Source organism: Amblyomma maculatum, chromosome 3 (genome assembly GCF_055883805.1).
Source record: "Amblyomma maculatum isolate TAMU_Amacu chromosome 3, ASM5588380v1, whole genome shotgun sequence".
NCBI lineage: Eukaryota > Metazoa > Arthropoda > Arachnida > Ixodida > Ixodidae > Amblyomma > Amblyomma maculatum.
In genome coordinates this window covers 47,235,743-47,379,921 of record NC_139346.1, presented here as the reverse complement: position 1 = coordinate 47,379,921, position 144,179 = coordinate 47,235,743, and the positions used below count along the sequence as shown (strand labels likewise).

Sequence of the window (144,179 nt, the reverse complement as noted above, 5' to 3'; positions counted from 1 at the left end):
ATTGAAGATTTTTCAAAATATATTCTCAATGAAATGGTACATTTTACAGGAATGCATTTGTTTCTTTTAGCACTGGCGTCTCTAGGGTCACCCGCACCTGGTGCAAAGGAGCAGCACCCTTTCTCCCTCCCCATGTTTTAAGCACCAAATCGTAACTTCCTTCTCTGTCCTCATGGTTTCCTTTGAAGTCAAGCTTGCTTTTGCACCCAACCATGCAGAGCAAGTAAAGTGTTTTTTTTTTCTTTTTAACCCTTAGACGCAGCGATATTGCCCCAGGAATGACAATTCAATAAAACATTACGTCAAAAGAACATATTTCCAAAAAAGGCAGAAACACTAGCATGTGTAAGTTGCGAGGACATTCACTAACTTAACTAAGCGGCTTAATTAAGACAGGTGATTGCCCAGAATGAGAAGTATTGGAAGTCCACTTGTACCTCAAAAAGGTGCAGATTGATTTCCGCATCTAGACTGCAAAGTTACCAATGCTCATTGGTGCCATACCAAAAGAAAATGTTGAGCGCCAAATAGCATTTTGGAGCTGGGAGACAGGGAGCATCCCCAGGCTCAATTTTGTTAATGCTTTCAGTTGAATTTCTCATTTTACCAATGACTTTGCCTTTTCCAGAGAGAATAATGCACTATGTGAGCACCCTTGGGTATGTTCTCAATTCGCCTTTTAAAGCACCTGGCCTTTCTAAAAGTGCCCTCCTTCTCATTTTTTTTGTGGTCAGCACGTCATGATCTGACTTGCCATTCCACTCAACAACAGGCATTCTGTGCCTTTCTGCAGTTTGAAATTGTGAGGCGGATGGGACTGGATCGAGGAGCGAGAAAGGCACAGGAGATAAATGAACAAGACAACTGCCGGAGAGATACTGCCAGCAATGCCCGCTTGGGAAAGGAGACTGAACTGCACATAAAGAAAAAGAGGCATGGCAGTACGGCTGCTGACTGATGTCGTCTAACATGCTTTTGTGCAGGGGTTTCTGATGGGTATCGGATTAATGCTGGTGTTTTCAGGGCGCACCCGCGTGCACAGGCCCAGTTCAATATTAATTTGACATGGAGTCTGGCATAAACTAAGGCCTGTGTTTTCAAGAACTCCAAACAGAACAATTAGTTTACGAGAAGGTCGCATTCTCCAGCCAGTGTCTCAGCAGTACCAATACGTGCTTTAAGACAATAATTCATTTTGCTCCCCACCACTTCCTTTCTCTCACTGCCCAGCTGCACCCTCTGAGCGCTGCACTCTGTGCGGACCACACCTCACGCACCCCTTTCATGAGCCACTTCTTTTAGTATATCATAATTGATGTTATGACAGATCTTAAATATTTCCTTCAAAGTTGTTCTGTTCATGCTAGCTGTTCTTTCACTGCTAAAATTTTCTTTTACTGTAGCTAAAGAAAAACATTTTTTTTTTGTACTAGAATGTGCTGTGCTGTTGTTGCACATTTAAAAAACCTTTTTATGGGTAGAACATTTGTGTGTGCAAAACACTAATTGTTGTTTTTGTTTCAATAACAGTGAACCACTGTGAGTGCCAAGGCCTCTTTGGGTGATGCTGCAGTCTCACAACAGGCAGGAAAGCAGTCAAAAGGTGTGTTTCTGCTCATTATACCGAAAAAATTATTGGAGGTTTTATAGTAATCTTAGATGGTCTTCAGCACTTTTGCACCAGTATTTATTCCTTGGGGGTGAAAAATAAACATAACTCAATGAGTTTAACTTAATGAGTTTGAGCGTTTATTACAAATGCAGTCTTCCTGATTCATTGAGCTTTGGCAGCCCACTGACCACAAGTCACTCCTGCTGAGAGGTAGTGTGATGGTTATGTGGGCAGCCTTTCGAGCTCCACATTCTGTCTTCAAGGCTAGCTCTCTGGGCAGTCAATGTAGTTCTCTACTGCACTGTACAGCTGTCTCATTGATATTTATTTTACATATTTATTTTCATTTGACAAGATTGTCAATCATATACATGCACCTTCATCATTATCAGCAGCCTGACTACACCCACCGCAGGGCGAAGGCCTCTCCCATATTCCTCCATTTAACCTGGTCCTGTGCTAGCTGCATCCACTTGACCCCTGCGAACTTAACCTCATCCACCCACCTAATTTTCTGCTGCCCCTGCTCAGCTTTCCTTCCCTTGGAATGTAGTTTGTTATGCTAAGCGTCCATTGGTTATCCTCTCCTCACACTACATGTCCTGCCCATGCTCATTTCTTCTGGGCACTTTGCTTTTTGCTAAATGACTAATTTCTTATTTTAATGACTAATTTCTTATTTTCGCCTCTATCATCTGGCCCCGCCGGGGTGGTGCAGTGGTAAGACGCCCGACTACTGTGCCGGAGTTCCCGGGTTCGAACCCGACCGCGGCGGCTGCGTTTCGATGGAGGCGAAACGAAGTGGCGTCGTGTGCTGTGCGATGTCAGCGCACGTTAAAGATCCCCAGGTGGTCGAAATTACTCCGTAGCCCTCCACTATGGCTCCTATTTCTCTCTTTCCACTTTCACTCCCACCTTCCTCCCTTCCCTTACGGCGCGGTTCGGGTGTCCACAGAGCAAGTGTGACAGTTACTGCGCCTTTCCCTTCCTGTGAACCAATTTATTATTATTATTATTATTATTATTATTATTATTATTATCATCTGGCACATATGCATCAGCATGCAGTACTAAGCTACTGCATTGTGTGAAAGCACAAGACACAGATGTTAAGACCTTTTTAACAACCCCTCCAAATTATTCGGCTTTGGGATGGCAGCTCTGATGCCGCTCTGTTCCAAGGGTCAACTTGATGGGTTGATTGCGATCTCACCCTCCCATTCCAGATGAGCTACTCTAGGTTGCAGCAGTGCTTGGCTGCTATAATTTGTTCACAAGTAGCAGTTTATGATTCTCATCATTTGTTGAATTATTTTTGCTGTTAAACATTTCTCATATTTCTCAAGTAAGAAGCCAGCAACAGGAACACTAGCTACTGCAATGCAGTCAGCAAAATATATGCCTGTAGGCAGGAAAAAAGCTCCCAACACCTCTCGTCTATCGTTTGCACCACTGAGTTGCCGAGCATTGCACCGCTCAAAGCTAGGTTTTATGAATGCCAATGTTGTATTGACTGGTGTGGAACTAAATGTCTATAGAACACCATAGAGTTTTATACACTTTTGCTAGAAACATGCAGAGTCCAAGTTGACTGACTTTCTGAGTTAACATGATGAGTATAGTGGTTAGGGCGTCCGTCTCGGCTCCGGGAGGTGGTTCGTTCGAAACCCGCCGCCGGACACCCACCGGTAAAAATGGGTACAAGCGTCCCCCGGCCTGGCGCCCGGCTCTCACAGGGGTGTGCGCTTGGAAGAATGGCAGCGTTTGGGCGAGTTGGTTAGACATGTTAAACCTGGAAAGCGCATAAAAACAACGGACAACAGAAAGCGCTCGTGTGTCTGTCTCTTTCTGTTGTCCGTTGTTTTTATGCGCTTTCCAGGTTTAACGCTTGGAAGAGGCTCCGCAAACCCCGCTGCGCTCCTTCTGGGCAAAATAGTTTCGAACACTTCAGCCTGCAAAGGTGGTTCGAGTTACCATGCTTCACGGAGTTCAAAACTGAAAACGAGTCATGTCCTGCACACGCGAAAACTCAGAAAAGCCTTGTTTCAAGTGCAAAACGCTTTAAGCCAGCTTGTCGAAAGACGTAAAGGTTCACTGTCACTGATGAAGTTCACTTCTCAGAGATCACTGCAGTCCCACGGCAAGTCCGAATCCTCCGGCCTGTCTGACTTTGCGAGAAAAAAAAAGGGCCACATAATGGGCTGTTGCCGCGCAAGGCGGACTTATTGTTGTCCGATGGCGGAACGTATCACTGCCACATCGGCTCAACTATTTGGGCCATGACCCCTTTTCCCAAGCATTTCACCCCAGAAGAGCCGAGCACCAGGCCGGGGGAAAGCTTGTACCTATTTAAAAACCGGTGGGTAACCGGCGGCACCAGGGTTCGAACCCGGTACCTCCCGAATGCTAGGCGGATGCTGTGGTGCAACAAAGACAAACACTATGAATGAAACACAACGCCGGCATACACTACCAACTGTAATACAAAACAGAATGCAAACTTGGTCTTTAACGCCACAACTTCCTTCTCTACACACAAGTCCTTCATATTAGCACACCTCTTCTTTCCTAAGCAGATATGTCTGGCCAACAGTAAATGTTTGCAACCCTCACATCCCAGGTATTGTTCAAGCAGTGAATACAAGACCAAATCCATCACTCACATCTTCCAAACAGAACTCATAACTTCCACCACTAAGACACAAACTAAAAAAATCACCACACATCTGGAGCTGCCACAAATTGCGTTCACTCACAATGCATCTAAAAGGCAAATCCAGTTTGAGTCTTAACAGGGAAAAAATGCATCAAGGCAACCCTTGCAATCACTGATCACCTTGGCCGATCTGGTCAGCTGCGGTTCATTACATACTGCGATGGCTTTTGATCTACTAGCTTTGTTGTATACAAGTACACAATTCTTAATTGCCTGGGTCACCTTCTGTTAGTATTGGCTAGCCGGAACCCCTGCAAAGCCCCCAGGGTTGTGTGGATCAGGGTGGGATATTGGATGGGCTGGATTGTACCCCAAGGACTTCTCGGAAGATGGAACTAGTACTGCAGGAACATACTCTAAATAATGTTTTTAGATGATAACTTTCGTCTTCTTCAAACGGAAAAAGGGGCTTCAAAGTGGTTCTGGCTGGCCTATATGAAGAGAAGGCGACCGCGAAGAATTTCAGGAAGAATTAAGAATTTTCTGCTTGTGCAGAAGAAAGCTAGTAGAGAAAATGTCATCATGTTATGTAAAGAACTGCCGCTGAGCAGACTGGCCAAAGCGATCAGCGACTGCAGGAAGGGTTGCCTTGATGTGTTTTTTCATTTTAAGGCTCATGAACTGAACTCTCATTTTAGCTGTATTGTGAGTGAACGTGATTCATGGCAGCTGCAGATGTGTGGTGATCTTTTAGTGTGTGTCTAAGTGGCAGAAGTTGTAACTGTCTTGCGCAGACAATGTGAGGGGTGAACTTTTTTTTTATTTCGCAAACTATATTTCAAAAATTATGCAAAGCATTTTCTATAGTATGCCTTATGGCAAGTTTGGGAAATAAAAAAAGTCCACCCCTCACCTTGGATGGGAGGGTTACTAACATCTATGGCTGGCCAGGTATATCTGCGTAATTAGGAAAGAAGAGTTGTTTTAGTTTGATGTACTTGGGTGTGAAAGTGAAAGCTGGGGTTCCGTTTTGTGTTATAATTGGTAGTGCGTCCTTGTGTAGTGTTTCTGTTTTCGTGTTTGTCGTCATTGCACTGCTGTTCTGGGTACCATGCACCATTTTGTCCCACATGCTGTTCAAGGAAGTGCATTTTGCTTATAACAAATGGTGCAGTTTTCTTCATAAGTGAACATTAGAGTAGTACAGCGCATGCGAAATGTGTTCTAACCTGTAAACAGATGGCTCCCTAATTCTACAGTGGGTCTGCAGAGCTAGATGCCATTTTGCTCACACTTTTGGTACTATATAGACAAGCATCAGCCAGAGACATCAGTGGAGATGCGGTGGCACTGGTGACAGCAATGACTTTTGGGGTGTAGGCAAAAACCCTAGCCGTCTGTTTTGTTTTCAAGCATAGTTCTGGATATTCCTGCAAGCTGTGGTATGGTCAGTTACACCACGAGGCACAAGAAAGAAAATGGCACCTGTTTTTATATGTTTCTTACTGTCTGATAAAGATGAGTGCAAAGGGCAGCGTGAGCACTACAAGTAGACCCTTCAGCGACAAATTGCCTTTGCAGCTAACGTGCATTGCACATCTGCACTGCAACTTGATCAGGTAGTTCACAACCCTTAATTGTCGCACCTACTTTTTGGCCGCACAGCGAAGAGCGCAATAGCAAACACCTGCAATTTGTGGACGTTTGTTTTATATACTGTCCATTCATAAGAAGTTTAATCAAAACTCCTTGACAACCCATTCACCTGCAGTGCCCATGTGTTCGTACAGAAAAGGACACAAAAGCTGCTGCGAAGGTAACTGTATTTATCTTAAGCAGTCACTCCAGCCCGATATTGCCAAAACAGGCGCAGTCTTCTGATGTAGCTTTTCTGTTTTCACTTTCACGAGTTTCAATGAGTGACTTCATAACCAGTCCTATAAAGCGAGTGAACATCATTAGTATCCCGGCAAAGTTATGCAGTGTTATTTCTCAGATCAATAAATTTTCTTTTGAAAGTCATCAGGAACTTGCAGAACGAATTAAATATTCACGTAAAACCTACCTATGATCGAACAGTATATTTTAGTATGGTACATATGGTATATGGAGTTTATAGCCCCAAAGTGGATTTGTCTATGAGGGTTGCAAAATAAGCAGTTATGACTTGAATTTAAATAAAAATGTTCCAGTATAATAAAAAAGTAGCAGATTGCTCAAATTTTGCTAAGCGCTCATGGAGAACGTTGCAGTTGTGCTCATGCACCTCTCCTACACAGCGAAAAGAACAAAATAAGAGCACTCCTAAAAGCCTTCATGTGTATATTAACCTGTGAATGACATTGATGAATCTATACGAGGAAACAGGTGTGACACTTTTCTTATCGACCAAGATGAAAGCTTGGCAGCGCACTATAAGAGAATGTTACAAAGAACTATACGATGAATTTCTGTCTCTTAAGTTTCAGGTACATAGGGCTAGAAATATGATTCCTAGTTCCCTATAGTTGCCGGTAATAATTGTTCTTTAGAGTGAATTGGTGCTTGGAGCAGCGGAAAGTCTATCAAAAAGAGTCGTCGTATGAAAAGCACACTTCAAGTCATTCATATCATTGTCCTCCTTTCATGCGCTAGCAATTGACCCAGAAGTTTAACAGTGTTGACCTTTTTCTTATACATTAAGTTTTTCGTATTCATTTTTGCTTAATCAGTTACTACATCCACCCATGTACTGTAGCCACACACTATTGAAGTCATAGCGAAGATGCCAATGCAGCTCTTTGCCGGGTAATTCCAGCAGTAATCGGCTTCAGAAGTGCTGAACTAACACCAGTGGCAAAGTACTATGATTCCAGTTCCCGACAAATGCCCACACTGCGGAGAACCCACTTGCGACACCACTGTCTGGCATCTAATATGGACATGCCCAGGAACTTCGCATATACACAAGATCATTTTACAAAAAGCTGGACTTTCACCGACTAATGACTCTCATTTCCGCTTATGGATAACAAACAACATTTATGCCTGTAGTTTATGTGACTTCTTGCACATGGCCGCACTCCACACATTCCTGTGACTCTACCACCACCTTTTATGCCGTGTGGCAAACTCAGCGCCATAAATAAAATAAAATAAAAAGGGCTGAACTACTCTCCAGGCATAATCCAAACCGTTTCTAAGCACAAGCGGCAGTCGGTGCTTTGGTACTAAGCGACGCTTTCCTAATTGGTCTACTCATGAAACTACCTTTATGAATCCTAATCTGCCATAGTAAAGGAATGATATGGTTAACTTTTGAAAATCAAAAATCACAGAGCTAGTACAAGCAGGGCAGTTGAGCCCAATTTGCACCGGCGGCAGCTGGCTTGGCTTGAGTTGAAACTTGCTTGTCGCGGTTATTGCTTTTAGCAGCAATTTGCCACTGGTCAGCGATTCTTAAGAGTGATTCAATTTTGGTAATCTACTCAGTATTCCAGACACCAACTAATTTTGCTTGCTTCATTTCTGACATTGGCACTAGCGATATGCTGTTTTGTTCGCGGACGGTTTGCGGGAGGAGGGGCCACCGCAATGATGTTTACGGTGGTCGAGGAGGTGCTGCCCTTGTGTGGTGCTTGACCACGCTGTTGGCGCCTCGTCGGAAATAGGATATTTGTAAATGCAGCTTCAATCTGCCAATCACTGCGTCGCTTCGGCTGTTGTACTTAATGGGCAATAGCTGCTGTAACCGAGAACGGCAGTGAGCTGTGTAACAGCAGCGAACCGCGATTGGTGGTTAACCGTGGTTAAGTTCGGTAACCGTGATTAAGCTAGCCGAGTAAATAGGGTATAAGAGAAACTTATTGTCAGTTTGAGTAGCAGAGCAGTTTCAGGGAGGAGGAAATTGTAAGCTGTGAATAGAAAAGAATTTGGTTGGGAGATATGGTTAGTATGCTTGAAGCAGGGCAGATGGCTGCAGGTAAAGCAAAATAGTGATAATTGAAAATCAGTGGGGCAGTACTTTGTCCTACAGTGGAAGCAACTAGCCTTATGATGCCGATAATTGATGCAGACTTACCTTGCAATCCATATTGCACTACTTTCTGTAGTATATAGTGCAAACAGTGCCACAATTTCTAATTGCATTAAATTATTTGTTGTCCAAATGGCTATAATTCCCCATCCCCTCACAGTAATTGTGTAAATAGTCGAGTTGTATCGGTCATTGATGCTGCATGCATTGTTCTTGCTTTCACTTCGTTCCTATATTACTTTGCAGGTTGTATCTGCACTGTAGTATTATGGATGAGCGTTTGTAGCTTTGTACCAAGTCCGATTGTAATATTGATATTTAACCACACTGATATTACCTATTACCTAATTTTGCAGATTCCTTGTGGCACTACCTCAAGGTGAAGGCCTGCCCTGCCGATGAGCTGCAGAAGCGCCACAAAAAGGTGGCAAGGTACCTGGCGAGAAGTGCTTTGACCTGTGGCGGTAAATATCTTCTCATGGTCATGTTGATTCTTCTGTCCAGTTTAGGCAGAAATAAGTGGTTGGCTGCTATTTGTTAAGCATCACAGTAGCAGGTAATGATTGTCATCATGGGTGTGGTGATTGTCTTCCTCGTCGAGCTCTTCTGATATGTTGCCAGTGAGAGGAGAGCAAAACGAACATCACCTGTTGCAATGCAGTTAGCAAACAAGCCAGCAGGCAGGAAAAAATAACGCCTCTCATCCATCTCGTGCATCACTGATCTGCCGAGAATTGCATAGCCTAAATCTAGGAGTTGCGAAAGACAGAGATCTGTATTAATTGGTGCACAAATAAGTGCCTCCAATTAACCAGCATTGGACATCATTGGAGCTATGCACTTTTGCTAGCACTAAGTTGACTAAATTGCCAAGTTAACAAGATCAGGATAGGTGAGAGTTCACTATCTGTTATCAAGGAAGCATATTGTGCTTATAAAAATGGTGTGGTTTTCTTCATAATTGGTCATTCGAGCTATGCAGTGCATGCGAAATGTGTTGTCGCAGTCAACAGATGTCTCCCGAATTCTGCAGTGGTCTGCACAGCTAGGTGACATTCTGTTGACACGTTGCATACTTTTGAGCTCTGCAATGCTTACGTATATTTCTTATGGGCATGCAGTCTCACAGTCTTTCTCTTCTTCAGCTAGGGCATGCTGAACTCGCACAAGCAGAAGAAAAAGGAACGTCATCACCCAGGAGTATTGTGCTAATAAATTGTTTTGCCCCAAGTAAGGTGTTTTTGATGTGCATGGCCATACTTAAGAATGCATGGCATGCAGAGCTAGACTGGTGCTCCGCAGCTGCATGTTAATTTGTTAATAGCAACTACTTGACGAGGCAGACTACAGAAATGCACCTTACTACACAAATACTACACACGAGGAGACAGACTACAGAAGGACAACACTACAAAAGACAGACTACAGACATGCGACACACTACAAAAAACAGACTAGAGACATGCGACACACTACATAACACAGACTACAGAATTGCTACACACTACACAACTGCAGACTACAGAAATACTACACAAGACAAACAACACAATTACGACATGCGGAAAATACGACAAACTACAAACTACAGGAATTTTTCCTGTAGTATTTCTGTAGTACGTTTTGACAGGGTGTAGTCTATAAGTCGGGCCGGAAACATTCTGACGCAGACTGCTTATCACGCGCTCCCGTCGACACTCCCCCGAAGGACGATGACAACAGCGCCTTTTTAGGAACGGTAAGCGCCGGCAGTTGCGCAGAACAGCAATCAGACCCTGAGCTGAAAGCTCTAGCCGATTACTTCGAAGGAAAGACCGCTTCCCCTCCTGGTGTATTCAGGCGGCATTTATCTTCGCGTTAAGCAATGTGCTCCTCGTGAAGAACTTCGCACCCAAAAGGACTGCGCAACTTCTTGTAGTGCCTAAGAACCTCCGGCACGAAATTCTGCAGGCGTTGCATAATGAGCCCACTGCTGGCCACCTCGGATTTGCTCGCACGTTGCGTCGAATCCAGGAGCAGTACTACTGGCCGCGACTGCGACGCGCAAATCAGCCCAATAAAGAGTAATTTCAGTACCATCAAGCTGTCTCTTGTTTTGGTGTGAACGGCCTTGTCACCACTACGTGACGATATTGTCACGTAGTGGTGACGAGGTCGACGACACAATTGAAGGGTCGCTGATTGCACCAAAGAAACTGTTTATTTGGGCTGACTTGCGCCCGCAAAAGAACTAAGCAACTCGGCGGCGGAGATAGAAACAAACGTGCTCGTCGATCGTCGAACAAAGAATGCCCGTCACACTCGGCAACGCTCAATTTAAAGGCTGCACAGAACAATCTAGATAACGTTGCAAACAGCTACCAACACGGGCTGGAACATTGTGGAAAGACACCCAAGTGGCCGGAACCTTCGAGACAGATCTGGGTGCATCTTGCGCTACAACAAAACTGATAAAGGTGTGACTCGCGACATCGAGCATTAACAAAGATTACGGAACTAATACACGGTCCAGAATCGGAGTGATAAGCCTGTATGCCGGCGGCTGTTAAAAAACAACAAATACTGTCTTGATGGTTTCGCGGCATTACTCCCCCCTTAAAAAAACATCCCCTCGATGTTCCAGAACAAAGAAACTTAAACATAAACACTGCAAAATTTAAACACCACAGATTCTTTAACGCGCGTAATATGGCTTCAGTCGCACAACATGTACAATTTCTGGGCGTGCGCGTCGCCGTTGTGATGCTGACGTTCCGTCGGGAATGACTTCATAGTCCAGTGGTCCGACGCGGCGAAGGATTTTGTACGGCCCAAAGTATCGACGCAACAACTTTTCACTTAATCCGCGACGGCGAATTGGTGTCCAAACCCACACTTGGTCTCCTGGATTGTACTCTGCGTGGCGTCGTCGTAAATTGTATCGTCGGCTGTCGGTGCGCTGTTGGTCCTTAATACGCAGCCGTGCAAGTCGTCGGGCTTCCTCTGCACGCTGCAGGTAGGCGGCGACGTCAAGGTTGTCCTCGTTGGTTACGTGCGGCAGCATTGCGTCGAGCGTCGTCGTGGGCTCCCTGCCGTACACAAGCTTAAACGGGGTCGCTCTGGTCGTCTCCTGGACTGCCGTGTTATACGCGAAGATCACGTACGGCAAGATGGCGTCCCAGGTCTTGTGTTCAGCGTCGACGTACATAGCGATCATGTCCGCGATCGTTTTGTTCAGGCGCTCCGTAAGGCCATTGGTCTGGGGATGGTACGCAGTTGTTCGTCGATGGCTTGTGTGACTGTATTCCAGGATGGCTTGCGTCAACTCTGCAGTAAACGCCGTTCCCCTGTCCATGATGAGCACTTCTTTGGCGCCGTGTCGCAAGAGAATTTGTTCGACAAAAAATTTGGCGACTTCTGCCGCGGTACCATTTGGTAGTGCGCTTGCTTCGGCGTAACGGGTAAGGTAGTCAGTGGCTACGATGATCCACTTGTTACCCATAGACGAAGATGGAAAGGGGCCGAGGAGATCCATCCCAATTTGTTGAAAGGGCAGGATTGGGAGCGGAATCGGGTTTAGTAGTCCTGCTGGTCTGATCGGCGGCGTCTTGCGTCGTTGGCACTCATGACACGTCTTCACGTAGTGGGAAACTTCGGCAGGCAGTCGCGGCCAGTAATACTTCTCCTGGATTCGACGCAACGTGCGCGCAAATCCGAGGTGGCCTGCTGTAAGCTCATCGTGCAACGCCTGCAGAATTTCTTGCCGAAGGGTTTTAGGCACTACGAGAAGCTGCGCGGTCTTGTTGGGTGTAAAGTTCTTCTTCACGAGGAGGCCATTGCTTAACGTGAAGGATGATAAATGTCGCCTGAACACACCAGGAGGGGAAGCGGTCTTTCCTTCCAAGTAATCGGCTAGCGCTTTCAGCTCAGGGTCTGATCGCTGTTGTTCTGCGAAACTGCTGGCGCTTACCGGTCCCAAAAAGGCGTCATCGTCATCGTCCTTCGGGGGAGAATCGACGGGAGCGCGGGATAAGCAGTCTGCGTCGGAATGCTTCCGGCCCGACTTATAGACTACAGTCAAGTCAAATTCTTGAAGTCGTAGGCTCCATCTGGCAAGGCGGCCGGAAGGATCTTTCAAATTAGCCAGCCAGCAGAGCGCGTGATGGTCGCTTACCACCTTGAATGGTCGGCCGTAGAGGTATGGACGAAACTTAGAAGTAGCCCAGATGATCGCAAGGCACTCCTTCTCGGTCGTCCAGTAATTTACTTCGGCTTTTGTGAGAGACCTGCTAGCGTAGGCGATTACTTTTTCCTGTCCGCCAGTCTTCTGGACGAGAATGGCTCCTAGGCCTACACTGCTCGCGTCGGTGTGAATTTCGGTCTCGGCGTTTTCATCAAAGTGGCTAAGTACAGGAGGGCATTGCAGGCGGCGCTTAAGTTCGTCGAAGGCTTCTCCTTGCGGCGCTTCCCATTTAAAAGGTACGTCAGCCTTTGTAAGCTGCGTCAACGGTTCGGCGATCAGCGAAAAGTTTCTGACAAATCGTCGATAATAAGCGCACAGCACAAGGAATCGGCGCACAGCTTTCTTGTCGGCAGGCGGTGGGAATTGTGCGATTGCAGCTGTTTTCTCCGGGTCTGTGCGAATACCGTCCTTGCTAACGATGTGATCTAGGAATCGGAGTTCTTCGTAGGCGAAATGACACTTATCTGCTTTTATCGTTAGCCCCGATGACTTGATGGCTTCCAGCACTGTCTGTAGTCGTTTTGGTGGTCTTCAAAGTTTGACGAGAAGACAACAACGTCGTCCAAATATACCAAACAAATTTGCCACTTCAAGCTTGCCAGGACTGTGTTGATTACTTGTTGAAACGTGGCTGGTGCGGAGCAGAGGCCAAATGGCATCACCTTAAGTTCATAAAGGCCGTCCGGTGTGATGAATGCGGTCTTCTTGCGATCTCTTTCGTCGACCTCAATTTGCCAATATCCGCTCTTCAGGTCCATCGATGCGAAGTATCTTGCATTGCAGAGCCGGTCGAGAGTGTCGTCGATGCGGGGAAGCGGGTAGACATCCTTCTTTGTTATGCTATTCAAGCGGCGGTAATCAACGCAGAAGCGAAGTGTGCTGTCTTTCTTCTTGACCAAAACGGCTGGTACCGCCCATGGGCTGTTCGATGGCTGGATTACGTCATCACGCAGCATTTCCTCAACTTGATCGCGAAAGGCCTGGCGTTCTCGCGGCGATACACGATAAGGGCTTTGGCGCAGAGGTCGGGCGTGTTCGTCTGTTATTATGCGATGCTTGGCCAGTGGTGTTTGTCGTACCTTCGATGACGATGAGAAGCACTCCCCGTAGCTTCGAAGCAGACTGAGAATCTGGTCTTTCCTGTTGTGGGTCAATGCCGGGTTGATGTCAAATGTGGGCTGACGGAATAGGTCCGGCGCGTCTTCGAGCGTTTGGTCGTGGAGGGAGAATACATCTTTGAGGTCCGCTAATTCGTCGAGAAAGGCGACCGTCGTGCCCTTGTTGAGATGCCGGTATTCTTCGGTGAAGTTTGTTACCAGAACCTGAGCTTGACCTCTCCGGAATTTCGTGATGCCCTTTGCGATACGACACCTCGTTCTAAGAGCAATTGGAGATTTCCTTCGACGATGCCTTCAGCGGTTTCGATGTTGGCGCTACCTACGCAGACTGCGATACTTGATCGGGGCGGGACGTTCAATTCTTCGTCGAAGACGTTTAGAGGGATGTGCTGCATCGACGTCGTCGTAGCAGAAATGGCTTTGTCTGCAGAGAGCTTGATGAGCTTGGATCGCAGGTCGATGCTAGCCCTATGTTCATTTAGGAAGTCCATGCCTAAAATCACGTCGCGGGAGCACTGCTGCAAGACCACAAAGCTGGTGGGTAAGTACGCCCATTTACGGTTATTCTTGCAGTGCATCGTCCCGCTGGAGTAATCAGGTTGCCACCTGCGGTGCGAATCAGCGGGCCGTCCCAAGCGGTGGTAACCTTTCTGAGCTGAGAGGCTAATGGTCCACTAATGACTGAATAGTCAGCTCCGGTGTCTACTAGGGCAGTGACTCTGCGACCGTCGATATCTACTTCAAGGTCACTTGTTCGCGTCCTCGCATTGGACGTGGGCCTTGGTGTCCCATCTCGGCTCCGTCGTCTCTTCAGGTCATGGCCAGGGCATACTGTTGTTACTTCACTGGGCGGCGGTGTCTGCTTGCACTCTGGTCGTGTTGTCGTCGATGTCGTCGTGTGGAGCGGCGATGAAATGGTTGCGTCGTCCTTAGTGGTCGTCGGCGGCGGAGGATCTTCTTTTCGCCGTTTAGCAACCTCACCTCCAAAGGTTGCTGCCTTTAGTTTCCCCTACGGGGGCTTGGGGACCTTCCGCGCACACTACCATCATATTTACGTCCTGGCGATGCAAAGCGGGCCCTGTACGGCGATGGAGACCTGAATCGACGGCTTGTTGGCACAATCTCACCGCTACGCAGATAGTTGTCGATTTCTTGCGGTCGTTCACCTGGGCGTGGTCGTGGAGCGTCGACTGCAAATCCGCGGAGACCGATTCGTCGGTACGGGCAGTGCCGCAGAATGTGGCCGGCCTCAGCGCAGTGGAAGCATAATGGCCGGTTGTTCGCTGTCCTCCATGCGTCGCACTTCCTGGGGCTTGTTGGTCGTTGGTAGGCTTGGCGGGCGGGAGCCAAGGAGCGGTTTTCAGGAACAGGCCGGTAGCCGCGAGGGCTCGGAAAGTCATCACGTCGGGGCGGAGGGCGACGTAATGCACCAGCGTAGTTCATCGCTGTTGCCTCTTGTGCTGGAACAGTCGCAGCCGTCGCTTCAGGAACACCCAGCGCCCGCTGGACTTCTTCACGGACGACTCCCGCGAGCGTCGCCACCTGGGGTTGTTGCGATGATGGCTGCATTCGGCGGAGCTCCTCTCGCACGATCTCCCGGATGAGGTCACGAAGGTTCCCTCCACTTGCAGATGCGCTGGGGTAGTGGCTTGAGTAGTCTGGCTGAAGTGGCCGAACGTAGTAGCGCATCCGGGTGTACAACGTCTTCTCGATGGCAGACGCTTCCGTTTCAAATTCCGCCACTGTTTTTGGCGGGTCTCGGACAAGATTTCCAAAAAGCGATTCTTTGATGCCTCGCAATAAAAGTTTGACTCTCTCACCTTCAGTCATGTTAGGGTCGGCGCGGCGAAAGAGGCGCTTCATCTCCTTAACGTACGCCAGGACAGACTCGTTAGGAAGTTGCAGTCTTGACTGAAGAAGGGCCTGGGCTTTTTCCTTTCGGACGATGCTTGAAAAGGCAGTCAGAAACGCTTCCTTGAAAGTCTCCCAATCCTTCAGAGTTGCCTCATGATTTTCGAACCAAACTCGGGCATGTCCTTGAAGAACAAGTAGACTTGCCTAAGTTTCGCGGCATCATTCCAGCCGTTGAAATCTGCCACACGGTCGAAAAGGTCCATCCAATCTCCCGCATCTTCATCCGGTAGTCCATGGAAGCAGGGGGGCTCCCGGGGTTGGACGAAAATAACCGGTGCTGTAGGCTGGGCCATTGTCGGCATCGATGCCTTCCGAGATCGAATAGGGTCAAGCAGCAGACCGTGTTCGGGTTGTAGGCCTTGAAGTCGGCGGCTGGCTCGGTGACCTGTAGGCTGGTCTTCCAGGGCGACAGGAACACGGCTTGGGTCTTCGCTTGAAGGATCAAAGACAGCACCTCCACCAGATGTCACGTAGTGGTGACGAGGTCGACGACACAATTGAAGGGTCGATGATTGCACTAAAGAAACTGTTTATTTGGGCTGACTTGCGCCCGCAAAAGAACTAAGCAACTCGGCGGCGGAGATAGAAACAAACGTGCTCGTCGATCGTCGAACAAAGAATGCCCGTCACACTCGGCAACGCTCAATTTAAAGGCTGCACAGAACAATCTAGATAACGTCGCAAACAGCTACCAACACGCGCTGGAACATTGTGGAAAGACACCCAAGTGGCTGGAACCTTCGAGACAGATCTCGGTGCATCTTGCGCTGCAACAAAACTTATAAAGGTGTGACTCTTGACATCGAGCATTAACAAACACAGATTACGGAACTGATACACGGTCCAGAATCAGAGTGATAAGCCTGTATGCCGGCGGCTGTTAAAAAACAACAAATACTGTTTTGAAGGTTTCGCGGCAATATAATAGGCGTATCCGAAGCAAGGCGTCTGTCGTCGGAGGCCAGGTATTGCTCTTTGACACAGACCCTGGAAGTAAAATGGCCCAAAATGGCTCGGTCCTTTGGTCGTAACCGCGCGAAAAAGGCAGAACTCGTACAGAATCGACAGGGCAGAGAAGGCTACAGCGGTATCGCATGCGAACAGGCTGCTATCCTACTCCGCAGGTGTCAGCCATGTCGGAGTAGCTTTCGAGGAAGACGAGCAGTTGAGTGAAATCGAGTACCCCCCTCGGTCTGTACCTGAGAGATATGGTGGTTGCCCAATAGTTGCGGAGAAACTCGCACACCTACCTACTCAGAACCGCCTCGAAATCTCGGAGGTGTTAGCCGCTTACGCTGATTTGTTTAGCGAGACGCCGGGAGTCGCACGGGTTGGTGCACATAAGATAGAGCTGCAGAAAGGACACCAGCTCAAACGCACTTTCCCATATCGCGTGCCGGAGTTATTAAGGAGTGAGGTGAGCCGCCAGGTAAACTAGTTGCTAGACCTCAGGCTGGTGTATCCGGTGGAAAGCGAGTGCGCCCATCGTGTTGTATGCGTGGGTAAGAAGGATGGATCTGTGCTCATCTGTGTTGACTATCGCGCTCTAAACGCAGCGACGCGCACGGATGCTTTTCCAATGGCACTCCCTAAATAACTAATCATGGGGGTGGGCCTCGCTAGGTATATCACTCTTATCGACTTGCGACACGGATACTGGCACATACCGGTAGCTCCGGAGAGCTATCATCTGACGCTTTCGTAACTCATGAGGAACAATAGGCTTGGCGTGTAATGCCGTTCGGGCTAAAGAACGCCGCGGCCACCTTTCAGCCGAAAATGAACACCCTCCTCTCGAAACATCACGCCTATGCGACCGCATACCTCGATGACGTCGCCATTTTCTTTTCCTCGTGGGCTGAACACTTGCAGCACTTGAAAATCATTTTTGATTTCTTGCGCGACGCCAAGTTTAAAGTGAGCCAAGAAAAGTGTCAGGTTGCACAGGCGCACATTAGGTTCCTAGGATACATACTGGGAGGCGGAACCCATGGGCCCGATTCAGAAAAGATATGGGTCATTCGAGGCCTCGTGCCCGCCCGCAACGAAGAAACTGCTCCAACTTCTGCTAGCTCTATGTGGTTACTACCACGATTGCGTTGAAGGTTACGCCGAGGTGGCCTCACCACTCACTTCTTTGACGAGGCAAGGTGTACCTAACACGATCCCGTAGAGCCAGATAGCGAAAAACGCGCTCGATAGGCTCAAGTCAACTCTGGGCGAAGCTGCAACGCTGAACACCCCCGACATTAAAAGGCCATGTTGGCTGTCTGTTCACCAACGCGTCCGATGTCGCAGCAGGGACTAGTTTAGCGCAGATGAGAGATGAGGGACGGGAAAGGCCGATAGCGTTTGCCAGCCACCGATTCACGCCAGAGCAGGCCCGCTTATCTACGATCGAGCGGAAAACATTCGCCATTACCTAGTCAATAAAGAAATTTGATCATTCGGTGTACGGGGCAGAAATTAACGTGGTATCTGACCACAACCCCTTCGCCTATCTCACTACTAGTATGCCTCATGGGGCAAAACTCGCGCTATGGGCTCTGGCCTTAGAGCTCTACAAGGCGACGGTGACCCACAGGAAAGGGTTAAGTAATGGGAACGTCGATGTGTTATCCCGGGTCCCCACTGTTACTTAGGACGTAGAGAAAGCACACGCTAGAGACATGGCCTTTCGGCGACATGTGAATGTTCCCGCGTACCCGTGAAATGTGTCATGTGGACGGTGAAGTGCACGTGAACTGTGTGTGAGGACATCCAGCTGCTCACGCACGGGACTTTCACGAACAATGCCTGGTCCGCCGATGCGAATCTGTGTGATTCATTCTGTGTTAGACTCATTTTGTGTCGCGAGATTCACTTTGTGCCGCATTCATCTGTGAAGTGTCATACATGTCTTGTTTTCGTCGCGGTTTGTTGCGGCCTTTGTTGTATTAGGCTGGAATGGATGGCCAAGCTCATCATCCTCTTAGGGGGGACGTGTAAGGCCGAGATAAACGGTAGCTTTCTTTTTAGGGAAACTTGACCCTGTGAGAACTCGCGAATGTGTTCGCTCCCACGCATCTTCGCTACTAACCCTTCGGACCAGTCGCCGACGACGACGGTGGGAGATTAAGGGCCGGTGGCGTCGCTTCGCGACACCTTTCTTCGAACGCGACTCGGACGGGCGCCCACTCTCCATTTAGGGACTTCAAGGAAGATTTACGAAGCAATGGCCCTCTGTCTGGACGCTAGGTGCCGGCTTACCACCCTCAGCCGTGTCGACGTCTGTCGTCAATGAACGCCCCCGCGCGCATCTTGTCGAGGGAGATTAACCCAACAAATGCCCCTTTGTCTGGATGCTAGGCGCCGGCTTGCCCCTCAGCAGCGTCGGCTTCTGTTGTAGGGGCAATGGAAACCCCCGCGCGCGTCTTGACGATCCCTTTCTCGTCCCCGGTGGCTAGACGAATAGCGCCCTCGTCTCAACCCTGCCCTCGCTTCTTCGAAAGAATGCGGCAGTTAATGGAGCTGTTGGAGAGACGGTGTCTCTCGTTTCAGACAACAGCGACGGCGACGAGCGTTTCTATGTTTCCATGTAGACCGTGAGATAGAGAAAGGCGGACGAGAGCCGATGGGGAGAGATTGTTAACTCTTGAGTGGAGAGGGTGTGCAGCATGCACGCTGCATTGTATTTTAAAGAATTAAAGACCTGGGTCCGAGATTATGGCCATAACACCGGGGTGGGTCATATTAATCAACGGGTCTGATTGACTGCGTAATTTTGAGGCTGATCATGAGAAGCGACCGCCCTCATGTCTTTGTTTGTCGTTGCCATGAAAAAGCGGCCATCAGACCCGGTTGAGCAGTTCTGTCCTGTGTGAGCTAAGCGGTTCTCTGTGTGACATGTTTTGTCCTTGTGATGTACCCTTTTGCTAGGGCGGTGGCGACTCTGTGTGAGGCCATCAGGGTAAATTCAGCTGTCTTTTGTGTATATAGTCTGTTAATATATCATCCCTCTTCGTTCAAATCTTCCTTCATCAACGTGCCAAACACGAACTTAACATCACTCTGAGTTTAGAACTATTGTTTATATAGCCAAAAAGAAATGAAGAGGCTTCTCTTTCTTGCTAGGCTTGTATTTTTCTGCTCCCCAAACCACGTTGTTGGCATACAAGGCTCTTGTCTAACCAATATTAGAATACGTGAACATTGTCTGGTTCCCTTACTCACAAAGTGCCGCAGTTATGATCGAGGATGAAAAGCGGTTAGTCTATCTATAACAGATAGAGCGCACAGAGTCTACCACCGAACTGATTATCCGAGCAGACCTAGCTGCACCGCCAAGTGGCGCACCTGCCCAGATTCAAGTCTTATATATACTAATTCAAACGGAGTTTGACATGACCCCTGATGCATAATTTAATTTCAATGACGCCTGGGGAAGACGCCATAACCACGAATTCTCGGTTGAAGAATAATCTTCTGCCAACAACGTATTCTCCGCGGGAAACACGAGAATGGAACAGTCTAGATACTTTGGCTACTTCGTAGCCTTCTTTTGAAAACTTTGAACAGTTTACTGCGACTGTAGTGCTATCAAGTAACCTAGCTGTTGCCGTATTTTTCAATGTGTTTTTTGTTTTCTTTATATCAGATGACAGCGAGATCGTTCTTTTCATTTGTTCCAATTGTACATTTCATTATGTTCAAATCCTCTATATATCAACCCACTGGTGCAACGGTTCCCCTTCGGAATGACACTATCGTAAGATATGTAGAAAAATTATATAGGTGTCCTTGTTTGACGTGCAGATGTCATTTGTCAGAACCGGGGATGATATCTCTACGATTTATTCGTAAACGAAAGCCAGGGTCTGCGGGCTGAGTGGGTGGCAAAAAGAGGCCCTGTGCTGAAGTTTTCCAGCCGCCCAATAACAAACTGTGCCTAAAAAAGAATAAATCCTCGCGGTAGTTGTGCTCACTGCGGGGCTCCCAGCTTGCTGCCTGTGCCCGGGACCATCACCTTGTTGCTCATATTCATCGGCCCTGCTCTCCAAACTAGCATATGCTCTACAGTCCACATTACCCTTGCCATGATAAAAACAAAAACAGACCTGTACATGCACTTTATCCTAACGAGGTTATCGGATGATCTTGTACACTTGCGAAAAAAGAATACATGGAAAAACTATTCAACGAAGAATCATTCAAAAGAAGTGATCTTGTGTGGCAAAACATAAACCGAATTTTATATCCAGTTACGAATGCTACTAGTGCACTTGAAATCTTGGTGAATAAAGAGTGAGTGGGAAACAGCTTGATGATGAGTTCAGTAATTACTTTGTGTCTCAGGCAGTTTTCGGGAATAACAGTTCTAATAACGTGAGGTGTCTTGACTCGCGGGTTGTTTTCAGTGTATTCTTGTCTCCAGCCAGTGCTAACGAAATCGAAAATTCTGTCCTGGCTTTACAAAACAGCAAGTCGCCTGATATCGACGACCTCAAACCTTGCCTAGTCAAACATGTAGCTAATGTAATCAGCTTAGTGTTGGAATATGTTTTAACTGCTCTATTTAACATGCAGTAATCCCTAAGAGAATGCAGTTTGCCAAGGTCACAGTCATTCGCAAAGGTGGAGATCGGAATAATCTGTCAAATTAACGTCCCATGTCTATTTTACCGGTTTTCTCAAAGTGTTTCCAAAAGATTTTGCTCACTCAGATATTACGTTTTTCTGAAAAATACAACATCATAACGCCCAGTCAGCAATGTTTTAGAAAGAATTTTTCAGCAGATACTTCATTGCTAACACAAAAAGAGCTAATTTTAGAGTGTTTTGAGCACAAACTTCTAACTCTTGGGATATTAGTTGATGTTTTTAAGGCATTCGATCACGTCAATCACAAAATAATGTTGGCTAAACTCGAACGCTACGGTTTCCGCGGATAGTTTCTTCATATATTGCAGTCCTAATTAAGTTCTCGATTACAACTAAAAATAAGCAATGACTTACCAAATGTCAAGCACGTGGTTTCTGGTGTACCTCAAGGGGGTATCTTGGGAACATTGCTGTTTGTTCTTAAGGTCAATGACGTTCTCTGTATCATTAATCTATCAAGTTTTACCTTTTATGCTGGCGACACCATTTTATATTTCAGAACTGCCCAATTAGTAGATCTTCAGAAACAAGCCTCAAAATGTCTACAGTTGCTTCCAGAATTGTCTCAAAATAATCTTTTAAACATAAACACTGAAAAAAAAACAAAACAAAAGCTGTTCTGTTCAGGCCTTGAAACAAAATGCAGACATGCCACCTGTCTGCTTAAAGGTCGGTGCGTCACGCATCCAAGCGGTCTCGGCGGTAAAAAGCTGGTCGTTATTTTCAACAAGAATTTCAGTTGGAATGATCATGTTGACATGGTGGTGAATAAGCTGTCAAAGGTTGTCGGTATCTTGTGTCTATTGGAATATTTTATGCCGAAGCGTATTAAGAAAATATTGTAAAATGCTTTGTGTTCTCCTGTTTTTATGTGTTGCTTTTTGGTGTGGGGTACCATGACTCTACTAATATTAACCGCTTATATACCTTCTTCAAAAGATAGCTGTTAGAAACGTTATGAATTCTCCCCTACTTGGACACGTACACTGAACCACTTTTCATTGAACTACGAATTATCCGCTCGCTACAAGTGTACGAAACTTCACTCTTGCGGCGGTATGAAATCGCTGTTCACATAACAACCGCCTGGTTACGAAGCTGTCAGGATTGCAACTCAAGAAGTCACTATCCACTACACGAACGACACCCAAATGGCTTGTACTTAAGATCCCAACAAATTATGGTTACCAAATGCTTAGCTACACTCTCCCGCATCAATTAATAGTCTGAACAACTGTATAGATAATAAAAAATATGTTGTTTTATGTTTGTTCTGGTTCGTAAAAGCAATATTATGCTATGTACCACAGCAATGCCTCTGTAGGGTCTGTCGGCCTCGTCAAGCCTTTCCGCTGGCTTTTTGCCGGCACACCCAACATCCTCAAGATGGTAAACGTTTTTCTTATCCATAGTATGCCCTGGGCCCTGCAACACCTCTGTGGCTACGCAGCTTAGAGTCTCCACCCTGCTTCTAATGTCAAGCCCTTTCATCTGGGCCACATGCGAACCACACTCCACCACCTCTTTCTACACTACTTGGCCATATGCTGTTTTAGTTCCCGGTTCAAAACCCCGTCTATACCCAGCCCTTTCCGTATGAAACACGAACCTCATGCCTCCTATTCCTGCGCTGCATTTCTGGCCCTCTAAAATATATCCTCTTTTCCTATCCTTGTCACATGTACATGCTTATGAACTCCCAATAAAATGCTTTCGGTTGACGTTTTCTGTGCCTCATTTACTGCATGCTTTTGGCAGCCTTTTAGGTAGATGATGCTATGAAAGATGGTAGTCGGGAAATGATTGCAGAAAGAAAGAAACGACGGTCCTAACTGATAATATGATTTATTCGAAGCAGAAGTCAATGTCGGTAAGTAAAGAGCTAGGTGAGATCTCTAGCATGGCCTGATGGCTTAACAGCAGCAGTATCAATGATTTCTGTGGCAAAAAAATATCCTGCTTGAATGCCAATAAAAGGTAATACTTGATTCTGGCGGACCGGCCGGTTTGTCACCTATGTTGGTACTGCAACATCTCCTGTAATGTGTTCAAGTATTTCTTGTCAATGCATAAAAATGCTGTAATTTCTCAAAATACCAGCATTATATCATTGTTCATACCAATTATTTCCGACACTGGGCTGAGGTTGGGGAGGCATTAATGCGTTTCTTGGTGTATCAGTTCAGTTCAGGCGTTCAGTCGTGTCCGACTCTTCGTGACCCTATGGACCATGTCACGCCACGCTTAACGATCTCTCACTATCTTCTTAACATCACATAGCTTCATCTGCAATGCCTCGAGAATGCCATCTAACTATCGCGTTCGCTGCCTACCCCTTCTCCGGCGACCCTCAACCTTTCCCAACATTAAATCTTTCTCCAGCGACTCCTCTCTTCTCATCAGATGACCAAAGTAGCTGAGCTTTAACTTTAGAATTTGACCCTCCAATGAGCAGTCAGGGTTTATGGTCGACAATATCGACTGATTTGATCTTCTGGCAGTCCAAGGAACTCTTAAGAGTCTTCGCCAGCACCACAATTCAAACGCGTCAATTCTTCGGCGGTCAGCCTTTTTCACAGTCCAACTCTCGCATCCATACATCACAACTTGGTGTATATTTTCCACTTAATGTTATAGACCAACTGGGATGCAAATATGCGTTTGGGCATATGCTGAGTCGCTTAGATTATAAGTTTTAGTAATATATGCATGTCTTATGGGCAGATGATGTTAGCAACGCTCAAGTTGTCAACAGCATGCGGCTTTATTTGCATAAGGTTACTAAGGTCATTTAACCGAAGGGGCGGCAGAAAGAGATGCTGTGCCGAACCTTTTCAGCATCCACTTCAACAAACTCTTCCGGAACGGCACAGAATCCAGGCACATGCACTGCTTACTGCATGGCACCCAGCGTGATCAATGGGTCATGCGCTTTCGCTGGCACCTCCATCTCGTTGCTTCCATTCATGAACCCCGCACTGCAACCCGCCATATGCTCAACGCAGTCCACGCAGCCCTTTCCTTACATGGTAAACCTTGCTCTGCAACCCACTACATGCCCAGCCCCATTTTCTTGCAATACATCTGGCAGTACGCAGCTGTTGTGATCCTACCCTGAAATCCACAACTCCTTCCATTTGATTCACATGCACACCATGCCCCAACTCCTTGCAATATGCTTCCATAGTGCCCTCTTCCCAACCCTACCCAGCAATTGCATCTTCCATCTGGACCATGCACCCCATGACTGTTCCTGCACTGCACTGCTGGCCCTGTGACTTGAGGCACAGACATTTATATGCGCTTTCACTAAAAATGTGTTTTGAAAATTGTCTAATCAATTTGAATCAATTTGGCGGCTTCTTATCTACAGGACGACACGCAAGATGCTGTCAGGAGATGATTACAAAACAAAAAAACAAGTGGGTCGAACATATAAAGAATTTTGTTCAAAGCAAACACCAGTTGCGGTAACTGAAGCGCTAAGTGAAATGCTTTAGCACGGCTAAAGGTGGCTGAACAGTGGAAGTACCAATGCTGCCCATTCCAATAATCATCATCATCAGCCTGACTATGCCCACTGCAGGGCGAAGGCCTCTCCCATATTTCTCCGATTAGCCCTTATCTGTGCTAGCTGCATCCACTTGACCCCTCCGAACTTCTTAACCTCATCCGCCCATCTAACTTTCTGCCTCCCCCTGCTACACTGCTTTCCTTGGAATCCAGTTTGTTACCCTGAGCGACCATCGGTTATCCTTTCTTCGCACTACATGTCCTGCCCATGCCCATTTTTTCTTATTAATTTCCACTAGAATGTGAGTAACTTGAGTTATTTCTCTGACTCACTCTGCGCGCTTCCTATCTCTTAATGTTATCCCTACCATTTTTCGTTCCATAGCCCTCCGGGTTGTCCACAACGTAAGTAGAACCCTCTTGGTTAGCCTCCACGTTTCAGCCCCATAGGTGAGTACAGGTAAGATGCAACTGTTGTATACGTTCCTCTTGAGCGATACCGGTAAGCTGCTAGTCATAATCTGCGAGTGCTTGCCAAATGCGCTCCACCCCATTCCTATTCTTCTTGTTATTTCCTTTTCATTGTCGGGATCTGCGGTTACTACCTGTCCTAAGTAGACATTTTCGCCTAGTAATTCCAGTACCTCGCTACCTAACGTAAACTGCTATCCCTTCCCGAGGCTGTTGAACGTTACCTTAGTCTTCTGCATATTGATTTTTAAGCCTACCTTTCTACGTTTCCTGTATAAGTCATCAATCATTATTTGCAGTTCATCCCCCGAGTTACTTAGCAAGGCAATGTCATCAGCGAATCGCAGATTACTGAGGTATTCTCCATCTACCCTTATCCCTAACTGCTCTCGATCCAAGTCTCTGAATAACCTTGGGTAGAAAGAAAATATTTGATAATAGCGGCAAACCCAGTTTGTCGTCTATGTTGGCTATACCAGGTCTTGTCAAATGTTCGCAGGTACATGAGACCAATATAAAAAATTAGCAATTTCTCAATATACTAAAATTTCCAGAATGTTGGTGGTAATATATGCCAATGCTGGACAGGGCTTGGTGCGGAAATGGTGTGCTGCGTGGCCTCTATGGGACTCGACGGAAATGTATATAAGTGCTAAACGTTGAGTCTTTTCATCAGTTGCTCGTACGCTTTTACTACACTTTGCTTTTGGGGACGTAAGACTGATACAATTGGTTCGATTATTAGAACATGCATCTTGCAATCAGCTTTCGCAAGGCGGTAGCTTTGGTAAAAGAAGCTATACTTTATCGAGTTAGCGTATATTGCTTATTTGCGTTAGGTAGCGCAGGGTCGCAAAGAGAAGATATACTAGTTATTAGTTACCATTATCAGCCGGCTATTCATAAAGAACGGCAAAAGCATCACTCACAGTCCTCCGCTGGAGGCCCTGTCATATCTGCTTCATCCTTGTTAGCCTCTTAATCTCATCCCCACAAGTAATTTTATGCCGCCCCGTGCTGCGTATTCCACCCCAAGGGATCCACTTTGTCGCCTGTAGCGAATATCAGTTATCCCATTCTCGCATTGCCGCATTCCATCCTCTGCTCGTACCCATTTCTGCTTGTTTATTTCGACTGAAATAATATGAGTACATTATTTGGACAGCTTTCCCAGTCCAATTACAATCCCTTAATATTAAACCAACCGTTTTGCGATCCATCCCTATCTGTGCTGTACTGAACTTGTCTAAAGCTATTTTTTTAGATTTCATCTTTCTGCCCGGTAGGTCGATGCAGATTAGCTGTACAGGATAGACAGATAAGCACTGAAACGTGATCCCTGATTTTTAGAATTAATATTGAAGGTACATACATTTATGGTCAAAAATTGTGATTCTGGAGGATTTCCCTCTGAGCCGCAGGGTATGGTACGTACTAATCTATATATTGCCGCTAACAATTCAAATCTCTTTTCTTGTTTCAGCCTCTTGCACGTGGTCCAATCACGGTGATTATAACTCGCGTATCGATTATGTACACATTGTAGTTCATGCTTGTCGCGAGACAACGGTTTATCATTTCCTTTGTAGCTGAAGATACTTCGAGATGAACCTCGTGAGGTTCCAGCCACGCACGTGTGTTTCTACACTGTTGCAGGGTATGCTGGTCACTGTTTTCGGTTTTATCTCAACCTTTCTTCGTCACATATAAATCGAGCATTGTGGACCGAACGGCATTCTCATTTCAACGAAAAGCGCGGACATTTGCTGCTAACACCGCAGCCGAGCTTCTAAGTTCTTTTTGTGAAAGTCAACCAATAAAGCCATTCTTAGTGCACTACCAAACTATTCATTTGTACTCGTCAGCCTGGTCATTACTACGCGGCATCTTTTCGAAGTCCTGCCCTTTAAGATCCGGCCTACCCCTTCGAGCGAAGAATTCAATGTCGTTCCTGTCGCCTTGGGGGATCAGCCTACAAGTCACCGAGCCAGCAGCCGATGTCAAGGACACCAACACAAGCATGTACAGCTGCCGGACCCCGTTCGATCCTGGAAGAAAACAACAACAGCGACAGTGGCCCAACCTCGGTACCGATTGTCATCCAGAAGCCCCGACAGCCTCCATTTTAGACAGCAACTAGGGGCAAGAGCCTGAGGGATGGCCGGACCATTACGAACGATTTTTAACGTAAAAACAATTTGAACGGTATTTTGAAGCTTCAAAACGAATTCTTTTCTTTTGATAGAACAGCGTGGACGTGGTATGAAAAACATGAGTCGTCGCTAGCGACGTGAGAGAACTTCACGAACGAAATGTTAAACAGTTCGCGGGCATGGTTAAAAAAAGGAAGAGCACAACTGCTTTGTCGGTCTAAAGCCCAGCTCCCCTAAGAGTCTGTCCTCATTTACGTCGAGGGAATAAAGTGCCTCTTTCGCCACGCTACCCAAACATGACGCAGGAGAAAGTGAAACTGTTATTGAGAGGTATAAAGGAATAACTTTTTGCAGGCCTTGCCGGGAATTCGCCGACAACAGTGGCCAAATTCCAAAAGAAGCATTGTCCATCGAGATAACTAGGTCATTATGCGCCAATACTGTCGACCACTTGAAGTGGTGTATGTAAGACCGTACAACGGATGCGCAATGCAAGCGGAGACCGCCTGCGGGTCCTTATCCGCAAGGTCGTTCGGAAATAGCTGCACCTACTGCTTCCACCATCCCAACAAGCTTAGGTAGCGACACCTGCAGACGCCGTCCGTGAAGAGGTTAAGCAGGCACTCGGCGTTTTTCAGGCGATGGCTCCGTTCCAACAGTCCACTAAAATGAACTACGCGAGCACTCTAAGCCCTCTTTGCTGTGACCACACTTTCCAAGCCACTCTCGACGCGGGTAAGCTCCACTCGAACGCCGCACTTAGCCCCCGCGCGCCAAGTCTGCAAACGACCCTCAAACCCAGGAAATGTGACGCCTAAGGACTTCTAACAACCGACCACTGCTTGCAATGTGGTGAGGCTGTACACATCATCTGTCACTGTCCGTACGATCGTATCTGCCAATGTGATTTCGACATCCACGCCCCACGACTCTCTCCTGACGAGCGACCTCAAGAAACCGACGACTTTCGAAACGGAGAGCATGCGTGGGCAAGTCGTGTCTGTCATGCTCTCCGTCGCCATCCAGGTCCCCCTTCGCGTCATCGGGCCGAAGCTACATGACAGAAAGGTCCCTTAGCCCTCGCAGGGGAAACTAGAGAGCAACCTTTGGAGGTGGTGCTGCTTCACGGCGAAAATACTAAAATCATACGCCGCCGATGATGAGTAACGACGCCGCTTTTACGCCGACGCTTCTTCTGAAGACGTTCAAGAAGATCATGTGCCCAGACACCAAAGTGACTCCGCTGCCCAGTGACCACACAGCAGTGTGTCCCAACCACGACTTCAGCTCACAACGAAGCCGAGATCGAACACCAAAGCCAACATGCGATACGAGGATATGAACAAGTTACCTCGAATGTGCTGTCGACGGTCGCACGGTTGCCACCTTAGTGACATCAGAGCCGACTATACTTTCATCAATGGATCGTTTGCCACCCAGCCCAAGAAAGCGACGACCGCTTGGTATGGCCCGCTAATCAGGACCGCTCGTGGTAACCCTATTATTCTATCCCGATGATGTTTCGCAAGAGAAATGACAGTGAATCGGTTTACATGCCTACAAAAGTTGTGGTGTTACAGAACAGCTCGTGAGACATCATTACGGTCATGACTTTTCTCAGTGAACATCATTCGATCAAACGCCTCGGCTCAAAGCACATGTGGTCCTCGACAAACAACCTGCCCGGACGATATCGACGCATCGCAGCGCTCTAAACGTCCTCGACGCACACTTAGCAGTGCCACCTCGATCAATCGTCGTCGACTTCGTGGAAACAACGAACGCTGCACACCATCATTGGACCGATGATGGTATAATGCTGGCAGATAGCGGCATCAATATCGCACCATTGTTCACGTTAATACTGGTACATGGTATAACCAGTTTGGCGCTACCAGTATGGCCCTGTTGTTGGCTTTTAAATTCATAGCCCATGTTGGGCAACGTCTCTTGTCCAATGGCATTTTCAAGGTTGGCGAAACAGTGGTTTTCCGTACATGGTCCTATCGCAGGCTTTTTCATTAGTCTCGTTGTAAACCTGCGCATTCGGTGCGCACTCTTGAGCCTTGCAGAGGTTTATTTTGCTTGGTTATGCGACTTGGTTTTTCTATTTTAAGCTGTAAGGAGTGGTGCACAAATAAATATCCGTGTCAAGCAGTTCAATGTACATTTTACTTCTAAACAACTATAATTTGTTCATAAAATCAAACAGCCAAATGATTCATATAAAACTATTTGGCTGTTAGATACAACCTTTCAATGTCTACTGGCAGTGTAACTATAGGAACAGAGCGTCCAACTACTTTCAATTTCAAAGAAAGGAAACAGTTTTTAAGTAATCAATGTATAATAAATATATATATATATATATATATATATATATATATATATATATATATATATATATATATATATATATATATATATATATATATATATTCATCCTGTACAATTTATTCAGCTGCCTGCGTTTTACATTATCCTAATACTGATACGAGATGCTTGGATATCTAAGAATTAGAGGAACTATTTTTGGGAAATGGTTTGGGTTGGTAGTTGTGTCTGCGCTGCTATGAGGCATCCAGGTTTTCAGAACTTGTGCTGGGATGTGAACAGTGCCTGGCTGGAGAGGGTGTGCTGGCTCTACGAACGCAATATTCTGCTATCCCCTCAATGTACGGAACCCGGTAACCATTTGCGATTGAAATTCTGAGAATCAAAAAGTGCCACTCCTGCTTTCACGCACGCATCTGTAAAAACAGAACATAAAAGCAAAATTAAAATGCAGATTCAGGTTGATTTTTTAAATAGACCAGCATGAAAAAAAATTCTACGAATCTAAAACTGCCATTGCTGCATTCATGCATGGCAGCTGTGAGAAATGGTATAAAAACAAAATCAAAATACAAGCTTTACTGCACAAAGTAGAAAATAGGTTGATTGTTTACATACACAAGCATATAAAGCAAAAAATGAAAAGCATAGGGGTAAGCAGGATGGGATAAAGCGGCGGCGAAAGAACAGCCCGCCTGGCCCAGAATTCTAAAAGCAGTACTCTTTTCTACCCTTCTCCGCAGTGAAAAAAAGAGGATACAAAATTTAAAGTGAGATACATGTGGGAAGGTGAATACCAGCGCGGCAGGAAGTTGGGCAAGAGAGAAAACCGGTTCGAGAAGGTCAGCATGTAAACTCGCCAAGAAAAAAAAGTGTCTCGTGTTGTGGAAGCTAGAGCTCTTCTGCGTATGGAGACAGAGAAGAAAGCCAGGTGAAGGGATGGGATTGTTCTGTCAGAGGCAACATATATGCGGCATGTGCGTTTTCCACCCATCCTCGCTCCATTTCTGGTTGGAAAATAGGGGCTGAGGAGTGCGGACGCGTTTTGCGTCGGCTCCACACTTTTTGTCTCGATGTGCCAGAAACTGTCATCGGAATTTGGTTTCAGTGGTGCCATTGTGCGTCGGAAGGCGTCGTGATCTTGTGGACACCGAATTTGTGACTGTGAGTGCAGCAGTTTTTTTTTTTATTGTCGGTTTTGTGCGGACCACCTGCGAAACGCTAGCGCCCGTTTGGCCTAGCGCGGCTTCGGCCGAGGAGACCGGCCCGGAGGCCCCTTCACCGCCGGTCTACCGCCGCGTTTGTGGACCAAAAATGACGATGCACGTGACCGTAGAAGGTACTGACCTCGATCCAGAAGACTACGACAGCACCTGGGTACAAACGCTCAGGATAAAAAGATTGAATCGAAAAGCAAGCGGACGCTTCTGAATGATTCCAAGGAGGACAAGGTGGTGCAACACCGCGTTCCAAACGGGGAAGCCGCTCATGGCGCTGCTAAAGCAGCTAGAAGAAAATTGGCTGAACGGTCAATAGCTATGAATCTTCCGAGGTTCCCGGAAGAAGGTATCAAGGTGATTATTAGGCCTCGTGAAGGTCTAGCCGTCATTAAACCCACGTCGGGCCCGCTGCTTAGTCAGGCCCTCGCCATGGCTGCCGGAATCGGCTTGTCGGAGCTGGACTCATGGTGTGCCAACGGAAAGCCCGGTACGGTGCTCTTTCATTCCATGGACTTTAGTCGAGGCGTGAAGGTAGCCGCAATCCGTTGCTTTAAACTCGATGACAAGGAGCATGAAGTGGTGGCCAATCTGATCGCACCGGAGGATTGCGGCCGAGGAGTCGTCCATGCGATCTGTGATACATTCACGGAAGAACAATTGTTCAGAGCACTGAGGAAGGATCCACAGAACCCAACGGTCGCTGGGGTGCGGCGGATAGGGAAGACTTCCACTATTATTATCAGCTCTTTGGAACCTGAAGTCCCAAGATTTGTCAGGATTGAAGGCATGCTTATGCCATGTCGATTGTTCAAAAAAAGATATGAAGTTTGCTTCAGATGTGGGGAACTTGGTCATCGCTCAGATGTGTGCGATAGTGAAAAACCTAAGTGCCGTGGCTGTGGGGTGGTATCGCCGCCCGAAGATCACCAGTGCACTCCCCAATGTCGCCTATGTGGAAAGGGCCACCTAACGGGAGACAGACGCTGCAAAGAACTCTTCCGTACACCCTACGTTATCAAGAAGACAAAGAAGGAAGCAAAATTAGCCGCCGAGGAGGCAGCCAAAACGAAGCTAGCCGCCGAGGAGGAGGCCAAGAAGCTGCAACAGGTCCGCTTTAGTCGTCGCGATGGGCGTAGTGAGTCCCACAACCAGTCCCAGAGCCGTACAAGAACCCGTTCCTCTTATTTCCCGCGACAAGAGCCGCCGTCGTCCAAGACGATAATGGAGGGCTCTCGACCAAAGCAGCAGCAGCAACATAGCAGCAGCAGCAGCAGCAGCATAGCAGCATAGCAGCAGCATGGCAGCAGCAGCAGCAGCAGCAGCAGCAGAAACCGCCGCAGACACCATCAAAAGGAGTGAGTAGTGACTCTCAGGACTCAGCTGAGGTTCAGGCTCTAAAAAAACAGAATCAGTTGTTACAGGCGCAAGTTAAGGCACTGCAGGAACAAATCATTGCGATAGGCAAAATTTCACAGCCAATGAAGACCAAAATGCCGGTAGCGGAGGCACCGCAGAAGGAACAGGAAAGACCCCTAGGGACAGTCCTCCTGCAGCAAAAAAGAAAAGAGGTCTCGAGCCGGATCTCGAAACCCGCGTCCAAGGATTGGAAAAACGATTCACTAAAAAAGAAGACGACGACAAAAGTTTCCAACAACAAGTTATGGCCGCGTTAGAACGCCTGAACAGTGCTATGGCAGAGATGCGGGTCGAAATGGCTAGGAGAGACGAGAGAATTCAGTTGGTTTACAAAGAGATTCATAACATTAAAAATGGCTCTGCATCACCGTAGAAATACCATTTGGCAGTGGGACTGTAGGGGCTTCAGTCGCAAACGCGCGGTACTGGAAACTTTTTTGACCAACATTGACAAACCCGAAGTAATCGCATTGCAGGAGTGCAGTAAGCACGCTAAGCTAGCGAGTTACAAATCACACTCGGGACAAGATGACAACACGCGAGTGGTCACACTTGTCAAAAGGAATATAACGGTGATGCAGCATAATACCGGGACAACAAATGTTGGCCATATACTAATCGAGATAATCCCGCAAAAAAGAAAATTCAAAAGTCTATTCATTCTCAATGTATATAGCCCGCCTCGACAAAAACGTCAATGCAACTTCAATGAGCTATTCGCCAAAGCGCGAATGATCGCGAAAGGAGGACCCCTGTTGATAGTAGGGGACTTTAACGCGCATCACACTGCATGGGGGTATAGATACACGCAGGTAAAAGGACGCGAACTATGGAACAGCATTCAGCAGAATGGCTTATTGCTTCTGACGGATCCCCTGAAACCAACCCGCCAGGGTAACAGCGTTTCGATAGACACATATCCTGACTTAACTCTAACCGGAGGCTGCATTTACGCCAAGTGGTGCAACACAGGTGAAAATTTAGGCAGCGACCATAAAATTATAGAAATCGTAGTAGATAACGGCCCACCGGTCGTCCGCACCAAAAAGGCAACGTTGGTGAACTGGGAGGCTTTCCGAAATGGCCGCACAGGTGACGAGGAAGGCATAATTAACAATGACGATTGGAATAAAAAGGTCATTCAGTCGGTCAACGAAGCAACGGAGGAGGTGGAGGTTGACGAAGACATTGAAGGAGTAGACCGTCACATGGTCAGGCTCTGGCGTAAGAAGAAGGATCTAGAAACGAGATTCACACAGAAAAGAGGGAATAGGAACTTGCGCAGAGAATTGGCAGTGCTTAACAAAGAAATTGAAGAATATGCGCTCGTTTTAACGAGGCAAAACTTCCTCAGCGATAGAACGGCAACTATCAGTATGGGGGGACGCACAGTAGAAGGTATTCGACTGGGAAACAAAGCCACACCACACGGATCGGTGTTGTCCCCGACGCTGTTTAATATCGCCATGATTGGTCTCCCCGCAAAACTATAGGAAATCCAAGGGCTACACCATACATTATATGCGGATGACCTGACTCTGTGGATGTGCAGGGGCAGTGACGGTGAAATTGAACAGACACTCCAGCGGGCAAATGAAGTTATAGAAAGATACTTAGAACCGATCGGGCTCAGATGTTCGGCCGATGGAAGCGCTCGTTCTCACGTCAATGCGATCGCCCCATCTTCGGCGTATAAAGCAGGATAACCCGAAAATAACACTCAGGGTTAAGGGTAACGTTATAACAACGGTGGCAACCATTAGAGTTCTGGGATTACGAATTCAGGCTAACGGCAGGAACTCGGAAACGATACAGAGGCTAGACGCTAGCACCAGTCAAACCTGTAGACTCCTGATGCGGATCGCAAACAAACATGCTGGCATGAAAGAAGCTAACCTCCTTAGGCTAGTCCAATCTTTTATAGTCAGTAGGATAGTCTACGTGGCGCCGTATTTACGGCTTCACAAGGCAGAAAAGGAGAAACTTGACGTTCTCATTCGTAAAGGGATAAAAACGGCACTAGGTTTGCCACCCCAATACATCGACAAACAAGATTATGAGACTAGGGGTCTCCAATACCCTCGAAGAGCTCATTGAAGCTGCAAGGACTTCACAATACCAGAGACTGTTGCGCAGTCGTACTGGTCGGAGCATTTTGGAAAAACTGGGGTATGCGCCGCAAGCATGCTCCAGACGTACAGAAAAAGTACCTAGACAGGTTAGGGACAAATTAAAAATACCTCCGCTCCCCAAAAACATGCACCCCGGTTGCATGAGAGCCGGAGGAGCGATAGAGCAACAGCGCTGCAAGCCCGTTTTGAGGGAAGACAGGACTTCTTATATACAGATGCCGCACAATGCGCGAACGGTAGGGGACGGTGTTTCACTAGCAACTAGAGAAGACGGGGGCTCGGTAGTTTGCTGCAGCACCCGAAATTCGACCACAACGGAGGCGGAAGAGGTGGCCATCGCGCTAGCTGTAACACAACAACAGATCAAAATTATGGTTACAGACTCGAAATCAGCGATTAGAAACTTTGACGCGGGCCGCATTTCGGCCATAGCAGCAAGAGTGTTGGCCAGTGGTCCACCACCGGCAGAGCAGGTCGCGCTCATTTGGACACCAGCGCACCAGGGGTTGAGGGGGAACGAGAAAGCGCACGTACTGGCCCGAGGATTAGCTACATTCCGGGATCCCAGTGACGACTTATGCGTAACCCCGTACCCCTTGCGCGATGAGGAGCCCCTGCAGTTCGACGATGACCTTAACACCTACCAAGATATCCTAAATCATTACAGATTAGGCAGATCAGTACTACCAAAAGCGTGTAAGCAACTCACCAAAAGCGAGGAGGTTATGTGGCGTAAGCTACAGACTGGAGCATTCCCGAACCCCCAGCTTTACAGCAAGTGGCACCCGGAAATTTTTAGCCCCAGGTGCAAACGTTGCGATGGCATAGCGGACATGATCCATATGATATGGACGTGTCCTAGATTTGGAGAACCTGACCGAACAGATGAGTCCTGGGAGGCACTACTTCTCAAGCAGGACGAAAAAGAGCAACGAGAAGTCATCCGTCTTGCTCTGGCCGCTACTAAGATCCAAGGGATCCAGGTCGACGGCTGAGGGGGAGGACATGGTTGGGACAGAGCTTCGGCTCGGATCCTCACCAACCTTTTGACGGGTGCAATAAATGTTATTTCTCTCTCTCTCGCTCCATTTCTCGGTGGCGGCACGGCGGGAGAACTTAGATGCGCTGCGCTCTTGGGGCCTACAAGCATGACGAGCAGTGCCGTGGGCACGTGTCGCGTTCGTATAGAGACATTATTATCAATTTTACCCGAACTTATACCCTGTAGTCTTTTTCTATAACTCCTTTCTTTAATTTCATCTTACTGCCCTACCGCTCAATGTTTCTGCGAGTCGTGGATCTCGTCCTTCAGGCCGCGACTTACACAATCTTTCCCTTCCTCTTTGTGTTATTTTTATGTGTAACCTATTGTTGCTACTACTTTCCAGCGAAAAACACGCCGCTAAGGCAGCTGTTCTTCCAAAACAGCTACAAACACTCGTTTAATACGTGCGGTCATGTGTTGTTGCCGATTGGTACCTGGTGGCTGCTCAGAGATAACAAATCACAACAATGACTAAAATATTAATTCAGATGCAGGCTCTTTAATAACCTAGGATTTCACATATTAAGAATATAACCAATTGCCAATCCATTAATCATCCGCAAATCGAAGAATTGCAACTCTTTATTTACTGAAGAAGTTTGGCACGTAACTAACTCTTACTATATGGCCCGTTCATTGGCGACTAGACTTGCTAGAAATAAAGCGAACTGCTGTACAAAGCACGCAATCGAAATGTGCGGCAACACCACACAAAACAAGCAAAATGAAACAAAATGATCCAAATTACAACTGCTAACTACTTCACAATCTCTGATCAATAAATGCTACGCTACAAATTGTAAACATAACAAAAATGAAATTTTTTTTGCAAGGACATGTTAATAAAGCTTTGGCGAAAGTGCGATGGTTTACGCAGAAAAGATTTACTTTATCACCCAGTCGGCAAGGAAGAGAGGAAATACTCCATCAAATATGCGTTTTACATATTTCCACATACTGTGTAGTCTTGAATTTTTCACATCAATGATCTGGAACACCATTCTCCAGGCCTAAATGCCTCTTGCACGAATGGCGGCAGTGACGAAAACTCCTTCCATAGCTTGAGCAAAGTTATAACGAAAAAATCAGCCACTATTATCCGAATAACTGCTGATATCATGTATTGCTGCTCAGCACGCGTTTTCAAAATGCTAACTCATTTATCAATGATGCGACTTTATGATACGTAGACCACTAGCAGCGCCAAGTTACTGCCTATTACGTTTTTCAATCCGGGGTAATAGCCTTATAGATCTAAGAGTTGCTAATCAGTTTCATTGGGCCCCAGTATGCAAAAAAAGTTATATTAGAACATATTCTGAAATTATTTATACGCGATTCGGTATGCGGGCAGCTCGCGCGCTTTGCTCAGGAACTCAGCGTAATTAATTAAGGAATCATATGAATACCGACTGTACGACAGATTAGCGGACGGCAGAACCGAAGCTCTTGTTATACAGCGATGCTGTTAATGCATTTGCATGCCATTCACCTCAAATTCCATGGTAAAAATGCCGTGAAAGGGCTTCGGATAAGATTTAAAATACAAAGATGGTGAACCATGTTTTTATTTGAATAATTGTTACAGAATATATAATTCGCAAACAATCATAGCCAGGTTTTAAGGGCACTTACAACAACGGGAGATCAGAGGACAACTTGTTCCACAATGGGTGGTTTCTAAAACAGCATAAGCGATAATATAAGCACGAAAGAGAAACTCTTGCAATGTAGCCTATTTTAGAAGCGGCACCGCCGATATCGGGAAAACCCGAGACAGGTCGATCCAATTTAGCAATTTCTAAAACGGCTCTTCTGATATCGGGAGGACACAGGACAAATTAGTCCAATATTGGCGGTTTCTAAATATGGCTAGTCTAATACCGGGACAACTCAGGACAAACTGATCCAATGTTTCGGGTTTCCAAAATTGGCTACACTAATATTGGAAGGATACAGGACAAGCTGGCCTAATGTTGCTCGTTTTTAAAAGTGCCTAACCGGATATATGGGGAACACAAGACAAACTGGTCGAATTTTTGCCAGTATTTGAGAACGGCACTACCAACCTTGAGGGAACACAAAACTTTGTCCACCACTGGATGCGCTGCGTAATGGCAAAAAGTGTGTTGGGTATTCACTGCACTTGTTGGACCACTGTAGGTTCGCCATTTGGCAATTCTCAATATTGGCCTATCGTCCTGTGCTGCTTGGGAGACATCGAAACCAGCGAAGGCGTTGTCGAAGGAAACACGTAGTTGCTCTTGGAACGGAGGCTCAGCATCGCAATAGGTATCGACTATATCCGAGGAGGATACGTTCAAGTGCTGGTGACGAACGTCACTGAAGAATACATGCACCTGAGCTTGGGTGCAAGATTCGCTTTCCACGATGAGCTATCAGACAACCAAGAAATCTTCGGCCTCCCCTTCCAGTCTACAGACGATGCATCCATCCGAGGTGATAAGCAAAATTTAATTATCAACCCAGCACTGCCCCAGAGAGGACAAGACGAGATTCGCTCTTTTGAAAGCTACAGCTAGTGCTTTTCGTCCGTTTAGAAGGTGCCACAAACTCATTTGGAAAAGCATGGCATTATCAAAGACGAATACGCTCTGTCTCTGTCAAACACCATTCGTGAACTGCCGCGAGAACGCCTATCCATACACCATCATGTAAATTTCATTTTGCCTTATTTGTCTTATATATACATTTTTATTAAATTTGTTGCAGCTGTTAAATGTCTTGACGGGTTTTATTTACTTGTGTTTGCCTATGTACTCTTCCGTTTTTTTTCGTTTTTTTTCCTCACCCTTTTTTTAAGCGCCATTCGGGGCACCGTGTGGCGCTTGCTTTTTATTGTGCTTAATCTGCGTGTGTACCATTGTGCTTTATTCTGTGTCGCGTATTTCTTCTTCTTAATGATATAATAATTTCCGCGTCGTACTATTTTGTTTGTTCATATTGTAGCGTGTGCAACAGCAGCCGCTAGGCGGCTGCTCATCGAGAGTCTCGTGCGCGGACTCGCGTGGCGTTCGAGAAGAAGCTGAAGTCTGCTGCAGTCACTCAGTGCTCTCTGGACTTGCTCTTCTGTGCTTACTAGGTCAACCCCCCATTAAAACCAACCTTCTGGTTACGGGCCTGAACGGCTACGTGACACTGGTGGAGGTGAGGCCTTGAATTACATGTCTCGGGCCTCTCGCAGCCGCTCATCGAGTCCTAACCGGCTTCCGCTCGTGTCGACACCCGTTCATCGCTGCAGCCGTCGCCTCCGAGGTCTGGCGCCGGAATTCGCTCCTCTACCTGAACCGACGCCAGCTGACTAGCAGTTCGAGACTTCTGTAATGGCACAGGCAAGTCAGCATCAGTTGCTGCTTCAGCAGCCTCGTACGCCCCCCAGTCTCCATGGCGCTACTGTGGAAGATGTCGACGACTGGATCGACCAGTTCGAGCGAGTGGTGCAATTCAATCAGTCGAGCCCTGCTCAGAAGCTGCGCAATGTATATTTCGCCCTTGAAGACTGCGCAAAAACGTGGTATGAGAATAGGAAAGCCAGTCTTCAAAGCTGGGATTCCTTTCGCCAGCACCTGCAGGACACTTTTGCCAGCCATGACCGCCGTGATCGCGCACGCCGCCTCCTAGAAGCTCGTGTGCAACTACCTAACGAGAGCGTGGCCATGTTCGCTGAGGACGTGACCCGTTTCTGCAGACGGGCTAATCCCAACACGACAGAATCAGCGAAGTTGCGCCACCTGATGCAGGGCGTAAAAGAACCCCTCTTCGCTGGTCTGGTTCGCAGTCCACCCCAAACCGTCGCGGACTTTATCAATGAAGCTACCCTCATTGAGCGAGCCCTGCAACAACGATACCGGCGCACGGAGTCTGCCTGTCGTCAACCCTTCAGCAGTGTGGCCACATTGAACGGGTCCACCGAAGATCGCTCTCTGCGTGAGCTGATCCGCGAAGTAGTTCGCGAGGATCTCAAGTTCAATCTCGGATCGCCTAACCCGACTGCCGCAGCTGTCACCGAAGCCGTGCGTGAAGAAATCCGTCAAACGTTTTCACCGCCTGAGTCACTGTTAGAGCCACGTTCTATGAACTACGCAGCGGCTCTTCGTCGGCCTGCAGTGCCTCCTGCGCAACAGCTTCGTTTCGAAGCACAACCGCCGCCCACTCTGCAGTCACCGTTCTACCAACCGTCCTACCAGCCGCCAACCCAGCAGAGCCTCGTCATGCAGCCGTCCACTCCTCAGCCACTATCCTACCAGCCTCCCTACCAGCCTCCCTGCCAGCCGCCATCACAGCAGAGCCCCGTCATGCAGCAACCGTTTCGGAAGGCAGACGTCTGGCGCACTCCTCGCCAACGGCGGCTGTGCTACCACTGCGGAGAACCCGGCCACTTGTAGCGTCGTTGTCCATAACGTGATTTTTTAACAAAAGGACAAAGCGCTAACGACACATTCACAAGAAAGAGGACACGGACGAGCGCTTGTCCGTGTCTTCTTTCTTGTGAATGTGTCGTTAGCGCTTTGTCCTTTTGTTAAAAAATGCTGCACCAAAACTAGCCCAACAAAAAGTCCTTGAATTCCATACCGTGAACTCGGTCTTCGGGGTTTTGCTCGTGATTCCCCGCGTCCCCGGGTCGGCGAACGCCCTCCAGAAATCGAAGAATATCTGGCAACCCGTGCAACCTCTTCGAGCGACAGTACACAGTCTTCTCCCGTGCGCTACTCGTCACCCGGCCGCTGTGAGTTTAATCATGTGCCGAGGCGCCGGTCGCCAAGCCCACACCGCGGAAACTGAAGGCGGCGACATCAGGTGGGCAGATTGCTGACGAACGGAATCGATGTCCCGAAGACCCTCCCGTGACGACTCAGCCCGATGCTGTGACTACGATGCCTCCGCCGCCCCATGAACCCGAAACTCCCAATCAACCTCAAGCCGATCACGTTGTCAGCGCCAACCTTTCCGTTCTCGTCGACGAACACCAAGTAACCGCTTTGGTAGACACCGGAGCAGACTTTTCAATAATAAGCGAGGATTTCGCAGATCGGCTCTCCAAGGTGAAACCTGAATGGCTGGGGCTGCAAATTCGTGCTGCTGGCGGTCACCTTATGTGCCGATCGGACGATGCACTGCCCTAGTAACCATCGCCGATTCAGCCTTTGTAGCCGTTTTTGTTATCCTGCCGCACTGCTGCAAAGACCTCATACTCGGCATGGACTTTTTACGCGAGCATGGGGCAATTATTAATGTTCCTGGCCGTACTGTAACGTTTTCGACGTCTGCATCGATGACCGCTGACTCAGAACGACGCCACGCACCTTTACGCATCGTTGACGCTGATGTATCCATGCCGCCACGTTCGTCTGCTCTCGTCACAGTCAGGTGCGGCGACCAGTCCTGTGCTGCCGGTGTTGCCGAACAGAACACAGAGCTTCTGTTACATCATGGAGTCTGTGTTGCACGCGGTAAAGTTCATCTGACTAATGGTCTAGCTCACGTGCTGATTACGAACTTCGGAAACGAACGGCAACGCATCGCTAAAGGCACCACAGTAGCTTACTTTGAAGGTGTCGCAGAAGCTGCCCACGACTGCTTTGTTCTTGAGACCAACACGTCTGCCAGCCAAACGCCCAACTTCGACCCTGATCTGAATCCCGCTCTATCACCGGCAGAGAAGGAAAGACTCGTAGGGCTAATCTTTCAGTTCCAAGACTGCTTCTCATCCGCCTCCGCGGTTAAACAGACGCCCTTGACTAAGCACCGCATAATAACCGACGGCCGCACCCGACCAGTTCGACAGAACCCCTACCGAGTGTCACCGCGGGAACGCGAAGTCGTTGCTAAACAGGTCGACGAGATGTTAAATGACGGTGTCATACAGCCATCGAGGAGTCCCTGAGCTTCGCCTGTTGTCCTCGTTAAGAAGAAAGACGGAAGTTTAAGGTTCTGTGTGGACTACCGTAAGCTCAATCAGGTCACAAAAAAGACGTCTACCCGCTGCCACGCATTGATGACTCATTAGACCGGCTGCGCCACGCGCGCTACTTTTCAGCGCTTGATCTTAAGAGCGGTTACTGGCAGATCGAAGTCGATGAACGTGATCGCGAGAAGAGAGCGTTTGTCACGCCCGATGGACTTTATGAATTCAAAGTCCAACCTTCCGGATTGTGCTCCGCTCTAGCGCCATTTCGACGAATGATGGACGCAGTTCTATCTGCTCTTAAATGGCAGATGTGTCTAGTGTACCTGGACGATGTTGTTGTGTTTTCACCAACGTTCGAGGAACACCTCCAACGTCTCTCCGCTGTGCTACGGGCTATCAGATCTGCCGGCCTCACGTTAAAACCACAAAAGTGTCACTTTGGCTATGAAGAGCTCCTGTTCTTAGGCCACGTCGTCAGCCATCGAGGAGCTCGTCCCGATCCCGCTAAAACAACAGCCGTCACCAAATTCCCTACTCTATGTAACAAGAAGACAGTTTGCCGTTTCTTGGGCCTCTGCGCCTATTACCGCAGATTTATTGAAAACTTTTCACGCATTGCCGCTCCGGTGACACGTCTCACCCGGGATGATGTCACCTTCACCTGGACGGACGAACAGCAAAAGGCATTCGACGAGTTACGGCATCGCTTGCAGACAACACCTGTGCTTGCCCATTTCGATGCGAATGCCGAGACTCTGGTCCACACAGATGCCAGCAATGTGGGTCAAGGCGCTGTACTCGTCCAGTGGCAAGACGGTGCCGAGCGAGTTATCGCATACGCCAGCCGCACTTTGTCCTGTGCCGAATCGAACTATTCCACCACCGAAAAAGGATGTCTGGCTGTTGTATGGGCGGTGATGAAATTTCGACCCTATCTTTATTGCCGGCACTTACGGGTTGTGAGTGACCACCACTCTCTGTGCTGGTTAACGAACTTGCGAGACCCCTCCGGACGCCTTGCACGATGGAGCTTACGGCTACAGGAGTTCGACATGACCATCGTGTATATGTCTGGACGTCAGCACAACAACGCTGACTGCTTGTCCCGTTCACCTATCGAGACTGCGCGGGAAGACGAAGAACCAGACTTTCCCCTTATCGCAGCCATCGACGCACTCACTGTTTCGCAGCAGCAACGTAACGATCCGGCTCTCGCACCACTTATCGATTTTATGGAAGCGCGCATTACAGAAGTTCCCTGTCTCTTCGCCAGAACGCATTCATCGTTTTGCATGCGAAACAATGTCTTATACAAGATCAGCTTCATTCCGACGGGAAGAGATGACCTCCTCGTCGTACCACAGTCTCTTCGCGAAGAAATCTTACAGGCATGTCATGACGAGCCCACCGCGGGTCACATGGGGTATGGTCGAACTCTGGCCCGAATTAAGAAAAGTTATTACTGGCCAAACCTTGCGGCCGCAGTACGACATTACGTGAAAACATGCCATGATTGCCAGCGACGGAAAACACCGCCTGTGAAACCGGCCGGTTTACTGCATCCTGTTCAAGTGCCAAGATGCCCATTCGAACAAGTTGGCATGGATCTGTTGGGTCCTTTTCCAATTTCTGATTCCGGCAACAGGTGGATAATTGTCGCTACAGATTACCTCACGCGTTACGCTGAAACAAAGGCCCTCCAACGTGGTACGGCAATCGAGGAAGCGAAATTTTTCATCGAACGCATAGTCCTGAGGCACGGCGCCCCGACAGTTATAATAACGGACCGAGGCACTGCTTTCACTGTCAAGCTACTGGAATCTGTCATGCAGCTAAGCGGCACTACCCATCGCAGGTCAACCGCCTACCATCCACAAACTAATGGCTTGACAGAACGTCTGAACAAAACTCTCGCCGACATGATGTCCATGTACGTGGATGTTGAACATCGGTCTTGGGATGACGTCCTCCCGTACGTCACGTTTGCGTACAACACGGCGCAGCAGGAAACAACGCAAATGACGCCGTTCTCCTTATTGTGTGGCCGCGAAGTTTCGACAATGCTCGAAGCCATATCGCCCCACGACGGCCATGACCTCGAAGTTGGATGGTAAAGAAGAAAGACCGAACAATACGTTTCTGCAGTGATTACCGCCGCTTAAGTAGCATAACGAAAATGAATGTCTACCTTCTCACCCGCGTCGACGACAGATTGGATTCTCTGCAATGTCAACTGCTTCGCCTTAATAGACCTCAAGATCGTGTACTGGCAAATTGAGGTTGACAAAAGAGCCTGCGAGAAGACCACAATCATCACGCGAGACGGCTTCTTCGAGGTGAAGGTAAAGCAATTCGGCTTTTTTCTGCACCAGTGACATTTCGGCGTGTAATGGATATTGTTTTGGCTGGCTTGAAGTGGCTGATTTCTCCGGTATGCTTAGACGGCATCATTTGCTTCTACAGAAGCTTTGAAAGAAATCTGGAAAGGCTGCAGACAGTGTAGGAAGCAATGAAATATATCAGGGCTAACATTAAAACCAGACAAATATAACTTTGCCTACGAGGAGCTGCTGTTCCTGAGAACTATTGTCGTCAAAAAAAGAATCGGCCCAGACCCGCAGAAAACAAACTTGATTTTCCAGTTTCCACCGCCGGCCTACATAAAGACTACGCACAGGTGCCCTTGCGCAATGCTCTTACTACCGGCGATTTGTCAAGAACTTTCCTTCCATTGCCGAGCCGTTGACTCAACTTACTTATGCTAACATAACTTTTAAATGAGAAACTCAGCAAGTAGAAGCCTTGAACAAACTTAAGCGCGGGCTATAGTATCGTCTCCAAGGTCCCTTTGATGAAAATGCCGAGATTTGATGAAATGCCGAGAAAAATATGGAAATAGTTCAATCAACTAAACGCTACGCCTGTTTCTGGAGTACTATTTTAATTAGTTATACATAAAATTGCTTATTCGGAGCAATCGCTTATTCGGAGAAAAGTTTTGGTAAATGACCATTGTCCAGGGAAGGACGTTTTAAGCAAAGGAGCCTAGTGTTTCGATCAGGTAGCGGAGATAGCTTGTGCAAAATACTACTGCGATACGAGCCCCGCAAAGCAGCAATACTACAAATCAAAGCTCTCTCATCCTTTCCGTCGGGAAACCAGCTTCCCCCTTTCTCTATAAGCTGCAAGGATAACGTCGTAGTCGAAAACGACATCTATTGGTCCGTTTCACTGTTTGAGGGAAAGGATGGGCGTCTACCGCTCGCTGAGCGCTTTTCCCTCGCCACGGCCGGACTGAATCCAGCGGCGAGCTCTCTCTCGGCCTTTTTTTTTTTTTGTTTTTTCGCGCACGCACAGTGCCACGTCCCACCTCCCGGCAAACGCGGAGGAGGAAAGGGAATTCGTCTTGCGTAGGCTAGACGACCGGGCAGGAGAGTGAAAAACATTTGCGAGGGAACGGGAGGAGCGAAACACGACAGAATCGGGTGGTTGCGGTGGCTGTATCTGCGTTATTAGTTTTTCTTTTCAAAAACATTTTGCGGCCTTGCGTTCTGGGGGCGAAGTCTCACAGTCACGAGGGAAGAAACTATTTTCGACTGGAGGGTGGGCAGCGGATCTTTATGGTTAATAATAACCATCTAGCTATAACACAGGCTCTGGAACAATTTCATCCGTTTTATTGCTTCAGAGCAACATGGTGGTGAGATACACAAGGCAGACCCTGCCTGAAAGTGCGTTTTTAACGTCGACTTCCGAGGGTGAGATAAACCTTATCATTTACTCGCTGGATTATCGATCGGCATCTAGCCACGACGAGCTTAAAACCGTACCTATAAAGTAACTGCCCGTTTAATCTCAAAGACCTTGCTTACATCTCCAACCGTATACTGCCTTCGGGAATCTGCCGCAAAAATGAAGATGGCTCGTGTCACAAGGGAGGAACACATAGTTAACTCAAGAACTATAGGCCGATTTCAGTTTCGCCTCTTTTTTCGAGTGATTGAACGTATGTTCGCCTCGACAACCTTTTTGTTGCGGAAAACATCATATCAACAAAGCAGCACGAATTCCAGAAAGTAAAATCAACTGACCTGGCCGTCGTAATATTAAAAAAAAATGCTTAAAAATATTAACGATAAGCTCTACACCATTGGAATATTTCTAGCTTTTTGCAAGGCCTTCGATTTCATCACACATCATATTTTGCTAAGACAACTGGAAATACGCGGAATGAGTGGCACAGCACTTCAACTCATGCGCTGTTACCTTCAGTAGCGTTTTAGGTTTGTATGCCTACATGGCTATAAATCAAACCCAAAGACTGAAATATGGTGAACCGCAAGAATCCGTATTAGGCCCTTTGCTCATCCTAATCAATATAAACGATATAGTTAACGTTCCTCAAACCAATAATACAGTATTATATGCAGACGGCATTCTTAGCGCTAAAAAAATACACACGCACACGCGGGCATGCGCTGAAATCCATCTAACCCGTCTACAAGTTCTTTTAAACTATATGCAGACGATACGAATGTATTTTTCTCTAGAACTAAACTTCACGAACTTGAAAACACTTCTAACACATGGATATTTATTCTTAGTGTATGGCTAAACTTGACTAGTCCCGAACTCAACGAGAAACAAACTAAGTTTATACTGTTTTGTGTCAAAACAAGCTAATAGCTTCTATACGGCTCTTGCTACCTTGAACTTGACAGCCCTCATTCTGTTCTAGGAGTTAAATTTCATCCCAACCTAGGCTGGAGCGACCACATGGACCACACCCATGTCAAGATAGCAAGAGCTATTGGTATACCTCCTCGGCTTCGATATATTTTACCTTTCAGGCAGCCGTTATTGTCTTCTTATCTATTGTACTTGTAACCCCACCCTTATCCCCTGAGCTTAAAGCATCAAGTTGTCTGCAGAATCTCCCAAGCCCAAGCCTGACGGTTAAAATCCCAGCAGGAAGCACCTTCGCATCAGTTGGCAGCAGCATTTGCGGCCGCATGCACGCATATTGAGCCGCTCCTTTCCGCCTACGCAGGTTCGTACTTTGTTTCGTATAATACAAGGGTATCCTGGTTAGCTGCTGCTGCTGCTCATTTGTATTTCACAAACGTTCATCCTATTGTAGTTTCGTGGTTCCAAACTTCTTTCGCTTGCCATCACGTTCGCTTTACTTTTTCTTTTTTGTTGGCAATTTCAGGCAAGCAAGAGCTTAGGAAATTGTTCAGAGAACTTAGACGTGAACTGAAGAAGGAAATTAAAGAACTGCGAGAATGCCTTGCAAGAGACATAAAAAAAAAATCAGAGAAATGAAGGGGCTCTTGGAATTTTCGAACGAGAATTACGAGGAAATGAAAACGTCGGTCAGCAAGTTGGAAAATGAAAACTTAGAGCTAAAGAACACAGTAATTTCTCTCGAAAAGGACCGAGATGCCCTTAATTTACAACTCAAAGTTTATAAAGTAAGATGTTCTTTTTCAAATGAACAGCATACAAGGTGTTCTAATGTAGAAATCAAAGTTGTACCGCTAGGACCAAAGGAAAACTCTCTCGAAATGACCAGTAAACTTGCAGTGGCACTTGATATACCCTTTGACGGTGACGATATGTTGAATCTTGCCTCCGGGCTAGGACGGCAGGCGATGACTAAAGCCCTAATATTGTGGTGCAGTTCGAACACAGAGCAAAGCGTGACTGTTTCCTGGATAACGCTAGAAAACGACTGACATTGACATAGAAATGCAGCCAAGCAGCCCGATTTACATTAATGAGCACATATGCCCAGCCATGAAGCTTTTGTTCGAGGCTGCCGACGGGTAAAAGAAGGCACTAGGTGGGAATTTAGCGTGGTATCGAAATGGCAAGATCTTCACCCGAAAATCTCAAGCAGCCCAATTGTTCAATTGCCCATCTTGGCGATCTGCAAAAGGCGATCTACGTTAGAGTAAAAGATATGAACAGGCTTCTTGCAATTCCATATTTTTAAATATGGGTTATGTGCCTTCTGAACTAAAACAGGTTATATCAGGTAAAAAGCGAGCCAGGACTTTTTTCATCAAAATGTAAGATCTAAATAAGGCAGATGATTTGGAAATCCTAATCCACAGATTCGGAATACCTATTACTGTCATAATGTTAACCGAAACTACGGTAACGCCCACATTGTATAGGGTCCAGCTTTCCGGTTATCAATCCTTCTGTAGTCGTCGAGATAAGCGAGATGGAAGCGCACTGCTTACGCTCAAAAAAGGTATTGTTGCTGAACCTGTACACTATTTCATTGATACAATTCCTAATTATGAGGTGCTAACATTACAAAGCCGCACAAATCTATTCTCTATCGTGGGTTATAGACCAGCGTCATGTGATGCAACCCACTTTCTTGCTCTTCTTGCAAACCTCGGAAGAAAAAATGAATCTTGTCTTAGGAGGCGATGTCAATATAAACATGCTATCATCGTCCTAGCTACAAAAACAATTCCAGTCTCTAATTGCAACTCTAAGATTCTCAAGCACCATATCTACTGCAACGCGTGTGACTTTTGATGGCGCCTCTTTATTAGATGTGCTAATTTCAAACATTAATATCGATTCTTGAGAGGCCAATGTTTTGTACACTGGCATTAGTGACCATCCGGGTATCATTCTGTTAGTTATAAAAACCCGTCATGTAACTAAAACTAAAAAGCCGGTTTATGTTAAGTTTATTACTTCATCACATTTTGAGGCTTTTCGCATCGCAATCACCCAACAAACTTGGGAAAGCATTTACATTGCACAAGATAGTAACTCTGCCTAGTGAGCTTATTAAAATATTTTCAAAACTTTACCATAATGCACATTTCCCACAGAAGAAACTTGCAACGACATATAACCGCGGAAACCTTCGTTACCTACCGAGCTTCTTGACATGATTAAACAAAAACATGGCTTTTATGCACGATTTTTGAAAACTCTAGATGGAGCACCGCTTGCGGAGTTTAAAACATTCAGCTTAGGGCCACAAAAAATTCTTATTTTTTAAGTATATTTAGTGACCCTGACAATCAAAGAAGTGACGTGATCTGGCGCAAATTGAATTTATTGCTGCATCCCACCTCCAGTTCAGCTATTCCAGATTTTTGTACAATGATGCAAAGCAACTTTCCTTAAACGCAATTCCACAAGCGTTTAATGATGTTTTCCCCATGAAACCAGACCCTTACGACGATCTCAGCCTGAAAACCTGCTTGCAGTTTCGGCCAGTGAATAGGAATGCAGCATCGCTTTTCCTTACTCCAACAATTTCTCCAAAAGTTTTTTTCTCTATCAGTACTACAAAAAATAGAAAGTCACTGGATGCCGACGGTATCCAAATTCGCCCTGTAATGTGCGTGATCGATTTTACCAGCCCTGCTCTTGCTCATATATACAACATAATATTGTCCACAGGTATATTTTCCAAGAAAATGCAGATTGCCTGCGTTGTTTACCATCCTTAAGCGCGGTGATAAGAAGAGGCTGACTAATCATAGGCCTATTTCAATCATTCCGGCTTGTTCAAAAGGTACCGAGAAAATAATGTACGATAGATTGCTATTATATTTATATCGCTACAACCTGCTCTATGACTTCCAACATGGTTTTATAAACCACCGTTCTACCCAAACAGGCCCCCTCATTCAGAAAAAAAAGTATTATAGATGCATTCGGTAGTAAGCACATGGCGTTAGGTATTTACATTGATTTCGCGAAGGCATTTGATTTGATTAATCATTCTACGCTTCTCAACAAATTAGAAAATTACGATGAACATGTAAAAGCTCACACTATTTTTAAATCCCCTCTTTTTTTTAGAATGCAATTTGTAGATGCCAACAATGCAAGTTTTGCAATGAGGCCGGTTAATTTTGATGTACCGAGAGAAAGCATTTTAGGGCCACTTTTATTTTTGATCTATATAAACGACATTGTACAATGCACAGATAATTCTTCCGTTATTTGGTATGCAGGTGATACGACATTTTTTATGATACGCGGTTTGTACCAATATATTCAAAGTAAGCTCTGAGCTGAGGTAAATGTTTTGAAATAAACCCCATTAAAGCGAATGTAATATTATACATGCCTATAGGTAAAGTGTTGACAGTACAGATGAGTCCGTTTTTTGGCTCCAAACCTTTAGAGATGGTGGACTCTGTTAAAAGTCGTGTAGTACACCCTCCCACTTTTTTAACCTGAACGCACGATCGTCGACCGCCGAGGCGATAAGCGCTGTACAACGAAACACAGCGGCGAAATGAGCGAGAATATGCGCGTGCGCGCAATGAGCACTAGGGTGCAGCTGTCATCTGCAAGGCTGTTACGAGAACCGGATCCAACCCCACCTGCTTTTTTGTGCGTTATCGCATTTCCTTCTGTTTTCTACATGCCGCTGGAAAAAGATTAGAAAAGGCCACGATGTACCGCCTGCTTTCCTGTATGAGAGGAAGATGTGAACAGATAAGCGAAGTGATCGAAATGAATTGATAAGCGAAGAACAGGAAAGTGCTAAGTGATCCATAGCAAAAAGAAACAAAATGCTGATACGCATATTGTTAATCAGCGGGCGTGTATCTCATTCCATCCAGCGCTACCTCCTGAGAGGTTATTTATATAAATTCTTGGAAACGTTCAGAAAACTAAAACGGAGGATGACGATAACGGTGCTAAAAAAAGCAGGGGTGAGGTCCCGTTCCCAGAAAAGCCTAGCAGAGGACAGCTGCACTGAAGTGCTCATTGAGCGCATGCGCATAATCTCGCCAATTTCACCACTGTACCCCGCCATACGGCGCTTATCGACTCAATGGTCGACGCTCGTGCGTTCAGGTTTAAAGCATCTTGCTTGTAATGAACACATTGACTATCTCCAATCGAAGTTGTCATCTGCCATCGGTGCCATTGCTCGAGGGCGGCGTATTCTCCTGCCTATGTGAAAATCATTCTTTACAATGCTTCAGCGTTACTTTTGGCAGCGGTGGCGTAGCGGTAGAACATCCGCCTCGCATGCAAGAGGACCGGTGTTCAAATCCCGGTGGCGCACAATTCTCCACCGGATTTAAAAAGAAAAAAAAATCCGCGTGTCGATGGAATTGTGTAAACAGGTTTGGGGTGCGACCTGATGCCGTTCAACACCTCCGGTAACGCACACCATCACCAGAACAGGAGTTGGCCACCCTGGTGCAGTAATTGGCCATGACCTCTCATGATAAGCTCCATAAAACCCCGGCCCTCAGTCACCAGCGGCTGCGGAACAACTGACCACGGCGGCGGTCAGACCTGTGACGCAGCAGGGGGTGCAAAGAATTTCTGGCTCCGCTGGACAGGCTGCCATTGGAAACTGACCCTGGCAACGTTTAACGTTAGAACCCTAGCTAGTGAAGCTAGTTTAGCAGTACTGTTAGAGGAACTAGAAGGTATGAAATTGGATGTCACAGGGCTTAGTGAGGTTAGGTGGCCGAATGAGGCATATACTGTATTGAAGGATGGGCATACAATACAATACAATAATAAGTTTATTTCCAGGTTCAACTGGAGGGTTTCCCGGATAAAAGCTGCGAAGGCAGCTTTTATCCGGGAAACCCTATCCCTATTATCCGGGGAAACCCTATTATCCGGGAAAAAGATAAAAGCTGCCTTCGCAGCTTTTATCTTTCTTTTATATTTTACTGTTTTATCGAGGCTTACCAGAAAGGCGACAACTAGGAGTAGGTTGCTTTGTCAATAAATATATAGCGGGTAATATAGATTAATTCTATAGTAATAATGATAGGGTGGCAGTCATGGTAATTACGCTTAATTAGCGGTATAAACTGGAGGTTGTACAGGCCTGTGCACCTACATGTAGTTATGATGACCAGGCAGTTGAAACCTTCTACGAAGATGTAGAATCGGCAATGCGAAAAGACGCAGTGTACTGTACTAATGGGCAACTTCAATGCCAAGGTAGGGAAAAAGCAGGCAGGAGACCCGGCAGTAGGTAACTATGGCATTGGTTCTAGGAATAGCAGGGGGGAGTTACTAGTTGAGTTTGCAGAGCGCAATAACTTACGAATCATGAATACCTTCTTCAGCAAACGGAAGAACCGGAAATAGACATGGAAAAGTCCTAACGAGTGGACTAAAAATGAAATTGACTTCATAATGTGTTCAACCCCCGCCATTGTGCAAGATGTAGAGGTAATTGGGAAAGTGCGATGCAGTGACCTCAGGATGGTGAGGTCCTGAATTAGCCTAGATCTGAACAGGGAAGGCAAAAGATTAGTAAGAAAGAAACCCATCAACAAGTTAGCGGTGAGGGGGAGGGCAGAAGAATTCAGGATCTCGCTACAGAATAGATATTCGGCTCTAACCGAGGATGGCGACATTACCCTGGAATCAATGAACAATAATTTCAGAGATGTCATTACGGAGTGTGCGGTAGAAGTAGGCGGCAGGATAGTTAGAGAGGATACCCGTAAGCTGTCTGAGGAGACGAAAGATTTGATTAAGAAACGCCGGAATATGAAAGCTTCCAATCCAACAGACCAGATCGAATTGGCCGAGATATCAAAGCTAATCAATAAGCGCAAGGTGGCTGATATAAGGAAGTATAACATAGCGAAAATCGAGCATGCTGTAAAGAACGGCGGAAGCCTTAAAGCGGTAGAGAAGAAATTGGGCATAGGCAAAAACCAGACGTATGCGATAAGGGCAAGGCGGGCAACGTCATCACCAATATGGATACGATAGTCAAAGTAGCCGAGGAGTTCTATACTGATCTCCACAGCAGCCAAAGTAGTCAGGACTTTAACGAGATTGGCGGCAGGGAAAAACAGTCAGACTTTCCACCAGTGACGAAGGACGAGGTCAAGAAAGCATTAGAATCTATGAAAAGGGGGAGATCACCTGGAGAGGATTAGATAACTACAGATTTGCTAAAGGACGGGGGGGTTATCGCGCTAGAAAAACTGGCCACCCTGTATGCGCAGTGCCTGGTGTCATCGACGGTACTGGAACCATGGAAGAATGCAAACATTATCCTCATTCATAAGAAAGGGGACTCTGAGGACCTTAAACATTACAGACAAATCAGCTTACTGTCTGTTAAGTATAAGGTATTTACTAATGTAATCACTTATAGAATCAGGACAACCTTAGACTGCCACCAAGCAAAGGATCAAGCAGGTTTTCGGAAACGGTACTCTACTATCGATCATATCCATACCATCAGTCAGGTGAGTGGCGCTCTGTCCAGCTCTTCTTTTCTTGTGTCTGTGCGTGTTGTTTTGGCTACTCCTAGTTATCGCCTCTCTGGTAAACTTCGAATAACACAGTACATGCCCATCCTTCAGTACAGTATATGCCTCATTCGGCCTCCTAACCTCACTAAGCCCTATGATATCCCATTTTATGCCCTCTAGTTCCTCTAACAGCCACTGCTAAACTAACTTCACTAGCTAGGGTTCTAGCATTAAACGTTGCCAGGGTCAGTTCCCAATGGCGACTGTCCAGCGGAGCCAGGCATTTTTAGCACCCCCTGATGCGTCACAGGTCTGACCGCCGCCGTGGTCAGTTATTCCGCAGCCGCTGGTGACTGGGGCCGGGGTTTTTGGAGCTTATCATAGGAGGTTGCGGCCAATTACTGCACCAGGGTGGCCAATTCCTGTTCTGGTGAGGGAGTGCGTTGCCGGAGGCGTTCACCGGCATCAGGTTGCACTCCAAACCTGTTTATGCAATTCCATCGACACGCGGAGTTTTTTTTTCATCCGGTGGAGAATTGTGCGGCACCGGGATATGAACCCCGGTACTCTTGCATGCGAGGCGGATGTTCTACCGCTACGCCACCACTGCACCCCAGTCAGGGTTTATGGTCGACAATATCGACTGATTTGATCGTCTGGCCGTCCAAGGAACTCTCAAGAGTCTCCGCCAGCACAACAATTCAAACGCGTCAATTCTTCGGCGGTCAGCCTTCTTCACAGTTCAACTCTCGCATCCATACATTACAACTGTAAAGAGCTTAGCACGAGTTATACGAATCTTTGTTGGCAGTGCAATGTTTCTGCTCTCTACTAGGCGGTCAAGGCTAGTCATGGCTTTCTTTCCCAGAAGCAGACGTCTCCTAATTTCATGGCTGCAGTCTCCTTTCGGGGCAATCTTGGTGCCCAAGAAGAGAAAATTTGTCACAGCTTCCACTTCCTGTCCCTTGATGCTCCAGGACTTGATAGAGCAAGACGCCAGGATCTTTGTCTTTTAATGTTCAGTTTAAGCCCGAACTTCTCACTCTCTTCTTGTGCGCGCATCAGAAGTCTTTTGAGTTCCACTTCACTTTCTGCCATTAAAGTGGTATCATCCGCGTATCTAAGGTTGTTGATACGTTTCCAGAAATCTTTACTCCAGCTGAAGACTTGTCCAGACCGGCCTTCCTCATGATGCACTCAGCATATAGGTTAAATAGGGAGGGCGATGGTACGCAGCCTTGATTCACTCCTTTCTGAATCGGAAACCAATCAGTAAGACCACTCCCAGTTCTGACTGTGGCCCCTTGCCCTTCATACGGGTTCCTGAGGAGACAGATGAGGTGATTTGGAACTGCCATCTCTTGGAGAGCTTGCCACAATCTGCTGTGATCTACGCAGTCAAACACTTTCGCATAATTAATAAAGCAAAAGTAGATGGGTTTCTGGAACTCTCTTGATTTTTCCATGATCCAGCGAAGGTTGGCAATCTGGTCTCTAGTTGCTCTGCCCTTGCGAAGCCCAGCTGGCACGTCCGGAAGCTCCCGATCGACACACTGCTGCAGCCTACCTTGGGGGATTTTCAACATCACCTTGCTAGCATGGGAAATAAGCGCGATCGTGCGGTCGTTGGAACAATCTCTGGCACTGCCTTTCTTCGGAATGGGGATGTAAACTGACCTCTTCCAATCCTGTGGTCACTGAAGGGTTGTACCAACTTGCTGACTTAATATATATATAACGTTAACAGCGCCGTCATGGTAGAGCTTTTGAAACTACTCAGCTGGAATGCCATCAATTCCGCTAGATTTGTTCTTAGCAAGGCTGGCTAAGGCCCATCAACTTCACTCTTCCGGATGTCCGGCTCCAGATCAGTAATCACAACCATCTTATCTTGTGTTTGCACATCCGCATCCTTCTTGTACAGTTCTGTGTATTCCTGCCACCTCTTCTTTATCTCTGAGGCTTCAGTGAGATCCCTGCCTCGTTTGTTCTTTATCACGCCCATCTTAGCGCAGAAACGTCCTTTGATATCTTTGATTGTCTTATACAGAGCTGTTGTGTTCCTCAACTGGCTGTTGTCCTCAACTCTTTGGCACTGTATGTTCAGGAAGGCATTCTTATCTCTTCTAGCTATTTTCTGAAAATCTGCATTGCGAACCTTGTATCTTTCTCTTTCCCCCATAACTTTTTCCATCCTCCTTCCCTCAGCTATTTGCAAAGCCTCTTCAGATAACCAGCTTGCTTTCTTGCGTTTCTTTTGCTTTGGAACTACCTTAGTAGCAACTTGTATTATATCACGAACATCAGTCAACATCTCTTCAGGCTTTCTGTCTTCTAAATCTAATTCTTGAAATCGATTCCTCACTTCCACAGGATATTCTGATGGAATTTGATCCAGATCATACCTGAAAGGCCTTCTAGTTTTCTGCGTTTTCCTCAATCGAAGCTTAAATTTGGCAACAAGAAGCTGATGATCGGTGCAACAATCGGCCCCAGGCATTGTTTTTACTGCTTGTATAGCGCTTCTCCATCTCTGGCGGCAAATAATATAATCAATCTGATTCCTGTACAGATCGTTCGGTGAAGTCCATGTGTATACAGGCGCCACTTGTGCGGTTGAAAATGAGTATTCGCTATGGTCAGGTTGTTTTCTTGACAAAACTCTACTAGCCTCTGCCCAGCTTCATTTGTCTCACCAAGACCGAACTTGCCGTAATTCCGGATATTTTTTCCCTCCCCACCTTAGCATTCCAGTCTCCTAGGAGAAAAAGGACGTCTGATGGTGGAGTGCGGTCTAAAAGGCATTGCAGCTCAGCATAAAATCTCTCAACGTCAGCATCTTCAGCAGTAGTGGTTGGTGCATAGACTTGGTTAACTGTTATGTTGAAAGGGTGACCTTGGATCCGAAGTGAAATCATTCGGTCGGTTTTGGGTTGTACCCTAGCACTGCTTTGCCCATTCTTCTGTTTACTATGAGAGCGACCCCGTTCCTTCTCCTGGATTCGTGCCCACAATAAAAGACATAATGATCGCTGGAATGAAATTCTTCCATTCCGGTCCACTTGAGCTCGCTGATACCCAAGATGGCAATGTTCAATGTGTCCATTTCTTGCTCGACGACATCCAGTTTACCTTGCGTGATAGATCTTACATTCCATGTTGCTATGTGATATAACACCTTGCAACATCGGACTTTCAGGTCGCTTCTCGACACATTCACAACTGAGCGTCCTTTTGGCTTTAGCCCAGCCGCTTCATTCGTTCTGGAGCTACTAGGAATTGCCCTTTGTTCATCCCCAGTAACATGTAGGACGTCTTCCATCTTGGGGGGCTCATCTTGCGGCGCCATATCATTAATGCTATTGTGACTGGTCATAGGGTTTTCTTGGCAGGAAATACTGGAGTGGGTTGCCATTACCTTCTCCAGTGAATCACATTTTGTCAGAACTCTTTGTCGTGACCTGTCTATCTCGGGTGGCCCTACACAGCTGAGCTCACGACTTCATCGAGTTTCGCTAGCCCCTACGCTACGTCAAGGCAGTGATATGAAGGGGCTTTTCAATATACACCCGCTTAAATCAATTGAGTTTTCTATGTTTGTTTAAATGAAGGTGGACTTGTTAATTTACGAGTGGGGTACGTGCTGTAGTTTCGTCAGCATCGACTTGGTGCCCTAGACCTGACGTTTTCATTTAGCTTACTATTGTTGATGAGCTGTGGAAGTTCGTAGTATTATTTTTAAGTAGCTCTACCCATTTGATATTATAGAAGATGTTCAGTACGTAAACGCTGAGGTTTACTCCTGTAGCTTTCAAACATTCGTAAGAATGTTTTCTGCAGTCGGGTTCAGCGGGTATAATTCTTTTCACTCATCGCACCCCCCCCCCCCCCCCCTATAGGCTACAATCAGAGAGTCTGAACAAAATAACGCATAACATTTTCTTGAACCAGCAAGGTCTCCTGCTTGTTAGTCTGCGAAGTCACCCGATTACTTTAGATAACTCTGGATTTAATTTGTGTACATTATTTTCTGCGACAAAACGCTACTAAATACAGAGTTAAAAATTTACACGTCGCTATTTGTTCAACTCTAGTTTTAATACGCTTCAGTGTTTCGCGGAAACGTCCATAAGGTGGTAAACCTTCTGAGCGTGCGCCCGGATTCCCACACGCATATATCGGAGAGTCCTGAAATAGATTGCCTTCGAGATTCCTTTTTATACTTTGTCTCATTCTTTTTAAAATCCCTTTGTGTCTGTTCATTATCTACGTGTCTACTGTGTGAAGGGATAATATATTAGAAAGCCTCGCTTACGTTTTTTTTTTTTTATAATGGTCGCTATACCTTGTTCCTTTGCGGCTGATCGCGGTACATCGCTCACCGGGCTATGAGAGTGTTGCCTTCGGTTTAAACATTTCTATCGTTTCACCGCCAGCCTTTACGACGAAAAAGAAAACAACATGTGCAGCAGGATGTTGTTTTACGCGAGAGGCTTGTGGTATATAGAGTTCCACCCAAAGAATAATGGGCATTTTTAGGCTATGTATATCGCCAGAACACGCTATTATAGGATAATAAAACCACAGCAGACACAGGACGGAGGCTGGAGACAACACAGGGCGGTACTGGCAACTGAAAGTTTATTGAAAAACAAGGGCTTTTAAAGACAGATGGTACATGTGACCTTACATTCAGGTAAAGTGGACTGAAACATGAAAACCAAACAAGACCTTCGGCGAAACATAAAAGACAACAATCAGCACGTGGAAGTTGATAAAAGGATGATAACAAACATAATCTGTAAAAGAGGAAATTTTATTTGTATTTAGATTAGAGAATTTTAGATTATTTTGTAATGATTTCCTCTTTACCAGAGCTTTACCCCTAAGCCACGCCCTGGGCTTTTTCTCTTCATTGCCTGGCTTTGGCACACGACATAAGACGAACCGCCCATCAAAACATAAATACAGACACACAAGCCACTGTACACGAATGAATGTCATATCAGCCAGTGTTAGACTTGATCATGTATTTTACATTGGTGGAAGGGGGTATATTTCTGGGATGTATTACAACTGATCATAAAGAAGAATTTTCCACTAGACTCGCAAGGCATTCGATATTTAAGCATAGAGAATAAGAATGGGGTTCCATTTGACGTAATTAGGCTTATCGGCCTCCACTGTACATGGCGCTCCAGAATGGCAGGTTATCACTCTGGCAGGGATACCATACCTGCTCGAATTTATTTTCGAGGGAGTATGAAGTGCTTTATTGCCATCTAAAAAGTGGCTACCAAACCTCTCGAATGGCTCTCAAGTATAGAGACTTCGTCGTCGCTACGGGAGTTGTAATGCACCATGTCCCCAATTGTGAAACGTTCATAATTTTCCTTGTCTACAGTGGGAATGATAGCGTGATTCTGCGAGGAACAGATACTGCGCCTTTTCTTTCCTGTAGATTAATTACAGATAGCCGGTGAACTTCATAGCGTTCAATGAAATGCTGGTTGTGTTCGACAAGGGGCATACGATGTACCGACACGACAGGTCATGACGTCATACGACGGTTAATGACCGTACCAAAAGTTGATCAAATACGAATCCTAGGGTTATACATTCAAGGAGAGAGAGAGAGAGATAGACAACTTTATTTGCCCCAGATGTCGTGAATTAGGGCAGGTAGGTCCTGTGTGGCCCCCAGACGGGAGCGACATCCTGGGCCCACTAAATAAGTGCAAGTTGTGTGTTCGTGTCGGGCTTGGTAAGGAGTTGATGCCAGCTTTCCGCAGAGGGAGCTGGCAGGAGGGCCCCTGGGGGCGGCCTATTTTGGCATCCTCAGAGGTTGTGCCCCTGAGTGGCGGGTTCTCCGTTGTGGCAGTTTGGACATGCGGGGTCTTTTTCCCCGTTAGTAATTAGTGATAGCCTGGAGTGACTAAGAATTGAATGTGTCTGTAATCTGTGGAGCAGGGTGCTTGTGCTCAGTCGAGGTCGGGGTGGGGAGGCGGGAAAAGGCGTCGTGTCTCTTTGTGAAAATTAGTAATTTCGGCGAAAGTCTGGGGGGGTTCGGCGAGTGCGTCTGGATGCGTGAGATCGACTGCCCGAATTGTTAATCCTCGGGCAAGTTTGTCGACCGTATTGTTTCCAGGTTGCCCGCGTGGGTGGGTACCCAGACTAGGTTATTTTGTGGTCAGGAGTGCAGCCGCGCAGGATGCGTGCAGCAGAAAGGCAGATGGAGCCTACCGAGAAATTTAGAATTGCTCTTTTTGAGTTACTGAGGACTGTACGCGTATGCGGGTCAGCGATGACCAGCGCTATAGCTATCTCTTCCGCTGCGGTGGTGGAGGAGGCGCGTACCGTGGCGGCGGAGATAAGGATAGATTGCGGTGTGGTAGCACAGGCCACATCATCACCTCTCCAGGACAAATCACGGCCGTCTCACCCTGGACCGGTTAAACGTCAACTCAATAGGCGATCCCCATCCCACAGCCCCCCTCCCGACATGTGTACACAGCCGCCTCGTTGTCAAACCGCTACCGAAAAATCGGCACTGGCTTAGCTTGGTTAAGCCTGGTAATTGCGAAAGCAATAGCTATGGCTACGCCTAGGTTCAGGTGGTGGTGTAGCTGGTTGTGGTGCTTGTGGTTATCTTATGGCTATGCAGTGATTCTCTGTGGCTACGGCATATGGTTCAACTATTGTTTATTGCGGGGTGCTACCTGGTTATTCTATGTATTACTACTAGAGAGGCAAGGAGTGCCATGGCTGCAACGATATGATTGATTGTGGGTGAGGTTAAGGTAGAATGTACAACTGGCGCTCCGGCACCGGCTGCAACGGCATTCTTTACGCCAGCAGAAATGAAAGCATCCCTGGAGACTACGTTCATTCCACCTGCCGCTAGGCCGCCTGCTATAGTATCCAACCTTGCACCTCCGGTGGTAGCTGCGGCTTCAGCCCCATAATTAGCTTTAGGAGCATGTGGCACAACTGCAGCTCCGCAGTTGGTAGCTACCGCATCGCGAGCCGACGGTGCGAGTTGGGGCCCCTGTTTTTGCTGCAGATGGCGTGAAATCACTCCGGCTGTAGCGCCCCTCGTGGAAGGAGCGGGAGTTAGGCCGCGGTCAATAGCTACCGCCTCGCGCGCAGACAGCACGAGTTAGGGCCCGTTTTTTTGTGGCAGATGGGATGACGTCACTCCGGCTGTAGCGCTCCCTCACGAGGGAAGCGAGAGTTAGGCCGCGGTTAGTAGCTAGCTACCGCCTCGTGAGTTGACGGCGCGAGTTTGGGCCCCTATTTTTGCGCAGCTGTGCTTGGCGGCGCGCCAAAAGTCACGCTAAAGGTCAATGGTAGCTACCGCCTCGCTACGCGAAGGGTTGAGCAGTGAAAGCAGTATTGCTTTCGCAATAAAATATTCATAAGCGGGCTTTGCACGGCGCATTAAGCAGCTGAGCGAGCAGACGTTTGGCGATCAACCGGGCAACAGCAGTGATTGTGTGAAAAAGATGGCTTGCGCCGCAGTTATCACTCGTAACAATACTTTAGTGTTGGCCAACAATCTCCACAATTTACTCGCCGTTGACACATCTGTATCCAATGACTTTTTATTTACACGGAGACACAATGGTAAAGCACTTTTCAGATGTCAGCGGACGGCGCGACCAGGTCGCCCGCTCGGCAGCACCTCGACGACAGAGCCGAGTGGCGGTCCACAACAAGCTCTGCACCTCACGATGACGTTGCTGCTCTCCGGGCTCCCATTGGCTGCTCGTGGCCCGTCGTGTAAATATAACCTGCTGGACGCAGGCGACAAGCTGCTGCCGGACGTTGTGACGTGTCCCTACTATCACACGTCCCTACTATCCGCATATACAACCGTACACATTGTATCTAGCATACCGCTGTTGATGTTGTGCCGTCCAGCATCGACGCACCCTTTCTGTTTGTTCAAATCGTAACTGCTTTTGAAATGGTCAAGCGTCAACGCGCCGACCGTAAGTAAGCTTACTCAAAGAGCATTTTGAATCACTTCCGGGTGAAGGGCAGCAGTTCATAGCCCTACGGGGCTGGGACTGTAGGCCAACGCTGCTTGCGGCAGGGGCTAGCCAGCCGGAAAATTTTTATCTGTATGCCGTCATTGCACCTACCGCCGCTTTGGTGGTGGACGACGGCTGCTGTTGCGGCACGCGTCTTTTTCTCCCTCTCCTTTTTCCTTTCTTCTCTTTTTTCTCTTCTGTCCGCACGAGGCAGCAGCGGAGGTGGCTCAGCGACAGAGCCAGTAGCAGGCCCATGCATTTTCTTTTCCTGCTTCCTACAGCCACAACAACAACAACAACAATCTCTTCATATGGCTGTTCTCTGCTTTTTTCCGGGGTTCATACTTAGGAAGCATATGTATGATTGCTTGGTCTAGGAATCAAATTTCGCCCTCAAGGAGGAACCCTTTCTTCTGGTTGTGCCATTCGCACGATAACCAGTTGAATCTTTCACTATTCTCAGAAAAGCATTACACGCTGCGTTTTCGGTGTAGCCCGAATATTCTTATACACCAGTGAGGGAGATAAGAGGTGAAACTATCAATGGGAGGTCGATCAGGATATGTTTCGACGTTCGAAGCTGCGCGCGCGCTAATCGGAGCGCTGGAGTCATCCGCCTGGAGCACCCGATGCGTCTCTCGCGCTCGAACGCATCCGCCAGCTGGCGGAATGCGTATGGTCGCAGCGCCTCTAAAAACGACCGTACCGCATTCATAAGGGACAAAGAATAATACATTTGCTGGTCCTGGTAGATTAGCATGGTCGGTCTGTAGTTCAAAGGTGAATATCTGTTACCTGCCCTCGCTCCCTATTTTCCAGTCCGAGGGCAGCATTTCATTCTGCAATGACTGCTGAAAACGTTTTGGTAAATAAAGAGATGAGTATATCTTAATTTATTTCATGAACTTTGAATTAATACCGTCGACACCACACGATGAAGAAATGTTTAATGAATCGATTATTTGCCCAAAACCACCAGGATCAATTATAACAGAAAACATACAGCAAACGGTATTACGCGGCACAGTGCATGTCGTATTCAAATTAGACGAGGTAAAATTCAGCAAAATATTTTGTTAAGCACAATGGGGAATTCCGCAGGGTGGAGATGCTCACCAGAAGCGTCCTGAAGTGAAATCGCAATATTTTTATCAGGGTTGACAACACTTCAGAATTTCTTTGGATTTCTTGATTGCATGGCAAGGGGGTATAAAAAAAGTAAATTTTTGTGTCATGTACGTACAGCTTTTGCGTAATCGGCTTCAGCTGCAAAATAGGCTTCCCAGCGGTCAATTCGGTTACTTGCCTTTGTGGAACGAAAAAGGCGTTTCTTTTTATCCAAAAGACGTTTAAGTGTTTGGTTAAACCATGGAGTATGAAGGTTAAATAATGGGAGATACTGAATCCAGATGCGTCGTTAGGATCAAATCTAGAGTGTTAGCCGATTCTGCTGTTTGTCTGGCGGGTGAAGTGACAAGCTAAGTTAAATGAAACACGCGCAGATCTAGACATTGCTGACAATGTGATGAAGCTGGTTTTACAACAGGAATAGGGCCAGACCATGCAATAATAGGGAGATTAAAGTCACCTACTGGACATACGGATGCAATGGGAAACGACCAACAATGTTATTCAGGGCGTCATGCAAACTGTCAAAAAACGCAGCTACAGAATTTAGGGGGCGGTAGCAAACACCCAACACGTATCTCGTATGACCCAGCGTGAGGCAGACTCATACTATTTCCAATTCGGAAACATGCGATATCAGGAAAGAGTGGATGGTTTCTGATATCCCAATCAGCGTTCCACCACCGTATCTGCCTTCCCTATCGGAACGGCAGATATCGTATGTTTTGGGACCATAAAAACGTTCGCTGCTTTCAATTGTTGCGTTCAATCAGGTCTCCGTTAGAATGATTAGATCTGCGTCAGCGGAACCCATAAGAGCTATAAATCGATCGTGTTTGTTCACTACACTCCTTATGTTAGTAAACAGCACCTGAACGTGGTTCTGGCTACCAGTTAACTTTGATTATTATGACGAAGATTGCTGAGAGGGCGCGCTAGGCGTTGTCGCCTCGTTTTCATGCGATCGAGTATTCGAAGCCGGTCCATTGCTTATGTTAGCATATGGTGTGTCTGGGCGGGGCAGTATTCTTTGCTTTAATTCCTGCATACTGTCATTTCACCTGTCATAGACGTAAATCTTTTTATTCACGTGCAGTTTATCATAGCGGGAGTGAAACATGGGCGATTCTGTTAACGATTTCGCAAATCCAATCATTCCGTGTATGCGTTGTAGTTGGTGAGAAGTCTTCAACGACCGATATATCCTGTTCCTTTAGTTTTGATGTTTGCAGAAGCGCACTCTCCTTCACCTTAAAATGAGGAAACCTGACCATTAAAGGTCTGCATTTGCTTTCTTGGTAGCGTCCACAGGGACGATGAGCGCGCTCTATAGCGTTAGGGGGTATTTTAAAGTCTGTGTACTGTGTAAGCAAGCCAACAAGCTTTTCCTCAGTCTGTTCTCATGATTTAGAGCTGTCTTCAACGGCACGGTACACATGTTGCGACGAGCCCGGTCGTCCAGGTCATCGAGACGGGAACGCAGGCTATCGCTTTGCTGAACAACGCCCGGTCGTCCAGGTCATCGAGACGGGAACGCAGGCTATCGCTTTGCTGAACAACGCCGTTAATTGCTTCTTGAACACTTTGTAGACGGTGTTCAAATTCATCAAGATCAGCCGTCCTGGCCTCCGTCTTTGACAGGTGACCATTTAAGTGGTCAATTTTCGATTCAAGTGATTGCTGAGGGGCCTTAATGTCATTTTAACGCCCAACAAATTAGCTTGCTCCTCTGTTAGGATTTTGAGGCGCTCAAGAATTTCATCTAGACGAGCAGAGTCTGCTACATCAGTGTTGTCTTTGTTCGGGCCAGGATTGCTTTCAATGTCACTAGAACACACCAGCAATTCGCTAATCACGTCAATGCAATCTTCACGAAAATCACACTAAGCGTATGGGCTCCGGAGCAGCAGTAAGCACCGGTAACTAGTGTGTTTTGCAAACAGTGAGACGGAGCTATAGACCTGAACAAAGCGGAAGCATGAAGCGTCAGCCATGTCAGCGCGAACGCCGCTCCTAGGCCCACTGAAGCTTGGCCATATGCAGTGGCTTCATAAGTATGTTTCTATATGGTGGCTTCTTATATCCCGCGCTAGTGATGCACTCGTCGATGTGGCTGATGTGGTAGTGGTGATGGAAATGCCCCAAGGGAAACCAGTGACGCTCGGGTGATAAGGCCGGCAAGCATTATCCGATCCAGGAAGAATACATGGGGAGTTACTTTCCATGTCATGGCATTGATAGAGTCCAAGCAGGCAGATCAAAACCTGAACAAAGCGGAAGCATGAAATGTCAGCCATGTCTGTCAGCGCGAACGGCGCTCTCGAGCCCAGTCTGGTATTTGATATGTGATGTTTTTACAATCGGCTGTTTTTGTCACAGACGACGGTGTGTAAAGGCTACTGCATACGGAGTTTAGCTGAGTTTAGCTGATTATGGCTTTACAAGTGTCCTGTTAGTAAAACTGAGTCGTAATGCCTGGCCCCTGTTTTAGGAGCTAAGGCTGTATTTTGAGAGCCGACAGGCGCATCACAAAGCCCAGCGGGCAGCCTAAGGTACCTGGGCGCAGTATGTTCCAGGCCACTGGCTCACATGACTTCACTGATACTCAAGCACGCGATCTTTCCAATGACACCTGACGGTACTATACGACTAGGCAATATAATTATAACGAATGGCGGAAATTAGCAACCTTAAACAAATGCCATACTTCGTTTTTCTTTTTTTGGCGTAATCCATTTTCTTTCGTCTTGGTTTAGTAGTGGGGAGAGGTTGTATGTGCGGTTTGACATCTTGAAACTGTAAGTTGGCTGCGAAAGATACGCATGTACCTTTCAGTGGCGTTGGTTACGATTGGGATGCTTTTATGCCCCACTTCCGTAGAACTGAGGTCGCCTTGGTTAAAGTTCGATCCCAAAGTCCGATTTTGGTGGCCAAGCCGCAATGACACAAATGCAGTGCGGCAGGTAACATTTAATGCAAAATTACTAGTATTCCAAAAGTGTATAAAAAAAATGGGTGAGACCTCCTGGTAGCATTTCATTAATGAGGAGAAGTTGAACATCAAGGCCCCATAAGATACACGAAGGAAATTTCAAAGTATGCAGAACAACGCTTTCAAATTAATACTCACAAATACGGGCGGTCATAGTCCTCGATTATGGGACCTCCTGACGGACACTTAGTGGATGGATTATGTTCCATGTAGTAAAATAAAATATTTCTTTTGCTGATATCTGGTGATGGTCAGGTACATGGTTCAATTCCTGGTTTTTGTTATCTTTATCTAATTAGTGTGATAAACGAGAGAGGAAATGTTACGAAGATAATATTACCTCTACTGCAGCAGTTATTAGTTAAACAAGCTCCTATATAAGGCTGCATATCCTAAAACCTACCCAATTAGTTGGTCGAGAGCTTTTGTTTGCTACAGAGTGTCATATTGACAGTGTGCTCATTAACAAAAACAAACAAAAACAAGCTGTTGCTGCTTAGCAAAGTCTTCTTGACAACAATGCTCTCTGAAACCTCACTTTACTCTAACGAGTGTCGTGTTCCTTAGCAGTTCCTAGAATGCGTCATTTTCTTCTCATCCCACTGTGTTCAAACGCTTAGGTCTGCTCAGGAGTAAGCAATGAGCGCGCCACGGTAGTACTACGAATTATAATGCCGCTGTCGCTTCTATTTCTATTTCCGTTGAGCTGTAAGTGTTTCTAGACGGCATGGTCCAGTGGCTTTCAGTGTGACGAAATTACCGCAAGAGCCATTTTCGCTACTGTGGGAAGGCGTGGCGCGGGTGTTTGCGCTGCTTTAATTAAACGCCTTACGCGTTGTAATAAGATTAGCCGTTGGTATAATTGCAACTGCAGAATAATTTCCCGGCGCGCACTCCGGCCCCTGGTGCAGCAAAGTACTTTATAATTACTTCTCGTGTGAGGCGAACTTTATTTCAAAAGAAGATATTCACGTGACATAACCGACGACATTTTGTGGTTCACTGGGTCGGTTCAGCAATGCGGACAAATGCAGGAGGCTATACTTCCATCGAAAACGCTAGGAGCCTTTCGTAGCAGTGTAAAGACAACAACATAGTGGCCTCTGTGTCACGAAAAACTGGCATGAGACACACAATGAAATGTCTTTTAATAGTGGGCAGATCGCGATGTGATTGAATTTCTTGGCCGAAATGAGCACTTCATCCGTGGCAGCTAATCGCAATGCGCTAAAAAGAATGTAGTGTTCTCTTTAAATTTATATTCAGAAACTCTCAGCTGTGTGCCCCACAGGCCACCGCTTCTCTATACTAAGCCATGTATTGCCTCAGCAGATATCTTTTATGCCTTTTGTAGTGAGTACGACCCGCTTCTGTACTGTTTGCGCGCTAACAGAAGTTTGAAAGCATCTTCAATGAAATCTATAATGCAGTCGGCTGGCGGGAAATTGACAGTGCTGATTATATACTAGGCACACCCGCAAGATTTGGTTTTCTGTGACTTGCGTGGCATACCATTACGTTTCTGCGAGGAGGTTAAGGTTTGGGACCATGCAAATTTGAGAAATAACCGTATACATGATGCCGACCCAAATCTGAACTATGACCGAAGCTATGGGAAGTAACCAGGTAGTAATCTGCACAGCAGTACTCTATTGCACTTTGCGTCATAGCCTTAATGCACACTTACATATAGATTATGAGTACTTCATCTGTTCAATCATGTCATGCCTCCAAATGATGTAAGCACATCGAAACGTGGCCGCACCTTGCATCATTTAATTCCTCGTATTGGAGCTGATGTCTACTAGGTATAACCGGTGCACTGGACGAGGAGAGTGTTGAAACGATTCTTTGCTGGGCTGTTGAAGGCCGGCTCCTCTGCTGCTTCCATCGTATTGACGTCATGCGCACGCGACAACCCAGCGAGCAATATAGTGACACCCAGGCGGGCCCTCGTTGAAAATTTGTCCGGCCCGACCGATGTCGAGTGCAAAGTTTTCAGCCTTACTTCAGACCTTGCGTCCATGCTTTAGCATGGCATTTGAAAAACATGCTCATAGCCAACTTTAAGAACCCAGAGCGCGAGCGACATAGATATTAATCTAACAAAGCCGCCAGCAAGTGCACATATACATGAACTGTTAAATTTGCTTCTACGCATTAACCGGCGACATTATTTATAAAACGTATCTTACTGCGACAAAGGTTTACAGCCTCAATCTATTAGGCTTTGATACAGCACTGCAATGTATTGCAAACCTTCTTTATGAGTGCAATTTCCCTTTCGACGCTAAAAAAAAATAAAACACGTCTCGTAGACAAAACAGATTAATTGTAATTTAAATGCAAATAATTTAAACTCATAGTGTTAGTCTGTAGCTTCTCTCTCGCGCGCGCTCAGAGCAGTACAGCGTGGAATTAGTCTGTAATGCAGGCAGGGAAAATGGCGGTCGGGGCACCACTCAACAGTAGGAATTAATCTATTGCGTTTTCTGTCTGCTTTCACATATCACACAGCAAAGCAATAGATTTGAAAGCGGGAAATTTTCTTCCCTTCGTATATAGAGATCTGCAGGTAACATTGCGCATGGCGACGGTGCGATCCATGATGCTGGCGTGGTTCCTACGGCTGCCTCGCAGTCTCTTCTCCGAGGCCATACCGCCCACCTGTCGAGCGGAAATCCGAAAGACAGCAGTGCCCATCACATGCCACGGCCATTTCTTCGTCCGCCAGCACTGTCATGGCAGGTATGTATACGTTGCCGTGGCATTAGTGTCGATAAGGCCCAACGAGCTATGTGTGCAACGTGAAATGTGGCAGTCATTCGCCGTCATAATAAAAAAGCTTCGAGATCTTCGACTATTATGAAGAAGCCTAAAAACATTGAAAAAAAAAGGATATTCAGGATAATTAGAAGCTAATGTGTAATTTTATTGCCCAGTTCTGACGAGAAGACGTCAATCCCAACATCAGGTTACCTTTCGTGAGCAGTAATATACAAAAAGAATTTAAATTCAGGTAAGTGGGTTTAGCAACGACAGATTTGATTGTAAACGTAAGTGTGTAATGATTTTCTCTGCACTGATCATAGAGGCTAGCTCGTTCTGCACTCGGGATCGATGCTCATGACTCAGCAGCCTGGCCTGCACGTCAGACTGCCGATAAAGGAGACAGGTGGTGTACAGTCGAGCGCGATTTGAAGGTTATCGAGCGAGCGTCGACGGAGAACATGAACAGCGCCATGGCCCAGAATTCTTTGCCAAGGCAAGGGAGGTATCAGGCCAGCTTCCCTCACTCTTTTTGCTGTTCCTTAAGCAGCCGTCACTCCCTGCTGGGCTGTCAGTTTTTTGTTTTGTTTTTTGTTCTGCAAACAGGCAGTGATCGTAGTGCGCTCGATGTATTTTTCGTTATTATCTTAAATTCGACACTTTTACGCAACAAATGGAAAGCTTAGAATGGAGAACAAGGGTGAAGAGTTTGTCGCGGGGTGATGGTTGTTCTATGGAACAGCGAACTAGGGAGAGAAGAGTGCGAAATCATGATTTCTCCGGTTCCAAAACCGGTCGGCAGGTGCCTGGTGTGCTAGGCTAGTCGACGCTCGCGCGATAACCTTCAAATCGCGCTCCACTGTACGTTTAGGGGTAGGGAGAGAGATCACGAGATTCCGACGGCTAAAGTGACTGAATCTCTAAAAACATCGCACCTGTTATCCGCCACATCTCTAATTGAGCAATTACCACACGACCCAGAGCACACTTAAGCCGAAGTGAAAAATCCAACGTTGCGCCTTGAGTTCAAAGAATGGAAAACAAAATGAAGGAAGTGCGAAATTTCCGCATTCGATTATGTGTTAATAAGCCAAGACAAACCTCAGACTGTGATCGGTTCCGCATCACTACTACTTGTTACTTGTAATGACAGATGTTTACTTCATTAACCTAACACCGGAAAATGGCAGGTTGATCGCATGAACCTTTTTTTCAAGCGAAAGCCGAAAGAAATTGAAAGAAAATATTAATGAATAACCTTCCTATATGCCATCTAGAGCTGGAGCGCGTGCTTCTTAGGTCCAAATAAATGACACTGTAAAAGAACCTCAGCTGTGTTCTCTTCTTTGCCGCACTGCTTTTTGCCCAGTTACGTTCGCGTGGTTCACCGCTAACATATATATGTCACTGTTTCGAGCAGCTCACCGTGCGCAGCGCTTCCGCGATTGCTTTCCTACCACGTTGGCTAAATGGATACCGCTGTGCGGAGTCCGTGACAAAGGAGTTTTATTCAGTGTCACTGTATATGTCTTTAAACACGGGTAACATGATACAACATTTTTGCCAAGGTTGTTGATGTATTGCACTTTTGGCTGCTGCTAAAGGAGAGTATTTCACGACGCACTAGTTGCAAGCAAAATAAGACCTATCTCGGTGTGGGTCGCTCAGCCCGATAAGTTTGTCCCACAGGGATCACCCGCTGTAATAAATGATTTCCATCCTCGAGGCACATCCCGGCACATTTTCATTTCTGCTGCATCTTGATAGTCAGCGTCAAATATTTGTAATTTATGAGTAATAAAATGCAGATAATATTCTTAATGCGCTCTTCATGTGAAGGTGCGTGACCTTTCGGATATGCTGACGTCCACTTTTCCCAAAACGCCTGTGCATCACCAGGTCATGCATCTCTTTTCAAAAGTACTAATCTCTGTGATAGGTATTTTGAAAGGCATTATTGGAGGTAAACCTAAGAAAATGTTGCGCCAATACATGTACAACTCCTTTCGAAGAAAGGGTTCATTGCCGCAGCCTGACATTGCGCCATATGTCTCTAAACATGCTGATGAAAATGCCCATGCTATCGCGTCAACTCTTACGATCCGACTCGAAAGAATCATCGAATCGCCACTCACGCCACCGACATGGCATGCGCAGTAAAGGGGAATCCATATTCCTTTTGTTGCGTTGGAAATTTTTTCTAGTTAGTGCATGTGTCTGTCGTTCACGTGTTTCGTATTCCCTAGCGCTGTTTTACTCGATTCTTAAGTATGTACCAACCAGTCCGTATTTGCCCTCTTCTGAACTTTTCTTACGTTTTCAATTTTGAAATTGTAGTTATCTAATCTAGCCAGGAAGGAGTGGTTGGGGGCCGAAATTCGCTAGCTTTCGCCAAAGCACCAATAATTCCACACGCCAACCTAGAAATTGAAGCACAGCAGTCTTAAAAACGCTGCTGCGAACAATGATCAGACAGCAATATTTTGCGTTTTGCAGAGATTACACACATGTCATCTTTTCCGGTGAGAATATTACCGTTTGTTTCAGTGACGTTATAAGAGTGCTTGTCGGCATTGGTGTAAGAAATCTGTATCGAGTTCGGCATAATTGGAACAAAAATTGCGGCGATTTTCTCAGCGATAGTTACATCCTTTTAAAGTGGCAAATTGATCAAGACATACTGTCACAGAAGCCAGTAAAAGTGGGTCGGTAGGTTTACTTTCACCTACGCAAAGACACCGGCAAAAGGAGGCACGGAACCAACTGGCGGTCGAGCACCGAGAGCGAAGAAGATGAGCGCGTTCCAGTCTACCAACCTCGCCACATGACGGCGCCAGTAAGATAGCATTGCGGCATTGCCCCTCCCAGTGCCCCCCCCCCCCCCCTAGTGGAAAAGGCATCCTCCCCATGCCGAGTGGCGAGGTCGAAGATAACCGTAGTCGGCGAGGATGCCGCGTTTACCTAAAGCAGTTAAAGGAAGCAAAAAACAAAGACACATCTAGCATTAAATCGCCGAGTGGCGAGGTCGATGATAACCGTAGTCGGAGAGGATGCCGCGTTTACATAAAGCAGTTAAAGCAAGTAAAAAACAAAAACACATGTAGCATTGAATCCCACAAATTTATATTACTGACGCCGCCATGTGGCGAGCTCGGGAGACTGGCACACGCTCGTCTTCTCGCTCTCGGCGCTCGCCTGCCAGTCGCTTCCGTACCTCTTTTTGACGGTGCCTTTGCGTAGGTGAACGTAAACCTGCCTACCCAGTTTTACTGGCTTCTGTGACATTTTTGGTGGAGTTTCCGGGTACATCCCATGTACAGTCTAGCGTCTCTCATAGCCTGAGTCGCTTTGGGACGTTAAACCCCACAAACCACGTGCAGTCTAGAGCAATTTGAAGGTTAGCGCGCGAGCGTCGACTAGCCTAGCGTTCCAGGTGCTTAGCGGTCGGTTTAGGAACAGGAAAAATCAAGATTTTGGATTATTATTTCCCTCGTTCGCTGTTCTATGCTACAGCAATCACCCCGCGATGCACTCACACCTTTTGTTTTGCATGATTTCTTTCTAGTTTAAGCTTTCCATTCGCTGCGATAATGTGCGGACTTGTTTGCCTGTTATCTTCGAGGACGATAAAAAAATGGGTGGAAAAACGTCACGCGCAATATGACCACTCCTTGCTCTCGAAATCAAAAACAAACCAAATTAAAAAGCTACTCGCCCAGAAGGGAGTGGTAGCTGCAAAGGAACAGCGAAGAGAGTGAGGGAAGCTGGTCTGATACCTCCCTCGCCATGGCAGAGGATTCTGGGCCATGGAGCTTTCATGTTATCAGTCGAAGCTCGCGCGATAACCTTCAAATCGCGCTCGACTGTACGAATATCCTCTTGGTGTCCCCTACGACCATCTACACACCTTGGACACTACATCTGTACACAATGCGAGCCGCCGCTTGAGAGGCCTAGCTCCTGTGTGGCCCCCTTGTATCCCCATCACGAACCATGACGAATACAGCGGAAAGCTTGACCATCTAGCTTCCCATGAGTGCCCAGCCGCTAATCTGCCACACTCCGCGTATGCGAACGCCGTTTCATGTCGACAAGATTGAAAACGTTGAGGACTGGTTGACCAGCTACGACCGTGTCGCTGTGTTTAATGCGTGGGGCGAGGAGCGGAAGTTGCGGAATATTTATTTCGCACTAGAGGATGCCTCCAAGATGTGGTTTGAAAACAACGAGGGCAACATTACCACCTTGTAGGATTTCCGGCGGCAGCTTCCCGGAACATTTGGCAACGATAAAGAAAAGAGATGGCTGAACTCGCTCTGCAGTCCAAGCACCACGGCCTAATGAAATCGTCGCCATATTTGTCGAAGAAATTACTCGGCTTTTCAACCGGACGGAGCCGGCCATGTCGGAGCCAAAGAAAGTGCGCTACCTTATGCGAGGCGTGAAGGAGCAGCTGTTTGTTGGCCTTGTACGTGACCCTGCATGCACTGCGGCTGATTTCACGAAGGAAGCAACAAGTATCGACCGTGCTCTAAATCAGCGATTTGTGCATTTTGATCGCTCTGCGAACATCACTGCTGTGGACTTCCGCTTGCCGATGGCCGGAAACGATTCTGAAGCCCTTTGTGAACTCATCCGAAGCATTGTGCGCGAATAGCTAGAGAAGCTGCCCTCTCTGGAGCAACACCCGCGTGTTGGGGGCATCTCGGATGTTGTGCACGAAGAGCTCCGCCAAGAAGCGTTAATTGTTGGGCTAGTTCGTGATCAGTCTTAAAATTCATCTTGTTTTGCGCAAAAGGATAGGTCACAGAGTAATAAAACATGTACAGTGGCACGTACAGTAAGAAGACACACAAAAGACACGTACCACAGCGCCTGTGGTGTACGTGTCTCCGTACTGTGTATCTTGTCCTTTTGCGCTAAATAATATGAATTTTAAGCTCCGCCAAGCAGTGCCGTCAGTACCATCACCCCAGCCGCCTGCTCCGTACATCATGACGTACAGCGACGTGTTGCGTACCCCTGCGCCAGAACCATCGGCACCCTGAAACCCTGCTCCTCCCGCTCGTCCTACATCCCGATATCCAGTTTCGACTGGTGTGCCTGACGCTCGACCAACCCGTTCGCAAAGCATACGCATGGCGCATGCCGGACAATCAAGCTTTGCGCTTTCACTGCGGCGAAGCCGGTCACGTACTGCGCCACTGCCAGTACCTTCGGATGGGCTTGCGAGGATTTTCACCGGATGCCCCTCGGCCTAACTGTGGCGAACGACCTTGGGTCATTTGCCAATAACTCAGCGACAACGTCTCACCTGCGTCCCTCCAGCGACGTCAGTCCAGGTGACCATTGCTGCGACAGTTTTCCCCCAGCCGCCGCTTTCCTTCAGGCAGTCTCCAAGTCCGCGCCAGGAAAACTGAAGTCGGCGACCCTAGGGGGTAGGGCCGCCATCGACGACCACTACGACCAACATCTTCCGCTTACCGATTCGATTACACAGACCGACCTCCGGCCCTTCGCTCCGACCTACAGTCCGACAATTGTTCGCCGATCGCCGAAGCATTCCTGCGACGCCCCCATTCAACGCACCGCCCGAATAACGAGACCGACCACCTCCCGATGATCACAGAAGCTTACCTTCTGTGATCATCGGTAAGCTCACCTTCTGTGAGCTTACCTTAATTCGACGCAACGAACGACCCGTCAGCCCAACGATGCCTCACACGCCGCACTTTGTCGACGGTGAGCTACCTTCCGGCGAGATACCGATCGTCGGTGATAACCACCAGACGATTCCCCTTGCTCTAATTTTTGCGTTATGAGTCATGGCCTTCCTACCACCCTGCGAAAAGTCTTTACCCCTTGACACGGAGCCCCGATAAGGACAGCCGGAGGACATGTGGAAACGCCACTCGTAATGTGCGCCGCTGGCGTCGCGATTCGCCGCATAACTTCCTTGTGCTGCTTCTTTATGCTAGCAGAGGGCTCCAAGGACCTGCTTCTCGGCCTTGATTTTATCAGAGAACGCTGCGCAATCATCGACCTCCGTGCCTTCATGGTGACTTTTTTTCACTCACCGCGCAATATCCTACGACTACAAACAGCACAGCGACCACTACACAGGAAGGCCAGCTTTCCGAGTCTGCGACGACCATGTCACTCTACCTCCACGCACCAGCTTGTTACAGTGCGGTGCGAAAACCCTCCCGCCTCGCGGAAACGAACGTGGATTTGTTGCTGAGTCTACTAGTCTGCGTCGCTCGGGGGGTCTTTGCCTTGAGTAATAAACGAACTGAACTGCTTTTAACGAACTTTAGCGCCGAATACCGTAATTTACCGTAAGGTACAGCCATCGCTTATTTTGACAATGTCAGTGCGCTCTCCACCCACTGCGCCCTTTCGCTGGCTAATGACAACCCTCCCGAGAGCACCGGACATACTGTTCAAACTGACGTGAATCCTGCTTTGGCTCTTACCCAGAAACGCCGCCTTCAAGCAATTTCGGACACTTAACGTGACTGCTTTGCCGTCACTTTCATTGTGAAACAGACGTCAGTAGCCAAACATCCAATTTTAGTTTATCCCACCGAGCGCCCTATCCGCCAACACCCCTACCGAGTATCGGTGAGAGAACGAAAGGCTATTCGGGCGCAGGTTGGTGAAATGCTCCGCGATGATGTGATCCAGCCGTCCACAAGCTCATTGGCCGCACCAGTTGTGCTGGCCGCTAAAAAGGACGGAACACGCAGATTCTTTGTCGACTATATGAGGCTCAACAAATTTACGAAAAAAAAACGTCTACCCATTGCCTCGAATCGACGGCTCATTCGACCGACTCCGCTATGCTCGATACTTTTCATCGCTCCATCTACGCAGTGGGTACTGGCAGATTGAAGTCGATGAACGTGATCGAGAGAAGACCGCGTTCATTACTGCTGATGGACTGAATGAATTTAAGATGCTTCCCTTCGGTTTGTGATCCGCTCCAGCAATCTTTCAAAGAATCATGGAGACTGTCCTAGCCGACCTGAAATGGCAGAAGTGCCTCGTCTACTTTGACGACGTTGTCATTTTCTCTGCTACCTACGAGGAGCACCTATATCGTTAAACCTTGATGATGAGATTGTCAAGTAAACGTTGTTGGACAGCACTGTCTACAGTAGCCAAATAAATATCAGAATCACAGGGCCAACCGATGCTTCAGTGTAGATTCCAGATTTTTGAATCAGGAACTGATCCCTGTCGACACAGCTGTAGACAATGTAGAACTAAAGGAGGCCAATAAACTTGTCCTGGCATAGTTTGGTCTTGTTCTGGAAACTAATCGCGCCGACTTCGTCACTTGTTTGGAGCACTGCATTCAGCAGGCCACCGTAGGGGATAGAGTAGAAAATGTCCTCAACGTCGAGAAAGCCGTAGCAGCTCCTGTCCTTTGCGCATGTCCTCGACCACTTTTAATGAGCGGCGCACGTTAAAAGGATCAGCTCTCCCAGACAGAGGAGGTTGTCATTTAGAAAATGACTGATGTGCTTCTGCCAAGTACCTCTTTCAGAAACGATTTTTCGGAACAGGCACTCTGGTTTATGTGTATATGCCAGTAAAAAGCACTTCAAGGCACTTTGCTTTCGCTTTGTCTACATTTTTCTAATTTTTCCGTATTTGTTCTAGCTGACAATCAACAAGCGAATCGCCGCTGACTTCTTTGATTCTCGAGAGTCCATTGGCCTAAACGTCTTTACTATAGCAGGTCACAGCCTGTCAATCAGGCTAGTCTCTCCTCTTCTACCCTCCCCCTTTATTCCCCCATTCCTCTTCCCCAGTGCAGGATAGCCAACCGAAGTTCATTCTTTCTGGTGAACATCCCTGCCTTCCACCCTCCTTTTCTCCTCCTCTATAGCGGGTCAACGCCTTCTCATCAAAAATATCAAATGGCGTCACTTCAAACCTACCTTTCTTATCAGACTGTGACACCGTAGGTTGTTTTCTGTGTCTGTGCTGTGTCTCCACTTGTCCTCGTCGTAAATATGCTGCACCGACAATGTCTAACCAACTTGACCAGGCATCTACCTTCTTGCAAGAATGTGGCTACTTTAGTAAGCGTAGGACGTACTGTCTGGTCATGACTTACGTTTTTGATTTCAGATTCAGTTCAGTTCAGTCATTCAGTCGTGTCCGACTCTTCGTGACACTATGGACCATATCACGCCACGCTTTCCGGTCTCTCACTATCTTCCTAACATCACATAACTTCATCTGCAGCGCCTCGAGGATGACATATAAACATCGAGTTCGTTGCCTACCCCTTCTCCGGTGACCCTTAACCTTTCCCAATATCAAATCTTTCTAGAGCGACTCCTCTCTTTTCATCAGATGACCAATGTAGCTGAGCTTTAACTTTAGAATTTGACCCTCCAATGAGCAGTCAGTGCTTATGGTCGACAATATCGACTGATTCGATCTTCTGGCCATCCAAGAAACTCTCACGAGTCTCCGCTAGCACCACAATTTAAACGCGTCAATTCTTCGGTGGTCAGCCGCCTTCACAGCCCAACTCTCGCATCCATACAACACAACTGGAAAGACCATAGCACAAAATATACGGATCTTGGTTGGAAGTCTAATGTCTATGCTGTTTACTAGGGAGGTCAGGCTAGCCGTAACTCTCTTTGCCAGAAGCAGGCGTATCCTAATTTCTTGGTTGCAGTCTCCTTCCGGGGTAATCTTGGAGCCCGAGAAGAGAAAATCTGTCACAACTACCACTTCTTGTCCCTTGACGCTCAAGGACTTGATAGGGCAAGACGTCATGATATCTGTCTTTTTAATGTTCAATTTAGGCCCAAATTTCTCACTCTCTTCTTGTACACGCATCAGAAGTCTCTTGAGTTCCACTTCACTTTCTGCCATTAAAGTGGTATCATCAGGAAATATAAGGTTGTCGATATGTTTTCCAGCAATCTTCACTCCAGCTGAAGACTCGTCTAGACCGGACTTCCTAATTATGCACTTATCATATAGGTTAAATAGGTAGGGCGACAGCATGCAGCATTCTCCCACTCCTTTCTCAACCGGAAATCAATCAGTAAGATCATGCCTAGTTCTGACTGTGGCCTCCTGCCCTCCATACAGGTTCCTGAAGAGACAGATGAGGTTAATTGGAACTCCCATCTCTTGCAGAGCTTGCCACAATCTGTTGCGATCTACGCAGTCAAACGCTTTCGCATAATCAATAACGCAGAAGTAGATGGGTTTCTGAAATGCTCTTGGTTTTTTCATGATCTAGCGAAGATTGGTAATCTGGTCTGTAGTTCCTCTTTTCTGCGAAACCGAGCTTGCACGTCCGGAAGCTCCCGATCCACCTGATGCTGCAGCCTACTTTGGGAGATTTTCAACATCGCCTTGCTAGCTTGCCAAATAAGCGCGATCGTGCGGCAGTTGAAACAATCTTTGGCACTGCCTTTTTTTGAAATAGGGATGTAAACTGACCTCCTCCAATCCTCTGGCCACTGCAGGGTTGTCCAAATTTGCTGAAATAATGTATAAAGAAACTAAACAGCGTCATGGTTGAGGTTTTGAAGCCACTCAGCTGGAATACCATCAGTTCCGCTAGCTTTGTTCTTAGCAAGGCTAGCTAAGGCTCATTCAACTTCACTCTTCTGGATTCCCGGCTCGAGATCAGTAGTCACAACCGTCTTATGTTGGGTTTGCACATCCTTGTCCTTCTTGTACAGTTCTTGTGCGTTTTCCCGCCACCTCTTCTTTATCTCTGAGGCTTCAGTGAGGTCCCTGCCTCATTTGTCCTTTATCACGTTCAGCTTAGCACAGAAGCTTCCTTTGATATCTTTGATTTTCTTATACTGAGCTCTTCTGTTCCTCAATTGGCTGTTGTCATCAACTGCTTGGCACTGTATGTTCAGGAATTCACTCTAATCTCTCCTTGCTATTTTCTGAAAATCCGCATTGAGAACCATGGATATTTTTCTTTCCCCATAAGTTTTGCCATCCTCCTTTCCTCAGCTATTTGCAAAGCCTGTTCAGATAACCAGTTTGTTTCTTGTATTTATTTTGCTTGGGAACTGCCTTAGTAGCAACTTCTTGTATTATATCACGAACATCAGTCCACATCTCTTCAGGCTCCCTGTCTTCTATATCTAATTATTGAAATCGATTCCCCGCTTCCACAGCATATTGTGATGGAATTTGATCCAGATTATATCTGAAAGGCCTGCCAGTTTTCTGCGTTTTCCTAAATCGAAGCTTAAATTTAGCAACAAGAAGCTGATTATCGGTGCCACAATCGGCCTCAGGCCTTGTTTTTACTGCTGTATAGCGCTTCTTCATCTCTGCCGGCAAAGAATATATTCTATCTGATTCCTGTACAGACCTTCCGGTGAAGTCTATGTGTACAGGCGCCTCTTGTGCTGTTGAAAATGACTATTCGCTGTGGTCAAGTTGTTTTCTTGACAAAACTCTACTAGCCTCAGCCAGCATTTGACTCACGAAGACCGAACTTGCCTGTAATTCCGGATATGCCTTCGTTCCCCACCTAAGCATTCCAGTCTCCTATGAGAAAAAGGACTTATGATGATGGAGTGCGGTCTAAAAGACATTGCAGGTCAGTATAAAATCTCTCAACGTCAGCTTCTTCAGCAGTAGTGGTTGGAGCATAGACTTGGAAGGATTAGCAGTTCCTTATCCTGGTTGCGGGAGTGGTTAGCCACGTCGCTAACCATTGCAAACAACTCGAGGCGGTTGGTTGATGGTTTATACGAGTCCTTCGACTCTTTCCTTAAGATAGCCTAGATATCATTCGAAAGCCAAACATCGCCGATAAAGAGGACCCATTTTGTTGGCCTTCTTGGCCCGGTTCTGGACAGGCTGAGTTCCTTTGGCACGCTCGCTGCCAAAGGATCTCGGTGACGTGGGCCACTAACTTCTTTAAACTTTCATGCTTTCGTTCCTCGCCGTCACTAGTGCAATCCACCTGGATATAAAAGCTGAGGCGATCTTGATACAGCCCCACCTGCCTCTAGTACTCAGACTTGAGGGCATTGCTGACCCGTAGTGCTTGGCCCGAAAAGGGCCGAAAAATAATGCCTTAACCTCGATTGGGACGATCCCTTGCTTGAGCCAGGAGGAGAGCACTAACTGGCAGGTCGTTAAGGCTGCCAGGTTGACAAATATGGCTGACTACTGCTTGGTTTTTCTCATAGTAAAGAGCTCAATGTAGGAGAAATATGTGTTGAATCAAAACTTTTGCATGGGCTATTTTTTCATGGCAAAATGGGTAGAGAACAGCGTGAAACAAACGAGGACGAAGAAACATGTCAACACAGGGCAGGCGCTGACTAGTAACTGTTTATTTTCTAAAATCAAGCTCGATAAATACCGTACACTGGACCACGAGGTACAATAACACATTTATAGTAAAGCTCGTCCTTTCAATGGTTGCAAAGCAAGTGAACTTACTTCCTCTCGTGTCCGCTCCAACCATAGAAGGGACGATAAATGAAAAAGGAGTGCAAAGCCGAAGGAAGGGGAGGCCAGAAGGAAAAAACGTGAAAAGATGAAAAAGAAGGAAGAAAAGTGAATCGACTTTAAACCATCCTAGCATACGGTCCAGTCAAAAGATGAATAGTCTTAAAACCCTCACTTCAAACGGCCTAGTCAATCAACAACAGCCAGAAAGGAACTAGGCAAATAAATAAATAATATACCTACATGCAGCAGTTACACGACAAAACAACGAAAATCAAATAAGAGAACAGCGCGGGAGCTTCGATAAAAAAACGAAAAAGAAAAAAGAGAGAAACACAAAGCCATACCCAAAAGATTCACACGACACTGGCATCAATTAGTGGCTGTGTCAAAAACATCAGGCCCCTTCTAAGAATTTCTGTTCCTTGTCCTGCATAGAATTTTAGGGAGAGCTGATGTATGTGTCCTCAGATATATCAATGCAAAATACTTTAATAATTTTCCTTTCAATCTTCTTGTTTGCTGTAGTCAAGAACTTAGTGTTCGAGGTCAGAGGCTGAACGTCATGGTGGAGTTGATTGCAGTGACTAGACATATGCCCCACGACTCGTTTTTTACATGATGAACGTGCACACTGCCTATTTCATTATTACAGCCGCCAGTCGGACAGACATACTTTTCCACATGCGAGAGGAACCTGGTTCACTACTCTTGTTCTGTAATATGTACTTGCTGGCATTCTTTACAGTGCAAGCTGGCGTTTTCTACCTATTCAGCAAATCTTGGCCTATTTTCATGGACCAGACAGGACGACATCCACATCAAGCCTCGCAGCTTCCTTTTGATGTTATGCGACAGCTTGTGGATGTACGGAACAACGGCCAAACGTTTCTTTTCGGCCTTCATTATTTTGCTGTCATTCTTCATGTTCTGAAGCAAAGCTTCGCCCAGGCGATTGCCCGCTTCACCAGTTTGAAATGCGAGCTTTTGTAAGGCAAGAGACCTTTCTTAGACCTCTCGTTGTAGGCTCAATACACATGTACTTCCTGAAAGAGTGCCATAAAATCCAAAAACTGGCTCCTGGCATCTTCTGCAATGTCGCCGACGAAATCCAACCTATATGAAGAAGCCTTGAACAATCCAACGAAACCATTAATAGCTCTTTGTATGTCAGCGGCTGCTGCATGCTCTACCAAAATCAGACAATCGTCCACCAATCGAAAAACTTGATGATGTGGTTGTCACGTAAAACTTGGACAGCTTTCTCTACAGTGGCCAAATAGATATCAGAAAGCAGAGGGGCAACCGATTATGCGGTGCAGATTCCGGATTTTTTAGTCAGGAACTTCGTCCTCGTTTGTTTCGCACTGTTCTATCACCATTTAACCATGAAGCAACTAGCCCAGACAAGTCTTAATGTCCATAATTCTATAATAATGTATTGAGGCCGCAGTTCTAAAACGAGCCAAAATACTTTCATAAGAACTCATAATTACAAAATATTCGTGATAAACACTTTACTGTTCTAATATTGTCGCACAGTTTGGAAGCTTTAACCATCTTTAAACTTGATTCTAATCAGGTCATCGGATGCGCTTATACAATTCAAAGCATACCAGAACAAAGTTACGGATTTTATTCGTCATGCAAAAACGAATACATGGAAAACCTCTTCAACCAAGCATTATAAAAAAGGGGCGACCTTGTGGGAAAAAAAATAAACCGAATTTTAATCAAGTTAACTGCTACTAGTGTACTTGAAATCTTGGTGAACAATGAAAGAGTCAGTGGGAAACAACTAGCCGATGAGTTCAATAACTACTTTGTGTCTCAGGCAGTTTTCGGGAAGCACAGTTCTAATAACGTGAAGTGCTTTGACCCGCGGGTCGTCTCCAGTGCATTCTTGTCTCCTGCCACATTGAGCTGCCCACATGTGTATTAGTTTGGGGCCGTCCTCCTCCTGGGTGGCCTCCTGAGGCAAACAGGCCACTCGGGAGGAGGACGGCCCCAAACTAATGCCGTAAGCATAACCGTAAACTCAAGCTCCGTCTCGTCCACCTTGAACGCACGATCGAGGCATATTCAACCCATTTAATTGAAGAGCAATGACATCAGCTCTCGACCGCCTCAATGGGCAGGTATGGTGCAAGAACTCGTGGTTCTTGCTTAAACATCTGCTAGACCTTGCCCAAACCAATACCGCTTTACAAAAAAATCTTACCCGCGTCATACATGATTTTCAGGGCACAAATGACCAACTTCTCAATACTCTGCGGGACAAATATATCAATACATCTACCGATATGCCTCTCCCCTCTGGTTACATGGGCACCCAGAACCCGGACATGGACTGTGACATCACAGTAGCAGAGGTTCGCGCTGCTCTAAATCACATTAGGACCATCGCGGCGGCAGGTGTCGACCGCATTACCAATAAAATACTCCGTAACCTCGATGATCACTCAATCGAGGCAAATACGGACCTTTTCGATCGCCACTAATATGAAGGTAATCTACCACACACAAGGAAACTTGCCAAAGTCATTTTCATACGCAAACCATGCAAGAAACTGGAGCTGAGCAATCTCCGGTCTATACCACTCACATCCTATTTGGGCAAGGTTATGGAACATGTCATTCTTAATCGCCTTCACTCACACACTGATAAACACAACCTCTTTTCTCGAAATATAATGGGCTTCCGTGCTGGCCTTTCCACCCAAGACGTAATGGGGCAACTCCAACATGACATACTCGATCTAGGACAAATCCGGGCTACACGCACCATCTTAGGCCTCTATGTCAGCAAAGCGTTCGACAACGTGTCGCATGCATCCATATTAACAAACCTCTCACAAATGAATGTCGGCGCCCGCACCTATATTTACATTGCTAATTTTCTCCAACAATCGCACAAGTGAGCTTCATATTGAAGACCTTCATAGCGATAAAATCATGCCAGTCACTCCTGGCGAACCGCAGGGAGAAGTATTATCCCCCTTACTCTTCAATACAACAATGTGAGGCCACCCACCGCGGCTCGACGCCATACCACATGTCAAACACTCGCTGTATACAGACGACATTACCATCTGGACAAACTCCGCCTCGGACGGGGACACAGAGACCTCCCTTCATATGGCAATCGACACTGTCCAGGCCTTTGTCCAAGCCAATGGTCTTTCTTGCTCGTCCACGAAATCAGAATTACTTATCATCAGAGACAGGAGGGTCCGCCCGCCCATCCAAGACTTACCTGAACCGATCGCGCTCCACCTATATAACATTCCCATAGCTTCGGTCCCGACCATCCTTGTCCTCGGTATAATGGTGCAGAATAACACCCAAAGCATGGAGGCTATCAAACGTCTCCGGGCTACAGCCCATCAGATTAACGGCCGCGTTCGGGGCATAGCCACTCGCCGCCGAGGCATGAAAGAGCAGATACTTTGTAGGATACCCCAAACTTTTCTAATTAGCCGCATTGTTTATGCCTTCCCTTACTACCACCTACGCCAGAAGAATGTGGAAGCAGTGGACAGCGTAATCCGTTCCGCGTATAAGGCAGCGCTAGGCCTGCCCCACTATGCCAGTACACAGCGACTGTTGTACCTGGGTGTCTATAACACTCTTGCAGAACTCATCGAAGCACATAAAATAGCCCAAGTTCACCGCCTCTCACGCATCAGGTATGATCACCTTATACTTGACCGCCTACACGTAACTCCTATCGGGGATACATATCACGCAGCTCCTCTTCCTATAGGAGTCTACAGCCGCCTCACGGTTAAACCTTTCCGAAGAATATGCTGGCTCGGTGCCACGACGCACGCCGTCAAATCAAGGCCGAGACACTTGACCCCACTTACCTTACAGACGACCACGCATGCTACGTGGATGTAGCGAGACAAAGTGGCAATTTAAGCTTCGAGGCACCATTTATTTACATAAATTAAATGGTGCCTGAAAGATAGGCTGAAGGCGTTTCAAAACGGTAAGCCCACTTCCAATTTGGTTTGCCCACTTACTTCCAATTTGGGGCCCACTGCGGCCTTTCGTGGACAGCCCCAATTGGGCTTATCTTATTTTTACCGCATGGAGTGCGAATATATGTTGCATTTGCCCGCAACTAACCCAAGAAATACCAGTGTTGACAGCGAGGAGGCATGCCCTCTTTTCAGCCTGGATGAAAACCCCGTAGGATCTATTCAGTGTTTGAGTGGGCAGCCACATTTGGGCTAGGCCGGCTAATATTCGCTTTAGGCCCACATTTGCATCGGATGTGCCCTAAAGTGCCTCGCAAGAGGCAGATGCTGGCAGAAGCGAGTAGGAGCACTTTCCTGTCCCGCTACTGGCCATGCGGAAATTATCTAGGTTTTTAGTTGGCAGCTCAATTTGAGGCAGCCCAGGAAGTTTCTGCATGAAGCCAACATTTCCGTTTGACCTTCCCTCCAGTACCCCTTAAGGGTCCCATATAGGCAATGCGCGGACATATTCGTATTTAGCCCCGCCGCGGCCCTTGCGGGACCTATTGCGCTTTTCAGTAGGCAGCCACAATTTGATTAGCCCAGACTTTTTCTACACAAAGCCCAAATTTTTTTTGCATCGGCCCTAAAGTTACCCAAGCGGGACCCTTGAGAGCCATATGGGGGAATATTTGCTTACTTAGCCCTTTCCACGCCTATATGATGCCCAGTTGGGAAATGCATTGGCAAGCCCAATTTTGGCTTGCCCGCTTGATCTTTAAAGAGGGCCCTCATGGGGGTTATTGCGGTTGCCTAAGCCCAAATTGCCCAAACGGACCCCAGGTGGGTGACGCAATGTGTGCTCCTTGGTAATGTTGGAGTCTTTTGAGTCCAAATGTCTAACCCTTGGCGCATTTGTTAATATTTCAAAAGCATTCAATCGCATCAATTACAAATTAATGTTGGATAAACTCGAACACTATATTACAGTCCTATTTAAGTTCTCGATCACAACAAGTAAAAATAAACAATGACTTATCAGATGTCAGGCACGTGGTTCCTGGCGTTCCTCAAGGTAGTATCTTGGGATAGTTGCTGTTTCTTCTTTACCTCAATGACGTTCTCGTATTAGTAATCTATGAGCTTTTGTCATTTCTGCTGACGACGCCAGTCTAGTTTTCAGAGCTTCCCAATTGGTAGATCTTGAGAAACCGGACTCAAAATGCCTACAGTCGCTTCTAGAATGGTCTCAAAATAATATTTTAGGCATAAACACTGAAAAACCAAAAGCTATGCTGTTCAGGCCTGTAAACAAGTCGAGAAACATGCCACCTCTCTTTTTGAAGATCGATGCGTCAGCATCCAAACGGTTTCGGCGGTAAAAAGCTTTGGCGTATGAAATCGGTGTTCACAATAACAACTGCCTGGTGATAAAGCTGTCAGGATTGCAACGCAAAGGGTTAATGTACGCTACAGAAACGACACCTAAATAGCGTGTACCTAAGATTCGAACAAATTATGGTTACCAAATGCTGAGTGATATGCGATATTATGCTGTGTACCACTGCAATGCCTCTTTAGGGTGTGTCCTCCTCGTCAAGCCTTTCCACCTGCTTTTTGCCGGCATACCCTACATCCTCAAGATGTTAAATAAACACTATTCTTATTCTTATCTGTATGATACTAAAATTGTTGTAGAAAACCTTGCACAGGTCGATACGTCGTCAACAGTCAATAGAACGTTCTGCGATCAGTCGTGAGACGTGTCAGCACACGTACGAGCGTCGAAGCGAGCTTCGTTGTCGTTTTCCTTCCTGCCCGTCACACGCGTTGAACATGCTTGTCGTCGTTCTCTTTAGCAATAGGCGCTGAACATATCAGAGCCCAATACCTGTTTTACAACTTCCCCCGGGCGAAAAGACGCCATCCTGGCGGCTCATGGTGATGTGACGATGGCCTGATCGTAGTAAGGTTTCAGGCGGTTACTGTGTACTATTTCACAATTTCGGCGACGGTGGTCCGTGGATGGTGTAAGGGGTTCGATGAGGTAGTTGACGGGGGATGCTTGCTTGACAATACGGTAGAGGCCCTGACACTTGCTCAGAAGTTTGGATGAAAGGCCGGGACTGGAGGAAGGCACGCATAGCCACACCAAAGAGTCTGTACGGTAAGTAGGAAGAAGTGCAGATTGATCTCGGGTCGTTTTCTGCTGTTGCTGGGCATGAGAAGTGAAGGACCGGGCAAGCTGGCGGCATTCTTCGGCATAAGTTGCAGCTTGTGAAACAGTTGTGAATTCGGAAGAATCCGGTCGGTAAGGGAGAATGGTGTCCATAGTACAAGAGGGCTCACGACCATACAGGAGGAAGTATGGTGAGAAACCGGTGGTTGCTTGTGTGGCAGAGTTATAAGCGAATGTGACGAATGGAAGAACGCGGTTCCAGTTGGAGTGGTCGGAAGCGACATACATTTCTAGCATGTCGCCCATGGTGCGGTTAAAACGCTCAACCATTCCATTTGTTTGCGGATGGTACGCGGAGGTGGCGCGGTGAACGATTTTGAATTCTCTTAGAACAGCTTCGACAACTTCAGAAAGGAAAGCGGGACCTCTGTCACTCAGCAATTCTTTGGGAGCCCCATGGCGAAGAATTATGTGATGGAGGATGAAGGAGGCAATGTCTTGGGCTGTAGCAGATGTCAAAGGCGCCGTTCCGGCATAGCGTGTGAGATGATCATTGCAACTATGATCCAGCGATTGCCTGTTGATGTGCTAGGAAGCGGGCCGTATAGGTCTATTCCAACACGCTCAAAGGGCTGAGCTGGGCAGGTCAGCGGCTGCATAGGAGCGGTGGGTTGGCGAGGTGGGTGTTTGCGGCGCTGACACTCTTGGCAGGACTGGACGAACCGACGAACATAACGGTACATCCCACGCCAGTAGTACCGCTGTCGCAGGCGAGTGAAGGTTTTCAATAAGCCGGCATGGGCACATTGGGGATTGTCGTGGTAATGGGAGCAAATCACGGAGCGTAGATGGGTCGGAATTACTAGCAGCCACTTTCTACCGTCTGGAAGGTAATTCCTACGGTAGAGGAGCTCGTCTCTGATGGCGAAATGGGGAGACTGGCGACAGAGAGTGCGGCAAGGAGGTCGTGAAGCGCGGCCAGATAACAACTCAAGGAGTGAGGCGATCCATGCGTCTTTGCGTTGCTCGGAAGTCATATCGGTGGGCATGTCGGTGGGATGTAGAACGGATATAGCAGGAGTGGCTTCAGACGGCAAGGGAGAACGTGAGAGAGCGTCAGCATCAGCATGTTTACGGCCAGAGCGATAGATGACGTTAATGTCGTATTCTTGGAGCCTCAGAGCCCAACGGGCCAGTCGACCAGCAGGATCTTTCAAAGAAGGCAGCCAGCAGAGGAAGTGATGATCGGTGACGACATGAAAAGAACGGCCATACAAGTAGAGGCGAAATTTTGCTATTGCCCAGAGAATAGCGAGACACTCTTTCTCGGTGACGGAATAGTTTGCTTACGCTTTTGTTAGGGTCCGACTTGCGTAAGCGACAACGTACTCATCAAAGACAGACTTCCGCTGAGCGAGTACTGCGCCGAGGCCGACGGCGCTGGCATCAGTGTGGATTTCCGTGGGAGAAGAAGGGTCGAAATGACGCAGGATTGGCGGAGTCGTCAGAAGGGGGCGGAGTGTCGCGAAGGCATCATCACAGTGCGGAGACCAGGCTGAAAGATCGTGGCTGGACAGAAGCTTGGTGAGAGGGTTGATGATTGCGGCGAAATTGCGAAGGAAGCGGCGGAAGTACAAGCAGAGGCCGATGAAGCTGCGGAGTTCTTTTACATTAGTTGTCTTGGGAAATTCTGCCACAGCGCGTAATTTTGCAGGATCGGGAAGAACGCCATCCTTGGAGACGACATGTCCGAGTATGGTTAGCTGCCGTGCTCCGAAACGGCACTTCTTTAAATTTAATTGGAGGCCAGCGTCGGTCAGGCATCGCAGAACTGTCTCAAGGCGCTGGAGGTGAGATGGAAAATCTGGGGAAAAGATGACAACGTCGTCAAGGTAACAAAGGCAAGTGTGCCATTTGAGCCCTCTGAGTAGGTTGTCCATCATGCTTTCGAATGTGGCAGGGGCATTGCACAGTCCGAATGGCATGACATTAAACTCATAGAGCCCATCGGGTGTGACGAAAGCGGTTTTTGGGCGATCGGCCTCTGCCATCGGCACCTGCCAGTAGCCGGAACGCAGGTCTATTGAAGAAAAGAACTCAGCTTCCTGCAGGCAGTCAAGGGCGTCGTCGATACGAGGTAGAGGATAAATGTCCTTGCGCGTGATCTTGTTCAGTCGGCGGTAATCTATACAGAATCGGATGGAACCGTCTTTTTCTTGACCAGGACGACCGGATACGCCCAAGGGCTGTGCGACGGTTGGATTACGTTGCGCTGGAGCATGTCGGTCACCTGTTCGTCAATAATGCGGGGCTCGGCAACTGAAACACGGTACGGACGCTCGCGCAAAGGGGAATGGGTACCGGCATCAATACGGTGAGTAACGGTAGTTGTGCGCCCCAACGAATGTTGCTGGGAGTCGAACGAAGCCGCGAAACGTTGTAGGATGGCGACAAGCTGGGCTCGTTGTAAGGGCGTCAGGCCAGCGTCGATGGACCGGTGGAAAACTTCGAGAGATGATGGAGTGGCGATAGGAATAGGTGTTATGGCGCTGATGTGAAGGCTGGCGATGGTATCGCCAAAGGGATAGGTGGGCGTCGAATCGAGCAAAGCAACACTAAACAGTGACTGGCCACGAAGTAAATTGGTAGGGCAGGGGCACGGGTTACAAACAAGAAAAGCACTTGAGTTGCGAAAAATTATCAGCACAGCATGGGGCAGCAACACGGATTTTTGGTCAGCGCATCGTAACGAAGGTGTGTAGATAACAGTGGCGTCGGAAAGAGCAGCACAATAAAGAGGCACAAGCACTGAGGAGAAAGGCGGAACGTCGGTGTCCTCTGCGACGTGCACGGTAGCTGCAGCAGCAGCGGGTGTGTCGAAAAAAGTGTCACTGAGGGGTGATAACTCAAGTTGAGCACGGGCGCAGTCTATTATGGCGTTATGATTGGAGAGGAAGTCCCAACCAAGGATAACGTCGTGTGATGAGCGGGCGAGGACGAGGAATTCTATTGTGTATTGAACGTCGTCGATAACAAGGCGGGCGGTGCAGGCGGCTAATGGTCGAATATCCTGAGCGCTGGCTGTGCGAAGAGAAATTGCAGGAAGCGGCGTCATCACCTTTTTGAGTTTCCGACAGAGGGCGTAATTAAGAACAGAAACGGCTGCGCCTGTGTCTAAGAGTGCTTCGACAGGAACTCCCTCGATGAATATGGTAACAATGTTGACTGGTACTGAAACAGGTCTTCTGTTAGTCCCTGATTGCGCATTTCTTGCCTCCGGAACTGCGGCCGTTAGTTTTCCGTGTTAACGGCTGGTTGGCGGCAGAGCATCGGAGAACGGGAACGACGGCCAGGAGAAGGCGAGCGGTGGGAGCGGCGATCGTAACTTGAAGAGGACTGCGGAGGAGGCTCAGGGAACACAGGCGAGGGGGACGGAGGAAGGTTGTACATTGGCTCACGTGTATAGTCGTGGGGACGAGGGCCACGATTGCGGCACAAACGAGCCACATGGCCGGCGACTCCACAGGCGTAGCAGATAGGTGGGTTGCCTTGTGTGCGCCAGGGGTTGGCAGAGAGTGGCTGTGGTCGACGGCGGAGAACTGGACGATAAGGTGGGACTGTAGGTTGCTCATTTTACTGGCGTCCCTGAGGCTCGTATAGGAGGGGAGGCCGGCTGTACACAGGGGCGACAGGGGGTGGTGGCCGCACCAAAACATCAGCGTACGTGAGAGGAGCCGCCACCAACGGCTGCTGAGGAGGTGAAAGCAGAACCTCAGCGACCTGCTCTTGTATGACACGCTGAAGAGTGGGAGTGAGCGACGGCGCAGGCGCAGGTGCTGGCGGGCAAGTGAAGGTGGACAAGGAAAGCTGGCGTGCGACCTCCTCGCGAACAAATTGTTGAATGTGCTGAATTAGCGACTGCTGGTCCTGGGCACCGTCCCCGGAGAGAGCCAAGCTGGAAAGAGTGGCCTGCTGAAGGCCAGCACGTCGTGTGGAAAGCCGCCTCTTGCGCAGCTCATCGAAGCTTTGGCAGAAGTTTATAACGTCGGACACAGTTTGGGGGTTTTTGGCGACGACCATCTGGAAGGCGTCATCGTCAATGCCTTCCATAATGTGTCCGATCTTCTCGGCGTCGTTCATGGTAGGGTTTACGCGCTTGCAGAGGTCTACGACATCTTCTATGAAACTGGTGAAGTTTTCGCCGGTTTGTTGTGCCCGACTTCGAAAGCGTTGCTCGGCGCGAAGCTTACGTATAGCGGGACGCCAAAAACTTCGGTCAGGCTGGTCTTGAGAGCCGTCCAGGTAGAAATGTCACTCTCATGGTTGCAAAACCACAGATTGGCAACGTCGCTCAAATAGAAAATGACGTTTGTCAGCTTCACGGTGTCGTCCCACTTGTTGTCCGCACTTACGCGTTCATACGACGCCAACCAGTCTTCTACATCCGTGTCATCGGTGCCGCTGAAGATGGCTGGGTCGCGCTGACGCGCTGCACCGGGACAGATGACAGGCGATGGGGTTGGCGGTTGGCTGGCTGTCTCAGGCATCCCGGAAGTGGTAGGCAAAGCTCGGCTGCAAAGCTCCAGGTTGAGGGGATTGCTGGCACCTCCACCACTTGTTGTAGAAGACCTTGCACAGGGCGATACGTCGTCAACAGTCAATAGAACGTTCTGCGATCAGTTGTGAGACGTGTCAGCACACGTACGAGCGTCGAAGCGAGCTTCGTTGTCGTGTTCCTTCCTGCCCGCCACGCGCGTTGAACATGGTTGTCGTCGTTCTCTTCAGCAATAGGCGCTGAACATATCAGAGCCCAATACCTGTTTTACAAAATGCATTTCAAAATAATCCTCATGTTACTACTGTTATTTTCAAGAGCGCTTCTCATTGTTCTTTCTAAGGCGGATTCAACCACTCACTGTGATGGCAGGACAAAGATGAGCAAATTTTTCGACACCGAACGGAAGCTGAGGACATTACTAACAACATGTGTATAACATTATCTGATATTTACTAGGTTACTCAATTAAAAAGTGTCCCTGAATACTGGTCTTGTGTAAAGATTGGGCCTATATGTCGTTTTTTAACACGAACAAGCATTGAGCAAGGAGAAATCCTAATCAGACAGAAAGGCATGGCCGTCATATAGGATGTAACTTTGACTGCATGCTAGCGACTTCTTTGTGTTGCTTTGACCTGAATGTCCATAGAAGGAAGGCTTGGTGTGTTACCCATATTTCACTGGGGCTGAGTACCTAGCTACGAGCATAAGGCCAATCGCTCGGCGCACACTTACTGAATAGATTAAACATAATGCCAAAATGTATGTATAAAGCTTCTATCACTTGGTAAGTTACTTTGTTTGGGGGCAGTGATTGGTCTTGGCGCCATTGGGCATTGGCATTCTACAGCACACAGGCTTTTGTGCCACTAACCTCGAGCCTATAGCATGTCTGCACCGCCGCGGTGCTGCAGTAGTTAGGATCCTCTATTGCCGTGCCGAAGGATTCGAGATTAAATCCCGTCCGCGGCGGTCGCTTTTCGATGGACGTGAAAATCAAGGCTCGCATGTGCTGTGCGATGCAGGTTTATATCAAAGAATCCCACGTGGTCTAGATTTCAGGACCACTCCGCTACGGCGTCTCTCATACCATGAGTCGCTTTAGAAAGTTGAACCTATACACCAGCACCTGCTGCCTCAGAGCAGACAACCCATGTCTCGTACGGGTATCAAAGTAATTAAACGAATTCGATTGCATGCTCTTAGGTATACCACCGAGCGCCAAGTCGATGAACTCATAGACATGGCGCCGAGTGCTTGTGCTGGCCTTGAAATAGCATTGAAGTGCCGTGTATTATAATAAATTATCAATTTATAGCATGATCATGTTATTTTCTGTCTTGCCACATGACACGCCTTTCTTCCCTTTCAGAAATGAAGCCGTGCCCCTTGCTTATACACATTACGAACCAGAAGACACAGCGGATACCACCCTACTACCACCGATCATTCTACTGCACTGTATGTTTGGCTCCCGTAGTAACTGGGACGCAGTGTCCTCAGCGATCGCCACTGCGACTGGACGGAATGTAATTACACATCACCATTGCTCTTATATTCCTACCTCTGAAACGCATCTGAAACGATGGTAAAGATTGAGGCTCCAAGCATGTCATTTTGCTGCATTTATGTAAATTAAGCTACAGTAATTTAGAATGTTTTAAGTCGGGATCCGTACCTCAACCGCACAGTAAGGGCCGCCCTGATAAGTAGCGAAAAGAGAGACCGGGTAGAAGAGTGCCAGTCGTTGCGAAGCGCGGAGAGTAGAGAATAGTGGTCCACGTGTGGCAGGTGTCTGCGGGTGCCGTCGCATGCCAAACTCTGTCACGCATACAAAACTGGCTGCCAGATTACTCTGTGCGCCCTGCTGAAGGCTGTATACAGGTGCTTGCCATATTACCTATTCAGCCATATTGCCTGCCATTCAGAGATTCGCGTTACCATAGGAGCAAGTACCACCGGCGTATCACAGCTGGCAGTGATTCGTTTTGCTTAAGCCACGACGTTTAGCAACATCTAGGGTAATAGAGGTAGATGAAATAATTCCAGACTTACACGTGAACGCGCTTAAGTGCAGTAATGAGAATACATTTCTCTAGTCAAGCTGAGCTACGGTCTCGAACACACGGCCTACTTTATTTTAAAACACGAACCCGCAGACTTTATGGAAACTCAATGCTGGAGCATACTTAAACCCACGGCTTTCTTGGGACTCTGAAATACGACCTTCTTTTAGACGTGAGCCCACGACATCTGGGATTGAACTCATGACCTACGCTAAAACTCAAAACCTAGACTGTGCTTGAACCCATGACCTTTATTCGGGATTAACCAACAACAGTTGAAAATCAAGAGAACGGCGTTTTCTAGGACTTGAACGTATAACCTTTATTGGAGCTCCTACGTTGGACCATGCTTATCGATTCCCGCCTTTGTCTTCTCCGCTCTGTACAACTAGTTCTCTGTAATTGACAGCCCATGCTGACACTTTCTAAAAAAAAAACGCGCTGGCCACACAATGTGGCGACAGACTAATGACACCACTGCCGAGGAAACAGTGGCTTAGCTCAGCTATGACAGGATATACATAGCGAGAGGTATACATGTTTTACTTGCAAGGGTGGAAGAACGGGCTAGTTGGTAAATCATCTCGGAAAGCAAACTAGCGCACTTCAAAACAAAGACACAGGAAGAGAACGACAACAAAGTGACTCGTGTTCTCAGCCTGGGCCCGAAATACGCCGTCGAACCCAAGAAGTCACCCCCGGAACTACTCAGCATGGTGAGACAGGTCACAAAACATGCTCCGGACTCTGAATTTTCTAGCTGTTTGTCTGAAGGTGTTCAAGTGTTGTCGCGTTACAAGTTGACAAAACTAGGCCCTTCAATTATGTCGCTTCATTTTTTAGAAGACATCAGCTCTCGTTATTGGTGGCAGACAAAGAAGACGGCTTTGTTGTCCTGCCCAAAGGTTTGTTTGGTGAAAAGGCAGCTGCAGCTCTAGCTTCTGTTTTCATACGGCGCGATAAGGTTTCCCTTTCCAGGGTAAAATCAAACGCCAAGCAAGTTTGCAAGCGCCTAAATCTTGACCGACTGGTTGCTAGCATAGATGCAGCAGACAAGAAAAGCTTGGACGTATTTTTCGCTGTGAAGACACATAAAGTTGACTGTCCATAGCGGGCAGTTGTCACCGCGAAAGGCACTTGGCAGAAATCCCTGGGGTTATTCCTCCAAACAAAACTCAAAGTGCTGACAGTAGATGATCCTTTCCTTCTGAAAGATTCAAGACAGGTTTTTTATTTCTTAAAAGATACCACTGATGTTCTAATGCCTTTATCAGTCGACATTAAGGATCTTTACTATTCACTTCCACACGACAAGCTTCTTTTGTGTGTTGAAAGTTGTATCGATGCGTTCGGATCCGTTACCTTCCAGAATTCTTGTGGCATCTCGGTGAGCGGCTTTTAGGAACTTTTGACAGTTTACCTTAGCTCAACTTTCGTTTCATGGGATGAAAGTATTTTTATTTAAAAGAGTGGATTGTGCATTGGCTCCTGCATTGCTCCAATATTAAGTGATATATATCTCGCCCATCATGACCGACTATTAGGACAGCAGCTATCTTCGCCAGCTGCTGTGAAGATTTTCAGATTCGTCGATGATTACCTAATCCTTTTGGCTAGTAACGAATGTACTTTTTAGAGCTCAGTTTCAGAAGTGCTTTCTCGCTTTGAACAGTGCCTCTCTCCCCTTGTTTTGACCCATGAGGTACTGGATAAGGGAGCTTTACGCTTTCTTGATTTAAGGCTATCCAGGGCAGATGACCACCTGTGCTGGTGGTACCAGCCGAGAGGGGGCAAGTCCTTGTTGCCCTACAGTTCAGCCCATTCTAAGATTGTTAAGAGGGGCATTGTGAACCTTTGTTTCACAAATGCCCTAATGAAGTCCTGTGTACACTCTATGGGCCGGAGCATCGATGAGCAAACTCAGCGGCTGATTAATGCTGGCTACCCTGAGCATTTGCTGACCTCAGTAGCAGGCTCCCTCTTGCAGAAGCTGAAAAGGGGTCAAGTGAGAGCTGCTCCTGAGCATCAACACAAGGTTGCTGTGGTGCCTTACCTTCATACTATTTCCCACAGGCTCAAACGGATTGGGCAAAAGGCAGGCGTCCGTGTTGTGTTTTCGGCGCCTGACAAGCTTTCCAAGCTTTGTCGCAGAGTCAATGCCCCGGCTGTGCGAAAGCCAGCCTGCCCTGTTAGGCACCAGGCACCTTACTTTCCCTGCCAAGTTGGTGTCGTCTATAATATTGCCCTGAGCTGTGGCAAGGCCTACGTGGGGCAAACCGGGCATTGCCTAAACGAACGACTTATGGAACACTCAAACAGTGTTTACAATACTACAAAAAGAAACCTAGGTGTTCACTGCCTAAAATGTCCCTCTCAGCCCTGTGAGCCATCGCTTCATAAATGCACAGTCATTGCGAGAAATGCACATCAGTTCACACGCGAAATCATAGAAGCCGCTCACATTCTAAAGCTAGGTCAAAATTGTGTTAGCACACCCTCAATAGCCCGGACTAAACGCGAGTTAGAATATTTGAACCAGACGCACAGTAGTTTTAATGTTTAGATACCGGGTACACTCCTCAGCATCTAGCGGCCTGGCCTTGGTTTTTTTAGGTATTCTATTTTTAATGCCCTTTTGGTCTTGTAATGCTCTTAATTGTCCTTTTGATTCTTTTATCGCTCTTAATGCCCCGTTTGTGTTTTTTATCGCTCTTAATGCCCCATTTGGCTTTTATCGCTCTTAATGCCCCTTTTGGCCTTTTTTTCGATTTTAGTTTATGTATCTTCGGATCGTGCCATTTTTAACTGTTTTTACCTATAGGCCTCCCCGTTTTTCGCTTCTTTATTTTTCGTAGCCCTGCCGTTCTGCCTTGCTTTGACCTATATTGTTATCGTGCGCCTTTTAACTTTGCGTTCGGTGTTTTACGCCACGTGCAAACTCAGCAGTTGTTATCAATTCTTTCACGGCCACTTTTCGTACATATATATTGTGTCACTCTCTAATAAAAACCAGTTGAAGTCAGCGCTGTGTTGTCGCTCTCTTCCTGTAGCTTTGTTTTTAAGTGCGCTAGTTTGCTTTCCAAGATACATGTTTTACTCAGTCTAATCACGTGATCGGTAATACAGGGGGGTCTTCACATCATCCTGCATCTCCGCATCGCTTTCCAGCGAAGCCAGGGTACGTCGTACCGCGTCCCGACACCGCTCCTTGACCAGGTTCCTCTCTCTTTGCTCCGGCGTCTTCGCCTCGCGCTTGGCCTTGCACCGTTCGTTCTTCCTGTTCTCGGCGGTCAGCAGGCCGCAACCAAGAGGTCGGATGAGATGAGATTCTCCAGTCCCCAGCGTAGCTTGGCATAAGACCACATTTTCAGCCTTTCTGGAGCTCGAGCAGCCGACTGGCGCGCCGCCGCTAATTAATGTTTTTCACCATCACCACCGCTGCGTGGGCGTTTCCTTAGGGACTGCTGCGCTGGGCATACCGGGGACCTCCGCGGCCGCACCTGCATGGTAGCCGCGATTAGCTCGCCTTCGGGCGCTAGAGAATTTTTACCATAGATATTTTCTCCGCCCGATTGGGCAGGAGCAAGCTTATTTGTATTGTAAATGTAAAATTGTTTTGTATATTGGACTTTGTACTACATTCCCGTTTATTGTGCTAGTACTCAGTACATAGCCACGCAAATGATACTGTTTCAGTACCCTACAGCCAAAACATAAGCGTTTTTAAACACCTGCGAGCATTACTCGTATGTGCACGGCTTATATATAATTCTGGCAAGTTCCTAGGTGCTCTTCATGCTTCCTGCAAGCCATAGCGAGCCTCGCCAATTAGGTTTTGTTATTGCCTGCAGGTCTGCGCCAGTCGCGTAAGCAATCTTGCTGCGGTATCTGTAGTGCCAAGGTAACAGCGGGCACGTTTTGCTGCTCAATATTTATAAACACCGCCACACTAGGATATTTTTGTTATGCCTGGAATATTTATGTAATGCCCATTAAACTGTAGCTCCTCCATGTCGCACATGATACACATTATCAAATGCTGCACGTATATAACTTCACATACCAAAGGAAGAAGGAGGATTGGAATGCTAGCTGGAGGAGAACTGAGTTTACGTATGATATATGAATTTTAGCCCAAAATGGCATCAGCTATGATGCACGCCGCAGGGGAGTGCTCCGGAACTTTTGAGCAGCTGAGGCTTTTTTCAGTAGGCTCACATTACACTACAGAGCGCCTTCCGCTTCACCTTCATCAAAGCGTCGTTGACGCAGCCGTGGTCGCATCTACGTCTTTAGGCTCAGTAATCAAGAGTCCCAAGCACTGAGACACCGCTGAGGGACACAACACCGTTTCCTATTCGTAATAACACATTCATAATAACAGAGTAGAGTGATCTCGCGACGCTTGCTGCCAGAAGGCTGCTAAATATTATTTCGAAGCAATTCGTAGTTGTGACAGCGCTGCGCCGCTGTTTCGGCCAGCGTCACACATCCTGTAATGGAATCGCGTTTACTTGTTTTCCACGTCAACTTCTGTCCGAAATACGGAAATAGCAATTATTATTGCTGGTGGCCTTGCTTATATTCCCGCAAAAGTGCTGTGAAAAGAAAGTCAAAGATTAGCCACTGATAACCGAAAACGTAAGCGTTTTGCGTAAGTTACCCTCAGCGGGACGCTCACCGATCCAGTTACAATAAAAGAGATAACATAACAGACAGACTCATGCAAAAATACCAAAAAGTAAAAAATGTGCATTTATCATATGTTAAGGGTAGCCATTAAAAATTACAGGGTCTCTGAGATGTCTCTTAAGAGGACAATGGCGAAAGCCTACCCTTTCGCTCCTGTCATTTGCGTGTCATCGTTTGCCTCTTACCGGCGATCGTTGCGGTGCTACATGTTATTATAATTGGTTTACAGAAAAAAAGAAGTGCAGTATCTGTCACGCGCCCGGCAAGTGTGAGTTCGGGCCATTGCTTCTGTGGCGTGGCGTTCCTTAGCGCGCGTTCAAGTGTGGGAATGCAGATGGCAGGAATGCTAGATAAGGAGAAAACTCTCGGAATATCGCAGAATATGATAGACTTCGCCCAAAACTCTCGTGCCGGGATTTAATTCCGTGAGGATAGAAAGGCTTTCACCTCAACGAAACGCCACAGCATTACTGCTAATAAAGGGTGCTTTCCAGTTCGTAAGATGCATGGTAGATTACCCTCGGATATCGCGTAAAGAGGGAACTGTCCGCTTCAAATTGCCAGAGTACTCTATAGAAGAGCGAAAATGATGCAAAATAGATAAATGGATGCATTGTTTAAAGGAAAGGCAGGGAGGTTAGCCAGAATGATTAAAACTGGCCTGCTACTCTGTTTTGGGTAAGGAGAAGGGGAAAAGAAAGAGGATAATGAAGGATAACGATGTGGGAGAAGGCATATGGAAAATAGGCAAGCAAGACGCACCTACATGCATAAGTGGTTGAACGCATTGACGACATAATTGAAGAACGCTTGCTCACGACCAAGTATTACACGCGAGGCGCCAGCGCGACCCACAGTTTCCTGGTTGCGATCGCCCGACAGATGGCGCCTGTTGTCGAGAGCAGGAGCGCGCCAACAGCCGGCGCTCCATCGGTAAAAAATTCTGGTCTTGCGCATACGCAGTTGCGCGCAACGTGCTGCCGTCACTAGGCCCTTCGCGCATGCGCACAGCGCCGACGTTGCATGGCTCCTCGCGCATGCGCAGAACTGCACCTGTTGGAGGTACGCGAAACGTCTTAACCGGGGCCAATTTAGTTCTCGCTACAATAAATGCTTTCATTTTAAAAATTATTCTTCAGGGCGCGGTCAAGCCTTCTATGCGCCATGGGACAGTTTAGACTGAGGAACTCAAAAATAAACCATGAGCATAAAAAATGATAAAGGTCTCCGCATGTAGCGTTGTGTCGCATCATGATATTCCCGGTCAAAACTAACTTCATGCTCTTCCCCCATGCACTCCTCTTTTAGCGTGAAAACACTAAGATGGATATCAGGGTCGAGGAAAACGTTTGTAAACCGGCACTGTGCCCGACTACTGAATTTTCGGCCAAAAATGACTTCCCAGCACGTCTCCTGGTGCGGAAAATTCACAGTGCTTTCGTTCGGCAACATCGGTCTAACATTCAGCGTAAAACGCGGATTTTATATGCACAAGCACTCTTTGACTCAGTCAAACCCAATCAGAAATGCTGTGGCTTGCGTTTACATTGCAAAAAAAAAAGAAGAAAAGTAACGGATCGGAGCAGATGCGAACCCAGCAACTTCCCGTGCAAAGCGCTAATGGAACATATCGCATCGAGTGCAGACTGAGGCGCCCTTTTGCGCTTTGAGTTACGCACTATCAAACTCTACCTGTGCGCAAAAGTTCCCGCACATCATACTCATTTTCAATGCTTTGAAACCCTATACTTAACTGCGTCTATTTTTTTCCTAATCATGCAGTTGAGGTGTTCATCTAGAAACCAGGCAATGAATACTGATGTCCGAAAAAATATTGTAACTGCCCCCTTCTCTTCTAACCAGATTTTATGCCATGACCTCACTGCAAAGCGGACTAGAATAATATCTTATAACGGGTAGAGTGAGGGCGCGCTATTTGGCTAGAATTCCCCAGTTGCGACCATTGATACTTCTTTTTTGGTCACGCTTGGTTCATAAGGAAAGGATTAAGGTGAGGTTGCTCAGGATTGCTACTGGTGTTCGCGTTTTACATAAAAATAAGGCCTAATTATTACGAGAAATACATCTGGCGCATGCAGAGGAAATTGCGCTGCCTGCAGATAGCTAGGATGGTCTGCAAACTCTTCTTAATAAGAAATCATCTAGAGACGAAAGAGACACCCTCTGTTTTAGTTTAATTGTATTCATGCCTCTACGCATTATTCCGGAGTTCAAGCAATCAGATGCGTACAATATAAGGCCGTGGCTGTGGCAAAAAAGCAGATATTTTGGAGTGTGGGTAAAGAGCTGGACTGGATAAAATGAAAAGCAGGATGAGATTTAGGGCACGACTGTGAAGAGCTGCCAGGATAACGAAACCTATGGCTGTGAGTGTATCCAGAAAGTGCTTGCAATGGCAATCGCTTCCTAGCATCCGCTTACTTGCCCTAACTTGCAGAGTTCTCGCTGCCAACGTACATTGTTGTAAGTCTCAACCACAGCGGTTTCGCTCCACAGGGTACAAACGTGAATCTTTTAGCACCGTTAGCAGCGGTAAATATAAAGTCAAGGAAGCCGTAAAACAACTAACTCAGTTAAGGGGCGAAATAAACCACAAATTGAGGAAGCGCTTCTATAAATGGGAGAACACCATTTGGCTCACCTGGCATTCTTTGGCGCTCACGGCCTGCAGCAGACAGTTGGATGCGATGGCCGGTCGGTTCGGCGTTGGCGGCGGTCTCTGGGGCTGAACTTAAGATCGGCGCGCGTGCTCGTCTCTTAGCTTAACACAAGAGGCTCTCGGGAGCAGCGAGATTGTTGCTTGCAGAAGCTTTAGCAGCATTATATACATCCATCCAATTACCTAAATCATTCTCGCTCACCCCGTGGACCGAAACCGAAAGGAATCCAACTACGCCCAGAATGTCCTGGCTCTCGACGTAGCAACGGTCGTCATTGCGGCGGCTAGTTCATATCTGCGCTGGCGGCAAGACCAACTTTTCGCTCTAGTCTTTTCGGCTTGTTTTTCTGTAATCCACCCTACTCCGTCGTTTCCTGCAAGAAAGCATTTTCTTAATCGAAAAGCCAAATTTACTTCATATCGAATGAGCGTTGCGTCCATATTGTGCACCGGAAATTGCCATCTCCGCTTTCACCAGGGTGTTTTTTTTTTTCTGGGCTCCAACCGCGAAGCATGCTTAGTATTCGAACCTGGCTACTCGTTGGACGTGTCTTCTTGCGGAGTAGCGGGCTGTCAACTGATCGAAAATTCAGCGGTACTCAGATGTCTACGAGCTCTGAGTAAAGCCTCTGTTACATTCTCGTGCAGCTTTATCACACAATCGGCGTGAGCCCGACGTAGCGGCCACGTTGTTTCTACGAATCCGTAGCGCAAATTCTATCACATCAAGAACTTCCCCGACATATTAATCAAGCATCAAAACAACACATAAAAGCTTTACTGTCGCTCGCATGTCTACCGATGCCCACGGTAGGAGATACTGGTCGACACAAAATGTGCAACTTTACTAGGTAATATTACTGCCGCATTTATTTCTAGTAGACAATAAAGGCTGAGAAAGGTGCCATCGCAATCTAACAAGCCAAGATCTAACGCGCGATATAGTCTGTGTATCGAGCGCCACACTGAGAGCAATAAGATTATGCGATTGCGTGCGTCATAACTGTGATGTTGGGCTCTCAGTCCCGGTCGAAAACTTGCTGACAAAAGTGGATCCTACCACTGTTTATTTATTTATTTACTAATTTATTTATCTATACATACATCCCGACTGGGGCACTGCAGAGGGGGGGATCCTACCACTGTTTATTTATTTACTAATTTATTTATTTATACATACATACTTCCCGACTGGGGCACTGCAGAGGGGGAGGGGGGGGGGGGGGGGGGTTAAGATAGATATAAAATGACAAGTTACAAATAAACATAACATGAACTCTTCCTAAAGCTCCCTTCCGCTGGCCGCACTTCCAACTGCGTTGATGAAATTCAAATGGTGATCATCTGCCTCTTTAAAGGTAGGCACTCCACTATATCCTTGGGAGGCTGCCTGCTGCATGCTTCGAGAAGTGACTACAGGGTGCGGAAAAGTAGATCGTAATAGTATTTCTCCTATGATCAACTTTTGTTGCACAAACGTTTATGCAACAAAACAACAGTTTCGTTTATGTACGAAAGTGAATACGCTAAAGCATATTTACCCTCCCGCAAAATAGGCTAAATTAAAAACAATATGAGAGAATTCGTAATATCGCACGATCGTCGGTGTCATGTGGCGCCCTTTGCTGGCTCAAAATTCCCAGATCCTAACGGATAGCGCCAGACCCTTGACAGCACTAGGTAATAACAAATGTCGTGGTTCTGCTTTGTGAAATGCGCAGTCACAACTCCAGCTTACTGGTCACTACTGTGGTAAGTCTGTGTGTCAGTAGCTGGAGGCACAAACGATGAATTTGTCGCACTTTTGGCAGCACCTCGGCCGCTAAGAGCATTGTTGCAATGACGCTCAAGTAGCTCGACAAACTAGTCGCCATTTACCATCAAACTACAGCCCTAAGAGCAAGAACTCTGACCCCGGAACCCGCTCTCGCCATAAATCGCCACCAGGGCGGTTTAGGACCAGAGGGTAAAAACACCTGACTACAATTCTTATCAGTGTTTATTGCGCACGAGACAACATAATGGAAACGCAACATTGTGGAAAAAATGCCGTAGATATGGGGCGCCCTGACCGCTTAGGGAGGTGCAAGAAACCATAAAAAAGGAAAACTATAGCTACCAGAGCAGAGGAATATTCTGCTAACGTGGCGTGGATTCGTGCAGACGGCTCACAGTTGTCACTTGGGTACGATGACCAAGCAGTTCAGTTATGGTGGCGAACTACTTGGTAGATTGTGCGATCCGCGACCTCAGAAAAAGTGCTGTCTGAAGGAGCGAACTCATCCGCAGCTATGAGCGACGAAAAGATGTATTGTTCTCGAGTATAGAGGAAATGCATCGCGCACTATCTGGCGTGGCCGTTACAAAGGGATGGGGTACTCATATGTCTCGCCGCACATAAAACATGTATGAGGCGGTGAACGATATATGAAACGCAATACTGTTGTCAGTGCTTAATGTCTTGCATATGCGCGCCACTGAAAACAACGCTTAAAACTAGCGTCGTAGTGGCGCTTGTGCGGATATGCTACGAACGCTAACTACAGAGGTTTTTGCGTTGGAGTCATCAACCCACAAGCATGGAGTAATAAACTGCGTCTGCTGAGAAATTGTCTCCTCCTTGCCACTGTGCCAGTTGTTAGGTGTCCGACACAGTGCCAAGGAGCAGACAAGTTCCGAGCGGATTCAGAATATTATTCCATGCTTGTGGGTTGGTGGCTTCAACGCAGCACTTACTTTCTGAAATATGTGATCAAGAGTTCGACGAAACATCGTCTGGTCAGGTGGTGGCATAAAGAAAATTATAGGGTCACTGACCAAGTCAAAGTTTAATAAAAACGAAATGACGTTTCGGAAGCCCTACGGCTTCCTTGTTCACAATGGGGAAACCAGATATACAGCATGCGTTTATAGCTTCTTTAAAATGCATCGTAATGATCTAGCATAATCAGATGGTAGATTCCCCTGCGTCCGATTGAGCGTGCCATGAGTGGTCTAGCAGCGATCCGATCTCTGGCAAGCACACGTGCCCCGTCCCAACTGATGGCGTGTCCAGTTTCTTGCACATGTCCGGCCAGAGCGTTAGTAGCACTGTGTCCTTTCGCCACATCATTTTTGTGCTGCTGTATCCGTTTGCACCAGTTTTCTGTTTCTCCGATATAACTGCGGTCGCAATCTGCACACGGAATATTGTAAACGACCCCAGGATATCTCTTAAGGGGAAGGGGGTCTTTCACATTGACAAGCTCGTGCCTAAGTTTGCTCGTTGGAACGTGGGCAACTTGCACGCCGTACTTTCGGAATACCCGACCAAGCGCTTCACTAATCGTTCAAGTGGTCCAAGAAACGCTGGACGTGTTGTCTCTTTAAGATGCAGAAACAATCGTCAGGTACGAGGTGGACGATTGGTTCTGCATCTTAAAGAGACAACACGTCCAGCGTTTCTTGGACCACCTGAACGGCATAGAAGCCTCAATCAATTTCACCGTGGAAGAGGAGGTGAATGGCTGTATATCATTCCTCGACACTCGTGTGATCCGAAAACCCACGAGACTGGATTTCACCGTGTACAGAAAGCCTACACACTCAGGCCGTTATCTTGACTTTTATTCTGTCCACCCGATGGCACACAAGCGATCTGTTGTCTGCTCCTTGATCAAAAGAGCAATAAACACGTGCTCTAACGAGCAATCCCTCAAGGAAGAGCTGAAGACTGTCGAAAAGGATTTGATGAGAAATGGCTATCCAAGAAGCTTTGTGGCAAACACAAAAAAGAAACTCCTACAGCGACCGCCACCTTCTGACGTTTCCGATGCCTCTAAGCCAAAACGAGCAAGCATCCCTTACATCCCACAGATTAGTGAAGCGCTTGGTCGGGTATTCCGAAAGTACGGCGTGCAAGTTGCCCACGTTCCAACGAGCAAACTTAGGCACGACCTTGTCAATGTGAAAGACCCCCTTCCCCTTAAGAGATATCCTGGGGTCGTGTACAAGATTCCGTGTGCAGATTGCGACCGCAGTTATATCGGAGAAACAGGAAACTGGTGCAAACGGATACAGCAGCACAAAAATGACGTGGCGAAAGGACACAGTGCTACTAACGCTCTGGCCGAACATGTGCAAGAAACTCGACACGCCATCAGTTGGGACGGGGCACGTGTGCTTGCAAGAGAACGGATCGCTGCTAGACGATTGTATCTAGAGTCTTTGATGATTCAGACCACTCATGGCACGCTCAATCGGACGCAGGGGAATCTACCATCTGATTATGCTAGATCATTACGATGCATTTTAAAGAAGCTATAAACGCATGCTGTATGTCTGGTTTCCCCATTGTGAACAAGGAAGCCGTAGGGCTTCCGAAACGTCATTTCGTTTTTATTAAACTTTGACTTGGTCAGTGACCCTATAATTTTCTTTCTGAAATATGGTATTTTGCCTAAGGCAGAGTAGCAGTCGAGGTTAAAGGTACGAAGATTAGCACTTGGTGACCACAGCAAAACTAAAATTATCATTCTGCACGAGAAAATTGCCTCGGAATCTTTGAAAGCCTCAGATTAAAAGAATAAATTATGAACCAAAGGGAAAACGGACAATGAGAGCCGGGAAGCTAATATATTTATTTACTTGTAAATAAACGCGTTCAACGCACAATGGCAGAAACTCAATAGGAAACTGTTCACTGTTCGAAAATAATGCAGAACACAAAGATATACAATAGTTTAAAACTACCGGTAAAAACACATAAGCAGTTCTCGATTAAGTAATATGAACCGAGTGTCGAAGTAAATTGCAATTGGGAACGTGTATCAAATGGATTAGTTTTTTTAATAACGCAGCAGGCAGTGTTCTAGTCTTTGAAGCAATATCAAAATGCCATATGAAGCGGAAGTTCAAGGAGAAATTTAACCAAGGTGACGTGTGTGGAGTATTTAACAAATCTGTGAAAGATTTCCATACTTTGCACATCAACGCCATTTCATCCGTGCAGTGGTCGCTGCAGGAAGAGTCGTTCCCTGAGATCCTAGAGTTTACAAACCAGAATTGTTAGGTGTTAGGTGCAGTGTAACTAAAGAGCGAGAACACTGGCGACTCAATTGCAGAGAGGTTATATAACCGCAGAAGTGCAGGTTATAGATTGTATTTGGAATACCGCGAATGTATGCACTAATGTAGAACACCAATAAGAAGATGAGAACAATGCCGAGCATGATGGCAGCTATCACCACACTGTTTCCAAAGGGATGAACCTCCTGCCCTCCAAACCGTTTTCAGCCATCCGTTCATTCATCTATCCATCTTTATACACAAAGCATCACCAGGTTCACGACACGCCAAGTGACCGACTATAGCTGCATGTTCTATACGAAGCAGACGCTCTGGCTCCCAGTGTCTCGAATACAACCTGGAAGCACATACAATGATCGTCAGATAAACGCGCATATTTTTCCTTTCTTTTTGTTGATCTCCATTGCAGTAAAATTATTAGTAAACACTTTCATGCACCGACAGTGATACAGTTGACTTAGAGAAGGGTTATTATGCTTATGTTTAGATGGCATCCTCGAGGCGCTGCAGATGAAGTTATGTGATGTTAGGAAGATAGTGAGAGACCGCAAAGCATAGCGTGATATGGTCCATAGGGTCACGAAGAGTCGGACACGACTGAACGATTGAACTGAACTGAATTGATTATGCTTATGTAGCCAGTACAACCGTGAAGCCGAACACTTCTTTAGGAGGAAGCAAATTCTCTTTCGAGCCCATGTGTTGGTGTTCAGCATCACAATTTTCTCGCACCTGGGCCTCGCCATGCGCAGGTGTTCGCAGTGGACTTACGCAACCATGGGGACAGCCCGCACACGGACGACATGGACTATCCTCTGATGAGCGCTGACCTGGAACTCTTCCTCCGAGATCGGGGCTTCAGCAAGGCCTCCTTCGTGGGACATAGCCTGGGCGGCCGGGTCGCCATGAAGTTCGCCGTCACCAGGGTAGGAGAGCTCAGCTTGCCGACAAAGCCTAAAAAGGCGAGAATATACAGGCTAGATGATCCTATCAGCTCCTTCAGAAAACACAGATAATCGGCCCAAACCTACTAACTAATCCTCCTAGCTACACAATGATGAAACATCATCATCTATACTATGGTTATTGTTGTGGTTATTATGTAGTCTATGGTTATTATTGCTACCGGGCTGAAAACTGTACAATATGTGGGTGGGTGCAATAATTACAATGTGAGTGCAATAACTACGAAGACCTCGCTGTATCCGCATTGATCGTAGTAATCGTAGGCGTTTAAAACTTACCAGCATTCCCTTTGAATAGTAGTCAGGACTAGTGCCCCTTACACTAATGAATTGAACTGCTTTACTGCTGATTATCGTTATTTTACCATTTTCATTTTCCTTCATTTTCTTTGCATTTGAATCTTTTTTTTTTCTTTCTCCACAGTGAGATATAAACACTAGGGATCCCATTTCATCTACCGATGTTATACCCTATTGGACTGTTAAGCTTTAGGTGTATCTTCAAAAAGGCACGTACCACGAAAGCTGCGCATGCTACCTGTCCGAAAGTATAATATAGGGCCATGAGCAGCCGACAGGAATGCTCTCATTCGCAGGAGGGACCAGATCGACGCTGGAGCTAAGGCACAAAATAGAAATTAAAACCTCTAGTTAAAAATACCCAAAGGTGATTTAGTCTCGAAACAGGTCTTGCGCAAAGGCTCTCGATAAACATATTCCTCCTCAATTGTATCATCATCATCAGCAGCAGGACGGTGCACACTGCTAGGCAGTTTCCTCTACCATTTTCCTCCTATTAACCCGGTCCTGTTCTATCGGCACCCACTTGACCCCTTCGAATTTCTTAATCCACCCACCCTATTTTCGGCCGCCCCTGCTATGCTTACGTTCTCTTGGAATCCAATTGGTCACTTTTTGAGACCATCGGTTACCCTCTATCCGAACTACTTGTCCTGCCGATGTCCATTTCTTCATTTCGACTAGAATGTCACTAACTTGAGTTATTTCCCTGACCAACTCTACATGCTTTCTATCGCTTAGTGTTACACCTACGATTTTCCATTACTTGGCCCTCTGTATTATCCTCAATTCAAGTACAACCCTTTTCTTTAACCTCCATGTCTCAGCCCCATAGTTGAGTACCACCAGTATGCAACTTTTCGACACTTTCCTCGTGAGTGATGCCGGTACGCTGCTAGTCATTATGTTTGAGTACATTCCGAATGCAGTCCAACCCAATCTTATTCTCCTCGTTATCTCCATTTCATGGTCCGTAACAGCAGTCACTACCTGTCCTAAGTAAACATGTTCGCCTACCAATTAGAATGCCTCGCTACCTATTTTAAACTGCTTTTCCATTCCCTGGAGGTTCAGCATTACATTAGTCTTCTGCATATTAATCTTTATGCATGCCTTTCTGCTTTTCCTGTCTAGATAATTTATCATTAGTTGGCAGTTTTTCCCTTGAGTTACTTACCAAGGCAATGTCATCAACTAATTGCAGATTACTGATCTATTCTCCATCGAATCTGATGCCTAACTACTCCCATGTCATGCCTTTGATTACAATAGCTTTTTAAGCAAGCTGAAAATAGCACTAAGGAGATCATGTCCCCTAGCATAATACCTTTCCTAATTGGAATTTTATTTTATGCAGAACTATGGTTGCTGTGCAGACACTGTAGATATATTTTAGTACTTTCACATATGGCTCACCTATGCCCTGATCTCGCAATACCTGCATGACAGCTGAGGTTTCGACCGAGTTAAATTCTTTCTGGTATATTCAATGAATGCTATATATAGGGGCTGGTTATGATCCGAGCACGCTTTTGTCACCTATATTATAGTGTGGATATGATTGATGGTAGAGTTCCCTTTCCGAACTTCTGCTTGATCATTTGGTTGATTAACTCTAAGGTTGTCCTGATCCTATTAGTGATTGCCTTGCTGCTGTGTCTGTATTGTTTCAAGTCGTTAGTATCCCATTCTTATGAATTAAGATAATGTTAGTCTTCTTCCATGATTCCAGTACTTTCGATGTCATCAGGCATTGCGTATACAGGGCGGCCAGGTTTGCTAGCATGATATCGCCTCCATCCTTCAACAAATCTGAAGGTATTAGACCCTTCCCAGCTGTTTTCCCCCTTTTCATAGTTTCTAAGGCTTTCGTAACCTCGTCCTTCGTTATTGGCGGAACATCTGATTGCTTTTCATTGCAGTCAATTTCGTCTTGTTCTGACTACTATGGCGACTGTACAACTGTACTATGGCGACTGTAGAAACTGAACTCTTTAGCTACATTGACTATCTTGTCTATGCTAGTAAAAATCTTGCCCGCCTTGTCCCTAAGTGCGTGCATCTGATTTTTGCCTATGCTAATTTCCTCTTTCCCGCTTTCAGGCTACAACCGCTCGTTAGAGAGTGCTCACTTAACCTTATCTAATACTTCTTTATATCCGCCATCATGCGCCTACTGATCAGCTTTGATATATCTGCCAGTTCTATCAGATCTGTTGGATTGGAGGCTTTCATACTTCGGCGTTCCTTAATGAAGTTTTTCGTCTTCATAGAGAGTAACGGTAATGAAGTATTTCGTCTTCATAGAGAATAACGGTATCCTCTTTAACAATTCTACTGCCTACCAATACCGCGTACTCAGTAATATCTCTGAACTTATTATTCATTGTTTCTGGCAAAGGTCGTCTTCCTAGGTTAGAACTGAGTGTGTACTCTGCAGCGAGAAGCGGAATTCCTGTACTTTTGCGCTTACTGTTGATGGACTTCTTCCTCGCTAATCTGTTCCGTGCTCTCTTCAAGTCCAACTAATTCGAGACCTTATCATCCTGGGGTCATTCCATAGCACCTTTCCGGTTACCTCTACATCCTGCATAAAGGCAGGGCTAGAACACAGTATACAATCACTTTCATTTGTAAAGCGAACGCCTTTATTTTCTCATCGTTGTCGACAAAACCTGTCAGCAGAATTTTGTCAGCAGAGGTGACACGATTTCGAGAACAACAGTTAAAAATAAATTACTAAACATAATCTCCACCGGGAATCGAGCCTCCATCTCATGGATCCCAAACCTAGCACTTTATTAACTACGCCAAGTCCCGGATTTTTTTATTTGCACACGCCATAACACGAAACTCCGAGTAAAACATGCTTTTCGACGGGAAGGCACTTGGTTTACCATAGGGAGCACGTTGTTTAATATGTAAGCAGTTAGAAACAATACAGCATAATTTTTACATTTTTGGGAAGGAGTATATTTCTGGGATGTATTACAACCATATATTAATACCGTTTCTTGGGCTAGTTGGTTCATATTTGTACTGTGAAAAACTACGCCGAAATAAACACACCACGGATGCGGGGCCAGGTTGAATGAGACGAAGATTCTTGGAAAGATTAAGGATAAAACGGCACGTGTTAGTTTGGAGGCTTTCTACATTAAGAAGTTTGACAGCAGCTGTATCAGCATCCCCTCATTATCTCTTCTGGCCTCCGAAATTAGGCTTTTAGATTCTGTTATCCATTAACCGAGTTTTTTTCCTTGCGTTTTCATGGTCGTTTGATGACTCCCCTATCTTTCTCCCCATCCTTCTTTCCCTTTGGAAACTTCGCCTATATAAGATCACTCTTGGGTTTCAATAAATTCAGTTGTGAGTAGCGCCTTTGTCCCGTCTTATTTCTTGTGGTGTGTTTATTTCGGCGCAGTTTTTCACAGTACAATCATATACCAGGATACCGCTACTCTTTCTTACGTATAAGGTATTTACTAAGGTAATCACTAATAGAATCAGGACAACCTTAGACTGCAATTAAGCAAAGGATCAAGCAGGTTGTCGAAAACGGTACTCTACTATCGATCATATCCATACCATCTATCAGGTGATAGAAAAATGGTCAGAATATAACCAACCCTTAAACATAGCATTCATTGATTACGAAAAAGCATTTGACACAGTTGAAACCTCGGTGGTATTGCAGGCATTGCGAAATCAGGGGGTAGATGAGCCGTACGTGAAAGTGCTGGAAGATATATATAGTGGCTGCACAGCAACCATAGTTCTGCATAAAGAAATTAACAAAATTCCCATAAAGAAAGGTTTTGGGAAGGAGACGCAATCTCACCAGTACTATTCACAGCTTGCTTAGAGGAAGTATTCAGAGACTTGGAATAGGAGCAGTTAGGGATAAGGGTAGATGGGCAATACCTCAGTAATCTGCGATTTGCTGATGACCTTGCCTTGCTAAGCAACTCGGGGGATGAACTGCAATTAATGATTGATGACCTAGACAGGAAAAGTAGAAAGGTAGGCTTGAGAAATCAATGTGCAGAAGACTAAGATAATGTTCAACAGCCTCGGGAACCAACAGCAGTTTACATTGGGTAGCGAAGTAATGGAAGTAGTCGGCGAATATGTCTACTTAGGACAGGTAGTAAGCGCAGATCCTGACCATGAAAAGGAAATAACAAGAATAATAGGATTGGGATGGAGCGCATTTGGCAAGCACTCGCAGATTATGACTAGCAGCTTACCGGTATCGCTAAAGAGGAAAGCATACAACAGTTGCATCTTATCTGTACTCACCTATGGGGCTGAAACGTGGAGGCTAACCAAAAGAGTTCTACTTACGTTGAGGACAACCCAGAGGGCTATGGAACGAGAAATAACTCAAGTTACCGACATTCTAGTGGAAATTAAGAAGAAATGGGCATGGGCAGGACATGTAGTGCGAAGAGAGGATAACCGATAGTCGCTTAGGGTAACAAACTAGATTCCAAGGGAAGGAAAGGGTAGCAGGGGGCGGCAGAAAGTTATGTGGGCGGATGAGGCTAAGAATTTCGCAGGGGTAAAATGGACGCCGCTAGCACAGAACCGGGTTAATTGGAGAAATATGGAAGAGGCCTTCGCCCTGCAGTGGGTATAGTCAGGCTGATGATGATGAGGAACATTAGCCCCACGAAAAGCACAATCCCAGTGCGTACTAGGTCGGTGAACTACGGCAAGAGTACTGCGGCTTCATTCGGGCGACATGAACAATGTCGGCAAGTGGAATAACGGACTGTCATTGCGAATGCACAGGGGTGATCTCGTGTGCCACGGGAGTGGGAGTGACGTGTCGTAGAACACGGTAGTGGCCTGCGTAGCGTGGCAAGATCTTCTCACATAGCCCAACTCTACGAGCGGGAGTCCAGAACAAAACGAGAGAGCCCGGAGAAACGTGGGCATTCCGATGACGAGAATAATGGCAACGTTTTTAAGAGTTTAGGAAGGAAGCCAGTCGGCGGCGAGCAAAATAACAGGGGCAGCATAAGCTTGGGATATAACGTTACGAACTTAGGCATTGATATTAGTGGTGGGAGACATTACGCTTTCAAACGGAAGTGCAGGTTCTTAGGCGAATAGAGTATAGAAGGGCGAGTAGCCCATTGTATCGTGACGGAAGCAATTATACGCGAGCGTTACAAATTGCAAAGTAATATCCCAGTCACGGTGGTCGTCCGATACATGCATTAACAGCATGTTCTTGAACGCGTGGCTGAGGCGTGCGGTGGGCCAGTTCGTATGTGGATGGCAAGATGCGGTGAAATAGTGCTTAATGGAGCAGTACCAGAGAAATTCGTCTACTACTCGGGCATGAACGCAACGGCCACAGTGAGTGAGTAGCTGGCGTGGAGCGCCATGGAGTAGGATGACGTCGTGCAGAAAAAACGCGGCAACGCCAGCTGCACTGCTGGCGTTTATCGCTCGTGTGATAGCGTAGCGCGTAGTATAATCTGTGGCCACCACAACCCACTTATTCCCCGAAGCAGACAGTGGGAAAGGCCCAAGGAGATCAAGGCCAAATCGGGAAAATGGGTATATGGGATGTGTATCGGCTGCAGGGATCCCGAAAGCACAACTGAGGGCTTCTTCCGTCGCTGATACCGGTCACATGAAGGCACGTAACGAAAAACCGAGCGGTAGAGGGCCTGGCCAAAAGAAGCGAAGGCGGACGCTGTCGTACGTACGAGATCCACCAAGATGGCCCGTAGTGGGCGCGTCGTGCAGCTCCAGAAGAACGGGAGCACGTAGATGTTCGGGAACTACGAGCAGAAGCTCGGCGCCATCTGGTCGCATATTCTGCCAGTATAAGGTTCCCTTGTGGAGCACAAGCAAAGCATGGGTAGATTGTTTCATTAGTGCTGAGGCGGGTGATAATGCTGCAATGTTCGGGATCTAAACGCTGCTCGCGGCGAATGTGTAAAAGGTGGACAACACACATTTGTCATCGTCATACTCATTTTCCGGCGGCGGATCTACCAGGTTAGGGGACAGGCAGGTGGCATCAGCGTGCAGCTGGCCAGACTTGTCAATGAATACAAAGTGTATTCTTAAGCCGCAGGACCCAACGCCTCTGGCGACCAGTAGGGTCCTTCAGTGTAGAAAACTAACATAGGTGGTCGGTGAGAACGGACAACGGGCGTCCAAACAAATAAGAGCGAAACTTTCCAATGGCGCACACGAAGGCTAAACACACGTTCCGTGATCGGATAATTTCGCTCAGCCGCCGAAAGAAGGCGACTGACACAAGCAATGACAGGAATGCGACCCGTCTGCGAAACTGGCACCAATGTCATGGCTCCTTGCATCTACGCGAACGTCCGTTGGTGTTATGGGGTTGAAGTGCTCCAGGGCGGGAGGGTTGCTGAGGGCCGCAATGAGCGCAGAAAAGGCTTCAGATTGTTCTTGATCACAGCAAAAGGGAACGTCCTTCTTCAGAAGAATGGTGAGTGGACGAGCCTTTTCCGCAGATTTGGGGACAAGCCGCCGAGAATTGGAGCAAAGGCTAAGAACAGTGGGATGTGGGAAATTTACGTACAGCGCGAACTTGGTAGGGGTCGGATTGAATGCAGCGGGCGCCGACCAAGTGTCCGAACACCCTGAGTTTACGTCGGCCGATGAGTTCAGAAGAAGTACAGCTGCTCGGAAGACGCCAAGAATGGCATCAAGGCGATGAAGATGGCTCTCAAATTAGAAGAAATTACAGTGACAGCATCGACATAGCATTAGCACTTCGTCCATTTCAAGCCATACAGGAGAGAGTGCATTAAGCGATCGTATGTCGTGGGTGCATTACACAGGCCAAAAGGCATCACCTTGAATTGGTACAGGCCATTGGGAGCGATAAAGGTAGTATTCTCTCGGTCCCGTTCGTCGACTGCGATCTGCCAATAATCGCAACAAAGAGAAGTCGAAGAAAAATAGCTGGCACCGTGCAAGCAGTCGAGGTCATGATCTATCGTAGGGAGTGGTCCTTCATGGTAATTTTGTTGAGAGGTCGTTAATCATCACAGAGTATTGTCCTTTTTAAAAAGCACGACAGGCGACGCCCAGGGGCTGCTCGAAGGCACTATAATGTTTCTTGCTAACATTTTGTTTACATCAGCTTGTATGACGCGACTCGGTAAGGTCGTCTGTGAATTGGGCTGGCGTCTCCGGCATCGCTGCGGAGTAACGAGGGATGTTTGTCCATAGGGTACGTCATCAAAGACAGAAGTATCGCTGTATGAAGTCAAAAGGCTCGTAAGTTCTTTAGCACGATCAGGGTGCAAGTTAGGCGCACCCATTCCTGATATGTTGATCTCCGGAGATGGGGACGGTGCAGGTCATGTCGACACTCGAGCAGTAGGGTCAAGTAAAAGAGCAGCCACTACAACGCCAGACAATGGAGTCAGTTCGGTGAAAGTATTGCCCTTAGGTTGAGCTTGCACAAAAAGGCTGAACTTCAAGACTGGAATATAAGCGTTGTTGTTCTCTACGTGCTCGATATTATGAGGCACATCGATTTTACGCTGCAAAGTCACGTCGGTTATGGGGCAAACGTAGTTGTCATCAGGAACGGAGGAGAAATGCGAAATGAGCATACACACACTGCAGCTTCTCGCGGCAGGCGAGTAATCGTAGCGGAGAGAATACGGAGCACTGAAGTTTCAGAAGCTTGTTTGTCAGGACAGAGCAGCAGGTCTAGAGGAAGCAGTCTAGAACAGTCAATGAAAGCGGAATGTACAGTTAAAAAGTCGAGTTCTAATATAACGTCTTGAGGCCATCTGTTTACAACTGTTAAATAGCACAGGGATGCGGCGGTCGGCAATGATGTACCTCTCGTATAAACGGAGCTCAATTAACGCTTTATAATACCCCGAACTCCATTACTCGGAAAGGTTACAGGCACCAACAATCCACCATGCCAGACCTCGCAATGAGCCGCAGACTGCGAGATGTCACCTGGCAGATTACAGATAAAAAACTGCTCTGCGACCATTACATTATTCAAAGTACTGTCCCAAGCCGTACCTTTCCGCGTAAACGTAAAATTTGTTACACTACCTGGAATACCTTTCCCACTATTCGAGACACCTTTCATACTACTGGCAGTCTTTAGAGTGGGACAAAAGTATTCAAGCTTGTCCAGAAACAAGCTATGCAGGAGAGTTCCACTTCAGCCCCGTCAGATAATACGGTACGCATCTGGAAGAGACGGAAACGACTCTTGCGCGCCCTTCGCACTCAACCAAACGAATCTCGCCTGTCTGATCGTGTCACCGAATTCACGCGACAGGTTAAAGAACACTGCGTGACACATGACAAGAATCAATGAAACAAAATTTGTAACACCATCAACGGCACACTAAATTAACAAAGAACCTGGCACTTACTCGGAGAACCCCTCGGGCCTCAACCGGATCCTGTTCCCACTCTCGAGAAGCACTATTCGCAACTGGGTGCCGATGCCTTAAAAGCCCAACTCCGCGATATCTACATTCCTCCTCCCCTACCTAGTATTTATACTCTGTACATTGGTGCTTCCAATGCAGAACTCGATAAGCCGTTTACCCTCTACGATCTTGACAGGCCCCTAGAACAGCTAAAGCGGAAGCTAGTTCCAGGTGAAGACCAGATTACGTACTCAGTCATTCGAAATCTCTGTGACAAGGAGAAAGATCATTTTCTGAGCTTTATAAACTTATGTGGGGAAGAAAGCACACCCACAGCATCTTGGTAACAATCACTTATAACCCTACTTCCAAAGTCAGTAAAACAAACTGCGCTTCTAAACATCCGCCCAGTTTCTTTAACATCATGTCTGGGAAAGACCATGGAACGGATGGTCCTCAGGCGGCTCGAGGGTCATCTTGAATCCACAGATTTCTTTTCCCTCAACAAATTAGCTTCCGAGGTGTGTCTACTCAGTACCTATTTTTTCTCCTCATGCACGAATGTTACCCTCCGCCCTCTTCCCGGATTCAAGCCATAGTGGCCCTTGATGTGCTTAAGGCTTTTGATACACGGCATTTCTCCGCGACCGCACGGCCAAGTTCCGTCTCTCGGATTCTATATCTGATCCTTTGCCGCTCACGCGTGGTACTCCTGGGGGCGCTATTCTATTACCCACCCTTTTTAGCCTTGGAATGGCTCCCCTATCTCGTATTCTAGTGTCTATCCCAAACTTAAAACATACATTCTATGCAGGCGACCTGACTCTTTGGTGCACTTCTTGGTCTCCTGAAGCAGTAGAGGAGACTCTATAGTAAGGTATCGGTGTGTCGTTAGCTATCTTGGTAAAGTAGGATTATTTCCAGCACCTGAAAAATCCGAATGTCTGCTGAATTCAAAAACTTGCTATCAACGCAAACATAACCAGCTAATCAATCTCACAATGGCAGCGCACCCCATTCCTCGTGTATTATCTTGCCGGATCCTTGGACTTTGTACCCATGAGTCAACTAGTCAGGCCAAAGCATCTATACTACCGTTAAAGTTTGCAATCAGCTTACGCATCTAGTTAGTTGCATAGTCAGTAAGCACGCCGGGCTACGAGAAGGCCAAGTCGGGCAGCTTGTCCACGCATTAGCATTTAGCAGCACTTAGCAAACTTTTGTATACAATTCCTTACCTTACTCTAAACTGTCGTCAACGACATAAGATTGAGGTTGCGCTTCATATATTGTACAAAACTGCAGTTACTGTCCCTGTACATACGTCCACGGAGTGCCTATACACTACGGGGCTGTTCTTGCCCATTAGGAGACCTCATACTACAACATCGAGACCGGCAAATGGCAGGTCTTTCAAGCATCAAACAAGGACATTTGATACTATAGCACGTAGCACTCAAACCTATCGACCTCCCTATAATTACCCCTCCTTTTTCGTTCCCGGATAACCTCAACATAGCCCCAATTCCAAAAAAACGTTGCACCTGGCACTAACCCAGACAGACGATCCTCTCGCGTTGCAGTCATGTTCACCCTACAGATTCCACGATCGTCTACATAGATGCATCCCGAACGAACGTCTGAGCGGCTGCTTACTCAATTGAGAGCTGTAGCGATTTAGCGACACATACCCTCGGTCTTTACATAGGTCTTCCTACTACAGCGACTCTCGAGACCCTGTGAATAGCTGCTAGTATTCAAGACCTCGCACAAGCACCCCCTAACCCTTCAGAATATACCATATACACTGATTCAATACAGGCTATAAGCGCCATTCATACGGGTCACATTCCTGAATAACTGCAGGATGATCTGCACAGAGCTCTCACTAAACTACGTCCCAACACTGTCCCACTCAGGTGGATTCCTGGTCACGCTGGAATCCAAGGCAATGACGTAGTGCATCGCCTCGCCCGCGAAGACCGGGCGCCTGGGATTCTATAGCCTTATCCACCCACTTGGGACACTACTCTTCACTACAAAAAAGAAATCAACATTCACTAGGGCAATATTAGAGAAAATCTTCGTACACTTCTTCCTGATAAATCCCTCTCTACCACGCAAATACGCATTCCTAGACGCATACAACTACATACACTCATTACGCGTGCCAGATCGTTTCTATATCGATTCAAACATTCCCCCGCATGCTCAAATTGTTCCCAACAATATGCAAACTTGGAACATTGCATGTTTTCATGCCCTGTCGCAGTTCTATCACCCCACATTCCACACCCTCCTCCCTTAACGGGGCAGGCTTGGATAGCATCTGAAGAGCTGAATGATCAGTTCGCCTTGGTGACCCTGGCCCAGGAGATTCTTAACCCTTACTAATGCGTTGAATAAATTTGTTTCCTCCTCCTCTCGCAGTACGCATACCAATCACAGTAGCGTTCTTGCCATCAGCAACACGAGTGGTAGATGAAGAAGCGGGTTTTAGGACGCTATTGAGGCGTTGACGGAGCGAGAAACGGAGAACAGAAACGTGGGCGTCAGTGTCAATAAGGGGAGAAAGTGGGACTCCGTCCACAAGAACATGAATGAGGTTACATCTGGGTGTGGGGGTTAGTTCTGAGATGGCAGTCCTTGTCGGTAATGCAGCGTCACTCCCGGGTGCTGCATTGGATAGTTTCCCGTCTAGGTGCCGGCATATGAAGGGGGGGAGCTGCGGCGAGGTACTGGTAAACGGGATCGACGAGCCAGTGTGGATGGAGATCGGCTGGAGCGACGGGCATTGGGGACGGTTTCGTTGCGAGGCTCATTTAATTGAGGAAGGAAGTGTCCAGGTCTATCTTAGGTGGGGCGGGACTCATCTGGTTGTACAGAGAAGCGTCGAGGTCCATAATAGTATCGACGATCGGCGTTCTAATAGGAGCGAGGAGCGAAGAAGGCACGGCTATGGCAATACCGCGATGTGGGGCCGGAGCGACATCAAATAAAGCAAATTGGCCTGTCGTCTGAGGTGCGCCACTCTGCAGGATTGCGACTAAAGTATACGAAATGATGAAAGCTGGCATGCGGTAGCAGCACTACTAGAGGAAAAGGGTGCGATGGTGGTGATAGTGGCGGCACGGAGCTGAAAGAGAGGCCGACGTTGACAAGTTCCTGGCGAACAACGGCCTGCATTATGTACACGGTGCCTGGCAGCGGAGACGTGAGTGGTGTAGGAGCCAAGGCCTCTAGTTCTCTCCGGACAATCCGAGTCATGTTCGCTGAATGAGAACTTGTACGATGTGCGAGACTTCGTTGTTTAGCCTACTCGAATTTTCGACAGACTTGAAGTACCAAATCGACTGTAGAGCAATCCGCACAGAAGATGACATTGAACGCATCACCCGCGATGCGTAATTCAGTCTCCTCAACGGTAGGGTACCGCAACTTCTTTCTCCTCACTGGTTGCCTCTGATGGGGTAAACGCCGATTGTTACCGTGAGGTGTCTCTGAACGCAACCTAAAGGTAGCACACACTCACTGAAGGCAGGAAATAATTATGGCGAAGCTAATTTAATAGTGTTACCGTTGTCACGCCGTCACCTCGTAGCTCTGTTCACGACTGGTTTTGCGGCTATTAATAACTAAAAACATCTCATAATGCAACCTAAAGAGGAACAGTCCCCCGGAAAGATCTTGGTAGCTTATTTTAACGTTACGATTAAAAAATAACAAAAAGTGGAACTTACTGGATTCGAACAGATAGTTTATTCGCTTTGTGCGAAAGTAAGTAGTACCATTCCATTGCGCCACTGAAGCAATAAGCAAGGCAAGATTTAAAGGCGCTCTTATTAATTTTTACCATATTAACGCTATCTGTCGCCAGGTGACGCTGCTCACGGAATCTCTCATCCGTGATACCCTTGAGGTTATGCCCTACCTTGTCGCTTTCAGGCATGGTGATGTTCAACCTGCGTACGACAAAAGGATGTCGTGAATATAGGTAAGGTAGGACCCCGTTGGTGATCGGGTACGAGTAGAATGTTTTGTTTTTGCTGCGAGAGCCAGCTCAATCGGCTTCTCGAGCAAGTACTGAAGCTTTTGTTTATCGATTTCCCAGTCACGTCCCGCCAAATAGAAAATTATCTTCACCAGCACAACGGTCGTGTCCTAATGGTTATTCCTGGCGCAGCGCTCGTACTCATGCGACCAATCGACAACGTGTGGCTTGTCTTCACGTTTAAAGATGGGAGTATGGCGGATTTTCGTGAGTACGACTGGCTGAGCCGATGTTGCTACGATGGTAGGGGCTGCCTTGGATGTCATAGTAGCCGTTGTTGACGTCGTTGTGAGCCTAGGTAGGTGGCGGGCACTGCGCAAGCCTAGCTTTTAGCAGCGTAAAAGGGCTATTTTGTGCGCCTAGAGACCTTCAGTCACCTCCACCGAAATGATGCCTGGCAAGAAACACAACAGCTGATGCCGCTTGAATGTTCCGTCGAGCACTATCTTTCTCTTAGCACCATTTACGATAGTGATGATGACTACCTCAGACAAAATGGCCTATACCTAGGCGGAGGATTCGCCAGGGTACATTTTAGGTCGTAAATATATACGGTCTAGTACTGGTGTATTGAGATATATATGGATGTTTAACTAGAATTTAAAAAAAAAGTTAAGAAAAAGTAATAAGTCTTACCTACCACAGGATTCTACCTGTAGAAATTATGTAATCATGAATAGAATCGCACACTAGTTTTAATGCATATCTGTTGACGCTTGCCCTAAAGGAGAGAAGAACTGGAATGGATAGTGGAAGACCTAATCTGGAAAGGGGAGTCGCTAAGCAACTGTTTACGGAGAGATGCGAACCGCCGGCAGAAGAAGAAAAATGATCTATGGATTCAATTTCTTTGAAAGACTCACAGAGGTTAGTTACGTATAGCCCCGGACGAAATAAATACAGAATTAGGTTCGGTAATCTACAGCGCAAGAGAGCCATACACATTTCAAATTCTCTTGAACTACACACCCGACCACGCCAAGGCCAACTGAGGTGTTGGTAATTCGGGGCAGAAAGGAGAGGCTCATGACTGGGGTAATGGAGACATTAGAAATCATGCTAAAGGTAAATAAATAGTATTAGATGTGCACAGCACCAATGACCGTTGCTACTGCTTCGTCTTCCTTCTGTCCCTTCGTTCATCATCGTCTTCTTCAATGTCCAGGACATATGTAACAATATGAAGTCAATATCAGCTAATTCGTGGCAGTGAATGAGTTTTTGAAATAACGGTGAATGTATTTACAATGACTGTTGGCACAACTTGCCTTTTTGCAAAAGGAAAAAAAAAATAGTGAGCTACAATCGTGCGGCAGCTGTTCGATTACAGAGACACGGGCACCTATTTGAATCAATAATTGACCGAAAACGAGGAAGTAGTCGCAAAAATAATTCTTCCTCAATCTCATTGTCCAAGTTCCCATCATAAATGTGTAAATATATGGAGATTACGAACGAAAGCAATGGTAATTTTGTGTTAATCATAAATAAACAGAATAGGACGAAATGGCACGCGGGTATAACTGAGTAGTTAAGTCAGTGTTTTTCGTTCAAAACAAGCCAAACAAAAAAAAAAACTTCCGTGATCCCTGAAGAAATGCAAAAGTCTGAGCGTTGCTGCTGCGCACGCTACCTCGCGCGCCCCTTTATAGCTTTTGAAAACCGAGTTCAAAGCCCGTGTCGCAAAATTGGAACTTCCACTCCCTGGGGCGCGTTTGTTTCAATTTTCCTGCAAGTGAGGGATTGGGTGGTACACCGTGTTCCTGTAGCTTGGCGTTCCTTGACGTGTGTTAGTTGCAGTGAGTTTTTGTAATATGACGCTCTCATTGCTCCTGCAGACGGGAGAGAAGCCGTCATTCTCGCAACCCCTTCGTTGCCATGGTGACGACAGAAGCGCTACACAGAGAATTAGGGTATTGCTTACTTGCCTATGTGGCGGAATTGGTTAGTATGCTCAGCTGATAAATATTCAAACGAAAAACGGGCTTGCAATACACGTTTGAATATTTCTCAGCTGAGCGTACTAACCTTTCCACCATGACGATTTATCGCCATGAATATTTATCAACTGTGACGCGAAAGAAACTTTACAAGGACTTGTGCGATGTCTTTCTCCCGATCCCATTGTACAGATTGTTGTATTCTGCAGGTGGTTCATGGGAGTCAGTAAAAAATATGGCTGTACCAGGGGGAACGAAAACTTTCCTTTTCAAGCTCCATAGCAATACACTAGAACTTAAGGCTTATTTAGAAATTAAAGGTGTTTTTTTTGTACCCTGGGGAAGTCACTGTTTCATATGCCGCAAACCGGAAACTATCGAACACGTTTTCTTAGACTATTGGGAAACCTTTTTCTTCTGAGACATTCTACAACGAACAATTAAAAAGGACCTACCCGTGGATGCATTCGGAATTCGATTTTTACCTATTGAAGATGATGGTGGGCTGCCGCTGGACATGATCATGTTATTGGGCCCGCACAGTGTCTGGCGATCCAGAATGGCTTTCAGGCATGCAGACGTTGATGCGAGGAAAATAAGGCAGTATTTTCTCGAAGCCGTTGCGAGTGTTATTGAAGTTCTCAAGACGCAAGACGAAGTGCCTGAGTGGCATCTGAGAACGGAAATGTTGCTGCAATTGACTGAGTTGTAATGGATCACGCAGCCCAAATCGCGTGGTTTTAATCCATGTTCTGTATTTGTCGCGTAATACTCACTCTCAGTGTGTGTGTGTGTGTGTGTGTGTGTGTGTGTGTGTGTGTGTGTGTGTGTGTGTGTGTGTGTGTGTGTGTGTGTGTGTGTGTGTGTGTGTGTGTGTGCGTGTGCGTGTGCGTGTGCGTGTGCGTGTGCGTGTGCGTGTGCGTGTGCGTGTGCGTGTGTGTGTGTGTGTGTGTGTGTGTGTGTGTGTGTGTGTGTGTGTGTGTGTGTGTGTGTGTGTGTGTGTGTGTGTGTGTGTGCGTGCGCGTGCGCGTGCGCGTGCGTGCGTGTGTGTGTGATGTTCTATATGTGTAAAATCTGACAGTAAATTAGGCAATAAAGAAACAAAGTACGCTCAGCAGCTTATCGGAGGGGTAGGAGGTCGATTCCAGTGCAAGACGATTTTTTTTTTAATGTAAATTGAAGGCGAATAGATTTAATGAATTGGCTTTGAATAGAATTATGGGCTTTCATAGTAAAGTGACATTTTCATGCAACTTGACTGCCACTTTTTTTGTCACGTAATACTCTTGTTCATCTAGAATCCTCCAAGATCGTTAATTTGTCATTAATGACAGAACCTATCATGACTAACCACCCTGATTCTGCATTTATTAATCCCTGCCTTTATATACTTCATCACCTTAATCTGGGAATCATGAAGGGTGACGCCACGTCGGATCCCACCACCCGTTTTGCGTACACTAACAGTGCCGACACAGCCCTAATAAGGGTTCCCCGTAATGACTTCTCTGGTATTCGAGGGTGGCGTATTTTCATTCTTCGTTACTGCTGAGCGTTTCCCTGCGGACCAAGTCAAGTCCTAAAGCGCGAATTCCCGAGAGCTGCCCGTGCGACCAGAGTTGGCTTTAGGGTCTGTCGAATAACTCTTGTCACCACCTGTTTTCTCGCAGCCCGACGCTGTGGAGCGCTTGGTACTGGAGGATGTCGCACCAACCTTTTTGCCAGCAATACTCCGAGAGCATTGGCTTCCCTGGCAAGCAAAGGCCATGGACACCATCATGAGTTTGTTCTCACGTGATATGAGCCTGGAGCAGGCCCGCCAGATGGCCGATCAGTTTCTCAGCAGCCGCATAGCAGTGAGTGCTGCCTTCAGACTGCAAAATATTGTAATCATGTATTCGAAGTTCCTCGATAATAAAGGGCGTATGAGAGGGGTCTCCCTAAAAGGCGGTTATAGTGGTAACACAAACCATTCGGCTAATACAATTCGGTAGCTTGAATAACGAGTTGTAACGAGTGATATTTTACTGTCTTCTTTGTCTGCTCACGCAGGCTATTGCAGAGGTGAAGATGTGTTAGAAAATTGCCTGTTTGTCTGATTTCGTCTCCATAGTTTGGTTGACGACCTTTAATGTTATTATCGTAAACAAATTCACATTGTCGAAAATGGCAGCGCACATCCCTTGTGAACGTGAACAAAAGACATATCAAGAATATAAATTGAAATGCAAATTATTTACCAAAAGTAAACATAGCTTGAGGAACTTTCGCATGCCGCTGCATGTTTACAATGTATTGCTCGTCACTGCAATGAACCAACATGCACAGTAAGCATGTGATGGCCAGGACCTGGATATTTTATCGTTTAGTACCATTAAGGGTGTGCCAAGTTATTAAGTAGCGAATAATTTGCAATATTCGGTTGACAGAAGTGGTTGGGTATATACCATGACAGTGATTTCTAGATGGGATGCAACAGTATCTGAAAACATAAAAGAAAACATAATCGTCGCAGCTTGAAGAAACGTCATCTTAAAGAGTAGTGGAGAATGAAAACAATTTGGGACAAGACTATACTAACTAGTCTCTTTTCCTCTTCAAGCCTGAAAGTTATTTTTCATAAAGGGAGAAATAAAGCAAATTTTATTTTCATAATCTCCGTTTCGAGGAACAGGGCGCAGGCGTGACCTCTTTGTGGACATGTGTACGTTAGGGCTGTGCAGAAAGTAAATTGCCTTGACTGCACCGTCTTACGACATTGCGGTATTCTCCCTTTGTGAATAGGAGGAAGTGCAGTTTTAAATATCATGAAAACTCAGTTTGTCATCAGCGACCTCTTAGAAACCGAAAAAAGGAAGCCATAATCCGCAGACCAACGCTTTGCCACGAGGACATATTGCGGTGTGAGCTAAGTTAGGGTCCCGAAAATCTACAGCAAACTAAATCCCATACTTCTCTTGTAAAACATTGGTTAGTGCATTGTACATCTGCCCTTCTTCGGTTGACTAAGATTGACGCTTCGACAACCATGTCCTCTGTTCCTATCTCTCATACTGTGAAATTGTTTGAACTAATTACATGGTACCAAAATCATATACTGCTTTATAACTATTACATTGTTTACGTTGCATTGTGGCTAACTGGGCATAGAAACATAATGATCATAAATATACGAACTGCAAAGGTCGAATTCGAAAAGAGGTGTCCCTTGTAATATCACTTCACCAAAACATACGCCGCATCGGCATATAAACTACAATATAAAGAAACGCCTCGGTGTACCATACGAGGAGCAAATCATTTTTTAAACTCGTGAAGTAAAGTATATCTTGTGGAGTTTCACCATTCCCATTAGGAATAATTGACAGATATGATTGGTGCTACTCTACCACAAATAAAATATTTCTCTTCATATGCATTGCCGTCTCGCTGCTATAGATTCCTCTAATTCTCCTGTAATTCCTTAATTCATAAAAAATGTGAATATTTGGTCCGTTTTCAACATTAGTAACGGAGCAATTGAGGTTTGCTAACTTTTTTCTTACATCTTTTTCTGACAGAACCGGTATGTTCGAGAGTTCCTGCTGGCTAACTTGCACAAGGGTCATGTCACGTTAGAATGGCGACTCAACGCTAAGGCCATCAAACAGAACATAGAAGCTCTGACTGCCCTTGACTATCTCGACAACCAAAGTTGCGATGTCGATGCACTGTTCATCGGAGCCGCGGATTTCATTTGCATCAGGTACGAATATGTTTATTGCGGCATATTATGCGACTTCAAGCAAAAGCAATATAAAGGATTCCCTAAGAGCGACAACAGTCAAGGGATCAGGTTAGTTACTATAGTGCACACTAGCACCCGCAAAACATTCGCGGACATTTTAGTAGACAGTCCACAGTCTAGCTGTTTGATGAAAGATTTGTGAGGCAACAAAATACCTACTCCCCTTCACGCTAGTATTCAGTTCCCTGTTGGCGATCGTCATGAGAGGTTCATTAATGGAGAAGTTTGAGTTGAATATAATGCAGTAAAAAGTGAATCTATAGCGGTTCGCCAGCGATCTGAGTTCGAGTATGGTGCTCAAGTATGGTGATTTTAACAGGAAAGCTCTTTATATGGATATAACTTGATGCGTGCTGTCTGGCGGGCAGAGATCGTTGCGTCGAGTCGTACATGGTCCGAATAAAAAAGGAGAGAAAATTCCTGTAATGATACGTTTTAAAGTTTCATCCTTCTCATTTCTGACGGTGCATGAAGAGTGTGTTATATTTAATGCAGGTTACACTAGCTTTAGTCAATGTACCAAGCGTGGCTGTTTTAGACGCTTGTATTTGTGTTAAACTAAGCTGCGTTGTATTATAGCAAACAGTACGCAGTGTAAATAACATCAGATGAGGGTTTCGTGAACACGATGATTAATACGGTGATGAAGGTAGCCGCAAATACAAGTAACCTTGTAACCAACCCTATTAGGCGTCTAGATAAATTCAGTTGATTGGTGATTTTAATGCCTAAATACTTAACTGGAACGACCTATGGAATGCTTAAATACCTGTTAGTCGAGTTCTTTGCCAATCATGAATGGTAATATTCACGTTGCTGTTGTAGTGGAGGAATTCGATCGTTTACTACACTACGTACTCAGTTCAGCCATTTAGGTTAAAGCTCATATATATAACCAGCATTTTTAATGAGCAACTAAAATATCGAGAATTAGCAAATAATTCTGCCGGTGGTATTGGAAGCCACAAAGAGTTAAGGGCGCAAGGAACTGTTCTTGTGACCCATAATATAGAAATATCCATAGGACGAGAGATGTAATATTAAAGTTTAAAAATCCACGATATCATATAACGAAATTTACATGATATAACGATTGATCAGAATTTTCTGACAGCTTGTTCCCTGCTCTCTTTAAGTAAACATCAAGCAGCGCTGCTAGCTTAAAAATAACACTATAACTTGAACTTATAATCTCATACCGGTGAATACTGCTTGAAACGCCTGTATGACAATGCAGAAAACCAGCTAAAAGGCAACACTTTGCGCAGGTACGCCTAATTCAGTTTTATGTTGATCACAGAGGCTGGCATATAAAATTCAATGTGTCAACCTGTATCCTGATCATGGCCGCAAGGTCAAATATAGATCAATATATCGCAGCATGGTATCAATATATTTCTGAACATGTACATCGTGAATGTCTCGCTGCACGGCGCACATGAAGCAATAAATAACGGGCGCTAAGCACCCTAAGTAACTCATGACAGATATCGACCAGCTAGGTGAAGAGTGTGTCCTCTAAAAACGCTTTAAAAATATAAAAAATGTTCAACTGCTCTACTCTTGAATATTGCATCTGTGGCGGTCGCCACAGTCGAGTAGTATTTATTTATCTCTAACCCTACCTAGCAGCAATCAGCATTGTTGACTGGACGTTTGACTTCCTGGCGCTGCTGACATCCACAGAGTGCTGCATATTTTTAATAGTTTGTTTTTATTAGGGCCCATATAAGGACTTGTACGTCATCTTTCCCCTCGGTATCTAGGCAAACCTGAATTTTTCTACAAACTTCAATACATAAATAAACATCCCAAAGCGACTTGAGATGTGGAGGCCGCACTAGAAACCTTCGATAATTTCCACCAACACGAGTTCTTTAAGGTGCATCACAATCGCGCAGCACATTGTCGCCCAGCGCTCCGCATCCATCGAAACGTCACTGCGCTGTCCAGGATAAACCACTAGTCCTGGGGATCAGCACTCGAACGCCTTAATCTCTTTTGCCAATTAGCACAATTAGAAAATTGTGCACGCAGAGCAACAATATATCCTTTAAAATAATCAGCACTTACATGACGATACTGTAAAATAAACAACTGTTGTTACTTAACTGCGCTTTTTGTGTTGTGCCCTGATGGGATCTTGGTCGGTATATTTTATGTGTTCAACATGGCGTACGATTTGGAGTTGGCGTAAATATGAACATGGTTCCTGTACGCGAAAAGTAGCATGTTGCGCTGCGTATTTTATCTCGTCAGTAATGAAATGTCACTCCCATTTTGCTCTGACAGTGCCGAATGCCAAGAAGACATCAGGCAGTCATTCCCCAACGCCCGCATCGTCAGCGTGAAAGGCACCAGTCACTGGGTTCACAATGACAAGCCAGAAGAATTCGTGGTCTTGGTTAGAGACTTCATGTCGGCCTGTCCAAGCGAATGTTTCGAAGGAAAGGAGATTCGCTTTGAGAACCGAGGTCACGGTGTTTGAATGTGTGAAGCGAATATACCTGGAAATAACCTCTGCGACATATCCGGAGCACATTAAAGTTGGATCCATGTATAGGCACCTGACGCCGCTTATCATGACACATTCATTCAGAGCTCAAAGCACTCTCGTATATATTACAGTTGAGCCCAGTGGTAGTCTGACGCGGTGACACGACGCTATCTACAGAAGTCAGATATACCCGACATTTCGAAAAATTTAATGACGCCAAAAGCGGCCTGTTAGTCAACAATTGTAGATTTTGGTTTTTGGTATTTCTAAAATCAAACACTCATCGCACATCTTAATTTCTTGAGTTGGACACCCGTCGCTTTAGCTTAGTTGGTAAGAGCACCGAACGCGATATTTGGAGGTCGTAGAACCGTAGCGCAGTTACCGTGCGTTCGTTTGGTTTTTTCTACTTTGTATTTAATTATTCTCGGTAAAATGAGTAAAACACTAATTCAGGTGGATAGAAAAAATATAAAACGGTCTCCTAAGCTTTGCTTGCCCTATCCAGCTATTGGCTTCTTTTATTCGCGTATCGTAGTGAACTCATCACTCTGTCCCTTCAATTTTCTTCATATGTGTATGCATGTATATATATATATATATATATATATATATATATATATATATATATATAATATGGAAGATGACCGATGTATCATATCGAAATATGTATTGCTCGGCCAGAAGCTGACTTTCTTCAATAGATAGTATAGGGATATTCAACACTGATTTAAAAGGGGAGGCGCGCATGAAGGGGGAAGGAAACACTGTAAAATATTGGTCAAAATGGGGAAACTTCTTGGCAGCTATATTTCCAAGCATTACATGTCAGTTCAATTGATTGTGCTTTTTGTCATTTTGATGTTTACTGGAATAAATTTAGGCCATCAATATGACAGTTGACCATAATTTCTAAATGACGGTTCATTTGATCATTTTGATATAATGTACTTAATTTGTAAATATCAGAGTTGATTGTCATTATGAAATGACGTTTCATTTCATTATCAGGTATAATACAGTTAGGTATTCAGTATGTGTCTTTTTCAGGATGGTGTTGTTAATCATTTTGACGTATTATTCGCGAACCAGGAATACGACGAAGTCGTCAATATGCCATTGCTCAATGTGCCGTCATAATTACGGTTGTTTTGTCAGTTTGAAAAACATTTAAAGCGTCATTATAAGAATTTGATGTGCTTTCAATTCACGGTTCAGTGGCATTAAAACATGTTCGAACCGTACAGCATCAGATAAACATCTTTTATCATTCAACATAAAGCATATTAAGGCCACCTAGTATATGCTGTATAAATTCATCAATATCATTTAGGCTATGTGAATCGGATATTACATTTATTTAGAATCACCTACAGCCTCGGTTGTAGGACGCTGAGCAAAGCTGAATTTAAGTTAAACTTTGTGCTGCTCTGAAATCGAGCCTAAAGAGCAAAGTTCAACTGCTTCTTTTTGTCATTTGGATCTGTTATTTTTGTTTTTAATCAAGGACTTCCACTGAGCTGTAGTCAAGCTGCAGTCTTACTTACAGAAAATCTTTAATGAAGTTTACAAAAATTAGTACATTCATAAAGGCCTTTATTGTTATAAATGCTCTTAAATGTAGTGAAAATAAATACATTTTGAACTTGCAGCATGCTGCTTGCAGATTCTTCTCAAATTCATACATGGTGTACCTAGAAAACAGAAAATACCGTATACTCATATTAGATACATTATCACATTATGTGTATTTAAACAGAACAATATGGGACCATATGAAAAGCATCCAATATAGGCTGAAACTAACTTCAGATGTAAAAAATGCATATATTCAAAATGTGGGCAAATTCTGTTGCCATCATTGCATACCATTATTTCTAGCAAATGTGAAAACAGAAATCTAACTCGTATTTATCAATTTTGCAAACCAAAGCTGGGGGGGGGGGAAGCAAGACTGTAAAGATATGAATGAAGTAATTAAAGCGTATACTCAATATTTTGTATAAAAATGGCAAGGCCAGTGATCGAGATGATTGAGGTAACATGCTATCATAATCAAAACTAATGCATGGTGTCAATAAATCAAAATATTTTTATTGAGCACTGTAGTATTAAAAGTTTCATTACGCCATTGATATAGGGTACTCAAAAGACATGAGAAAGGTTCAAAAAGATTACGTGAATCTGGCTCAGTTTAGAGTAATATATGTGCCCATCAGATCATTGCAAAATAATGGCACGCAATACTTAACAATTATTTCATTTTGAGCCTCTTCCCTGGCTCTACGAGAGATAGAGATTTGTCACGCTTGCCTGACGTTACAATTTGCAAGTCCACTTTCCCAGCTGTTAACTCTGAAAGCATTAGAAATAAACAATTTGAGCAGATATGAACCACAAAAGTTGAGATGACAGTCAAATTCTTTATAGTACCGTAGTTTAGGTAAAATCCTTACACTGCTGGAAGTAATGACATCATTCTTTCACATCATTACCCTTTCATCTATAAACAATTCAGATTGTAGTCGTGCATTTACCTTTATGTTTTCTACGTGAAGGCAACTATATTGGTCAGTTTTCTTCTTTTGCCTAATTCTTTCAGTTAAAGAACACAAATGCTTAGTTATCTTCATATTCTTTTAATAAGAGTTCCTCAAGGTCAAACTTTCACTTTGGGGCACTTCATATGCTGTCATTTAGGCACAGTCTTATATGAGCGCATTAAAACCATCTCACTCAACTGGACAGATCCGAGAAATAAGTTGTTTCTCTCGCAAGACATTCGCAACCTTCACAAGACCTACAAGCTATTTTTTCCAATTCAGTATGGCTACAAGAAGGTTAAAAATATCAAATTTTGTAGAAAAAAAAACAATTTGCACAAGCTTGCAATTGCCACCATCGTGGAGGAAGAGATCTGCAGTTTTGTTTTCATTCTGATGCTTGATTCCCCCCCCCCCCCTTTTAACATAGACGACAAGTAGAAATTGATGGCAATGGCTGTAGTGGTTCTGCATGCCTAAGGAAAGTATGAGCTCAGACGACGTTTGGACTCAAAATGAACCTGCCACTTTGAGTTCACTGAATGGTAGATGCTTAGACTTGTTGGGTCATGGTATAAAAGAAAAGAAGCATAGCACAAAAAGACATATGGACATTCTGACGCTTGATTTTCTCAGCCCACTTTTTACATAGACGACGAGCAGCAATCGATGGCAATGGCTGTAGTGGTCCTGCATGCCTAAGGAAAATATGAGCTCAGACGAAGTTTCGGCTCAAAATGAACCTGCCACTTCGAGTTCACTGAATGGTAGATGCTTGGACTTGTTGGTTCATGGTATAAAAGAAAAGAAGCATAGCACAAAAAGACATGAGCATTCTGATGCTTTATTTTCTCAGCCCACTTTTTACATAGACGATGAGCAGCAATCTATGGCAATGGCTGTAGTGGTTCTGCATGCCTAAGGAAAATATGAGCTCAGACGAAGTTTAGACTCAAAATGAATCTGCCAATTTGAGTTCACTGAAGGGTAGATGCTTGGGCTTGTTGGTTCATAGTCCTAAAAAAAGAAGCATAGCACAAAAAGACATGGACAGGGTCGAGACACACAGTGCCAACTTCCAACGCATGTTTATTTCAGTAAATAAAGGTTTTATACCTTCATATCAAAGGGGACCATCAGGCATGCACTAGAAAAGCTTATCTGACAGATAACACAAGTTCCCTTGACAAAAGTGCGACCGAAGGGCTGCTTGCATAATTTTCTTGGAAATGGGGCAACGCACTGAGCTTCGTCATAGATATAGGCTACTGAAAAGACGTGGGAAAGGTGAAAAATGATAATGAGAATTGGGGTCAGTTTTGAACGATATATGGAAGATGTGCCCATGTGATAACCGAAAAATAATGGCAAGCTAGGTTTAACAAATAATTCATTGTTGAAACACTAAAAATGCTAGAATACTTCGAAAGGAGGAAGCAAGGAAAATAATTCTCGACATACTCCAAATTCATTTCAATCTCATATAATGTGACTGATATATTTTGGCATAGTTGTCTGGAATGCCTTGACTGTTTATATTGCATAACCTTCTGTGAGGCTGAGCATGATCAAGTGGTGAGAGGAGCATGTTTGGAATATCTTGATGGAGGCATGTTTACGCTGTTATTGTGCTCCGCTATGCTTAATCATTTCCTACTATAAAAAAGAGGTTAATCTACAACAGTAGAAGGTTGCAGTTCTGGCAGAAGACTAAACTTACATCAAGATGCAGTTATATAAATCGAAGCAGCCTCTATATATGACAATAAGCGACAGCATTGAAACAACCTTTTCAAATTAGTATTGTGCAAGCCTTAAATATCAGCCCTAAACATAGGATGTAAATTCGAAATCTCCAGGTAGTTACGTCGATTTGACCTAGAGTTCATTTAAGGAGGCTATTAGATCTCATTAGCAAATTGGGTGCTTCCTATTAAACAAAATAAATTGAATGTACTGTCGCGCTCAATATTAGTTGCAACGCATCCTAAGTGAATCAATTCTTGTATCCATGCAATAACACAATGAGCATTTAGAGGGAGCATGCAGCTTGTTAAAATAAGAAATGAACTCTGTTCTCCGTTTCTTCAACTGAATGAATAAATTGTGAGCAAGGTTATAGTCAATGTGTTCCAAGAATTTAGCTCCTACCGCATCGTGTGCGTTGTAGTGTATATTTAGTGCGACAGTACATTTTCAGAACTTTCATGCAAGTCAGAAATGTATTAAGCACACCATATAAAATAAATTACTGATATGCATAATATTTACTGGTGTAAAGTATATAAGACTTCTATCTTGCCATGATAATTACCTCCTAAGTTATTTGTTTACGCACGATAGCCAGGCACAGCTATAAAATGAATCAGCAATTGATCTTCAAGTGCCTTCAGCCATCAAACAGTTTCATGATGCCATTTTTAATCCAAGTGCAGAGTGTTGACTCACCTTTCCTAATCATCCACATAAAAGATTTCAGTTGTGCAAGTTGCTATAAGGAACCCAATATATACAAAAAGCCACAACAATGATTAAATTGCTTAAAAACTAGAGATGAAATTCTATTTGGTTCCTAGCAGCCAAGGTGTTTTATATTTATACTGCTTATGTCTTATTTAGGTAACCTGTACAGAAACTACAACCCTTAATAAAGAGATTTTTTCATCATTTGAAACTTATTTACCTCTACGAAAACACCATAGTAAGAGGATGCCCGGTGGACAGCAACTATTGAACACGAAGGACACTCCAAGTAGTAGTGCCATTGCTTTTTCCATGCTTGCAGTGCTTTAATACGCTCTTCTCCAGCTATTGGCATGGCAGCACAACTCGATGAACGTCGCCCATGTGGGAGCCTGCACACGAAAACCAAATCACTTCACATAAAACATTATTACGGGTACGTAAAACAAGAGTTGCAACATACTCTGCATAAGTATATTTACAAATATGAAAAAATTCTGGTGAAACATTATGCTACTTACGTTTCTTGGTGTGAAATAGTAAAAAACACGGCTATTGTTTCTGTATTAATATTGTCACGGTGTGAAGTCTCTGATCAGAAGTCACCGCGGGACACAGGAGTTACAGAAGTCACAGTGCGGCAGGAAAACTAGCAGGCCCGCTTCAACAGAAGAACTTCAGTTTCTTCGCCTCGAGAAGATGAACGTCGGTTTCTTCGCCTCGAGAAGGCACACGCTCGCGATCAGCGCAAATGCAGCGTGTCATTGCCCCCCCCCCCCCGGGTACAAGAAGCATCGCCCCGATGCTGGAAGTGTGGGTAGAGATAAAAACAAACAAACAAAACAACCATTGCACGAAGGGCAGTTGCTCGCGCACAGAAAGAGTCAACACTATCGGTCGTAATACGATTTCAGGCGGACCACGTGGACCACGTCCGGGAACGTGGAGCATCGGGACTTTCTAAATCCATCAGGAACAACCTCATAGTTTAGGTCCCCAACTTGGCTTACCACTTTGTACGGGCCAAAGTAACGACACAGCAGTTTCTCACTGAGGCCTCGTCGACGTACAGGAAACCAAACCCAGACACGGTCTCCAGCTGTGTACCGGGCGTCACGGTGTCGGAGGTTGTAACGCTGGGCATCGCGGCGTTGCTGATTCTGAATTCGCAGCCTGGCCAGCTAACGGGCCTCTTCGGCGAGGTGCAGAAAGGTGTGAACATCTGCTTGTTGGTTGCCGTCGTCTAGATGTGGTAACATGGCATCAAGCATTGTGGTCACTTCACGGCCATGGACCAGACGGAAAGGTGTCATGTTCGTTGTTTCCTGGACCGCTGTATTGTATGCAAAGGTAACGTGCGGGAGCACTTCATCCCACGTTTTGTGCTCTACGTCGACGTACATTGAGAGCATGTCAGCGAGTGTTTTGTTCAAGCGTTCGGTCAAGCCGTTCGTTTGAGGATGGTAAGGTGTCGCCTTCCTGTGTTCAGTATGACTGTGAATTAAAATCTGCTGCAGCAATTCGGCTGTAAATGCGGCTCCTCTGTCAGTAATCAAAATCTCCGGTGCGCCATGGCGCAGGACAACGCAATTGATGAAAAACTTTGCAACCTCTAAGGCAGTACCGTTGGGTAGAGCGGAGGTTTCCGCGTATCGCGTAAGGTAATCCGTAGCAATAATGACCCACCGGTTACCGGAGTGTGAAAGGGGAAATGGTCCCAGCATGTCCATGCCAATCTGCTGGAAAGGCCTCGATGGTGGGTCTATTGGCTTCAAGAGTCCGGTGGGCTTAGTCGGCGGCACCTTACGACGCTGACAGTTGCGACACGTTTTCACATAGTGTGAAACGTCTGAGTTAAGTCGAGGCCAGTAGTACTTTTCCTTGAGCCTTGCAAGCGTGCGGGTGACTCCCAAATGTCCAGAGGTTGGCTCATCGTGGCAAGCTTGTAAGATTTCATCACGTAGACACATAGGTACAACAATCAGGTACGGCGTTTGGCTGGCGGAAAAGTTTTTCTTCATGAGGACACCATTGCGCACACATAACGATGACAGAGCACGCTTGAAAGCTCGCGGAGCGGTTGTACATGCACTGTTTAGATAGTCCATGATGTGCCGAAGTTCGGGATCTGCAGATTGTCTTTCAGCGAGGCACTCTGTGCTGATGGCATTTAACAGTATGGCCTCATCAGGAATTTCATCTGCGGGGGGATCTACAGGGGCACGTGAGAGACAGTCGGCGTCCGAATGCTGACGGCCAGATTTGTACGTGACAGTTATGTCGAATTCCTGTAATCGTAGACTCCATCTTACAAGACGGGTTGAAGGGTCCTTTAGGGTTGCAAGCCAACATAGGGCATGGTGGTCAGTCACTAACTTGAATGGTTTCCCGTTAAGGTATGGCCGAAATTTCGACGTCGCCCACACAATGGCTAGACATTCTTTCTCTGTTGCAGAATAGTTCGATTCGGCTTTAGATAGACAGCGACTGGCGTAAGCGATTACACGTTCTTGGCCGCCCTGGATTTGAACTAGAACGGCGCCCAGGCCTATGTTGCTTGCATCGGTGTGAAGCTCCGTGTCGGCGTTTTCGTCGAAGTGAGCCAATATGGGAGGTGTTTGTAGGCGGCGTTGAAGCTCTTTGAGTGCTTGTTCCTGTGGTGCGTCCCAAGTGAAAGGCGTGTCTGTCTTTGTCAGACGTGTTAGGGGCTCAGCGAATCGAACGAAATCTTTTACGTAGCGCCGGTAGTAGGCACATAAGCCAAGAAATCGTCGAACAGCTTTCTGGTCTTGGGGCGGAGGGAAGTTGGCAATAGCTGTGGTTTTCTCTGGATCCGGCAGGACACCAGCGTGGCTTACGACGTGCCCCAAGAACTTGAGCTCCGTATAAGCAAAATGACACTTCTCGTTCTTTAGTGTAAGGCCAGAGGATGTTATGGCTTGCAAAACAGTGTCAAGGCGCCGAAGGTGCTCCTCGAACGTTGGAGCGAAGACCACAACGTCGTCAAGGTAAACGAGACATGTCTGCCACTTGAGATCTGCAAGCACGGTGTCCATAAGCCGTTGGAAAGTAGCCGGCGCAGAGCAGAGACCAAAGGGCATAGCCTTGAACTCGTAGAGCCCATCCGGAGTAATAAACGCCGTTTTCTCGCGGTCCCTCTCATCTACCTCTATTTGCTAGTATCCGGATTTCAAGTCCATTGAAGAGAAATATTTCGCGGAGCAGAGACGATCCAGAGCATCGTCGATGCGTGGCACGGGATAGACGTCTTTCTTTGTAACTTTGTTTAGCCGGCGGTAATCCACACAAAACCTCAGCGTACCATCCTTTTTCTTCACAAGAACGACTGGTGCAGCCCATGGACTCCGCGAGGGCTGGATGACATCGTCGCGAAGCATCTCTTTCACTTGGCGGGTGATAGCGGCGCGTTCAGTCGGAGACACTCGGTAAGGTGACTGTCTGAGAGGTGGCACGGTATCATCTGTAATAATGCGATGCTTGGCGAGATCGGTTCTGCCAACACGTGAAGAGTTGGAGAAGGTCGCCCGATAGCGCTGGAGGAGCTGGTTCACTTGGCGATGCTGCAGTTGAGAAAGCGCAGGGTTGATGTCGAAGTGTAAATTGGTGGTAGGCCTCTCCATTTCGGTCAATGACAGCGTCGCAAGTCCAGAGGCTTTTCGAACATGCGTGATACCGCAAATATGGGCCACTACAGACCCCGTGCTTAAATGCTGGTGCTCACCGCCAACATTTGTGAGTAGGACATCTGCTTTGCCGTCTTCGAGGCGAACGACTCCTCTGGCTACAGCAAGACTGCGTTCGAAAAGTAAGATCTGTTTGCTTTCCACGACACCTTCAAAGTTTCGCAGTGTATTCGCAGCCACAGACGTCATCACACTGGAACAAGGCGGAATAGTGACGTGATCATCAAGGATGTGCAGTGCTGTCGGTCACTCTGAAGCACTGTGTATTGCGTTCTTAGTCGATAAAGTCACTGACTTAGTCTGCAGGTCGATAACGGCTCCATTCTCTGCTAAGAAATCCATGCCAAGGATGACGTCGCGGGAACGCTGGACAAGTACGACGAAGGTTGCTAAGTACGTTTCTTCTTGCACTGTTACCCTAGAAGTGCAGGTACCGGTCGGCGTTAACAAGTGGCCTCCGGCAGTACAAATTTGTGGGCCTGTCCAGGGTGTAGTCACTTTTTTCAGAGTGGCGGCGAAAGGCCCACTCATCACAGAATAATCGGCGCCGGTATCCACAAGCGCTGTCACGTCGGTTCCGTCCACTGAAATGTTCAGGTCGGCGGTTACGGCTGTGGTGTTACCGAAACGTCGCGGGGTCCGGTCACGGTTGCGGTGTGGTACTAGCTGATTTCGTGTCGTCGGAGTACTGGAGCGCCGAGGCAGCGGATCATTGTGGGGCGCGTCGAGTCGTCGTGAAACGGAGTAGCCATCCGGTTGCAGCGGTGGAGGAGCTTGAGAATTTCGTCGATGAGCAACCTTCCCACCAAAGGTTGCCGCGTCTAGTTTTCCCGATGGGGGCTAGGGGAGCGGACCCGCGTCAGGCCGGCATTACCACGTGTCTGCGAGGAGTATTGGCGCGGTGAAGGCGACCGCGAGTAGTCATAGGGCGTTCCGGATGATTCAGCCAAGTACGCGTCAATGGCAGGGGTCGTTCACCACGCTGCGGCTTTCGCGCGTCGGCGCTAAATCCCGGCAGACCCATTCGTCGGTAACAGCAATAGCGGAACAGGTGACCAGCTTCGCCACAGTGGAAGCACAGCGGGCGATTATCGCGAGTGCGCCAGACGTCGCTTTTGCGTGGACGCACCTGAGAAATTCGAGCGGGAGGTGCTTGACGACTGTATGCAGGGGCTGCTTGGTGCTGACTGGGAGGTGGATGCTGACTGGGAGGTGGACAGGCACGACGAGTGACTGCGGCGTAGGTCATGGCCTGTGGTGGCATTGGCGGGAGCGGCTCGGGTGGATTGAGTGCCTGGTTGACCTCTTCCCGAATCATCTGAGAAAGGCTGGATACTTGAGGGGGTGCTGCCGTCGAAAATATTTTTTGCAGCTCCTCGCGTACGATGGCCCGTATGGTCTCACGGAGCACGTCAGTGCTACCAGTGTCCGCAATGGCGGCAGCAATAGGGATGGACGGCCGCTCGTAGTGCTTAGACCGCATCTCTAGAGCCCTCTCAATGGTAGTGGCCTCGGATACAAATTCCCCGATGGTCTTGGAGGGACATCGCACTAATCCAACGAAGATCTGTTCCTTAACTCCCTTCATGAGATAGCGAAGTTTTTTTTCTTCGGACATGTTTGGATCAGCGCGACGGAATAGCCTCGTCATGTCCTCGAAGTAAACGAGGACGCTCTCGTTAGGGAGCTGAACTCTCGTCTGTAGGAGCAGCTCGGCGCGTTCTTTCCGAAAAACGGTGGTGAAAGCTTGCAGGAACTGGTCCTTGAAGGAACTCCACGTTGTGACAGTAGTCTCATGATTTTCAAACCATGTACGAGCTGAACCGTCGAGCGAACAAAATACATGCTGCAGTTTCTGGTCGTCGCCCCAGCGATTGTACTGGGCTACTCGCTCAAATTTATCTAGCCAGTCTTCCGGGTCGTCGCCGGGAAAGGCTTGGAAGATGGGTATCTCCCGCGGCTGCTGCAACACGAAGGAGGGGGCAGTGGTGTCTACCTGCGTCATTACGGGTGGTTGTGTTGTCTCCGAAGGTGGTGCTGGAGAAGATGGTGGCGGCCTCGCAGTACGAGAAAATTGTAGAGGTGCGAATTCAGGATCAAGCCCTCGAAGCCGTCGGCTACTCTGATGGGTAGGCGTAATCTCGATGGTAGGAGATCCTTGAGGGCTGGAGTCTCGGCTGGTTGGAGGTGTACGGAGCATGGGTTGCGTTACCCAGCACCTCCACCAGATGTCACGGTGTGAAGTCTCTGATCAGAAGTCACTGCGGGACACAGGAGTTACAGAAGTCACAGTGTGGCAGGAAAACTAGCAGGCCCGCTTCAACAGAAGAACTTCAGTTTCTTCGCCTCGAGAAGATGAACGTCGGTTTCTTCGCCTCGAGGAGGCACACGCTCGCGATCAGCGCAAATGCAGCGTGTCAATATAAACAGTCCAGTTCACGAATTCTACATACCACCATGGATTATACAGTGTAAGCTGTAAGGTGAGCAAAAGCTCTCAGCATGGTGCAACCTGCCTTTCTTAATTTCAAACAAGTTTTTTCTAGCAAGAGCACTGCGTCTGAAAACTGAGGTGTTCAATTCACAAGAAAATATAATAATATATGTACACACAGCAAATAGACTCGAGCTGGAAAATGATTACTGACCGAAAACAAGGATTGTAGCTACAACTTTACCAATCTTAATGATGAAAAAAAAAGAAATGTTCACGACATCTTCCAATTCTAGAAATAAAATTATTCAAAGTAATCGCCCTGTCATACCATACTTCACTTGGTTTTGGCTGAAGTGAAGGTGCCCCTCCCGCCGAAGAAAGGCGAAATCTTGATAACGGACACCTTCCTCCACGCAGTGAAATCGATTGATGCTGGCAGCAGTCATGTGTTGCTTCGCAAGCGGCTTTTTCGACGAGCACATTCGCCTACTAAAGCACAGAGCAAACCTGGGTGAGGCTCTCAGCGATCATCTTCCCTGCATGAGGCAAGGCGCATACGTTCATCTTTATGCTACCGCTCGGGGTAGGCAGACACTGGAAGCATCATACAATTCACTAAGAAAAACAATATTCGGTCGCTGGATGAGCGGCTGTCTGTCACAAGATCGTTTTTAAGCTCTTTTTGATGCCTAAGCCGCATGCGCGAGGTACAACCATCTGGTGACGCTACTACGGTCGAATTGCTCGAGCGCAAAGGGGCAAAAGGGGGGGGGGGGGCGGACAAGCAATAAATAACTACACCTGCACCATGCAGAAAAACCGGCGAAGTAGCTAGCTAGCGACCTCAACGCGTACTGCATGGCGACCATGCCATCGGTGATTCTTCTACCAAGATCACCTCTAGTGCACAGATAAAGGTGTTGCTCCCGCCGAAAAAGTTGACGGGAAATATTGATATCAAACACCTGTCTCTGCGGACAGTAGGCGGACATGGTTGACGAAAGACAAGCTGGGGCAACGTGGCCCCTTTGTTGCCCACAGCGGCGAGTTATATGATAGCCCACAAGAGCAGCGCCGAAGGACGGCACGTGTTCAGGAGGGCGTTAAGCACCACCACTTGAGAAATTCGAACCCTATGAGCGTCAGCAAGACGCGGGTCTTCGAAACAAAATGTCTGCACCGAGTACGCCACATACCCTTCCCTACCGGCTTAGACGTGCAAGAGAGAAAACGATCTTAAAACCGACGGCGGCTCGCCAGCCATCAGATGTTAATCCTTTCATTGTTGATCAGCAGTCACGAGTGGTAACAAACACTCAACAGATTCGCGATGCGTTTTACAGAACGGTAATATCTAAAATAAAAAAATTGCCAGTGTTGTCCTGGGCTTTAGCAGATGAATACACACGTTGAAAATGTGAGTCATGCGAAGGCGTTACGTCACACCGCTCAACACCACAATATTGCAGCCCGCTGCCGGGTTTCGTGCGTTTGAACAAGCGAGAGCTCCCCGTGACTGCTGCTCTTTAATCCCCGAGAACAACCACTTACCTTATGCCTCTGTAACGCCAAACGTGGCCCATGCGTGCTTCAAGAATTACTTGCACAATGCGCCGTGAACGATGCTGATCGACTCAATCTACGGTGAGATCATGACTAAACTACAGCGCTCATCCACAAACAACAACAAAAATGAGTGAAGACTCTGTTCTTGGGGCTTGCGGACACAAGACGCCTCAGACTGTTGGGGACGCCGCAGAAAAAGTCTCCTGATAATTTTGACCACATACGGTTCTTTAGCGCGTGCCGACACCTCAAAATAAGTTGTTGCTATTTTTTTATTTTTTTCTCTCTCGGCCGCCGCGGCCAAGATCAAACCCATGTACCATCTTAGCCGCTAATACACCACGGCGGGATAATAAGTAATAAACAAGCCACTAAAACAACCTGTTGACAGCACGCGCGTATCTTAAATTTCATCCGTGTCGCGGCTATATTGTCTTTATAACTTATTTCACTTCAGTGAATGAAAAGCTGAACAGTGCCAGAGCCGCGCACCAAGATAGTACAGCGCACGGGTGCCTTTTGTGATTTGCCTCCAAGCCATTCGAACAATTATTAAGCAACCCCATCTCCATTGCAACTCGTTACTATCACATCTTCAAATCGCAACGCGGCCGGGCTCCAATCATCTCCGGCTCGACGCTATGAGTATTAATAGCGCAACGCACTCGATGCCACAGGCACAGCAGCGACGGATGCTCCGCACCTTGATGCAAGCACAACGCGCTAGTGTCTCTGTACTGTGCAATGCCAGTGCACGCATTAGTGAACAGCGGGTGGCCAATATTATTTTGAGCCCTCCATTATACCTACGGCATCTCCCGAATCCTACGTCGCTTTGTGACGTCAAGCCGCACAAACCAAACCAAACCAACTTTGCACAAACATGCAAGAAAAATGCACGTTCTCTATTCAAATTCATTATTATAAACAGCGCGAACACGAAGACAAAGGACAAGATAAAGAAAAGCCACAGTACAAGCGCTGACTCACAACTATGCCTAAGCCCTCTACTACAAGGCCCAGAAAAAACAAACATGAAGAAAACGAAACAATAACGTGAAACAACTCCTGGGTTCACCTGCTGCACAAAACGTCACTCAAAAAAGACACCTCTTTGCTTGAAAGAGCAAGAGAAGTCTTGCTGACATACTTATTGTCCGTTGAAATAAAATATAATTCGACTATCTCTCTCGTCATCTTCTCTTTGTGGCGATACAAAATCCTAATCTTGTCAAACTTAGGAGTGCACTTCTTCCTCTCCTTCTTCATTATTTCACATGAATGGCAATGTGATACCAAAAACTTTTTGTCCTTTCCACTTTCCAAGTTGTTCCGGTGTTCCTGTAGTCTCTTATTAATGCATCTTCCTGTTTGGCCTATATAACAGGCTCCACAAGAGAGGGGAAGCCTGTACACAACACCTGTCTTGCATCCAACAAATGGGTTTCTATGTTTCACCCCACATTATTGCTTTTTCGCTTCTCTTTCCCTTTGAATAGCCGGGCAAATCCTCTTCATCTTGAGCGCGGCGGTTAATGCGACGTCAACACCATACCTCTTGCCTACATTTTTAAGGCCATGTGAAATTTTGTGCACATACGGTACCACCGCAACCTTCCTCTTCCTCTCACCTATGCTAGGCAGGGATTTCAGTCTGTGCGTTCGTTTATGGCTCTTCAGTACCCGGCAACTGGCCTTATTAATAACCGACTCCCGGTAACCGGCTTTTGCAATTCTTGTCACTTCTTTCAAAACTCTTGCCCACGCCGTGGTAACAAGGTTTCTCCAACGCATTTAATAAGCAGGTGATGAATAAGTACCAACTCGCCCAACAAAGTATATTGGTAAGCTCTATACAAATACCTCGTGCCTGCAAATTTCTTTTAACCAATGCTAATTGACAATTTTCCGTCATCATGTGGAGCACGATGCGAGTGCGCGTCGGCTGCCTTCCGATGCATCTATCGCTTAAGCTCAGCGCACGCGCTTGCATCCTGCACCACAATCTCCACAAAGTCTTTCTCGAGTAAATAGATAACACGCAGTAAATTTACCCCAATCAGTTGGACTTGACAAGAAACTGGAGCTTCGTGTGCGTGCACCGACTCCGAGCGTCACCGTCCTTGTGCAACTCGCAACACAAAATGGCGCAACACCCACGAAGGAACTCGGGAAGCCAACAAAAATGGTCTAGGTTTCTCCAAGCGCGCAGCGAGAGGTGCGGTAGCACGCTGGTCCACGCCCTGCAGGGAGAAAAACGAAACTATAATTGCGATAGGTGAAGTGTGGATCACGGGTTGTGTGAGGTAACCCGTATGTCAGCGAATGAAAGCACTATATCGCTGCGCGCATTGTGTTTTTTGGGAGTCCTGGTCTGTTCTCCCTCTCGCGCTACTTGACACCGCGGCGCCGTTTATTCTGTTGGCGCCGGCGCTCCATCCAAACTGAGCAGAGGGTAGCCGTTAAAATGATGTATATTTTTTACAGTGAAGGTAGTTTTAAAAAATAATATAAAAAACGAAATAAACGAAATGACGGATAGAGGAGCATGGTTTACGATTACCACCACGGGTGCAGGCAGAAAACAGAGGAAAAAATGGAGATTGGGGTGGGAGAAAGGGGTCCCATGAATACAAGAAGTGAAGTTAACATAACGTCAAGCGACCTCTTAAGTGACTATATGACCTCCATTATGCGCGTGGAGAACGAGAGGGATGGCGAGGAGGGGAGGAGAGAGACCTCTGTAATTTTGGTGCCTCTCGTTCTTTACTTCGTTGGGGTGACAGGAAGTGTTGCTCCTAGGGAGGAAAGGCTGAAGTAGGTGATATTGTTGGCACCGCTCGCTGTGTACGATGTGGGTGGAATTTTAATAGCCCTCGCACTTCTGAAGTGACCTCTGGACAGTATTTCTAGAGCTTAATGCAGTGAGGATACCTAAAGTTTGCGTAAATATTATTGTTTCGTATTTCATTCAATGCTTCACCCATACCAGTACATGCTTGATAACATTCTGCAGTAAAAGATGCACACTGCCGCAATAGTACTGATTTCTCTAATTCGTCCTGTACTATCCCATCTAAAAATTAGCCTTTAGTTTTTAAGACATCGGTATAAAATGCGGTGTAATTCCTACCTTTTTCCTTTGGCGTCAGGTGTTTTAAGCGCTTGTGAAACTGTAGTAGTGTCAGAAACAGCGTGAATGGGGTACCGCGGTGGTAGTCATTCACGCCTTGCGGCAAAATTTGCCATTTCAGTCAATATATGCAGGTAATGGCATTTTTCTTCGGAACGCAGAAGAAGCAGCTTTACGGTCTGGGGAGCATTCTGGGCGAGAAGTGAGTGTCTATAGATTAACAGAGATGATTGACACAGAAAAACGTTTCAGGACCTATGAACACGTACGAGCAGTCCTTCGATCTTCAAAGAAGGTTCTAAGAAGGCTCTATTCTAAAGAAGGGTGTTATTTACGCGCCAGATGATAAGCGTAAATATTATCAACTGCATCTAGTCGTTTTAAGTAGTGTGGTATTGCTTTGCGGTATGCGATGCAACCGTAGTCTAACTTGGAGCTTAGCAGAGAACAATACATATCTAACCGACGTGCATTGTCAAACAGCATTTTCTGGGGGTGATTTCAGCAGATTGATGGCCTGGAATTCTTTCTCTTTAAGCTTTTTACATCTGGCAAAAAAGTTTTGATTTTATTAAAAATTACATGTTCTGAAATCGTTGCATATATATTTCTCCATCTTTCATGCACCTCGGTTACAGCGTTTTTAGTTTGCTCAGCGTGTGTAGTGTGTAGTTGTGGTGCGAATTTTTAATTTCATTTTAAATAGTGACAGCCAAAGACAGTGCACGCCTCGAGAGGTGGTTCTCTCTAAATATATTTTATTATTTAGATGCGTGTTTTGATAGCATATTTCGCTGCTTGGAGAAGCTCAAACCTCCAAGTGCCTCCAAGAGCCTTCTGACCTCCAGCGGAAGGGAGCCTAATTAACATTATACCTGTTCTACGAAACTCTGCTTCCGAATACGTAAGCCGTCTGCTCCGCCTAAAATATCCATACTGTATTCATGTTATGATCCAAGATCCAAAACAAAGCTTTTTTCTATCTGTGACATTTCTAACACGAGAAAGGTTTCACCTAATCGTGGCCAGCCTACAGAGTAAACTCAAAGCCACCCGAATAGAAGCAAATAGCCCTTGACCTAGCGTACTCTCAAAAAGGTGTTTTTACTGTTCAGAAAATAAGTGTCTGCTTTACTCTCGCCTACGGAGAGGTATTTAAGGTGTTGAAAGGAGTAAACATTTTAATTCTCTCATGAGAGTGGTTCTCTTTACAGTATATGTCAGGCCACTGAGGGGTTATCATGACATCAAATGGCACTGTTAAATTCTCCTTTTAGTAGTATATGGCTCTTTTGTTTGAAATAATTTACGCGAGTATTTTAGGAGTAATTGTTACTGCTTTATTGCGGCATTCAGGATACGGAACGAGCATTGTTCACTTCAATACGGAGCTCACTATCTTAATTGCACTGCCCAATGTTAGAGCTTTGTGTTCTCTGTGAATGCGTCAATGAAATTGCATACACAGTTTTCAATGAAGGCTTTATTACTTAAGAACATTTCAACCGAGTATTTTGCAGCTGGCTTTGGATCTTTCCAGAGACTCAAGTTAAAATTCCTTATGCTTCACTCTTCTTGGGTATCCAGTCTGCAATTGATGAGTAGGAGAACAGAGATTGCACGCACTAATCGTGGAGGCCAACGTTTAATTAATTGCTCGTCGACTGTCAGGCATCTCTTGTTATCGCTGCTTACATGAGATGACGTCAAACGAGGCTTCTTCTGCGAGAAGGAAAAAAAATAGTTATCAAAAGCAGTTGTACACATATGAGCTTGCATAACATCAGACTGTTCAAGTTCAGTTTTTCTTTATTGCAAATAAACAAATTGAAAATTGTGAAACTGCCATTCTTAAAAATATATTTTTTACAATGAGCGATTAGCGCTAGTAATACATACCTGTAATCCCAACTAATCTACTGACTAACATCTATCCGCTCCTTGTGGGCTGAGAGCTGCTGAACATGTTTTTCAGGATATTATCTGCTGCACAGTCTATTTTATGTCTATTGACGCGATGCGGCGAATTGAAACGAGCGTCGCTTTCGGAACATTTACTTGTGAAGAATAAACCTGAGAACATAAAATGTTACAAACGCACATGTATTTTCGCATTGCTTTCGACTGTTT

General features: G+C 46.4%; 1 protein-coding gene and 1 long non-coding RNA gene across 4 annotated transcripts in view; both read left to right on the top strand.

Moving 5' to 3' along the window:
- LOC146194706 (uncharacterized) overlaps positions 1-9,517 on the top strand; it is a 17,040-nt gene extending 7,523 nt beyond the window's left edge. For all 3 annotated transcript variants that reach the window (XR_014705471.1, XR_014705469.1, XR_014705470.1), the window contains exons 4-6: positions 1,531-1,603; positions 8,640-8,747; positions 9,429-9,517. This is a non-coding gene — a long non-coding RNA (uncharacterized LOC146194706). The remainder of the gene's footprint in view (positions 1-1,530; positions 1,604-8,639; positions 8,748-9,428) is intronic.
- A 57,868-nt stretch (positions 9,518-67,385) lies between these two features.
- LOC146194705 (sn-1-specific diacylglycerol lipase ABHD11-like) lies at positions 67,386-126,194 on the top strand. Its single transcript, XM_084596621.1, has 6 exons — positions 67,386-67,546; positions 91,117-91,273; positions 105,002-105,175; positions 121,590-121,775; positions 123,480-123,681; positions 126,016-126,194. Exons 1-6 carry the CDS (start codon positions 67,386-67,388, stop codon positions 126,192-126,194), a joined length of 1,059 nt encoding a protein of 352 aa, XP_084452747.1.
- Positions 126,195-144,179: the final 17,985 nt, after the last annotated feature.

What these genes read in the sequence shown, in the direction of transcription:
- LOC146194705 (XM_084596621.1), top strand. Translation starts at nt 67,386, where the DNA reads ATGGCGACGGTGCGATCCATGATGCTGGCGTGGTTCCTACGGCTGCCT. An exon ending in CGCCAGCACTGTCATGGCAG is followed by an intron (nt 67,547 to 91,116) that starts GTATGTATACGT and finishes CTTCCCTTTCAG; the next exon opens with AAATGAAGCCGTGCCCCTTG. An exon ending in CAGGTACGAATATGTTTATT is followed by an intron (nt 123,682 to 126,015) that starts GCGGCATATTAT and finishes AATGCCAAGAAG; the next exon opens with ACATCAGGCAGTCATTCCCC.